Source organism: Schistocerca piceifrons, chromosome 1 (genome assembly GCF_021461385.2).
Source record: "Schistocerca piceifrons isolate TAMUIC-IGC-003096 chromosome 1, iqSchPice1.1, whole genome shotgun sequence".
Classification (NCBI taxonomy): Eukaryota; Metazoa; Arthropoda; class Insecta; order Orthoptera; family Acrididae; genus Schistocerca; species Schistocerca piceifrons.
This window is the reverse complement of record NC_060138.1, coordinates 759,048,722-759,192,900: the sequence shown is the minus strand read 5'-3', so window position 1 is coordinate 759,192,900 and position 144,179 is coordinate 759,048,722.

The following is a 144,179-nucleotide window of genomic DNA, read 5'->3' as shown; positions in this document are numbered from 1 at the left end:
GAGATTTTGTACGAAGAAAGTTTTTTTTTCTTTTTTTTTTTTTTTTGAATGAATAAAATGAGAAGGAATCCTGTGATCGCGGTGTAAACCCGCACAGCCTAGGCACCTCCCACGCATTGGCCACTACGCAGGGGCACCCACCCCGCTAAGGTTCGACACGGCGAGACAGGTGAAGTACTTCATAAATTTCAGAAATAATATTGAGTGGTTTTTCAGCTGTAGAAAACCCGAATGAGGGTAGGACAACTCAAGTTAACTCAATAATCAAAGGATCTTTACTTACAGAAGTGGTCAATAGAAGTCGGAAATGAATGTTAGCGAGAGCGAGTCTGTTGCTCGTGAATACAGAGGCTGGGTGTGAAGCAGTGGAGGCGGCGCAGCGCAGCTCTATCAGCGCTGAGCCGGCAGAGTGCTGAGCTCAGATAACAGCGTCGGAGAGCGCTAGTGGCTCTGCGTCCGAGGCTAAGACATTGTAAGTGCAACTTAAAAGTAACAGTTTATTGCAAAGCAATAATACACAAATAGCTGATGTCACAAAGACGTTTGATTCCATTTTAACAGAACAACTTAAGTGTTCAACAGGTAAATTGACTACGTTGTTGATTAAAAGAAACTGCTACTGAACATGACGTACATATGTACGTACTTCCCTTTCCCCTTCCGAAGAGCGGAGGGCATAAACCATAAAAGCCTTGTTCATGTACTTAGTATATGACAATAGAGGTCTGGTAACATCAACAAGTTACACCAAGGTAGTGTGGATATGAACAGTGTGAGTGTGTTGTTAGTTGTTATTGGCGTATGAAGTGTTGTGTAAATGTGTGCCTAACGGTAGCTGATGGCGGATACGAATTGAAGGCCAATAGGTGCTATCAGAGATACTTCCAGTCGAGAAACAATGAAACTTAAAAGGGAATACCGAATATGACACAAAAATAGCGTATAACCATAAAGTGTACTAACATTCATCATAACTATAAATTGATAACAATAAAACATAACATTGAAGTAATAATAATTGACAAGAAATAAAATAAAGAGGATATTTCCCGAATGTAAACTTCCGAATCGGATACGAAATCCGTCAGGGGAAGTTGTTTTTTTCTTTTTTTTTTTTAGTCGGTTGACGAAGTGCATAAGGGACTACGTCAGTAAAATCCGACAGTGTGTGTATGTACAACATTGTTCTTAAAAGTGCAGTTTGCACTCTCAGATGGTGAAAAGCAACTAATCCGTTCAGCAACGGAAAAGGCTGCCATCTGGGGAACGGTATCTGAATCTTTGGCAGAATCCGATGATTTTGCAATGGAATTGCCATCTAGAAGACGGTGGCTTTGTATAAAATGTAATAAAAGAGCGTCTGGGGCTCAGTTCATTTGTGGTTGAGTGCCAAAGGCGTAGTGTGAGTGCAAATTGTCTCACGGTAATTGATGTATGAATTGTTTTGTGGTCAACCGAGGAGCCTAGGATTCGGTGACGTGTAAGTACAAGTTCGCAGTGCGTATGAGCTACCTGCGAGTGACTCGACTATTAAGTTCAGCAGTCCATTAGTGCAATCTGCAGACTTGGATTGATGATTATATAATTTGCAGGGCAATGGGGCAACCTGCGGACAGTGCTAAGGCAACCTGTCTAATAATTGAGGGGTAGGCAGTGCATTGGAGCTATCTGCGATACCGTGGTTAAGCGGGCCTAAGGGCGTCCGTAATAAAAGTATCAGCGGCGTTATTAGCGACCTGCTGTACTAGGGAAATGTCGACTGTTCAAGCAATAAAAATAGCTCTGAAGCTAGAATAGCATACATGCATAAATAGCGTCACTTTTTGTGCGCGCAGTACATAACACTACATAAAATGAAAATCATGAACTATAAATCAATAGCGCTAGCATAATGACATAATTAAAAACAATGACATATATTGACAGGAAAATAAAAACACAATGATGTATAATAATAATGCTGTAAGTAGTCGGAACGCTCAACGTTAACATGTAACACTGGCCACCTGGGGCTGGCTGCTAGGCTGCGTGTGTGTTAGTTTTAAAACTGACGATAACAAATTGAACTGAAAGGACAACTAGGCACAGTTCCCGTAGCGCTTACATCACCGGCTAATTAGAGGCAAAGTACGTATCTCACAATGGATCATCGGCCGATATTTTGGGGCAAGACTGCAACAAGGAAGAGCAATATCTCGGTGTAAATGGTGGTAAGACTAAAAGACCGGTACTGTCGGAAGAGGGTACCTAACATGTTGTAGGGGCCTCCTCATCGACAGAAGAAGGAAAACAGGATAGAACAATGACCACGGTGGTAGAGTAAAATAAATGGGGAGGGCAAAAATAACTGCGTAGCAACCAAGGAACAATCGTCTACCGATATACGGCAGCCCGGACGATTGGTCGTTTGTGCCTCGTCAGTAGCGTGAAAAACCCGTGGCATTGTATTGGTTTGCCCATATCTGGCCTTGTCCAAGGCAGTTCGATGTGTAAGAGGGTTAGGGCTGTAGTTTGTAGCTTACACAATGAATCAAAGCAGTAGTGAAATTTCACTTATAGGATTGGCAGACTAAGGTATGCAGAATAATGTAAATCGTTAAGAACTTCGTGTGATTTATCCAGCTAATGTGAAACAAAACGAGGAAAAGAATTTAAACAATGAATCACATCTATTTAATATTTATGTTAAGATTTATTGGGATGTTTGAATGAATTTTGTTTGCCGTGTCTTCCGGATGCATGAAAGAAACCAGCTTGGAGCTGTTAGCGAGAGCGCAGCGCACGCGTAGGTGCGGAGTAGGCAACGGCACGTCAGCGGTTATGTGAGAAGGCGTGTAGCCGCGAGAGACCGGCCGCTACTGCAGCGACAAATATCACGCGCTTAGCGTGTACCAGAAATAACGATGAATTAGAAATTGCTAATTATCTAGCATAAGAGTTTTTTTTTTTTTAAAAAAAAGGCTGTTAGTTATATAAACTGATGGTAAGTGCATTGTAGTCTGTCATACACAGAGGATAGGGCAGTAATTTGCGATTTGTTTTTGTAACTACTCGGACGCTCCGCGTGTTGAGACGCTGGAGGCGGCAGCGCACGTAGTGATAAGATACGTCATCGCGCGGAGCGCTGTTACTGGCTGAGAAGGAATGATGGCCGCTGGCCAGTTCTTGGCGTGGAGAAGGGACAGCGCTGAAGAGGAGGGGAGGCGACAGCTGATGTTATGCCCCGCCAACAGCTGGTCCCGTAAACAAAGCGTACGAGGCGTATGCATTTCAAGTCCTGGCTTTATCTGTTCCGATTACTTACGAATAGCTGCAGCAAATACAGAACTACGACATATAGTACAATACACTAGGCGTCAACGTAACAAGTATTAAGAAAAGCTCGGAGTAAAAATACTCCACATGTACTGGTTTGCCAAATAGATGGCAATAGAGGACATTGAAGAATATTATTCGGAGTTAGCAGCCGCGGTTCTGCCAACACCAAGTGTAATGGTGGCATTTGAAGCAAGTCAGTTGCGTGACGTCTAATGCGTGGCATTGCTTGCAAAACATAAAACATAATCATACATATAAAAATGAGCAAAAATACATGACAGGACTGGAAACTGACAATTGAGAATGGCTGGGAACTCCGTGGTGGCCAGGCACATCTTGCTTCCAAGTCCCTGGAGAAAATGACTTAAACTAAGCTGCAATAGAACATATCATAAAACTCTAACTAGGCGTGATTAATCACGCGACCTCAACCCATAAGGGTGTCGATTCCGCAGAGGGTATCTACAACCCTGTGGAGGTAATCTCCTCCGTTTTTTATTTCGTTTTTGTTCTACTTGAGGTGGAGGTGACACAGGCGGATCGGGGGCTGCGACCTGTTGTGGTGACACAGCCCTACCGTGGTAAGGTTGCAGGCGGTCAAAGTGCACTATCACCGTACGATCGGTTAATTGCAGTTCTGCATTGACTGGTGAGGTCAACCGTACAATCCGATACGGGCCTTCAAAGCGGGGAGAGAACTTTTTAGTTCGTCCCTTTTTGATTGCCGGGTTTCGTAGTAACACTAAATCACCTGTCTGATAAGTCGGTAAAACAGCATTTTTGTTCTGCCTGTGCAACAGTTTATTAGTAGCTTTGATATTATTCCTCTTTACCTTGTACCAGATCGCTTTTACCCGGCGGGCTAAACCTTTTACTTCCTTTATTTCTACACCTTGAGGTAGTTTGTCTATTTCGAACGGCGAATTCATCGGCCGTCCAAACACAGCTTCGTAAGGGGTATACCCTGTGGATTCATGTATTCGGGTGTTGTATGCAGAAGAAATATACGGTACATATCTGTCCCGATCAGCGTGCGTTTTTGCAACATAATAGGATAACATTTTACAAATTGTACGGTGTACGCGTTCAACGCGACCGTTGGCTTTAGGATGGAAGGGAGTTGTACGCCATTTTTTGATTCTTAATAATTTACAAACTTGTACAAATAAAGCAGACATGAAATTGGTTCCTTGATCCGTTAAAATGGCATCAGGACTTCCAAAAGGTAGTATCACACGATTTACAAACTCTCTCGCCACAGTTTCAGCTGTCATGTCGGGGAGGGGAACCAAAATTAGATAACGTGAAAAGTGATCAATAATAGACAAAATGTATTTGTTACCTTGTTGCGACTGTGGAAAAGGACCTTGGAAATCTAAAGCAAGAATTTCGAAGGGTGAAGATGCCTGAGGAAGTGTTTGCAGCGGCACTCGCGGATGCCTATTTTGTGCTCGTTGTGCACACGGCAGGCAAGATCTTACATACCTGTCCACATCACGTTGTCGGTATTGCCACCAATAACGTGTCGCAATTCGAGCGTTCGTAGCGCGTTTTCCGCTGTGACATGCTTGGATGGTATCATGGCATTGCCGTATTATACGTTGATGCAAGCATTCCGGTATTACCAAACGATTCCCATGTGGAGTTCTTCGATACAAAAGGTCGTCTATTACTTCAAATTCTGGGAAGGTGGCGTATCTTTGACATTGAACGTCCACCTGCTGTGCTTCTTTTAACTCTTCAATTGATACCTCATCTGATTCAATGACACGCACTTTTCTACTTAACGCATCAGCATTTTGATGCAACCGACCAGGCTTGTGCCGAACTTCAAAATCATATTCTGACAGTTTCATGGCCCAGCGCATAAGTTTGCTGCTAGGGTCTTTAAGATTCAATAACCACTGCAGAGCAGAGTGATCGGTAAGAACTGTAAACTTGCGACCATAGAGATAACATCTAAAATAATTAATTCCAAAAAGAAGGGCAAGCAATTCCTTTTCTGTAGTACTGTAATTAGTTTCTGCTTTATTCAGTTGACGAGAGGCATACCCAACGGGTTTTTCCTCACCATCTTGCACTTGGCTTAGGACACATCCTACAGCAAAATCAGATGCGTCACAGGATAAAATAAAAGGTTCAGCGAAGTCTGGGTAAACAAGTAGAGGTGAACTAGTTAAAATAGTTTTCACTGTTTGAAAGGCGGTCGAACATTCATCCGTCCAAACAAAAGGAGTATCCTTTTTCAACAATTTAGTAAGTGGTTTGGTAATAGTAGCATAATCTTTAACAAAACGGCGGTAATAATTTGCAAGGCCAAGGAAGGATTGTAATTCCTTTAAATTTGTTGGAATAGAAAAAGTGTCTACTGCTTCAGTTAATCGTGGATCTGGTTTGACTCCGCTGGAACTGATGACATGACCTAAATACTGCACTTGTGATTGAGCAAAAGAACATTTTTCTAATTTTAAGCTTAAATTAGCATTTTGCAAGCGCAACAGTACACTGCGTAGATGTTCAGCATGTTCAGCAATGGATTTTGAAAATATAATTATATCATCAAGATACACAAGGCACATAGTAGGTTTCAACCCACGTAATAGCAGATCTGCAAATCGCTGAAAGGTTGCTGGTGCGTTGCGAAGCCCGAAAGGCATCCTTAAGAATTCATATAAGCCGCCAGGAACTACAAAAGCTGTCTTAGCTCGATCTTCAGGAGCAATTGGAATTTGATGATACCCACTGCGCATGTCTAATGTTGTGAAGTACCGGCAATTGCCCAGACGATCGAGTGTTTCATCGATCCGGGGTAATGGATAATGATCTGGAGTAGTAACTTTGTTTACTGCTCGCATGTCTACACAGAGGCGATAGGATTTTTCTCCGTCTATAGATTTCTTTGGAACGACTACAATTGGGCTAGACCACGCACTAGAAGAGGGTTGTATTATTCCTGCTTCTAGTTGCTGTTGTATAGTTTCCTCTACCACTGACTGAAGATGGTAGGGAATTCGGTACCCTTTTTGAGCTATTGGCCTAGCATTTCCGGTTGGAATCTCATGTTGGATTAAATCTGTTGCTGGTAAATATTTCCTGTCTTCAAACAACCATGAATACTCATTCAATACTTCATTTATTAGCTTTTGTTCATGCAATGGGAGGTGACTAAGCTTAGCTTTAAACTTATCTGTCAGATGTGACGTGATTGTCAAAAGGTGTTGAGAGGCGGCAGCAGTCTTTTTCTTTTTCAGAGAAGGGGTTCTCTTTGACAACTCATCTTCTGGGATAACCTGTAAGCTGGCTAATACTGTACCACGCGGTATGAAAGCTTGCTTGTGACTAAAATTGTCTAAACACACGGGTACGCAATTTTCTTTCTGTACTTGCTGCGCTTTGCACAGGCTACGTTTTACGTGGACCTGCATCTGGTCGAGAGTTTCATTCTGGCAGAGTGGATCTACCAAGAAATGAACCTCTTCGGATTCACGTATCCCGACAGGCACCCAAAGGATCTTTCCTGTGCCTTCTGGTATCTCCACGGGATTATCGGCTTTTAGCATCGTTACGGGAGACTCCGAAACTTGGGAAACGGATCCTTTTTTCCCAGCTCCGCTCGCCCGCAACGTGCAGTCACGTCCAAAACGGTGCACGTTGTCGCCGAATTGGACGGTATTTAACCTATAGTCAATAACCCCCTGGAAATGACGCAGAAAGTCACTTCCTAGGATGATGTCGTAATCCGTGCGCCTGTTTCGTACAACCTCCATCGTAAAAGCATATTCTGTTGAGTCCAACGTGAACTCAACGCAACAGCTGCCATCAGGTTTCACTATGCCGGGACCAATACCACTGATATGGTACCGCGGCGGTTGCAATGTTCTTTTATCTCTCTTCGATAAAAATGCCAAGCTGATCTGTGCGCCTGTGTCAATTAGCACGCGTATTGGTTTGCGGCCTCTAACACCATCGACAACCACGCTTGCCACCTGCGTGATTCCCTTATCAACTAGGGGGGTCACTATTTTTAACGGGGACCGGGAGGGGTGGCACTTCCTGCCCCGCGGCCGTTTCCCGAATTCTGTGGTTGGTTTGCATTTCGCCTGGAATTTGCAGGCGGTTGTGGCCTACTATTTGGACAATGCACGCTTTGGTGGCCCATGTTCCTGCACTGATGACAATATGGCACGCGACATTGCTCTGCCACATGTCCTTGTCTATTACAGCGCCCACACTTAGTATCGTTCGAAAAGACACGTCGGGGCTCACTTTGCCGCGCGGAGACGGCCACAAATCGGCTCGCCTCCTCTCTCAAGAGTGCTAATCGCACGGCTTCGTGTAAGGTGCGGGGGGAAGCTACCTTGATTTCGCCCCCTATTTGAGGGTTTATGCCACGAATAAACACGTCTATCGCACGACATTCTGATTCTTCCAACAGAACTTCGTTACGAGCAGAACTGGCACTTAGTGCGTACGTGTGGCATGCAACGCTTCGAATCCTGTCCGCGAATGCTTCTAAATCTTCACCCGCTTTTTGCTTGAGGGTGGAGAGCAAGTCGCGATAGTAACTAGTACCACGTTTGTCTGTATACCTTTCAATCAACCCTGTTGCAAGGGACTGGAAGGTAGGGGCATTTTTCAAGCTCTCGACCGACTGCACGTAGTTCCGCGCTTCGCCGGTGAGTTTCATTTTCATCACGTTTAAGAGAAATTCATCTGGCCAACCGCAAAGGTTTCCGATGTCCTGGATATTCTGGACAAACGTTTGAATATCCTCGTGCGGCTTTCCAGCGAACGCCGGAATAAACGCTACTGCTGGGAAGCTCTGCACCAAAGTAGAGGTGGCTACTGCCACAGGTGATTCTGCACTAGTGAGTGGTGGAATCACCTGCTTCAGCTGTTCTTCCACTAGCACTGGCTTAGCAACACTAGATTGCGGAGAAGCCATTTTAAGATCATCTATCTGCTGCTTAAGCTCCGCGTTAGTTAGAATTAATTGATTTAACTGGGACTGCAGCGCCAAGAGGGGATCTTCGTCCGCTCCGGCTGCTCCTGCCTCCGATTGCTGCCTGGTGATCGGCATGTTACAATAGTATGGGCATCTACACCACCGTAGCGTCGCTAGCGACTTACATTATTTGGTGGCGTGCAGACGACGGACGGCGGCGGTGTCGACGAGCGGCGGCAGGCGCGTTGATCACGCGTGGGCGCAGCAGGCGGCGGGCGACAGCATGGACAGCTGCGACGGCGGGGCGGCGCGAGGGCCGCACCCCGGACCCTGGCGCAGGCGGTGGCCCGTGGCAGCTACGGACAGCGGCGGCGGCGGCGGCGGCGGCGAGCGTGACTGCATCGCGGACCCTCCTCGGCTCGCGTCCGGCGGCGAACTGCGTCACGCTTGTGGCGCGCTAGTGCGCGGCCACGCACATTCTGCAACGCAGGCGACCGGCTGGCACGCGCATGGCGCGCTGCAGCCTCGCCACGTTCGGTCTAGTTTCCCTTAATTGCTCAAACTCGGCCCCTTCATAGTACTCATACTCAACTGATAAGTTGATTTTACAACCGTAAGGTGGGTCGCATCCCACTTCTGACACCATTTGTTCGTCAGGATAGAAGTCAGGAGCGGAGGGCGTTGTAAAATGAAAATTAATTGAGTGGAATGGACCCAGTTTATTCTTGTAATGATGGTACAGTGGTGCCTACGTAGGGCTGAGCAGCCCCAAGAGGGGTTGCCGTCTGCTCATCAGAGAGGCAGAGACTAGAGGAGCGACTACTCGGGGCCGAGGTCAGAAGCTAAGAGAGCGCGGAGCTGTTTCCAAGCCGCCCTCGCCGCTCTCGGCCGCGTCCCCACGTGATCACACGATTAGTCTCTGATTGGAGGATTGATTCCGCCAACGCGCCTTGCTAGTAGCGTGCCCCCGTCAGCGCAACCAACCCGTGGGACTTGAGTCTGACCGAGGAGCACGTGGCAGGAATGTGCCGACCATGGTCTTCCGGCCAGCACCTTCCACCACAGTATGCCCACGCCTTCTACGGCCGAACATTATGCATTGAAAATTTATTTAAATAAAATTTTGTCGGCAATGATCCCTCTTGGGGGTCTCCTCCCTGCACATATAAGTCACTTAGATATCAATTGATCGACGAAAGAACGAAGCACAAAAACACTCAGGAAAAATAAAAACACTTAGGAGGGAAATAGAAAGGGCAGGTACCCAAAGGCAAAAATGGCTATAGAAAAAATGATATCGAAAAAGAAACGGTCGTCGGAAGACTAGATGTGCTTGACGGTGTATAGGCAAGTCAAGATAACCTTCGGTGAAACTAAATGCAAATGTGACAAAATTAATAACACCGGAGGAATTCCGCCGTTACAGGGGAGATATGGGACAGGTGGAAAGAACACACTGAAGACTTGTACGTGGGGATGAAATGTCTGCTGACATGATAAAATGAGAGTCGATTTCGAAGAGATAGGGGATCCAGTAACACCGTCAGAATTTGACAGAGCTCTGGGAGACTTACAAAACAAAATGCAGAAGGCATAATAACACAGATAATATTGCTTCGGTACAATGACTGCGGGAAATGTAAACCGTATGGCTATTCATGTAGAAGTGTAGAATGTATGAGATATACCATTAGAGTTTCGGAACTATTTCACCTACACCATTACGAAGATAGTAAGGACACATAAGCGAGCGCCCGCATCTCGTGGTCGTGCGGTAGCGTTCTCGCTTCCCACGCCCGGGTTCCCGGGTTCGATTCCCGGCGGGGTCAGGGATTTTCTCTGCCTCGTGATGGCTGGGTGTTGTGTGATGTCCTTAGGTTAGTTAGGTTTAAGTAGTTCTAAGTTCTAGGGGACTGATGACCATAGATGTTAAGTCCCATAGTGCTCAGAGCCATTTGAACCATTTGAAGTACATAAGCGAGAGAATTATTATAGAACAATAGAATATCATACATTCAAGTTTCTGAAAAGTATAATACACAAAACAATCAAACAAAACTGACATCTTTTAGATGATGATCAGTTTTTCTTTCGGAAAGGTAAAGGCACCAGAGAGACAGTTCTGACATTGTGTTTCATAATGGAAGCTAGACTTAAGAAAAATCAAATTATCTTCGAAGGATTAGTAGCTTAGGAAAAGCGTTCGATAATGCAGAATAGTGTAAGATGTTCGAAATTCTCTGGAAAACATGAGTGAGGTACAGGGAAACGCTGGTAATATACAATATATACAAGAACTAAAAGGGATCAGCAAGAATGGGAGACCAATGACGAAGTCCCCAGATTAAGAAGGGTGTAAGACAGTGGTGCAGCCTTTCACCCCTACTGTTCAGTTTGTACATTGAAGAAGCAATGATGGAAATAAAAATTTCAGGAGTGAGGTAAAAATTCAAGGTCACAATATACAGGGTGAGTCACCTAACATTACCGCTGGATATATTTCGTAAACCACATCATATACTGATGAATCGATTCCACAGACCGAACGTGAGGAGAGGGGCTAGTGTAATTGGTTAATACAAACCATAAAAAAATTCACGGAAGTATGTTTTTTAACACAAACCTACGTATTCTTAAATGGAACCCCGTTAGTTTTGTTAACACATCTGAACATATAAACAAATACGTAATCAGTGCCGTTTGTTGCATTGTAAAATGTTAATTACATCCGGAGATATTGTAACCTAAAGTTGACATTTGAGTACCACTCCTCCGCTGTTCGATCGTGTGTGTCGGAGAGCACCGAATTACGTAGTGATCCAAAGGGAACGGTGATGGTCCTTAGGTACAGAAGAGACTGGAACAGCACATTACGTCCACATGCTAACACCTTTTTATCGGTCTTTTTCACTGACGCACATGTACATTACCATGAGGGGTGAGGTACACGTACACACGTGGTTTCCGTTTTCAATTACGGAGTGGAATAGAGTGTGTTCCGACATGTCAGGCCAATAGATGTTCAATGTGGTGGCCATCATTTGCTGCACACAATTGCAATCTCTGGCGTAATGAATGTCGTGCACGCCGCAGTACATCTGGTGTAATGTTGCCGCAGGCTGCTACAATACGTTGTTTCATATCCTCTGGGGTTGTAGGCACACCACGGTACACATTCTCCTTTAACGTACCCCACAGAAAGAAGTCCAGAGGTGTAAGATCAGGAGAACGGGCTGGCCAATTTATGCGTCCTCCACGTCCTATGAAACGCCCGTCGAACATCCTGTCAAGGGTCAGCCTAGTGTTAATTACGGAATGTGCAGGTGCGCCATCATGCTGATACCACATACGTCGACGCGTTTCCAGTGCGACATTTTCGAGCAACGTTGGCAGATCATTCTGTAGAAATGCGATGTATGTTGCAGCTGTTTGGCCCCTGTAATGAAGTGAGGACAATGTTTCAAGCGTCAACTTTAGGTTACAATATCTCCGGATGTAATTAACATTTTACAATACATCAAACGGCACTGATTACGTATTTGTTTATATGTTCAGATGTGCTAACAAAACTAACGTGGTTCCATTTAAAAAAACGTAGGTTTGTGTTAAAAAACATACTTCCGTGCATTTTTGTATGGTTTGTATTAAACAATTACACTAGCCCTTCTCCTCACGTTCGGTCTGTGGAATCGGTTGGTCAGTATTTGATGTGGTTTACGAAATATATCCAGCGGTAACGTTAGGTGACTCACCCTGTATAAATGATAAGATTCTCTGATATTGCTGAAAGTGAGTTAGTACTCAGTCTAATGAGTACAGAATATCGACTGAGAGTAAAGCGAGGAAAGAGGGAACCAATGAGGCATGGGAGATACAATATTGATGAGAAACTTACTGCCTAAATTAGTGACCATGAAACAGATGAATTTAAGAAACTGTGCTACCTTGGAGGCAATACTTGACAGACGAAAGGAGGAGGACATAAAGAGCAGTATGACGTAAATAAAGACGGCATTGCAGGCCAAAAGAAGTCTATTAGTATCAAAGATGGGCGTTAATTTGAGCAAGAAATTTAGGAGAATGAACATCTGGACTGAATAATGAACTGTGGAAACATCGCAAAAGAAGAGAATCGAAGTGTTTTAGAAGTGATGCTACAGAAGGTTGTTGAAAATTATATGAACTGATATGATAAAAGATGAGGTTCTCCGCAGACACAACTAAGATAGAAATATGTGAAATTCATTGACATGGAGAAGGGGCAGGATGATAGGATATTTGTCAAGACAGCAATGAATAACTTCCATGGTACTAGAGGAAGCTGTAGAGGGTAAAAACTGCAGGGGAAGAAAGAGATACGGAGAGACAACTGATGGATTAAAAAATAGTAGTATTAATAATAAATCTTATAGTGTAAATAGGAGCATTCAGTTTCTGCAGGAGATCTTGAACGTGATACTTTCGTGAAAGCTTTCCATATACCCTCAGTCTTAAGAATTTAAAATTATAGACTTCACAGAATCTTTTTAACGATCTTGATATTGCAAAGCTCTTGCAAGATGTCTGTGTCAGAAAATGCATGCATTGCGTTTTGTGGAAGTAAGCGATAACCTATTCTCTGTTGGAGTCATCGACACCTCTATTAGTTACATCATCTACATTACGTTGCACAAATTTCAGAATAACACCTACGTCATCTGAAAATAGATTTTTTAAAATATTTGTCATGTTCAATCCCTTATCGTTGATATACAGTATGAGGCGTATTCGGATTAGGGGCGAAATGGAAAACACTGTGAAATTCCAATGCAACTTTGCACAGATGTGTTGGGCAGTGTCTTTAGAGTGCCTCTGATCGCTTCACGTCGCTCTTTTCATTTCAGAGGGCAAAGTGATTACGTATAAATATGTAAAAGAACATTGCCTCCCGCCAAGTATCTGCATCTGATGAGGTATTTCGCCTGAAGCTATGCAGCCCACATCACATAAATGTGATGCGTTTCTTTCTTCAGCCGCATTCTGCAGGAGCAGCGAAGACGCTCCTGCAGCGTTTTCGATGGGAAGTGCTTGATCACCCACAATACAGCCCTTAATTGCCTCCCTCGGTTGTTCATCTCTGCTCACATGAACCGCTGGCTATGAAGACAACATTGTGGCACAACACAACGAAAGGCGGAAAGCACAGGCGGCTGCTTTCTGTGACGAGGGTATTGGAAAGTTTGTACAACGCCACGACAAATGTCTAAGTCGGAGCGACGAGTATTTAGAGAGGTAACTGGAAGGTGTGGCTAACTGTTGCGAATAACAAATTTTGGATTTTCACTGTGGTTTTCATTTCGTGACCTATCGGACCTTACTTTCCGAACAGCCGTTGTGTATCGAGAAAAGCAACGAACCCAGAACAAAACCCCTTTGGCTCTCGCCAGCTCTCCACGTATTTTCGTTAGATTCCTGTTCTTCCAGAACATGGGAACTCCTGTACCATTTTCAGTCTCCTCCTATTGGTAAATGTCTTCCGAGTTTTGGAGCTCTGAATTATAATAACGCTCAGGAGGCGTTTTGAGCCGTTGTAAATCACTGACTGTACATTATGCTGAGCTCAAGACTTTATGAAAAAGTAAAATTTGATTGTCGAACTATTCATTACTAGCATGACATTTATCGCTACTACTGCTTAAGTTAATGCGTTACACGAAAGTTTGTAGCGTCATTTTGCGTGTGATGTGATTTAAGCCGCTGACAGAGAGAAATATCGGTAACGGTAGTCGGCTGAACTGTTACTTCTCTGCCGGACGAAGTGGCCCTGCGGTTATACGCGCTGCAGTCTGGAACCGCGAGGCCGCTACGGTCGCAGGTTCGAATTCTGCCTCGGGCATGGATGTGTGTGATGTCCTTAGGTTAGTTAGGTTTAACTTAGTTAGGTTTAACCAGTTCTAAGTTCTAGGAGACTAATGACCTCAGAAGTTGAGTCCCATAGTGCTCAGAGCCATTTGAATCATTTTTGTTACTTCTCTCTCTGTTCTGAAGATCTAAAGTTTTTTTTTCAGACGAAATGTTTGCACGTTTCCAAAAGATAAGATTTAATTTCTGTTTTATCACATTACTCTTAAACGGGAGCACAGTCTACTAAGTATTTTTCCGATCAGTGAGACGCTACATTCCTAATTTGTTGACCTCGGAAGATAATCTTCGAGATATGATATGAATCCAGATTGAGGTGTTCCCTTCTCCCGTAATGTTCCAATTTATTCAAAGTTGTTCATTTATCCACACAAACCAATGACTGTAGGACATCAAAGAAAATACCTACTCTCCGCAACCTGTCTTCTAGTTCTGCTAATGCCTCACGGATAAAACAGTAGAATTTTTGGTACATACCTCTTTCCTGAAGCTACACTGCAAGTCGACAACAAATTACGTGTACTGAGATGTGCCACTACCCTCTTACACATTGCTTTCGAAAACAGTGGTATGCGATCTGCTGCGAACTAGTGCAAGAATGGGGTGAAGTATTAAAACATAATTTCTTGTGGTTATCGTCATGGCTGCAAAGTTACGCAACATTATCTCAAGACTATAGTACAGAGTGATTATAATTAAAGTTAAACTTTCAAAACGCTGTAGAAATAACACCGCTGGTCAGAATGGCGTCAAATAGCAAAGGAATATTATCGGAGAAGGGGGGAGACGCATGCCAGAAAAAAAAGTTACAAAATGTAGCGATAGATGGCGCTGCAAGTATCAAAATTTAATAGTGGTCGACTGCAAATGACAAACGAATCATACAACAGTGCCTGAGGTGTACATCTGACGTTAAACAAACTGTACTACTCAGTGTACAGGTGTGATAATGTTAGTCACGCAATCCATCCACCACAGCGAGGTCGTATCACATCGGATGGGAAAAATCGATTTGAAATTTTTCTGAGGCCAAAAACCACATAAAAAGGATCTCTCACATCGGTTTTTAATTGTCCTGAGGCCAAAACCCACATGAAAAGCATCAATCACATCGCTTTTTAATTGTCCTGAGGCCAAAAACCGCATAAAAGCATGAATCAAAATCAAATCGGATTATTAATTTCCGTGTGACTGGTGCAAAAAATGTTCAATACGCTGTCCACCGTTTTCTGCAACCAGCTGAAATCGAAAAAAAAAGTTCCACGAGTGATCGAAGCGTTTCTGGGGTCATGCTCAGAATGTGTTGCGCGATGCGTGCCTTCAATGCAGCTAAGTTTGTAATCGGAACGCTGAACACGACGTCTTTCAGATAGCCCCACAGCCAGAGGTCACACTGATTAAGATCAGGTGATCGGGACGGCAAGGCTGTTGGGAAATGGCGACTGATAATTCTAGCATTTCCGAAATGGCGCTTCAGCAGCTGCTTAACTGGATTTGCAATGTGCGAAAGTGCGCCATCTTGCATAAAAATGATCCCATATACTCATCCAAGTAGTTGGAGAGCTGGAATGAAGTGCTTGCGCAAAAGACACTCATACTGCTTATCAGTGACGGTACAGGTAACAGGACCGGGAGCACCTTTCACTTCGAAAAATTATGGCCCTATGATAAATGATGGCGTAAACCCTCACCACACAGTGACCTTTACAGGATGAAGTGGTACTAGTTGATTTTCGTGTGGATTTTTCGTTGCCCGTATTCGAAATTCTGTGTATTGACTTATCCTTTCAGATGGAAGTGGGCTTCGTCTGTCCACAAAATCTTCCACGGCCAATCATTGTCCATTTCCATGCGAGCGAGAAATTCTAAAGCAAAGATTTCTCTTGCTGGCATGTCAACAGGAAGCAACTCGTCCACATGGGTAATTTTGAATGGATAGCAAAGAAGGGTTTTGTAGGATTTTATGCACCGAGCTGACGGATATGTCCAATATTCGTGTAACTTGGCGTTCACTACACGTTTGCACACCTCCACTCGTCTCCTCGTGCACTGCTGTGGCCACTGCTTCCAAAGACGTCGATAAATTCGTTTCCTTTCTCTACCAGGTTGCACTGCAAAAGAACCCATCTTTTCACATTTCCGAATCATTTTCTTCAGACCCAAGGCGATCATCGGACCAACACCTTTTTTCAAACCCTTCAGTGTCCGGAACTTCCACAGAGCGACGTATGCACAGTCATCATTTTTTTAATACTGTTTTACAGGGTGTTTCAAAAATGACCGGTATATTTGAAATGGCAATAAAAACTAAACGAGCAGCGATAGAAATACACCGTTTGTTGCAATATGCTTGGGACAACAGTACATTTTCAGGCGGACACACTTTCGAAATTACAGTAGTTACAATTTTCAACAACAGATGGCGCTGCATGTGATGTGAAAGATATAGAAGACAACGCAGTCTGTGGGTGCGCCATTCTGTACGTCGTCTTTCTGCTGTAAGCGTGTGCTGTTCACAACGTGCAAGTGTGCTGTAGACAACATGGTTTATTCCTTAGAACAGAGGATTTTTCTGGTGTTGGAATTCCACCGCCTAGAACACAGTGTTGTTGCAACAAGACGAAGTTTTCAACGGAGGTTTAATGTAACCAAAGGACCGAAAAGCGATACAATAAAGGATCTGTTTGAAAAGTTTCAACGGACTGGGAACGTGACGGATGAACGTGCTGGAAAGGTAGGGCGACCGCGTACGGCAACCACAGAGGGCAACGCGCAGCTAGTGCAGCAGGTGATCCAACAGCGGCCTCGGGTTTCCGTTCGCCGTGTTGCAGCTGCGGTCCAAATGACGCCAACGTCCACGTATCGTCTCATGCGCCAGAGTTTACACCTCTATCCATACAAAATTCAAACGCGGCAACCCCTCAGCGCCGCTACCATTGCTGCACGAGAGACATTCGCTAACGATATAGTGCACAGGATTGATGACGGCGATATGGATGTGGGCAGCATTTGGTTTACTGACGAAGCTTATTTTTACCTGGACGGCTTCGTCAATAAACAGAACTGGCGCATATGGGGAACCGAAAAGACCCATGTTGCAGTCCCATCGTCCCTGCATACTCAAAAAGTACTGGTCTGGGCCGCCATTTCTTCCAAAGGAATCATTGGCCCATTTTTCAGATCCGAAACGATTACTGCATCACGCTGTCTGGACGTTCTTCGTGAATTTGTGGCGGTACAAACTGCCTTAGACGACACTGCGAACACCTCGTGGTTTATGCAAGATGGTGCCCGGCCACATCGCACGGCCGACGTCTTTAATTTCCTGAATGAATATTTCGATGATCGTGTGATTGCCTTGGGCTATCCGAAACATACAGGAGGCGGCGTGGATTGGCCTCCCTATTCGCCAGACATGAACCCCTGTGACTTCTTTCTGTGGGGACACTTGAAAGACCAGGTGTACCGCCAGAATCCAGAAACAATTGAACAGCTGAAGCAGTACATCTCATCTGCATGTGAAGCCATTCCGCCAGACACGTTGTCAAAGGTTTCGGGTAATTTCATTCAGAGACTACGCCATATTATTGCTACGCATGGTGGATATGTGGAAAATATCGTACTATAGAGTTTCCCAGACCGCAGCGCCATCTGTTGTTGAAAATTGTAACTACTGTAATTTCGAAAGTTTGTCCGCCTGAAAATGTACTGTTGTCCCAAGCATATTTCAACAAACGGTGCATTTCTATCGCTGCTCGTTTAGTTTTTATTGCCGTTTCAAATATACCGGTCATTTTTGAAACACCCTGTACAAGCAGAACGCGATCCTGTATTGAGACTGTCATGGTGAACGTCGCAGACGTGAAAGGAGGAAAAGCCATGTACCCGGTGTATTTATACCAACTTCAATAGGTCGTGCGCATGACAGGTGTTTTCATTTACGTATTCTGACACATACAGCGCCATCTATTGATCAGTTTTCACACTATTTTTTTTCTTCTGTCATACGTTCCCTTCTTCTCCGATAATATTCCAATGCAATTTGACGTCGTTCTGACCAGTGGTGTTATTTTTACAGCGTTTTGAAAGTTAAACTTTAATTATAATCACCCTGTACATTCGCGTGACTGCTTTGATTGTTTATGGTAAGCAGTGAGTAAACCTAGAACTTGGCTTTAAGTAACTACGAATGGCAGAACACACAATTTTTGACACGCTTCACACAGAGGTGATACGATATGCGTCGTGATTCCTTATACCCACATCGATGGAGCGCACAAAAGCGCGCTTGAAACGACTTCACAGGTTCGCATTGGACGACAACGTTACTAAATCTCTCCTGTATCGCTTGGCACAACATGAACTGCTTGTCACTCCACGTCACTTGTCTCGTCGATACACGGCGAGAGAAATTTCAAGACATCCGATGTTTGTAAAGAAAAACGTGTTTAGTAGACAGGCAAAGCTAAATTCATCTCTTAGTAATGGGATAAATAGGGTTCGTGCACACTATTAATATGAAATTGATATGTTAACTAATTAAATTGATAATTAAATCAACCCTCTCCTCCCCTTAAGCTATGTTCTACTAAGTGATTTATAACCCCCTGGGGGTTGATTTATGATGCCTGGGAATAGTCCATCATTCTGAGAACCCTCCCCCATGCTCCACCCCTCTGGGGAAAGGGATACCTTTTATCCTCCAGCTCTCCCCTCCCCTCACCCAATTCCCTGCCACACCCATCTAGAAACTTGTGTGAAGAAGACTCAGTGTATGTTGAGATGCTGGCGAGGAAGGATCTCATGGCACAAGATTCAAATCAACGTCAAGCATATGTTGTTCAATTCAATTTGCATATTCTTTATTTAATCAGTTTGCAAGAGACAGGGTTCCCTCATTTGCGCATTTGGGTAGAGCTCACACAAACATCTCCCCCCTCCACACCCACTTTCCATGATGTAATAGCTGTAAGCACCAAGGAATGGAATGAAGTTTGGTATATCAGATACCATTTATGATCACCCATGCATGTGTCAGTTGGCTGCGTCATGGAGCACCAAGCACATACATCTGAAGGTCGTGGCAGTTGGGCTGTGTCTGTCCGGTAGGTGCTGCCATGCGCCAGGTGGGGCACTGAGCACTGGCAGCTCTGTTTGCTGTGAAACCCTGTGGCCTAAGAGCACTTTACGTGCCAGCACACACCACTAGCATCGCCATGTGGAGGCTAGTGAAGTACTCAGAGGCTTACGTCCACAAATCAGCATGGTTTTAGAAAGTATAACTCGTGCGAAACTCAGCTTGCCCTTTGTCACATGATATACTGAGAACTGTGGATGAAGGGCAGCAGGCGGATTTCCGGAAAGCATTTGACACGGTGCCCCAGTGCAGGCTGTTAACGAAGATACGAGCATAAGGTATAAGTTCACAGATATGTGAGTGGCCCGAAGACTTCTTAAATAATAGAACTAAGTATGCTGTCCTTGACGGCAAGTGCTTATCAGAGACAAGGGTATGCCCCTGGGAAGTGTAATAGGGTCGCTGTTGTTCTCTGTATGCGTAAATGATTTGGCAGACAGCCATCTGCAGTTGTCTGCTGATGAAGCAGTAGTGTACGATAAGGTGTCAAAGTTGAGTGACTGTACAAAGATACAAGATGGCTTAGGCCAAATTTCTAGTTAGTGTGATGAATGGCAGCAAGATTCAAATGTGGAAAAACTTAAGCTAATGCGTATGAGTAGGAAGAACAAGCCTGTAAAGTTCAGGTACAGTATTGCTAGTGTCCAGCTTGACACACTCAAGTCAGTTAAATATCTTTGCATAACGCTGCAAAGCGATATGAGATGGAACGAGCGTCTAAAACTTTGGTAGCGAAGGCGAATGGTCGACTTCGGTTTATTGGGAGAAATGTAGGAAAGTGTGATTCACGTGTAAAGGAGACCACATATAAGAAGCTGGTGCGACCCGTTCTCGAGTACTGCTCGAGTGTCAGGTTGGATAGATGGAAGGAAACGAAACAATTCAAAGGCGAGCTGCTAGATTTGTTACCGGTAGATTCAAACAAAACATAAGTGTCTTGGAGATGCTTCGGGAACTCAAATGGGAATTCCTGGAGGGAAGGTGGCGTTCTTTCCGGGAAACACTATTGAGAAAGTTTAGAGAGTCGGCACTTCATACTGACTGCCGAATGATTCTGCTGCGGCCAAATTACATTGTGCGTAAGGACCACGAAGATAAGATAGGAGAAATTAGGGGCAGCTCGTGGTCTCGCGGTAGCGTTCTCGCTTCCCGAGCACGGGGTCCCGGGTTAGATTCCCGGCGGGATCAGGGATTTTTCCTGCCTCGAGATGACTGGGTGTTGTTGTGTCGTCTTCATCATCATCATTCATCCCCATTACGGTCGGAGGACGGCAATGGCAAACCACCTCCACTAGGACCTTGCCTAGTACGGCGGCGCGGATCTCCGGCGTCTCTCCCCTACGCTCTGTAAAGGAGTATGGGACTCATCATCATCACGGAAGTATACAGCCAGTCGTTCTTCCCCCGCTCTTTTTGCATGTGGAACAGGACGGGAAAAGGCAAAGTGGTACAGGGTACCCTCCGCCACGCACCTTAAGGTGGCTTGCGAAGTATCTATGTCGATGTATAACGTAAGTTTGCTACAATGATGACTGAACCAAGAATATTGAATCTTGCGTTGATTATACTACAAAATAAGCACTTAACACCATCCAACAGTCCATAAACATATATTTAGCTAGCAAGTTTCACACACTATGACGAGTAGAGGACTTCACCAATAATGTAGTGCTGCTACGACGAAACAGTACACGACAATCAATAATGAGTGAACATTGTTACTGCTTCAACTTCCTCTAACGCCACAGCAATTCCGACTGCCTCATTGAGAGTCTTAGGGAAGTCCATCCTAATCTTGCGGGAGGTTTCGGGTTGTATTCCCCGCAAAAATGCGTCTAGTGCCCTCTCCTCAGCTTCCTGCACAATGGTTTCTTTAACCCTATCAGAATCCGTTAGCTCATAGGTATTAACATTAATTTTTCGAATTCGATCTACAGAAGCTTCTATAGATTCCCCATTCCTTTGATACATTCTATTCAATTGTTCCCGGTTATATCTAGACGTATTTTTCCTCCGATACCTTTCCAGCAACTCTTTTTTTAGTACTTCAAATGTCCGAGCATCCCTTAATTCTTCATGGCATGCAACGTACGCTCTGGCATCTCCAGTTACTTTCAACTTACCCACATGCAAAAGTGTTTCTGCACCCCAATTTAGCGGCCATGCTAAGGTTCTCAAAAAGAAAAAAAAAATCGTAACATCCTCCCCAGCTTTTCCCGAGAAAGGGGTGACCAAAGACGCAGCGTTAGTGTCAAGAATTACTCCATTAACAGGAAACCGTTCTTTGCTCGCTTCTTTAGACCGAGGAAGCTCTAATTCCGACACTCGCTCAAGTAGCTGCTGAATAGCCACCTCGGCTGACACAGACTGCTCCATCACTACCAGCTATCGAATCAAGACTACAGTAAGCCCAGAAAGAAGAGCAGGAAGGGAAAACGGACTATGCTACAGGTCCAGACAAACCACCAAACGAAAAATTGGCACATACTTGTCATGTTGCAGGAGCTGCTGATCTATTGTTGCCCTTCTCAGGTGCCATATATCCTCGTCGATTACCAGCCACCATTTCCTCCAAATCCAGGGAGAAGACCACTACTGTCACCAATTGTAACAGGACTGTGTGATGCGCAGGTTACCTGACTGTCACCACTTGTAATAGCATGACCGGAGCGGGTGACGTGGTCGGGATTGTAGGGCGTGGCTGTGTAGAAGAAGGTGGCTGTTTTTAGCAATCTTCCTCTTTATTGTTGGTTCTTCCAATACATTTTCTGGTAGCTTAGCCCAACCACTCGTGTCATGATGGAGACGTGCTGATGCACGCAGCCCGGGGAACGCGACGCCATCCTTGGTCAGCGGCTGTACAGACGGTAGGAGGGTAGGAGCATGAGGCCTGGCCAGGCTCGCCTCCTGCAAATGCAGCGGCTCGTGACGACGCCGGGAGTCGCCGGTGCAGCAGTGGGCAACGCCCTCCGCTGGCTGGTCCTTGCGGACAGCATCACTGATGACGACGATGTAACAGCGACCGAACACCCAGTCGGTCAAACCGCTGCTGACGACCACCTCTGATGCTGTTAAATAGTGCAGACCACTGCTGAATCTGCCGGTTATGTGGCACCGTGTTTATCAGAACGTTCTTGATGAGTTGGCTAATGCAACCGTACCACACGTGACCCGCACCTGCGTAATTCTGCTAATGCTGCATTCTGGCTGTTGATGGCTGCTGCGCACGTACACACATACCGACGCTCGTTACAAAACTGTGTCACCTGCATAACGTGCCGGCCAGCCTTCGTCCATTGTTTGCCGTGAGGCTGGTGCATCGCGCACTGAAACACACTAAATCACAATTTCGCCCCATATTTCCTAAAAATAACCCCTTGTCCTCTACACATGACAGATAAGCACCACCAGAACAGTGCATGTTCATCTCGATGTGGAGATGGAAAATAAGCAGCTTAGAATCGGTCTTATCTCCCTTCCCTTCCTCCTCCCTCTCCTTTCGCTATAGGTATGGATACTGGTTTTCCAGGCCTATTCTATCCTGTCGCTGATGGTACACAAGGAGCTCCATCCACTGCAACTGAAAAGCTTTGGTCATTGTTGTATTGACAATGATACGCTCTTTGCGATCTGCAGCCGGACGCCCCAGTAAATAATGGTTCTGCTTTCCCAGGCCTATTCTATCCTCTCGCTGATGATACACATATGCTGGTGCCGGCCGCGGTGGTCTAGCGGTTCTAGGCGCTCAGTCCGGAACCGCGCGAATGCCACGGTCGCAGGTTCGAATCCTGCCTCGGGCATGGTTGTGTGTGATGTCCTTAGGTTAGTTAGGTTTAAGTAGTTCTAAGTTCTAGGGGACTGATGACCACAGATGTTAAGTCCCATAGTGCTCAGAGCCATTTGAACCATTTGAACCATATGCTGGTGATGCTCTGGTTTGGTTGGTGTTAGGTTGACACTGATATACCGTTTCAAATCTGCAGAAATCAAAAAAATATTTCTAGGAAGTTCCGATCCCTGCAGCAATAGCGAAATACTTGACTAACCGTCATGGAGTGGCCAACAGCATCCTACGGACTCGTGGTGGCAAGAGGCAGCACTCACCAGGGGAGCGGACATTGTGACTGGATGGCTGCAGTGACAGGCAGCCGTTGATACCGCTGCTGGCGATCCTATTCAATACGCTAGCGACCTTGCTGTCGTAGTCCTGTCCCAGCAGCCTCTCGTAGCCCGAGCATCAAAATTTAAGTCTGTGGAGGTCACGTAAATAAATTGTCAAGCATGTGGGTATTACAAACATTTCAGATGCATATATTTCAAAACAGAACATTGGAGTTCATGCTGACTATTCGCATGATGGTAAAAAAAAAGACACCAGTCATTTTCAGTCCCGACAGCAAGCTGTAATTTGCTATGGTTTTTTCCCCCTTGTTTCTCACCATGTGGATAGACAGCGTGAAAGCTGATTTTATGTGTTGATATTTATGTGTCTGAAATGACCTACAGTCATGACAATTTATTTACAGGTCTTCCACAGGCACTAATTTTCAGTGACCAGGCTACAAGAGGATGCTGGAAGTGGACAGCGGCACTGGGGTGGTCGGCGCTCGCGCATTGAATACCGACCATCTGCAGCGGTCTCAGCAGCCGTGGTCACTGCTCCCGCCGGGTCAGAGAGTCCATCCCTCTGGAAAGTGCTGCATCAGCACACAGTTGGCTATTCCTTGACAAACAGTAAAGAATTTACAAGGGTCAGTATTTTCTATAAGTACGTTTGATTTCTGACCAAAGCAGAGCATCGGCAGCAGATGGATCTCTTTGTGTACCCTCAGCGACAGGATAGAACAGGACTTGTTCAAATGTGTGTGAAATCTTATGGGACTTAACTGCTACGATCATCACTCCCTAAGCTTACACACTACTTAACCTAAAGTATCATAAGGAAAAACACACACACCCATGCCCGAGGGAGGACTCGAACCTCCGCTGGGACCAGCCGCACAGACCATGACTGCAGCGTCTTAGACCGCTTGGCTAGCCCCGCGTGGCTAGGACAGGACTGGAAGGGCCAGTGGGGAAGGTGGGGTGGGAGAGGGAGGGGGAGGAGGGAGAAGGGGCGGTAGGAGACAGGTAAGATCGGTTCTAAGCACCTAAGTTGATTAGTCTCCAGCCACACATTGAGTGGAAGATACACAGGGTGAGTCACTAACTTTTGCCACCAAGAATAGCTCCAAAAGTATGATAGTAGCTGAAAAGTTTGTGGGACAAATGTTGCATGGGACAACGGGGGCCATTATATGACGTTAGTTTCTTGTTGCTAGGTGGGGTCGTGCCAGAGATATGAAGGTTTTTTTTAATGGGATGCTACAGTTTGGTACTTATTTTCTGACAGTAGCTATCAAGGCGAATCTAATGATATGTAACAGTAAGGCCTTTGAAGTTCAACGAAGGTGAAAAAGGTGGCATGAACGTCCATTTACAGAAGGTGTTCGAAGTGATGACCACTGTAATAACATCACACAACTATCGAAGAAAATAATGTTCCACCAGAACAGTGCATGTTCATCTCGATGTGGAGATGGAAAATAAGCAGCTGCATGCTGCCATCTTCTTATCATGGATTGAGTGATATTCCTTACCACTTCGGCACTTATAGAAGCACATGCTCTGACAATTCTCTCTCGCATATTGTGCAAAAAGTAAATAATCGCCGAATACGGCATATCCATCTAACCTGCCATTGACATGTAACCACTATTCGACGGTTTCGCAATACAATATCGTCGAATCAAGCGAATGTGAATGATATGTTCCTTCGAAGAACAAGTCGATACGCTTCTCATTTACGGAGAATACCAACGAAATTCAGTGAGAGCTAGAGACTTACACACTGAAAGATATCCTCAACGTACTCACCCTACACGTCGTACATTTAAATATGTGTATGATAAATTGAGAACAACTGGATCTTTAACGCATCGGAAACGTATCTGGCAAAGGAAAGTCACTAACGAGGAAACGGAAATCGGTACTCTTGCCACGGTGGTTCGGGATCCTTGTGTTAGCTCGCGTCAAATCGCAAGAGAATCTGGCATGGGCCATAGTAGTGTTGTTCGTGTTCTGCATCGCCATAAATATCATCCTTACCGTATCAGTCTCCACCAACATTTAACTGGTACGGATTGTACTCGTTGTATTGAATTCTGCCGATGGGCTCAACTTCAGATTAAGAGGGATGACACATTTTTTAATTTGATTTTATTTACTAACGAGGCTACATTCACGAACCATGTAAATGTTAATTTGCATAACATGCATTATTGGGCAACTGAAAACCCATGTTAGCTGCGGCAACTTGCACACCAAAAACCGTGGCCGGTGAATGTATGGTGTGGGACTCTGGAGGACAGAATCATAGGCCCCTGTTTCATAGAAGGAAGTCTTAATAGTAGGAAGTACACCACATTCCTGCAAGAAACATTAGGTCTGTTATTGGAAGAAATACCTCTAGGAACAAGGACAGAATGTGATATGAAAACGATAGGTGTCCGGCACATTTTTCACACTGGAAATGAGTTGCAGAAATAATTTCCAAATCGTTGGATTGGACGTGGAGGAGATGTGTCGTGGGCGGCTCCTTCGCCAGACTTGACGCCTCTGGGTTTTTTCTTATGGGGATTCGTAAAAGGCATTGTTTATAAAGCCGTTCCAACTACACCTGAAGATATGCGAGAGAGAATTGTCAGAGAATGTTATTCGAATAGTGCCGATGTGATAAGGAATACCACTCAATCCATGATAAGAAGACTGCAGCACTGCATCGATACCAATGGTCATACTTCGAACACCTTCTGAAAATGGACGTTCATGTCACCTATGTGACCTTCGTTGACCTTCAAAGACCTTGCTATTACACAAAAATGTATTCGTCTTGATAGCCACTATCAGAAAATAAGTACCAAACTATAGCATCCTATTGAAAAAAACAAAGTTGACCTTCATATCCCTGAAGTGACCCCACCTAGCAACAAAAAACCAACGTCATATTATGGCCCCCATTGTCCCATGCAACATTTGTCCCACAAACTTTTCAGCTGCTATCATACTTTCGGAGTTATTCTTGGTGGTAATAGTTAGTGACTCACTCTGTATATGTGCTGCTCCGATGCAAGGATTTTTTCTTTTTTTCCTTTTTTTTTCTTATAGTTGTGTGATGTTATTACAGTGTTTCATCTTTGAGCAGAGCCAAGGGCAGGATGAACTCGTAGCACAACATTGCTACTGTGTTTTCTTTAATAGTTGTTTTCCTATAAAAGTATTATGTCTCTCTCCTCCTAAGACACACTGGCATCATTCACAAGAAAAACACATCTATCCATCGCAGAAACGTTGCTGAATATTGGTTATCATGTTGTTGTTTGGGCCTATCAGCATTACGTTGTTGGTGAAGTCTTGTACATGGTAATGTTGTAACTTGTAACTGTTTATATTTAAGCACTGGTGGATAGAGTTAAGTGCTTATTTTGCAGTAAATTCAGTGCAAGATTCAATGTTCCAGGTTCAATAGCCATTGTAGCAAGCATACGTTCATACCTCGAATGTGAGTTTACACTTATTTATCTGCAGATATCATTGATTTTAGTACTATATCCACTATTTGCAGTGTTGCCATCAGAGTATTCGTTTAAAAAACTTAGGGTTATACTTTTGGACGATGTGAGGTGAGGTCTATCGGTACAATATTCGTTGTATCAAGCTTAAGAATCACACCTGGAGAATATACAACTAATATTTCATGCAGCAAATGAGTGTTCGTGTTTATTCAGTGACTTTTTTAAATGCATGAGCTGACTTTGCAGCGCTTGAGCTGCTAAGAACGGCAACACTTCAGGCAGACATGCAAAGTGATACTCCACTAGAAACAAACGATCCGTATAAAATTCCTCTGCTGACTGTACAGCAGGAATCTCATCCTTCAGTGGTACACGAGAGCAAGTGTAAACACACACACACACACACACTCACACACACACTCGAACAGACAAAGCTGTAACTTGGTACAGTGAAACTGGCGATGACATGTTATAAATGTATGCAATGGTCGAGACTAGCGAGCGCACACATGCTCTCTACCTGTCAGGGGCAGAGCAGGTGGATCGCTGCAATGTGAAACGACTAGTATAAGGATTCCTGTGTATCTCATTTATGCGTGTTGTACTATTCTATGTTTTTCCTACAAGGGACTGATTGTACTTAGGCAAGGACCACTTTCAGACAGTGTCGGTACAGCCAGAATGTTTGAAAGCATGCCTCTGTTGATCATTCAGTTCTTCATCTGTGATGAATAGTCAAGTATTTCAATATTGTTCCAAAGGGGTAGGGGCAGTATTTCCAACAAATAGACATAACTGGTTGCAGGAAGCGTCCTGTTCTTGAGTCTTTTGTTCATCTGTGATTTATTTCTGCAGACTGGAAACAGTATATCACTGTCAGCAAATCGATCTCTTTTTGTACCATTAGTGACAGGCTAGAACAGCCAGGAAAAACCATTATCGCTACCTGCAGGAGGAGGGGAGGTAGGAGGGGAGGTAATAAGACCGGTTCTAAACTGGTTAGTTTGCATTTGCACATCAAGGTGAACACATGTGCAGCTTCTGCCATTCTCTCCTGGTGAGATCTTTTGAGATCAGTTTTTGCGGTATTTGTTTTATTACAGTGATCTTCTCAGTTCCCAACGCATGTGTTGCAATACGAACTGTTGTTTACGAGCGTTTTCTCCACTGCATTTTTGATATGTAATTAGAGCAGTGAAGCATTTTCAATCAGTTACCGTAGCTTCCTATACTTCAGTGGTACTTTGCTGCCCTATCCGTTTTACCATGCACAATATCTACAAAAGCTACAACTTGTAGACCGGTAGGAGACAACTATTCCTACACTTCAGTGATAATTTGATGTCCTGTGCCCTCATGCAATGTATCTGTGTAAAAGTTCCTCAGCAGCTATACACGTGCAGATCGATAGGAGGCAATTCTCCTGGCCGCAACCACAGGACAGTTCCTCAACAATATCGAGTGGCTTTGTAGATTAGAGCACACAGCAAGGTGTATACATGCGCACACGTGATCGGAAAGAGGACCAAAACCCATTTCATGCATCATCAGTTGACTTCCATACACCAGGACTAGCACCTCTGATTCATTCAGTCTGTGGTAGCAGAATAGGATGAAGTTGTCTCCTGCACTGTGGGATGATCATCCATTTCAAAAAACATGAACAGCCCCAGCACACACATAGTCTGCATGCGTTGCCAAATGCGTCCTCAGTCCATCGTGCTGCATCACCATCATTTGCTGAGTACTATTCCCCCTATGCCCTTCCATTACCACCTCCTTCCATTTCCATGTAGGAAGCTATGGACACAGTCCTTAGCTGTATGGTTACAGGTAATACACTTATTACATTTCTCTCTGTCCAACACCAACATCTCATCAACTGAATACATTTACCACCAAAAATGAAGACAGTACCTTCACACCAGCCTGTTTCCCACCAATTCCCAGCGGTGACGGAAAGTGTGGATGGGTGGGGCAGCTGTAGGACAGTTTATGGTGGTATTGCAGACTAGAGCTGAGGCAACCTACTTTGGTTTTCTTGCTGCTTCTGATAGAGATTTATCCATGTGGTGCAGAGGATGAGCGCCTCACACATGTGCAGTCTCGCCACTGCATGGTGATGCTAGTGGCTCGTGCAGGCACATGAAGTGCCATTATGCTGCAGGCTTCCACAACAAATGGAGCTGTTAGCATTTAGCGTACTGCCTGGTGCCTGGCGGCACTTGCCTGTCAGATGTAGCTTGACCCACGTGCTGCTCAGATGTGTGTGCTTGGCACTCTGTCACCTGGTCAGTTGACACATGTGTTGATGGCCCAAAATGGCCTCTAATATACCGCCCCTCATTCCATTTCTCAGTGTGTACAGTTATTAATCACGAAAAGTTGGGGCGGGGGGTATAGACATGAGCTCTACTTGATGGGGGAGTGCTGCCTCCTGTAGACAGATTAAATAAGGAATATACATACTGAGTTAAACAATATATTATTGACACTAATTTGTATTTCATGTTGCGAGATCCTTCCTCTTCAGCAGCACAGGACAGATTGAGTCTTTTCCCCTGCATTTTCCAGATGGTGATGAGGAGGGAGTAGGTGGGAGAGAGTGTGGAGGGGTGGGTGATTTTCCAGTTTCGTAATTCAGCTGAGGAGGATTGGGGGGGGGGGGGGGGAGGGAAAGGGAACTGGGAGGTTTCTCAGAAGCAGGGACTTTCCCCAGGGTGTCATAAATCAGCTCACAGGGGGTTCTAAACCACTTAGCATAACAACAGGTTCAGGCAAGGGGAGGAGTAGTTCAATTAATGAATTTAATTACTTAACATATCAATCTGATATAAAAAGTGTGCCACAACCCCCTGTATGCCATTATTTCTCTATAATTAGTTTCTCAGCAAAAAATTTAGTTTTTACATAAAAAAATTAAAAACATTATTAAGGGATTTGCGTACGTCTCCTTTATGCGGTGGTTCCGTTCGATTTTGGAAAGATTACTCGATTTCAGCATCTTGTACCCTGAAATCACAGCGTCTTGATGAATACGTTTTCTTTCCGTTATTGCCCATAATTATTTTGATACTTCGCAAATAAGTAAACCTCTGGGCGTAAGTTTACAGTGAAGAAAATAGTCGATGGCCAGCTTACATTTGATTGGGTTAAGGTCATAGAGAGTTGCGTACGAAATATAATTAAGGTATCAAAATTTTTTAGCGTTGGGAAGAGAACTATACTTCTTTCCATTCTCGAGAAAATACATGAGAAAGGTTAGAGGTTGCCCACGACGAGGTTGGCAGCTATACATCACACGCGAATCTGTTGGCGCCTGCTATGGCCTGCTATACAGTGAGGTGACATGGACTACCTCCTAATATCGTGTCCGACCTACTTTTGCCCGGCAGAGTGCAGCAACTCGACGTGGCATGGATTCAGCAAGTCGGTTCAAATGGCTCTGAGCACTATGGGACTTAACTACTGCGGTCATCAGTCCCCTAGGACTTAGAACTACTTAAACCTAACTAACCTAAGGACATCACACACATCCATGCTCGAGGCAGGATTCGAACCTGCGACCGTAGCAGTCGCGCGGTTCCGGTCTGCGCGCCTAGAACCGCTAGACCACCGCGGCCGGCAGCAAGTCGGAAGTCCCTTGCAGAACTACTGAGACATGTTGCCTCTATAGCCATTCACAATTGGAAAGTGTTGCCACTGAGGGATTTTGTGCGCGAAATGACCTCTCGATTATATCTCATAAATGTTCGGTCGGATTCGTGTCGAGCGATCTGAGCGGCCGAAACGTTCGCTCGAATTGTGTAGAATGCTCTTCAAACCAATCTCGAACAATTATGGCCCAGTGGTATGACGCATTGTCATACATAAAAATTCCATCGCAAATGTCTGCAAATTGTCTCCAAGTAGCCGAACACAACCATTCCCAGTCGATGATCGGTTCAGTTGGACCAGAAAAACCAGTCCATCCCACGCAAAAATAGCCCACAACATTTTGGATTCACCGCCGAATTACGCAGCGGCTTATTGACAACTTGGGCCCATGGCTTCGTGGTGTCTGCGCTACACTCGAACGCTGCCATCAGCTCTTACCAACTAAAATCGTGACTCGTCTGACGAGGCCGCGGTTTCCCTGTTATGTAGAGTCCAACCTATATGGTCACGAGTCTAGGAGAGGCCACGATGTTATGCTACTGGCAAAGGTACTCGCGTTGGTCGTCTGCTGTCATTTCCCCTTGACACCAAATTTCGCTGCACTGTCCAAACAGCCCCATATTGGCTTCTGATGTTACTTCATGTAGCGTTGCTTGTCTCTTAGAACTGTTCTCTCTACGCAAATATCCCTGCTCTCGGTCAGTGAGAGCTGTTGGTCATTGCGTTGTCCGCCGCGAGAGCCTGAAATTCTATGTTCTCGGCACACTCTTGACACTGTGGATCACGAAATACTGAATTTCCTGATTTCCGCAATGGAATGTCCCACGCGTCTAGCTCTAACTATCATGTTCAAAGTCTGTTAATACCCGTCGTATGGCTATGGTCATGCCGGAAACCTTTTCGCATGGATCAACTGACTACAGGTGACATCTACGGCAATGTATTGGCCTTTTGTAGTTTGCGTACGCGATACTATCGCCATCTGTATACCTGCGTATCGCTATCCCATGACTTTTATCATCTCAGTCTATGGTCAGCGCGGGGATGTCTGCTGTTTGTCTTCTTCTTATGCTGGCGATAGAAGGCGTACCTGAAAATAAAAAGCCTAACGAAATGAAAAACCTCCGGAAGTAATCAGCTGATGGTGCTGACTGGATGGTTTTTCAGGAAACTTTCTGATGGCGCAGAATATATCTGAAAGCTAAGTTCATGATACTTCCGAATGAGCAGCTGGACGTAGCGGAGAAGGACACGACTCGATTTTTCTTGCCACGGGCTTCTTCCATTTCTTCAAATGCACTGCCTACTCCTACGCAGAGTTTTGGTACAAGATCGACGGTGACTGATGTCACTTCAAGTCAAGCAACGTTTCTTCTAAACACTCCTCAATTTGAATCATCTACTTTGCGAAACTGAAAAGTTGTAGAAAGATTGTTCAAATGGTTCAAATGGCTCTGAGCACTATGGAACTTAACTTCTGAGGTCATCAGTCCCCTAGAAGTTAGAACTACTTAAACCTAACTAACCTAAGGACACCACACACATCCATGCCCGAGGCAGGATTCGAACCTGCGACCGTAGCGGTCGCGCGGTTCCAGACTGTAGCTCCTAGAACCGCTCGGCCACTCCAGCCGGCTAGAAAGACTGTGCTAGGTTTATTATAAGCTTGTGTGCGACATTGAATGAAGTGCCATGCTAGGTGGTATTACAAAAATAAACTTTTAGTAGCAGCATTTTTAACGTCATAGATATGTTTTCTCCAAGTTACTTCATTGTAATAAGTACTCATCAGCAGGAGGATAGCAAGTCGAAAATTTGTGTCCTACTTTGACACTACCTGCTCCAAAAACTGGGAACTCTCTGGACTCATTCTCTAGAAATCGTGGAATTTTTTGTGTTGAGAGGCCTCAGAGAAACCACAACCAAAATATGTTTAATATTGATAGCATTGTTCGGATACACCCAGTACTGCCCTTTCTTTTCTAATTTTTTGAGCCTTAAATAATGATAAGCCAGAATAACGTCATCTTCAGGAGAGCTAGTGTTTGCAATTGAAACCGAAAGAGAAAGGTGATCCGTGCTGTCTTGTTGCTTGTCGCATGCCGCGTCGCGTCGCGTGTCGTATCGCACATCGTATCACTGGAGTGGGAACAACATGGGTGTCACATCGATAAGCGTCGCGTCGGCGCAACCTTTGTTGCATCGTGTGTCGCAACGTCTCAGTGTGAACAGCGCCTTGTGGCTCGTAATGTAAATTTGCCATGACTGGATGAACGCTGCAGGACAGCCTCCATTATTGCAGCTCGCGTGGTACAGCACAGCAGAGTTGGGTGGAAATGGTTGCCAGATCGTGCCTTCCTTCCGACACGAGATTAGCCACATTAGCAATCAGCAGCGCAGCATCTGTCTGTGGGCAGCGGGGTGTGTGGCCGCCAGAGGTGTACGTCCGGCAACGTACGCAATCGGTTCGATTAATCGCGGCGCGGCGGTCGTGCTGGCCACCGGCCGTGCATCTCTGGCAGCGCCTGCATCTGCCTCATCCCTGCCTCTGTCTCTGTCCCTGTCTCTGCCTCTGTCCCTGTCTCTGCCTCTGCTCTGTGGCGGCTGCCGGCACCCGGCGTGGCGGCCAGAGCGGACCGGCGGCGCGGCCCGCGTTACTCACACCTCTACCAGGCGCAGCCTGCGGCTGTCCGCGCACCGCTTTGCTACCTGCCCTCACTTGTCATACGAAGCGTGCCTCACAAACAGTGACTGTCTGCAGCGCTCTGCTGCTTTCGCTTGAGGAATAGCTCACATAAATCTACCGGAGCTGCTCATATTAGGGGGTGTCCACAAATGCCCGTTTTAATTTCAAAAAATTATAACTTGGAAACTATTACAGGCAGAGAATCCGTGGATTGTTGTAAAACGTTTAGCAGCTCTCAAAACATTTTTCCGATTGTCCTTCGTTGCAGGTTTAACATGGATTGTATCAAAATGGCGACAGACCATGAGAAGACGCAATGTGTCATCTTGTATGCAGGGCTCAAATCTGTAACAACGGTACTGTGGAATCGCCGACGCAATGTGAGAGGCATGAAGATCTTTCTCGTAGTAGGCATCCCCATGTGTCTCAAGCAAACGTTGACAGACTGCAGGCTGCATTTCAGTGCAGGCCCAGAAGTCAATTCGCCATGCATCACGAGAAACTCCAGGAAGCAAGATCAACTATCTAAAATTTTACATAAGTAGTTACGCCTTTCCACGTACGAAGCCAATCGATCGTCCTCTGCGGTATGCTTTCGCGTGTTCCATGCTGGCCTCCACAGATCCTGTCAATGACTACCTGAAAAAACAGCCTAATTTCAGATGAAGCAACGTTTCAAATTTCTGAATGTGTGCATCGCACAAAATTAGGATTCGGGGTTTCGGAAACACACCCAACAAACGTGTACAAATCCGCGATAGTCCGAAGCTTAATGTTTTGTGTGACCTAATGCACAATATTGTTATAGGTCCTTTTTTCTTCGTAGAGAGAACAGTAACGGGTGATGTTTACCTGGACCAGTTCGAACAGTTCCTGCTACCGAAGACTGAACAGTGGCAGCCATCCATCACTATCCTGCATGATGGCGGACCCAATCGTTGGAGTTTGACTATGCGGTATGTTCTGAACGACGGTACCGTCACTTGAGCGTACGTTCTATCTGTCACGACATTAGACTTCTTTTTGTGAGGTGGCTTCAAGGATCGCTTGTACACAACACCAGTCAATGACACTGCTACCCTTTGTGCACGAATTAATGAAGTAATCAGAACTGTTGATGTTATTATGCTGATTTGAACTTTGTGTAAAATACGAATATCACCTTGATGGTCTGTACGATTCGGACACTTATCGGATTTCTGGCATAACAGGAAAAGACTTTCAGAGCTGCCAAACGTGTTACAGCAAACCGCGATGCTCCGTCTCTGATAAATTCCAAATCATTATCTTTGAAATTATAGTAGAACTTCATGGCCACTCTGTACATTATTATTTGAAATGTTATGGCCGAGCGGTCCAAGGCGCTTCAGTACGGAACCGCGTGACTGCTACAGCCGCAGGTTCGAATCCTGCCTCGGGCATGGACGTGTGAGATGTCCTTAGGTTAGTTAGGTTTAAGTAGTTCTAAGTTCTAGGGGACTGATGACCTCAGATGTTAAGCCCCATAGTGCTGAGAGCCATTTGAACCAACCATTTGAAATGTTAGGTTAGGGATATAGGAATAAACGAAATCCGGTTTCTTTGTGTCCCCTAATTTGTCCCATTTTCTATTCAAACTCGATTTCTGAGTGCCATGACTAATATTTCAAGTTTACATTTGCTTGTATATTAGCTAAGATAATATGATTCACTGAGAAACGAGTTTCAATACTATAAATGTGTAATTACTTTAGAATACAAATAGGTTTGTTTTTGTAGGGGTTAACCTTGAGGACAACACAAATTTATCTTTTCTTTGCTAGAAAAAGGACTTAAGTACAACATCAACACACACATTACACACAAGGCAGTAGAGAATCTTATCACAGAAAATGAATACATAATAAAACAAGAAAGAAACAATACCTCAAACTTCAGTGCAGGTCTGACAGAAGAGTTAGTTCCAGAAAAAATAAGATGCATAATAAAGGAAAAAAACAAACAATATACTGATAGGAACAAAAACTGAAGAAGAAAAATCTTCCGGGAGAGAAATGAACAAACTTAAAAATAATGGCGCTCTTGTCACTAGATCAAACAAGGGCAACACCACTTTAGTAATAAAACAGGAGAAATACAAAGATAAAAAATTAAAATTTCTGGATGACAATGACATAACAATGTTAACCAGTGACCCAACACAAAGATACCAGAAAAATACACAGACGCTTCCAAAAAATATCTCATACATATTCACAAAACAGAAAGTGAAGTGGTTAAGCAAAACAACCCCAGGGCAGTTACTCTGAAGAGCATGCTAAAGCTCCACAAGAATTATATCTCGACATGCCCAATTGTAAATTTCAGAAGCGTACCCAAATGTTACATAGAAAGAGAAACACACACATACTTACAGAAACATTATGTATACACAAACAATGGAAGCATACATAACATCGAAGAGCTGACACAAAAAATCAAAGACATAAACATATCTAAAAGAGCCATACTCACATCATTTCATATCACGTTCATATACATGAATATCGACGTCATTGAAACCATCAACATCTTCAAACAACAATTAGAACAACAGGAGGACGTTAAAAAATAGCTAGCGTTTTAAGACTGATCACTGAGCAAAACTATTTCTCATTTGTCAACAAGCTGGGCTTCCCAGGGGCTTACTGCTCAGTGGACTCCTAGCCAACATGTTCCTCAACCACACTGAAAACAAAATATTTGAAACAATAATAAGATCAAAAAGTAGAGACTAGTATATTGGTATCGCCATATAGATGACGTCATACGCCTTCTAAATGGAATACCCAGTAACGTCCAACAACTCCACTATGATATAAACACAGTTCATCCAAAAATAATATTCGCCATAGAAACAGAAAACGACAAAATGTTAAATTTCCTTGATCTCACAATACACAGACACAACAACCAACAACAGTTATTTTCATTCAGAGAAGTCACTACCAGTAGCACAGTCATACATGAATACTCCAATCATTCGATCGTGCACAAAATAGCTGGTTTCCAATAAATTCTGCACAGACTAAGCCAAACACCACTCAGTGAAGACAACTACAAAAATGAATTAAAGACAATCAAATAGCTATAAAGACTGGATATGTTACGAACATTATAGAGAAACTCAATACAAAATTAAAACAAATATAAAGGGGTCACCTAGCACACAAAAACAAACAACCTGTCACCACCTTTCATACAGAGACACACAGGACTCAGTCACAAAGAACACAAACACACAGAACAAAAACACAAGCACACATGAACAAGAAACACCCATAACAATAAAATGGTTCAGTCTAACTTACAACAACAAAACAGCCCGTATAATAGGCGACATACTCAAAAAACAAGGACTAAATATTGTCTATAGGGCAGAAAACTCAATACAGAGAAAACTAAGGCAAAACAAAACAAGCACAAGCACAAACACAACACATCTCATACCAACTGACATGTCAGGACTTCAATTTATAGAGGTCTTCCTATTTCATAGAAGGATACTAAATCATCACAGATGATGCTGAAACTACAGCGATACATGTCTGGAGAATAAAAGAAAAGATAAAATCGTGTTTTGCTCAAGGTGAACCCACTCCAAAAACAAACCTATTTGTAAACAAACACAAAGAGACGAGCTTCAACCTCAAGATGATTATTCAAGTACAAAATTTCAGTATTTTAAAATGGCCCACTGGGCTGAAAATGGTTAGTAATATTGATACAAAAACATACTAATGTCTCAGCGGAATTGTGTATGTTTCTCGGCTTCGCAGACGGGAAACATTTAAGGCAGAAATTGTATCATTATTAGTAACGAAACGAGAAAAGTGTACGAAAACAGGAGCAAAAACGCTGGAGTAAACAAGGATCCTACTTTATAAAATATTTTCGACTATTATGCTGTGATCCGATGAATTTCTTGTAGAACCCAACGCTTCATCCCTGTCTTCAGAGGACACCTTCACTGATGTTATACGTTTCTCGAATGCCCGATGCACACCCTGTCTCTAAGCGTGACATTTCCGGCCATGAAAGTTTATATTTTACATACACTGGTTCACAAACGAACCTTTCGCCAGAAAATGACGTACTGATACGTAAACAACACGGATTCAGGAGATATCGTTCTTGTGCAACACAGCTAGCTCTTTATTCCCATGAAGTAATGAGTGCTGTTGACGAGGGATCTCAGACCGATTTCATATTCCCAGATTTCCAGAAGGCTTTTGATACCGTTCCTCAGAAGCGACTATTAATCAAATTGCGTGCATATGCCAGGCGCTTGTGTTACTGGATTTGTGAATTACTCTCAGAGAGGTCACAGTTCGCAGTGACAGACGGTAAATCATCGAGTAGAACAGAAGTGATATCTGGCGTTCCGCAAGGTAATGTCATAGGCCCTCTGCTGTTCCTGATTTACATAAATGATCTAGGTGATATTCTGAACAGCCCCCTTAGATTGTCTGCAGATGATGCTGTAATTTACCGTCTAGTAAAATCATCAGACAATCAATTTCAATTACAAAATGATCTAGAGAGAATTTCTGTATCGTGCGAAAAGTGGCAATTGGCACTAAACAAAGAAAAGTGCGAGGTCATCCACATGGATACTAAAAGAAATCTGATAAATTTTGGATAACTCGCACAACTCTTAGGGCTGTGAATTCGACTAAATACCTGGGAATTACAATTACGAGCAACTTGAATTGGAAAGACCACATAGATAATATTGTGGGGAAGGCGAAACAAAGACTGCGCTTTGTTGGCAAACACTTAGAAGATGCGACAAGCCCACTAAAGAGACAGGCTACATTACACTTGTCCGTCCTCTGCTGGAATATTGCTGCCCAGTGTGGGATCCTTACCAGGTAGGATTGGTTCAAATGGCTCTGAGCACTATGGGACTTAACATATATGGTCATCAGTCCCCTAGAACTTATAACTATTTAAACCTAACTAACCTAAGGACATCACACAACACCCAGTCATCACGAGGCAGAGAAAATCCCTGACCCCACCGGGAATCGAACCCGGGAACCCGGGCGCGGGAAGCGAGAACACTACCGCAAGACCACGAGCTGCGGACCCAGGTGGGATTGCCGGCGGACATCGAAAGAGTGCAAAGAAGGGCAGCTCGTTTCGTGTTATCGCGTAATAGGGGAGAGAGTGTCACTGATATGATACGCGAGTTGGAGTGGCAGTCACTGAAACAAAGGCGGTTTCCTTTTCGGCTAGATCTATGTACGAAATTTCAATCACCAATTTTCTCTTCCGAATGGAAAAATATTTTGTTGACACCCACCTACGTAGGGAGAAATGATGACCATAATAAAATAAGAGAAATCAGAGCTCGAGCCGTAAGATTTAGGTGTTACTTTCCCCACGTGCCATTCGAGAGTGGAATGGTAGAGAAGCAGTATAAAAATGGTTCGATGAACCCTCTGCCAGGCGCTTAAGTGTGAATTGCAGAGTAACCATGTAGATGAAGATGTAGATAACTGCGATGTGTGGTTGCGAGCCGCCACTGATTGTAGTATGAAATATTGTCCTAGTTAGTACAAATAAATTTGAAGTTTAAATTATTCAGTTAAGTCCTCACGTGATTGGGCTAAAATTTCGGACATGGCTCAAGTTTAGTGCATGTAGCATACACATGATGAGGACTATGATATTTTGATTCTGATCTAAGACCACATCTAACGCATCAATACTGCCAAAGATGGGTAGGTGGAGCAGAGCCCTCCAATGTCACCTGACTTGAGCCCTCCTGATTTTTCTGTCTGCGGTCATGTGGAAAACGAAGTGTACAACGGGCCCGTTGACAGAGCTGAAGAGCAAGAGCAGCGATATACGAAACAATCCAAGTGTGTGACGACAACACGTGAATCACATCGATTGACAGGTACGAGTATATAGTGATCTATAAAATGTAGCGTGCTGAATCAGTTGTATTTCTTGTCAAGATATTGCAGTTTTATACTTATTGATGTATTGCTGTTAAATTTATTTCGAAATTGGAACCTAATCAGCACCTGCTGTTATTTTAGGCATTTCGCGTGGAGATGTTACGGGCTCGTGAGCTTTAGCTTCCTGAACTGTGTTTTTACGTGTCTTGTCCATATGGGTAATATGGGAATTTGGACAAGGGTATGAATACATAGAAAATGGTCAGTCAGAGACAAGAAAAAGCGTTTTAACAGGCTGCAAGTCAATCTAGCAAATACATCAGAACTATTTTAACTTTGCATGAGAACCACGTGATCACAAAGAGGAACACACAAAATTAAGAGAATAATTTGAAGTAGTGCAGATCTGCAGCAGGTGGCCAAAGCTCAGGCTGAAATTCAGTTGTGTAGGCTACATGCTCGACCGGACTGAGGAGATACACAAAAATAAAATCTTTATCAAAGCGGCATGAGGCGTGTTCACTGGTTCCAATGTTAGTCATGGTAGATGATGATGATGTTTGGTTTGTGGGGCGCTCAACTGCGGGGTCATCAGCGTCCGTACAAAGTCCCAGATTTTACACTTTTACACAGTCCAAGTTTTAAACAATCCAATCTAGCCAGTGTCACTAGTGATGATGATGATGAAAAGACGAGAAGAACGCAAACACCCAGTCCCCAGGAAGAGAAAATCCCCAACACTGCCGAGAATCGAACCCGTGGCCTCCTGATCCAGAGGCAGCTACTAGACCACAAGCTGCGGGCATCATGGTAGAATGGGGAGTCAGTATATGCAGAACACCCCAATGAGCATGGAGTTCTCCCTCTGTTTTGCTATGAGGCTCTTTCCTTTCTGAGCAAATATAAGTGTACTTCCTCGTTTAATTTAACAAATTTTACGAAAATGCGAATGAATAAACATTACTTGACATTATGAGGAACTGGAAACAAAATGAACGAAGTGCATCAGCGATGTGCTAGGTACTTGCGACTTCATAGTACTCTGCGTATCTGCATGTCAGAGGAAAGGCGATGCGGAGACAGCTGATGCCCAGCACAAGAATTCCCATGTCACACACATTCCCCAAGCTCTGCGGCGGGATAAATAGCCATAATCCAAACCCCGTTAGACTGTCGTCTCAAACAAGGTAGTTCACAATACAAGTTGTCACAGCACGATTACTCCCTTAAGCTAAGAGAGGTAGAAACTCGTCATACCTCACTCGCACTTGATGAGAGCATGTGGGCGAGGATGAAAGGAGGGAGGATAAAGCATGTGAGCGACGATGAAAAGAGGGAGGATAAAACAGACTTCTTTGAGCTTATGAGATTTGTCTTTTTACGTTTTAAATTAAGAACTCAGCAGCAATAAAGCTACCTATGACATGTCTTGCTTATTGGCTTCTCGCTATGGATCACCGTGGACGTTTGTTAAATGATTTTTCTGTCGTTTCATCTTCAATGGCAGCCACTCGTGCTGGCGAAACGTCAGAAAAATCATTGACCAAACGTCCATCGAAGATCCGAAGACGAATGTGAGTACGTCAACAAGTGAGCACCAAAGCCTCAACAGTGAAGCTACCAATGGGTCATCTCTGCGATTGTTATCTGAACCCAGTAACAAAAAGCAGCAGCGGCTCTACAGCGTCGTACTGCTGAAATAACTAAACAATGGCAGCGTCGCTATATTCCGTCCCGAATCACTGCTCCGAATGGTACTCACGTAATCATCTCAAGTAAGTGCGACATGTTTACAGCATCCGCGGCTGAAGAATGTTCAGTGTCGCTTTGGCGCACATATGAACCAAGCGGTGGGAGCTCATTATCACTTGCGTACTGAACAGTATGAATTCGAACCCTACTCGCACCTTGCTTTAAGATGGCTGCCTTTCGGCGAATTACCTGAATCGGATCGAATGGATGTACGCTGTACGTCCCTCTTCGATGGGTGAGAAAAATGTAGTGCCGCTAGCACACGGTCTATAGAACGGTTCCGCCTAGATGGTAACAAGTAACAGCTCCAGGAATATGATAGTCGTTACTGGAATCGATTTAAGGGCCAGCTGAGGGGCGACGCCATCTAGGCGGCGGTTACACGGGGGGCGCACGGTGGCGGCCGCGTCGCTAATCCCCCGAGAAGCCGCCAGGGCCTCCCCTCCTGTGTGGGTGGGCCGCCATCCACTTTGCGGCTAACGAGACAATAGTGCGGTCGGGGCGCCCAGCTAAGCGATGGACGGTGCTGCCGCTGCCCAGCCCCGAAGACAGGACAGGGTTCGGTAACCGCGAAACACGGCGGCTCAGACCTTCGTCTCGGACCGCGCTCGTATCCTACACTTGCCACCTCTTCCTCTGGTCTTGAGTAGGGGGCGTGGTAGCGGAGCGCGTCGGAAACCGCAACGGACATTCCTGGGTATGCGGGGTTGTTCGCGTTGTAAATACAGTTCGTTGCCAATGTAAGATACTGGCAACAAACACTGAGGTGTCGCTACAAGCAGGGACGCTACTCTCAACGAAAAGTCAGACAAAAGTTGTGAAACGACTACAACTCTATTTTCAAAACACACATCTATTCAGTGATACACAAACAGCGGACTTCAAGAGATTATTGTAGAATATTCCTCTCCTGTAACAATGCTGCTTTGAGGCTAAGTCCCATTGGTGCACAATACAGCCGTCTGTTCAGCATAAGCACTGCCGAAGAATGCCAGATTTTCTTCGGACAACTGAGATGCGATGGCTGAAGCTTCGACTGCGACTACAATTGGAAGTGGTTCTCGCTGGAATTAGTACAGAAACACACACTCTACAGTAACTCTCCCGGTTAAGTTGCAGAGAGCATGTTGTCTTCCAGAGCGCAAACTCTGCATTATTTACTGCACGTGATACGTAACACTGAACAGTTCTGCGTTGCTGTTAACGATCTCTGCAGCCGGCCTCCACACTTTGCTGCCGACTCATTCAGCCTGGGCGTGTAGGCAGTCCCGCACACCCTCCATCGCTCGAGGGGTCTTGTCAGGGTTGCAACTCTGGGACATCGAAATAAGTGTCCAAGGAATAGAAAAGCAACTGGAATCACTCAATAGAGGAAAGTCCACTGGACCTGACGGGATACCAATTCTATTCTACACAGAGTACGCGAAAGAACTTGCCCCCCTTCTAACAGCCGTGTACCGCAAGTCTCTAGAGGAACGGAGGGTTCCAAATGATTGGAAAAGAGCACAGGTAGTCCCAGTCTTCAAGAAGGGTCGTCGAGCAGATGCGCAAAACTATAGACCTATATCTCTGACGTCGATCTCTTGTAGAATTTTAGAACATGTTTTTTGCTCGCGTATCATGTCATTTCTGGAAACCCAGAATCTACTATGTAGGAATCAACATGGATTCCGGAAACAGCGATCGTGTGAGACCCAACTCGCTTTATTTGTTCATGAGACCCAGAAAATATTAGATACAGGCTCCCAGGTAGATGCTATTTTTCTTGACTTCCGGAAGGCGTTCGATACAGTTCCGCACTGTCGCCTGATAAACAAAGTAAGAGCCTACGGAATATCAGACCAGCTGTGTGGCTGGATTGAAGAGTTTTTAGCAAACAGAACACAGCATGTTGTTCTCAATGGAGAGACGTCTACAGACGTTAAAGTAACCTCTGGCGTGCCACAGGGGAGTGTTATGGGACCATTGCTTTTCACAATATACACTCCTGGAAATGGAAAAAAGAACACATTGACACCAGTGTGTCAGACCCACCATACTTGCTCTGGACACTGCGAGAGGGCTGTACAAGCAATGATCACACGCACGGCACAGCGGACACACCAGGAACCGCGGTGTTCGCCGTCGAATGGCGCTAGCTGCGCAGCATTTGTGCACCGCCGCCGTCAGTGTCAGCCAGTTTGCCGTGGCATACGGTGCTCCATCGCAGTCTTTAACACTGGTAGCATGCCACGACAGCGTGGACGTGAACCGTATGTGCAGTTGACGGACTTTGAGCGAGGGCGTATAGTGGGCATGCGGGAGGCCGGGTGGACGTACCGCCGAATTGCTCAACACGTGGGGCGTGAGGTCTCCACAGTACATCGATGTTGTCGCCAGTGGTCGGCGGAAGGTGCACGTGCCTGTCGACCTGGGACCGGACCGCAGCGACGCACGGATGCACGCCAAGACCGTAGGATCCTACGCAGTGCCGTAGGGGACCGCACCGCCACTTCCCAGCAAATTAGGGACACTGTTGCTCCTGGGGTATCGGCGAGGACCATTCGCAACCGTCTCCATGAAACTGGGCTACAGTCCCGCACACCGTTAGGCCGTCTTCCGCTCACGCCCCAACATCGTGCAGCCCGCCTCCAGTGGTGTCGCGACAGGCGTGAATGGAGGGACGAATGGAGACGTGTCGTCTTCAGCGATGAGAGTCGCTTCTGCCTTGGTGCCAATGATGGTCGTATGCGTGTTTGGCGCCGTGCAGGTGAGCGCCACAATCAGGACTGCATACGACCGAGGCACACAGGGCCAACACCCGGCATCATGGTGTGGGGAGCGATCTCCTACACTGGCCGTACACCACTGGTGTTCGTCGAGGGGACACTGAATAGTGCACGGTACATCCAAACCGTCATCGAACCCATCGTTCTACCATTCCTAGACCGGCAAGGGAACTTGCTGTTCCAACAGGACAATGCACGTCCGCATGTATCCCGTGCCACCCAACGTGCTCTAGAAGGTGTAAGTCAACTACCCTGGCCAGCAAGATCTCCGGATCTGTCCCCCATTGAGCATGTTTGGGACTGGATGAAGCGTCGTCTCACGCGGTCTGCACGTCCAGCACGAACGCTGGTCCAACTGAGGCGCCAGGTGGAAATGGCATGGCAAGCCGTTCCACAGGACTACATCCAGCATCTCTACGATCGTCTCCATGGGAGAATAGCAGCCTGCATTGCTGCGAAAGGTGGATATACACTGTACTAGTGCCGACATTGTGCATGCTCTGTTGCCTGTGTCTATGTGCCTGTGGTTCTGTCAGTGTGATCATGTAATGTATCTGACCCCAGGAATGTGTCAATAAAGTTTCCCCTTCCTGGGACAATGAATTCACGGTGTTCTTATTTCAATTTCCAGGAGTGTATATAAATGACCTAGTAGATAGTGTCGGAAGTTCCATGCGGCTTTTCGCGGATGATGCTGTAATATACAGAGAAGCTGCAGCATTAGAAAATTGTAGCGAAATGCAGGAAGATCTGCAGCTGATAGGCACTTGGTGCAGGGAGTGGCAACTGACCCTTAACATAGACAAATGTAATGTATTGCGAATACATAGAAAGAAGGCTCCTTTATTGTATGATTATGTGATAGCGGAACAAACACTGGTAGCAGTTACTTCTGTAAAATATGTGGGAGTATGCGTGCGGAACAATTTGAAGTGGAATGATCATATAAAATTAATTGTTGGTAAGGCGGGTACCAGGTTGAGATTCATTGGGAGAGTGCTTAGAAAATGTAGTCCATCAACAAAAGAGGTGGCTTACAAAACACTCGTTCGACCTATACTTGATTATTGCTCATCAGTGTGGTATCCGTACCAGATCGGTCTGACGGAGGAGATAGAGAAGATCTAAAGAAGAGCGGCGCGTTTCGTCACAGGGTTATTTGGTAACCGTGATAGCGTTACGGAGATGTTTAATAAACTCAAGTGGCAGACTCTGCAAGAGAGGCGCTCTGCATCGCGGTGTAGCTTGCTCGCCAGGTTTCGAGAGGGTGCGTTTCTGGATGAGGTAGCGAATATATTGCTTCCCCCTACTTATACCTCCCGAGGAGATCACGAATGTAAAATTAGAGAGATTAGAGCGCGCACGGAGGCTTTCAGACAGTCGTTCTTCCCGCGAACCATACGCGACTGGAACAGGAAAGGGAGGTAATGACAGTGGCACGTAAAGTGCCCTCCGCCACACACCGTTGGGTGGCTTGCGGAGTATCAATGTAGATGTAGATGAACAGTTGGAAATAAATTCTTGACTGAGCCTTCCTGACGGCGGTCGTTAGGCAGTGTAATTCTGGGAAACCACTTTTCTAGGAAAGGAATTGATTATATAGCAATTGCACAACCAGAATTCAGCTGAAACTAGCGGAATGCGTAACATGGTAGACTAACTGGACTGACTGGGTAAGTATGACAGTCATTCGCAAAGTCAGTTCGGTTAATTTGCGAAAACCTCATCAAATTACATTAAGAGGTTTCTTATCACACCCAGCTTAATATTACAATATTGTCTCCTACATTAAGGCACTGGCTATATCGAAGAACGACTTTTTCAGTGTTCTTGTAGAGTCCTGCCGTCTCTCCGTTAAAGTTGATGTCTTCAGCTCACTCTAACCCTTGCTATTTTTTCAGCTTTGGGAACAGGTAAAAACCACTGGGTGACGAATTAGGTCTGCCCAGAGGATAATCTAACAATTCTCATTTCAAACTATAAAGCAACGTTCTGTGTACGCATGACAGTATGTGCCCTGCAGATGTTGTTCATTAAAATGGTGCCAGAACATCCTACACCTTTTGTGTTGTGTGGCCCTTCTGGGGCTACTTAGCGTTTCACAGTAAATTTAGGAATTTGTTTTGGTACCTCTTTACGTAAAATGAACATGGAGTCCTTCCTTTCTGTCCCAAGAAAGCAGTTGTCATCAGTTTTTTCATGCAGGAAAGGTTTGACGGAAGTTTAAAAGCTTATCTGGCAAGCCGGTGTGACCTCATGCCACAGATATTTTTTATCACCATGTTGACATACGCAACCCGGGATCCAACTCGGACAGTATGTTAGTGAGAAATTCGTCTCCTTCTGCACCTTAACGCTTCAGAAACGTGAATGCCACTCTCAAAATCTTTATTTTGTGGACACCAGTGCGGAACTTTGGGAACCATCGTGCACAAAATTTGTGATAACCGAGCCTATAACCTTCCTAATCGGCCTACTGGATTTCTATGTAACTGACCACGATCGCAAATGCGTAATGAAATTTTACAGTGCGTAAGGCTATTGTTACCGAAGCAAAATAGCACAGGTTGGTTATAGGAAAGTGTACAACAGACCCTTCTGAAGGAACAATCTATTTAAAGACTAATTTAAATACTGATGATAATTTTGAAACGTGTGGAATATATTGCAATTGCTCATGAACCACACAATGGGGAAATGGGTACCATGTAATACTTACTACAAGCATTACTGATAATGCAAAGATTTCACTGATTAGCTGAAAAGGGGATAATTAAACGGTCGCCATGCTGCTAGGGCAATGAATCTCCAGAAGCTTAACAAAGGTAATGGCAAAGAAATAGAAGCAAATAATCACTGGAGTGGCAACAGAAGGTTGCCATGCTAGTAGCAGGAAAAGGTTGGTACCAACCCACATTGCATTCTTACCAAATTTATTCAAAATGCCGGATACAAGATGGAGGTGATAAATGTGACAATGTTGCAATGACATCATGGCGGGAAGGTCAAATTTTGGCAGCACAATAGATCAAATGGTCTACCTCCACTAACCTAACCCCCTCCCTTCCCCTGCCCCCTCCCCCAAAAGATAGTGGGAAGTTCAAATTTTGGTGGAAAAATGGTCACTTGGGCCACCTCCTCTAACCTAAGTCGTCCAACTATCACCTTGTCCTTGAAATTGGTGAGAAAAGTACTCAGCCTGTGCTGGGCTGCTGGTTAGGATGTATTTATTTTGCAGACAGTCTTTATTTAAAGAATTTGAGTTGTCATAGGCAGTAGCTCCATCCAGTGTGTTCACTATGAGGTCTGGAGTCTAACTTACCTAGTGCACAGTACTACCACCAGAGGGTGCTGTCGTCCTATGGCGGTCTGGGGAAAATGGTGGGACAAGGACTCAGTATGTGTCCAGCTGCTGGCAAGAGGAAGGAGTGTACTTTATTTATTTTGGATCAATTTATTTAGGGCTGAATTTCAGGTAGTTTATTTATCACACTGACACAAAAAACTCGCTCTGACGTGCTTGGGGCCACAATACACAGCCTACAGACCTGCAAACTATTCGTAAATTATCTAAATAATGCAGTACACTGATGTGCAGACACGCAAACAACTCGTAAATTACGGAAACAATGCATAGCATAGCCTACAGACCTGTTCACAAAATAATGCAACAGACACGTCCACTACACTTAAAATTGCCAAAATAATGCATACGTAATACTCTGCCAACACACTCACAACGTCTAAACAAACGAAAATAACACAATGCTCAAACATGCATGTAAAAAAGCTTTCCAACTATCGTTAAGAAATTCGATTGTAACATATCAGCGAACTGGCCCTTACACAGGTTCCAACACGCACACACGCCGACGCTACCGACTCTGCATGCGCTCTTTGGAGGACCAGCAGGATGCGAGCCAGCGCCAGAGAGATGCTGCGACGCAAGCCACTGTTCTCATACAACTGCCGCCTGCAGCCAGCAGGTGATAGTAGCGTCTATTTTCACGTATAGAGCTAGAATTCTTCGAGTGTTATACTGATGTCATATGTCTATGTAAACAATAGCTAAGTCTCCCTCTGGATGTGCACGTGTTCACCTAACCAGCTTTGCTGGTGCGATGATGCATAGCCTTTGTACCTGAGGTCCAGCACCGAAAGTGATGTTTGCATAGCAGCTCACCCTCACAGACTCAACAAAAAGGTTCTCAATGTTATGTTTATGTGACATTTCTATGTAAATAACTGCCAAGGCTCCCTCTGGATGTGCTATAGAAAGCTGTTGCAATGCTTCCCAGAATAGCACAGGGTGCATTCTCCCTTGCGATCGCCGGTCATTGTGGCCGGGCGGTTCTAGGCGCTTCAGTCTGGAACCGCGCGACCGCTACGGTCGCAGGTTCGAATCCTGCCTCGGGCATGGATGTATGTGATGTTCTTAGGTTAGTTAGGTTTAAGCAGTTCTAAGTTCTAGGGGACTGATGACTTCAGATGTTAAGTCCCATAGTGCTCAGACCCATTTGAACCAACCCTAGCGATCCTGACAGGACATGCGAGATGCTTCCGCCCATGTACACGTTTACCAAGCCACCACACGTACCTGCCGGTCCGGTGCAGGCCTAATTGCCAGCGAGAAATGTCTGCATAGCGACTCATCCACGCAGGCGCATCTAAAAGGCTGTCAGTGTTATACTGATGTCTCATGTCTCATGTATATGTAAATAACAGCCAAATCTCCCTCTGGACACGCTATAAAAATCTTCTGCAATGGTTTTAGAAACTGTTAACAAAAATTGTCCAGAGTAACACCGAATGCATTCTTTCTGGTGCTCCTAAGGCAGAACCCATCCATCACATATCAGCCCCTTACGGAAACCGTAATGTGTTGCAGAAATAGTTAACAGTCGCTTTTGTTGTTCTTTTAGGAGCTTTCGTGATGTCTCAGCTTGTCTGCATGGAAATTCTTGCCTTAACAAGTGCTGTTTACGAAAATAGTTGAGAATAACACCAAATGCATTCTTCCTGATGATGCTAATGAGACATCACGTGCTACCCTTCCTGCGCCATACGAAATCGCCATACGAAGTCAGGATCAGTTCTCAGTACAAAGGCGTTTCTGTTTCTGGCCCTGACCTGCTTGCTTGCTTGCTACACCCATCTCCAGACTCTGGAATTACAAGAACATATGTAATTTCACATGGTTTGCCAGAATATCATACTAATTCTAGATACTTTTCGATATCAAGCACATAGCGATATCGCTTGGAAGCAATATCGCTTACGCAGTATACTTCCGAATATATAGACCAGAAATTATTTCTCTAGAAACTAGAAACTTTAACGAGGTGAGGCATGCTGTAAATCACTGAGTAACTAGAAATTCATATCGTCTGCGGAGACCATTGAGTGAAACCTCGAAAAAAATAGAAGACTCTGCTATTTCCAATCGCGAATACCGATGTTGGTGATATAACAGATTCCAAATCATTCTCATAATTTACAAAGTCAACTAAGGTGTTTCTCATGTCTAGAGAATCAGCAAGCTTGTCTTCCACCCGTCCTTCACCTGCTAGATGCACACAACCCACACCACAATCGTTGTTCTCTCAGCCAAATAAAGACGGGAAATGTGCAGAAGCAGTCAACCGTATAATTTACATGGGAGGGAATAATGGTTCGGCGCAAACATACATCCCTATTGAATCTTCTCAAATTTTCACCGGGAACACATGTGATCACAAAGGCTGCCAAACACATACTGAATATTAACTCGCTATTCAGCCGTCTAGATGACGACACGATTAGGTCAGGTACATTCCTGCATCCCAACAGGCTTTTCCATTCAGAGAGCTCCTGCTGTCCCACCACAACCCACTGCCCCAGAACGCCACACACCCCTAGACAGAATCGTCCTAGGAAACTGGCTACATATATACTTTATCACTGTACTTACAATTAAATATTACGATCTCGGTCTCGGTAGGGCGACATTCGACAATGAGTGAAGTATCGTTGATACACCCTGCTGAAGGCTGTGGCTCTGGAAATAGAAATATCTGTACTACTCTTATTACTTGACGTATTTTTCCCTTTGCTATCACAGTATTCCACGTCAAATCCATACCTTTCTTACGACTGGATGTAGTCGTTTCCTTTGCACATTGCGGAACACAGACACATACTTTATAGGTTAATGCTCACGGCGATCCTATCATGCATCCCCTGGTACCAAGTATAATACTTCGTCAATAACTGATTGCTGACGATACGAAACAATACTGACCGAAAATCAGCGATGGGTGGACATGTCTTATAAGTTTTTCTTGTGAGTGGTACCATTGTGTCTTAGAAAGAGAAAGGTAATCGTCTTACAAACTGCCAGATGTTACAAAACACGATCGCAACAACTACTGTATGGTATTGTCACAAGCGGTCTTAGTTCTACAGGTGCTTACTAGTATCCATGTTAAAAAACTATACTGGTTTTATAAATTGAGGTATTTCATTACCTCCAGACAAAATTCCATGACACCGAATACAGTGATCGCCGTAGTGTATATTATTAGACCAATAGTGCAGTTACATGTCGCCGGTGGTGCTGCCCTGTAATGAAATTAACGAATTTCGAAAATGATTCGTTTCAGAAACGTGGTATGAAACCAGTATTTGCTACTTCCTCATGCCGCCGCCAGATATTTCTCCAGTATTTGTAATGCATTCTGTCTCGATGCCTCGACAGAGGTTCGGTGATACACTATGTGATAAGTGCATCCGGACACCACCAAAAACATATGTTTTTCATATTAGGTGCACTGCGCTGCCACCTACTGCCAGGTACTCCAAATCTGCGACCTAAGTAGTCATTAGACATAGTGTGAGAGCAGAAAGGGGGGCTATGTGGAAGTCACAGATTTCGAATTGGGCCAGGTGATTGGGTATGACTTGTGTCATACGTTTGTACGTGATATTTCCACACTCCTAACCATTCCTAGATCCACTGTTTCCGATGTGATTGTTGTTGTTGTGGTCTTCAGTCCTGAGACTGGTTTGATGTAGCTCTCCATGCTACTCTAACCTGTGCAATCTTCTTAATCTCCCAATACGTACTGCAGCCTACATCCTTCTGAATCTGTTTAGTGTATTCATCTATAAGTCTACAAATGCTAGAAACGTAGGTTTGCCTTTCCTTAATCTAGCTTCTAAGATAAGTCGTAGGGTCAGTATTGCCTCACGTGTTCCCATATTTCTACGGAATCCAAACTGATCTTCCCCGAAGTCGGCTTCTACCAGTTTTCCATTCGTCTGTACAGAATTCGCGTTAGTATTTTGCAGCCGTGACTTATTAAACTGACAGTTCGATCATTTTCACATCTGTCAACGCCTTCGTTCTTTGGGACTGGAATTACTATATTCTTCTTGAAGTCTGAGGGTATTTCGCCTGTCTCATACATCTTGCTCACCAGATGGTAGAGTTTTGTCAGGACTGGCTCTCCCAAGGCTGTCAGTAGTTCTAATGGAATGTTGTCTACTCCCGGGTCCTTGTTTCGACTTAGGTCTTTCAGTGCTCTATCATATTCTTCACGCAGTATCATATCTCCCATTCCATCTTCATCTACATCCTCTTCCATTTCCATAATATTGTCCTCAAGTACATCGCCCTTGTATAGTCCCTCTATATACTCCTTCCACCTTTCTGCTTTCCCTTCTTTGCTTAGAACAGGGTTCCCATCTGAGCCCTTGATATTCATACAAGTGGGTCTCTTTTCTCCAAAGGTCTCTTTAATTTTCCTGTAGGCAGTATCTATCTTACCCCTAGTGAGGTAAGCCTCTACATCCTTACATTTGTCCTCTAGCCATGCCTGCTTAACCATCTTGCACTTCCTGTCGATCTCATTTTTGAGACGTTTGTATTCCTTTTTGCCTGCTTCATTTACTGCATTTTTATATTTTCTCCTTTCATCAATTAAATTCAGTATTTCTTTTGTCACCCAAGGATTTCAACTAGCCCTCGTCTTCTTACCTACTTAATCCTCTGCTGCCTTCACCACTTCATCCCTCAAAGCTATCCTTTCTTCTTCTACTGTATTTCTTTCCCCCATTCTTGTCAATTGTTCCTTTATGCTCTTCCTGAAACTCTCTACAACCTCTGGTTCTTTCAGTTTATCCAGGTCCCGTCTCCTCAAATTCCCACCTTTTTGCAGTTTCTTCAGTTTTAATCTACAGTTCATAACCAATAGATTGTGGTCAGAGTCCACCGCTGCCCCTGCAAATGTCTTACAATTTAAAACCTGGTTCCTAAATCTCTGTCTTACCATTATATAATCTATCTGATATCTTCTAGTATCTCCAGGGTTCTTCCATGTATACAACCTTCTTTCATGATTCTTGAACCAAGTGTTAGCTATGATTAAGTTATGCTCTGCGCAAAATTCTACCAGGCGGCTTCCTCTTTCATTTCTTAGCCCCAATCAATATTCACCTACTATGTTTCCTTCTCTCCCTTTTCCTACTCTCGAAATCCAATCACCCACGACTATTAAATTTTCGTCTCCCTTCACTACCTGAATAATGTCTTTAATCGAATCATACATTTCATCAATTTCTTCGTCATCTGCAGAGCAAGTTGGCATATAAACTTGTACTACTGTTGTAGGCGTGGGCTTCATGTCTATCTTGGCCACAATAATGCGTTCACTATGTTTTTAGTAGTAGCTTATTCATTATTAAACCTACTCCTGCATTACCCCTATTTGATTTTGTAATTATAACCCTGTATTCACCTGACCGAAAGTCTTGTTCCTCCTGCCACCGAACTTCACTAATTCACACTATATCTAACTTCAACCTACCCATTTCCCTTTTTAAATTTTCTAATCTACCTGCCCGATTAAGGGATCTGACATTCCACGCTCCGATCCGTAGAACGCCAGTTTTCTTTCTCCCGATAACGACGTACTCCTGAGTAGTCCCCGCCAGGAGATCCGAATGGGGGACTATTTTACCTCCGGAATATTTTACCCAAGAGGACGCCATCATCATTTATCCATACAGTAATGCTGCATGCCCTCGGGGAAAATTACGGCCGTAGTTTCCCCTTGCTTTCAGCCGTTCGCAGTACCAGCACAGCAAGGCCGTTTTGGTTAATGTTACAAGGCCACATCAGTCAATCATCCAGACTGTTGCCCCTGCAACTACTGAAAAGGCTGCTGCCCCTCTTCAGGAACCATACGTTTGTCTGGCCTCTCAACAGATACCCCTCCGTTGTGGTTGCACCTACGGTACGGCTATCTGTGTCGCTGAGGCACGCAAGCCACCCCACCAACGGCAAGGTCTATGGTTCATGGGGGGGTCCGATGTGATAGTGAAGTGGAAACGTAAAGAGACACATACACCACGGAAGCGAAGAGACCGACCTTGCTGTTGACTGACAGAGACCGCCAGTAGTTGAAGAGCCTCGATGTGTGCAATAGGCTGACATCTATCCAGACCATCACACAGGAATTCCAAACTGCATCGGTATCCACTGCAAGTACTGCGACAGTTAGGCGAGAGGTGAGAAAACTTGGATTTCATGGTCGAGCGGCTGTTCATAAGCCACACATCGAGCCGGTAAATGCAAAACGACGCCTCGCTTTGTGTAAGGAGCTTAAAAAACGGACGATTGAACAGTGGAAAAACGTTGTGTGGAGTGACGAATCACGGTACACAATGTGGCGATCCTTTGGCAGGGTGTGGGTATGGGGAATGCCCGGTGAACGTCATCTGCCTGTGTGTGTAGTGCCAACAGTAATATTCAGAGGTGGTGGTTTTATGGTGTGGTTGTGTTTCTCATGGAGGGGGGTTGCACCCCTTGTCGTTTTGCATGGAACTATCACAGCATGGGTCTACATTGATGTTTTAAGCACCTTCTTGCTTCCCACTGTTGAAGAACAATACGGGGATGGCGACTGCAACTTTCAACATGATCGAGTTCCTGTTCATAATACATGACCTGTGGCGGAGTGGTTACACAACAAAAACATCTCTGTAATGGACTGGCCTGCACACAGTCCTGATCTGAATCCTATTGAACACCTTTGGGATGTTCTGAAACGCCATAATCTTGCCAGTCATCACTCACCGACATCGATACCTCTCCTCAGTGCAGCACCCCGTGAAGAATGGCCTGCCATTCCCCGAGAAACCTTCTGGCACCTGATTGAATGTATTCCCGCAAGACTGGAAGCTATCATCAAGGGTAAGGGTGGGCCAACACCATATTGAATTCCAGCATTTCCGATGGAGGGCGCCACAAACTTGTAAGTCATTTTCAGCAGGTGTTCGGATACTTTTGATCACATAGTGTATATCCACTGGGTTGAACGCGATGGTTGTTTGAGAAGGATAACAAACAGTAGATGGTATGATGATTAAGGTCGTAAGAAATGTACACTAGCTTCTCAGATCTCTAGTGCTACGCTTTGTGGCAGAAATGATGTCTGTGATTTGGAATCAAGTCTCTCCGTTCAACCACATACCTGCGTTGCATCCTTTGGAGAAGACTTTTAAGGAGAGTTGGAACGCCCTATCCCGACAATGGCAAATTCAGCGACTTGGCTTCCCTGTACTTCAAGAACCACTGTAGCCACGAACATGAAATTTTTACGGGACTTTAAACTGAATGTTCTGACACTACTGAACTACATTAACTGCATTTAAGCCACTGCTTTGGGAAATACAATTTTTTAATTACACAGTTAAAGTTTTGTGTACTTTTTTTGTATATTATCGTAAATTATTTTAATTATACAGAACGTTATGTTCTTCTTTTAGCTGAGTAGACTCGGAACATGTATGTTATTACTCCCTAAAAAATTGAGTACTCTACTCGAAGTGGTTTTTGAGATTTAGGGGAATGGCTTCTGAAGTTTCAAAACAGTGTAACTAACTTAATATATGCTTCATTTTTTTATTTATATTCACTCAGAAGCAACCTGCACCATACTACATATCATCTTCTTGATCTTTTTCCAAGTTTTTTCTTCTTTTCTTCTTTCTGGAGTCCTTAGTGGCCAACTGTGCTGTATACTCTGCTTTATCAATGCGAACCTTGTCCATCTGTTAAAGTTCTCTGATGCAGCTTGCACCACGATTAGTTCCCATATGCTGCAGCACTTTCACCTACCAATGTTGCCATCATTAAAAACAATAACATCATCACTGGCCCCCACTTTAGTGGCTTCATTCCAACAAAAACTTGTTTTGGTAAGTGAGTCCATATAAGATTACTGAACGACTCATTGGGATTTTGAGTCTGACCATGCAGACACTTCTTTGGTAGTTCAGGATTTGCCAGGTCTCTGTAAATAGGCATTATGAAATCCATGACTGCTGCTGGGATGGAATGTTTATAACTGTATGAACTGTTTGAGTACTGGGCATCGCGGCAATCGCAACATGAATCAGGTCCAGGACGGCAAAGGTGGTGTACTGGTTTGTTATCAGTTGACAGTCTGTGGAAGAATGTAGCCCATACTGCCTGCTTCATTTTCAACAAATCGTCAGTATTATTCCTTATGGTCATCCCATAATATTGCTGTAGTTCATGAATTATTTTGTCTGTCAGCCTGTCTCTTATAGTTTTACCATCAGAATGTTTCTTGTTTCTCAAATTTTGTTTCAACTTCCTCAATGTGGTGCCCATCCTCTTCAGGACATGAGCTACATATTTCAGTTCTGTCATAATCTTCTCACCATAAGGCTGAGCGGCTACTACACTATTATATGCGTTTGAGTCTCCACGACCTAAGAACTTTGTGTAACACACTCCCCTTTCGTTTACAGATCAACTAAAAATTTCAATAGCTGCAGGGGCCTCCTACCACCACTTGTTCCTTCATAATTTCTGTCACAGGTATGCCCTTCTTCATTCCCTGATTTACACTTATAACAATATTTGGTTAAAATCCCGAAATCTATTACCTTTCCAGTATCCACACTGGTCACTGTAGTAACAGGATTTTTAGAACTGCAGCCACACTTCTGTCAAGTGCATCAAAGGATGCTGATATGTCAGTCATACCATCATTTATTTCAACAGCTTCGTTTGCAGCACCCTTCATTGACTCACGTGCAACAGATTCCACAGCAGCTCCAATGTATGCTGCATAGTTGTTGATTTTACAAGGTGGGTGTGGCATATTCATCACGGCACACATTGTTTCTGCTGTAGTGGGTCATTTACCAATAACTCTCAATCCATAAAACCACCTAACATTTACTCCAAAATAATTATCATTACACTTATCAGCATTCCAAAATGAATGAGTATATTTACAACTGGCACAATTAATAAGTTTCCTGGCTGGTCCATTTGTTACCTCACTGTCTTCATGTAAATTAACTGGGAGTCCACATATTTTACAACACACACATTCACCTAACACCCTTGTTAGGATGTGTAAATCTATCAGAATATAACCTAACCTACCACATACATGACAGTTTTGTGAAAACTGTGTATCACAACGCTTTATTTTAATCTTCGAAGCAGTAGTGGGTGTTTCTCTAGGTATTGACGAGTTTGCCGGTATTTCATTGTCTGTAGCTTCACACGCCACATGTTGAACACAGTGTTTCTCTTTATTTGAAAATCCGTCACCTTGACACCCATGTTTATTAAAAACACTTCGTTTTGGCGTCATACTTTACTTTTTGAGAGATTTACCAATTTAATTGTTATTTTTCCTCGGAAGAAAGTTAGCACTTCGACATACAACACGCGTATATACTATGAAACGATGCGATCCGATTTTTGACAGTGCTGTCAACACAAACAAGTAATTTTGCTTTGATAACGCAGCAATCCATAGCCTTATATATAAACAAATCACCGAATTCATTCGATTTTGAAGTACCACACATAAAAATTTTAACATTTTCAACGAGTGTAAATGATATTAAAAAAAATAAAATAAACACTTCCCATCTGAGTTTATGAGTTATATATATGGTTTTGTTGTTGTGGCCTTCAGTCCTGAGACTGGTTTGATGCAGCTCTCCATGCTACTCTATCCTGTGCAATCTTCTTCATCTACCAGTACCTACTGCAGCCTACATCCTTCTGAATCTGGCTAGTGTATTCATCTCTTGGTCTCCCTCTACGATTTTTACCCTTCTCGCTGCCCTCCAATACTAAAGTGGTGATCCCTCGATGTCTCAGAACATGTCCTACCAACCGATCCCTTCTTCTAGTCAAGTTGTGCCACAAGCTCCTCTTCTCCCCAATTCTATTCAATACCTCCTCATTAGTTATGTGATCTACCCATCTAATCTTCAGCATTTTTCTGTAGCACCACATTTCGAAAGCTTCTGTTCTCTTCTTGTCTAAACTATTTATCGTCCACGTTTCACTTCCACACATGGTTACACTCCATACAAATACTTTCAGAAACGACTTCCTGACATTTAAATCTCTACTCGATGTTAACAAATTTTTCTTCTTCAGAAACGCTTTCCTTGCCATTGCCAGTCTACATTTTATATCCTCTCTACTTCGACCATCATCAGTTATTTTGCTCCCCAAATAGCAAAACTCCTTTACTACTTTAAATGTCTCGTTTCCTAATCTAATTCCCTCAGTTTCACCCGACTTAATTCGACTACATTCCATTATCCTCGTTTTGCTTTTGTTGATGTTCATCTTATACCCTCGTTTCAAGACACTGTCCATTCTGTTGAACTGCTCTTCCAGATCCTTTGCTGTGTCTGACAGAATTACAACGTCATCGGCGAACCTCAAAGTTTTTATTTCTTCTCCAAGGATTTTAATACCTACTCCGAACTTTTCTTTTGTTTCCTTTATTGCTTGCTCAATATACAGATTGAAGAACATCGGGGATATGCTACAACCCTGTCTCACTCCCTTCCCAACCACTGCTTCCCTTTCATACCCCTCGACTCTTATAACTGCCATCTGGTTTCTGTACAAATTGTAAATAGCCTTTCGCTCCCTGTATTTTACCCCTGCCACCTTCAGAATTTGAAAGAGAGTATTTCAATCAACATTGTCGAAAGCTTTCTCTAAGTCTACAAATGATAGAAACGTAGGTTTGCCTTTCCTTAATCTTTCTTCTAAGGTAAGTTGTAGGGTCAGTATTGCCTCACGTGTTTCAACATTTCTACGGAATCCAAACTGATCTCCTCTGAGGTCAGCTTCTATCAGTTTTTCCATTCGTCTGTAAACAATAGTGATATATATATATATATATATATATATATATATATATATATATATATATATATATATTCGGAAAATTGCCAATTTTATAATCAAATAGAAATCAGAAAATGTGAAAAAATATTTTCCATTCTACCTCCTCTTAATGATTGCATTCACTAAAGAATCATATTTCTTGGAATCTCATATCTCGAAACGAGTCACCTTTTTCGAACCTATATGCTACAGTAAAATTTTTGATAGTCCTTATGCCTCTCGCAATTGCTGCCATTTCTGCAACTCTGCCGTGCGATCGTTCCAATTTAAGCCGTAACTGGGCAGAAGTCGGAGAGAGCTATACGTAGCACCTGCAACCTGTGTAGAAACTGAGTGACCTTAGTTAGTGTGACAGAACCGTGTTTTGACCATTCGTTGGAAATGGGAACATGTTGTCGTAGCTCCGCCAACAATGTACAGTGTGTAAGGTTTGCGACAAACGAAACTTGCTCCTGCAACATGAGGTAGTATAAAAGAAAGTACGGGAGCTGGAAGAAGGATGAGAATTTTGTTACTGCATTGTGGTTGTCTCCAGTCTACATACAGGTACTGCAGTCCAAATCAGATCCGCATTCCTCACGGGACATTCACACGCACCACTCCAACGTGCTATCGTCGTTATTCTGTACCACCAAACAGAAAAAAATTAGGAACTATAAAAGCTCCACCAACTTCATCCGATAGAGAACTCGATAAGATTTTTACCACATATCTCTCCTCCCATATATCGAAAACAAATGCTGTCTGCATGCCAGCATCATGCACATGTGACGATCCTATTAAGTATAAAGGTATATTGATTCACTGCACAGACCAACGTAAAGTTGCTTCGCCTATACAGTAGGAGGATGCCGGTATTCCACAAAATATACTATAAGTCGCAAGAGACGCTCCCTGTGACACTGTGTCATTGTTTGAAACATTGTTTGTTTCTGCTGTGATACGCTTTGTTCAGTGTCACACATTTTGTTTTTTATGCCACAACTTCGAGTTCTGTGTCAGGTTCTAAGCTGACATTAACACATTGTGATCCATTGCTTCTCACAGAAAACTAGACGTCGCCCGGTGTAAATCATGTTGCTGTTGCTGCTATCATACCACACAAACTGGATGATTTTAATTAAAAGACAGATACAACATAAGGAGACTGGAAGAGCTTGGCGATGTTGTGGAGCGTTTCCAAACTGCTGTGCGAAGGTGATTGACCACCTCTACATTTAAACTCATGTGTCACAGTGAACGAATAGCTGATGGATCTGTGTTCCATTTAAATTGATTCCTCATATTGCAGTCATATACATGATCACTGTTCCGGTTCTAGTCATCCCCAGATATTGCCCCTCCACCACAACTCTTTCTCCATCTCAAACAAGCCATGCCAGTCAATCATTATGTGGTAGTCAACAGTGTACCAGTGTATGGATGGGATGGAAAAGACATCATCAATGTACTGTAATAATAAATACCACAGATGATAGTGCAAACAGTTTTTACAAGTTTACAGTAATTTCAACACCGTCCAATGATGCAATAGCATGTTTCCAAATTTCAGTATCATCGCTAAACTGCCCCTTCTCTACTTTACGAGTATCATTGGGAATGTAGATAGATGACTGTGCAGTACATCCACTCATCATTAATTCTCGAACATATCCATTGTCAAAGTATATAAGACAATGGTGTACACATTTCTAGCACCCCGAGCATAGTGCACAATTTATTATCTGTCTCTATCCTTATGGGAGTCACAGGACATTCTCGCAGTCTTAGAATAAAATTAGAGACTGAAAGATCCCCTCACACTGTCTTTGACCAACCAGCCCTGCAGAACTGTTACCAATTTAATTTGCAGCTGACCAGAAGCAGACCGCTACATTCCACATCTCATGAAACAATGGAGCTTGTCGAGTCCTCGTCCATCCCAGTGCACAAGATTTCTCCACATGCACCCATGTCGAGGAGGTTAACACCTCTAATCAGTGTATATTAGTAGATCTGTGATGATACAGCAGACGGTTAAGAAGAAGAAAAAACGGGTTGTTTTGGCATGATGGAGCTCCAGATAGATGGAGTTCGAAGCATTTTATGTAAATCAACTATGCCATCAATTTTAAAGTATTGTTCTAGTGTCTGGGATCAGTACCAGGAGGACACTGGTAAGAGAGAATACATGCACTCCTAAGGCTACAAGGTTCTACATTTAAAACAGGTTATAATGTTAGATTGCTTCAGTTTCTAACATATTAGTCATGTATAATGCACTGCTGTTAATATTCCAGTGTAAGAAATATATTTCCAGCACATGAGATACATCCTTCTTGGCCGTCTGTGACACATGCACATACAGACATCTGGTGGTAGTATTGTGTACTATGTCAGTTGGACTCCAGACCTTTATTTTGAACACACTGGATGGATCCAGAATGAAATTTTCACTCTGCAGCGGAGTGTGCGCTGATATGAAACTTCCTGGCAGATTAAAACTGTGTGCCCGACCGAGACTCGAACTCGGGACCTTTGCCCGCGAAAGGCAAAGGTCCCGAGTTCGAGTCTCGGTCGGGCACACAGTTTTAATCTGCCAGGAAGTTTCATATCAGCGCACACTCCGCTGCAGAGTGAAAATTTCATTCTGGAAACATCCCCCAGGCTGTGGCTAAGCCATGTCTCCGCAATATCCTTTCTTTCAGGAGTGCTAGTTCTGCAAGGTTCGCAGGAGAGCTTCTGTAAAGTTTGGAAGGTAGGAGACGAGGTACTGGCAGAAGTAAAGCTGTGAGTACCGGGCGTGAGTCGTGCTTCGGTAGCTCAGTTGGTAGAGCACTTGCCCGCGAAAGACAAAGGTCCCGAGTTCGAGTCTCGGTCGGGCACACAGTTTTAATCTGCCAGGAAGTTTCACACTGGATGGAGTTACTGCCTATGACAACTCAAATTGATTAAATAAAGAGTGTCTGCAAAATAAAGACTTACATCCATCCTATCCAGCAGCCCAGCACAGGCTGAGTCCTCTTCCCGCCAATTCCAAGGAAAAGGTGGCAGTCAGATGACTTAGGTTAGTGGAGGTAGCCCAAGTGACCTATTTTCCCGCCGTTTTCTTAGGTTAGTGGAGGTAGCCCAAGTGACCTTTTTCTCCGCCAAAATATGAACTTACCGCTATTTTCTGAGGGGGGAGGGGGAGGGGGGAGGGGGGAGGGAGGGGGTTTAGGTTAGTGGAGGAAGCCCAGTTGACCTATTTTCCCGTCAAAATTTGAACTTCCCGCCATGTCGTCATTGATACATTGTCGCATATGTGGCCACCATCTTGGATCCACCATCTTGAATAAATTTGGCAACAATGCGATGTTGGGTGATAGAAACTTTGTCCTACTACGCACTCTTTTCCACAACACAACAGTTCATGAGAAAATAAATGAATAAGAATACATTTAGTTTTCAGGTGCTTATTCTGAAATACTAAATTCTGAAAGTGAAGTAAATGAGGTTACTGGTTAAATAAATGACTTGCTTAGCTTAAACTTATTATGTAAAGAAATGGCTTTCAGTAACCTGAGTGTCATGTAATGCAAGATTTAGAAAAGTGCAAGCAATTTATTTTTGATTATTGAAAAACAGAATTGAATTTACTTTAAGGAAATGAGGAACTGATTTTACTTTTAAAATAACAACAATAAAATATATATCAAGCCAGGAGAACTCACTCGCTAACCTAAATACAGAATAACTGAAATTGCACACGCTCGACTTGTGCTGTATGTATAGTTATTAGTTTTGCCAGTGAAATTTTACGTTACTTTCAGTGAACTAAGTTGCAAGTTAGTTATGCCTCTGTTATGAAATACAAGAATGAACAGTTATCGAGCGAGAAAATTTAGACTGAAGCTGGTCATTAGCAAACAAACAAAACTGGCAGTAAATAGTTCATCAATTTTCGTATATTTACGACAATCTTTGATTGCAAGGAAAAGAAAAAGGACCCTGCATGGTTATAATGTTTGAGTACAATGACAACACAGGAGCCCTACAAGTTTTAACCATTACAAGTTATTTTTCAAGTTAGTCATACTTTGTGAAAGAAATGCAACTGGGTAAAGCCTCTACAGTACTATAACCATGAGTTCACAGTCTTACAGTGGGTAGCTGTGCGGACAACGAAGAATGTAGCCGACGACAATGCTAAGCTGCCACTGTTACTGCTGAAGATGTTTGAGAACCGCGAGTCGTCTCCACAGCCACGGATCATTATGGGACAGGCAGCAGTTGGAGTTGCAGCCTCCTCCCCCTGTCCACTCCTACCGTGCTCTCAATAGTCGCGGGTTAAAGAATCAGGCGCGCCTACATTGGCGCGGGCGTAGCTGCACTCCCCTCTGCGGGATCGCCCAACAAACACCTCCGCACTCTGTCATTACTCAAGCTGCCCTGCTTACTCTCTGTTCGCAACGCGACAGAGATTCTGCATACGCAAAGAAAAACAACGGCACAGCTACTGCGATTTCCAAGTTGCCATCGATACAATTAAATAAAGTTCCGTTGGCTATCCCCCAGTAATTTACAATATTTTCATTATAATTACAATCAGTTATATACAGTCATAAATAAGTACACACCATTACATCGATTACGTATTAAATATAGCTTCTGTAGTGAAGCTTACAGATTCAGACTCAGAAGTACGGTACAAGTTATCAACGCATATTAAATGGCGAAAATTTCAGATGTTGCAGAACGTACGGTATTTTATCTGCATTTTCAGTGTTACATATATATACCGCACAGAGATCACTATATATGTCTAAAAATTTCATGTTTTTCGCAAACAGAAACCGTATTACAGCGCTTAAGTCACAAGTGGTGCGATTTTAGATGATAGCGGCCATTTTAAAATACAGTTACGGTGCAAACAACAGTTGGGTAACGAATCACGGGCAGTCCCACACTTCGATATATCGATGTTCCTGCATCGCAACCTTTGGGTATCCGTGCACTGGTCACGACCAGACTCAAACTTCCATATGTCGTAGTTTCTGGGTTACAAACTATACTCGTACACACACTCCGTTCTACCTCATGTTGTTGCTGTGAAAGCCGCCAACATCGAACATGACAAGAGCTGAGCGTAATGGTCTTAAAGAACTCAGCAACGATCCTCTCCTAGTAGTCCTACCAGCTGACAAGGGCAATGCAACCGTCATTATGGAACGAGAAGATTATGACGTGAAGATTCGATTGATGCTGTAGGAAGAGACATATCAAAAATTATCCATATCAGTGCGTAAGATGTCACTAAAAATCTCCTCCCTCGGACACCTCAACCACCTACATTGTATGGCCTTGCAAATGTTCACAAGAAAAAAACACCTCTACATCCCATCGTGAGCGCCATTGGATCTCGACTCACAAACTCCTGAAACTTCTGGCCAGCCTCCTTATTCTGCACGTTGGTCATATTGAGCACCACATCAGGAATGTGACCAACTTCATGAGTCGAACGAAATGCCTGATTATTGGAGAAGAAGATATTATTATGCTTGTCCATTACGGATATTTTTGAACCGTGTCTGTATATTGAATATAAATAAATTATAAAGAACTGCAACCAGTCATTTTTTTGAATAATTATGTTTTATTCCATGAACCGGTTTTCGAACCTTTTTAGGTTCATCTTCAGATGGTTACTGCTAGTATAATGCCAGCACCCAGCATTATGCTAGCAGTAATGATGTAACTTCCTGAAACCATCTGAAGATGAACCTGAAAAGGTTCGAAAACCGTTTCATGGAATAAAACATAATTATTAAAAAAATGACTGGTTGTAGTTTTGTATAACTTATTTACATAGAGGATAGTATGGTCAGCTTTGATGTGGTGTCATCGTTCCCGCGTGTTCCCGTCCAGGATTGAATAGATCTCTTCTCCCAGTTATTTGACAACATTGTTGTGGATTTATTTAAGCACACTCTGACGTCATGGTATTTTTTGTGTCATGGAGAATATTTTAGTCGCACGGACGACGTCGAGATTGAGAGCCCATTAGCTCTACTTATAGCCAATCTGTTTATGGAACTCTTTCAGGACATCGCCCTGGACACGGCTCCAGCTAATCCTAGTTGCTTTTATAACTACGTCCACAGCACGTTCGTTGTCTGGTCTCATGGGGCTGAAAAGCTGGGAGAATTCTCGGATCACATCAACGGTATCCACGACAACACCAAGTGCACGATGGAGGTGGAGATCGATGATCTCTTGCCGTTCCTTGAGGTCTTCGCCCACATAAAGTAAATGAGTGTCTCAGCCACAGTGTTTACCGGAAATCGACCCACACGGACCGATAACTGCACGCTAGCAGCTATCACCATCCGTTGCAGAAACGTTCTGTTCTGTGGCCCTTGGTGCATCGAGAGGAAACCGTTTCAAACCTGAAAAACTGACTGAACCACGCACAGAAAGTATTCAAGGAAAACAGCTACAACAACCGCCAGATTTCGCAAGCCATCTTTCCGAAACAGAAGCAGGAAGACCCACAGGATGACACTAAGAAGTTTGCGTTTTCGCAGTTCTGTAGCTTAGTGACAGAAAAAAAAAATAGCCGGTCCCTAATGAGTCAGAGTAAATCCAATTCGGTCTACAGGGCTTCAACAAAAAATTCGACTGCTAATGAAGCCTGTGAATGACGATGTAGGCCTCAAGAGCGCCAGGAGTATATAAAATACCACGTGGTGTGGACAGTTCGTTATCGGACAGACCGTACGTACTATTGAACAGTGCTTTGTAGAACACGAGAGATGCTTTCATCTTCGGTGCCCTGAGAAATCAGTGGTAGCGGAGCATGCTCTAGAAAATGGACATCGTATTCGAAGAGACGTCTGTTATCACACGGACTAATAGCTTCTGAGATAGCGTAATTAAAGAAGCGATCGAGATAAGAATTTGTGATAACATCCTTAATGAAGATGGCTGCCTGCAGCTAAGCACGAGTTGAAACCGGCCGTCGGAAGGTAGAAACGGGTGCGGCGGGCTCGCAACGAAAACATTAACTTATATGGCGCTGGAGCGAGCACCAGTGACGTCACAGACGGCAGCTTGGCTATATGAGGACGGTAGCAGCAACCAACAGACAGCCACCTCTTGACACTGGTCGAGGAGTACTGAGCCGAAAGTTCGTGGGTTTTAAACCAGTTCGCACAACTGGAAGCTCGAGAGAATTTCGTCGCTACATATCGCCGCGAAACAATGTATTCATTAACAGCTGAGTAACATATTCAGCTACTGTCAGTACCGACAGGGCTGCGCTGAAATCACTCTGCTAGCCCCCAATTCCGTACACAAAACAGCATTAGAAATTACCTTCCGAACATCCTTCACCCGAAGCATGTTCGAATGATGGAAAAATGTTTATTTAAAAGTTAGAAAGTCTCAACTGCAGAAGGTTGACAACCACTAATTTGAAAAAAATGGCTATAGAAAATTCTTAGGTACGCTTTACAGAATGTAATATATGAAAGTTGCTAAAAGAAAGAGGTCCCTAAACGTCGCTTCTGCTAGAAACGTGAAGATAAAATGAGAGTGATAACACGGCGGACAGTGCAAAAAAAAAAAAAAAAAAAAAAAAAAAAAGAGCCATATTCCTCCATACTCGATTCGTGAATCTGGTGGCGGGCAACGTGGTCAATGTTTTAAGGAAACGTACCACCTAACATACCCATTAATCTGATGTAAATGTAGAAGCATAAAATATAAGGCTCAAGTTACAGTTTGTATTCGATATTATTCTTCTGATTTGTCTTTCACAAAGGGTGACGATAGAAGGAATAATACTCTGGCTCTTCTGCTTAATTATCTTTTCTTTTTCTCCAGGTGTGGGGGAAGGGGTTGTGGAGGGGGTGTTTATTATATCCATAATTCCATAACGAACCGAAGAAATGACACGAAAATTTGTTCAAAAATATATACACAAATCAGAACTGTTGTCCATGAAAGAATAGATTTACGCAATTTAGACCATGACTTTCTTACAGTATTCAGCAAACGACAATATTTTTACACTGAAAAGTTACAATACTTGTAGCGACTCTGTCAAACAGTGGAACCAGCTAATCTGAAGTATGCGTAACCAGTTAGGTCATGTATCGCATCTCAAAAAAGGTACGTCGATGGTAGGACAGAACTGCGAACAAATACCACAAAAGACAGAATTGCTGGTGATTGACATGCGCTGTTAGCGACCTGTTACCATTAAACTTTCCCTTTTTTTCAAGAGTCGTGTCTTCTGAGTGGTTCGATGAGACCTGCCACAAATTTCCCTAGCCGGCCGAAGTGGCCGTGCGGTTCTAGGCGCTACAGTCTGGAACCGCGAGACCGCTACGGTCGCAGGTTCGAATCCTGCCTCGGGCATGGATGTGTGTGATGTCCTTAGGTTAGTTAGGTTTAACTAGTTCTAAGTTCTAGGGGACTGATGACCTCAGCAGTTGAGTCCCATAGTGCTCAGAGCCATTTGAACCATTTGAACAAATTTCCCTCTTGCGCCAACTTCTTCATTTCAGAGTCATTCTTGCATCGTATGTCTGCAGTTACTTGTTGGATATATTCTGATCATATATCTCAAGTCTCATAGATTCTATACACGAATCTGAATACTCACTTGGTTGCCACTTCCGCAATGATTTCAGAAATTACGAAGGTATATTATGTATCCCTTCTCCCTTATGTGATAACAAGTATTCCAAAGTTCTGGCAAACTCTCACTGTAACACTGGAACCCCTACGTCTTCCACATCAACTACCATTTCTTCCTCAGTCACGTCGTCGGATAAGTCCTCCCCTCGACTGCAACGTACTCTTTTCACTTTTGCGCTCTCTTTCTTGCGCTAAATAGTGGTATTGCAATTGCGCTCTTAATGTCGATGCACTTACTTTTAATTTCGCCGAAGATTGTTTTGATCTTTCTGTAAGCTAAATAAGCTCCTCAAAAGTTCATTACGTTTTCGATTTCTTCACATTTTTACTGCAGCCATTTCACCTTGATTTCTTGCATTTCCTATTTGTTTTATTTCGAAGTGACTTATACTTATGTATTTCTGAATATCCCTGAATACTGTCGCCCTTCCTTCTTTCGTTGGCCATTTTAAGTACTTCTTCTGTTACCCAAGATCTAACTATGTCTAACGAACTTCTATGACCTTTTTGGAGACGTCAGTTCCTCTACAGCTGAACTGTCTACTGAAATATTCATTATCGCAGTACTTATAGCTTCGCAGAACTTAAAATGCGTCTCAATGTTTCTCAGTAGTTTGTAGTTTGAGTAGTCAGATCCGCTGACGGCCGTGCGACAGGTACGGGTTCGATTCCTGCGCAGGTCGCTCCTCATCACCATTTCATCATAATCGACCCGCAAGTTGCCGAAGTGATGTAAAGCAAAAACACTTGCACTAGGGGACTGAACAGCCCCACACAGTCTCTTCCGACCGGAAAATCTCATATGATCATTTAATTTAATTCCGCAGTACTTTAGTATCTCATGTCTTTGCACACTGATTTTTCCAGACGAGCCTCTTAAATGTCAGCTTACTCCTGATAATTAGTAAATTGTGATCCGAATCTACATCTGTTCCTGGGTACGCCTTACAATGCAATATCCGATTTCGGAATCTCTGTTTGTCAATCATGGAATTCAGCTTGGAATTTCGCGTTTCTCCATATATAATTAGTTTTCCAAGCATACCTCCTCCACTTGTCTTTTTGAACCGCATAATCGCTAATACAAGGTAAACTTACCAGAATGAAATTTTCACTCTGCAGCGTAGTGTGCGCTGATATGAAACTTCCTGGCAGATTAAAACTGTGTGCCGGACTGAGACTCGAACTCGGGGCCTTTGCCTTTCGTGGGCAAGTGCTCTACCAACTGAGCTACCCAAGCACGACTCACGCCCCGTCCTCACAGCTCTACTTCTGCCAGTATCTCGTCTCCTACCTTCCAAACTTTACAGAAGCTCTCCTGCGAACCCTGCAGAACTAGCACTCCTGAAAGAAAGGATAGTGCGCAGACATGGCTTAGCCACAGCCTGGGGGATGTTTCCAGAATGAGATTTTCACTCTGCAGCGGAGTGTGCGCTGGTATGAAACTTCCTGGCAGATTAAAACTGTGTGCCGGACCGAGACTCGAACTCGGGACCTTTGCCTTTCGCGGGCAAAGGTCCCGAGTTCGAGTCTCGGTCCGGCAAACAGTTTTAATCTGCCAGGAAGTTTCAAGGTGAACTTTATTACAGAGCTTAGTTACACTTACTCATTTCTGCTACCAGACCCGTATTCGCCCACAATATTTTGCTGTATTCTTTCCCTACAACCACGTTGCAGTCCTCTAGATTATCAAAATATAACCTCCTTTAACACTCTGAATTACCATTCTGTATCCTCGTATACTCTATTTCTTCACCTTCTTCGTGTTGGTGAAATGGCGTTGGTTATCTGACGATGTTGTTGAGAATTACTCTTTCACTAAGTGGTTCCCAGTAACTGACACTCTGTTCTATTTGCTTATTTACAGCAAATCCGACTTCCATTACACCAATTTCTTGATATTACTTATATTCATTTATTTATTTATTTTATTTATTTATTTATTTATTTATTGTTCCGTGGGACCACATTTAGGAGAAGTCTCCATGGTCATGGAACGAGTCAATACATGAACTTATAACACGATTGTAGAAACAGATAAAATGAAATATAAGAAACATATTCAGGCGACAAGTCGTTAGTTTAAATAAAGAAAATCAAGAATGTAACACTGGAATTTGCTTAATTTTTTATCTCTTCCAGGAGCTCCTCGACAGAATAGAAGGAGTGAGCCATGAGGAAACTCTTCAGTTTAGACTTAAAAGTGTTTGGGCTACTGCTAAGATTTTTGAGTTCTTGTGGTAGCTTATTGAAAATGGATGCAGCAGAATACTGCACTCCTTTCTGCACAAGAGTCAAGGAAGTGCATTCCACATGCAGATTTGATTTCTGCCTAGTATTAACTGAGTGAAAGCTGCTAACTCTTGGGAATAAGCTAATATTGCTAACAACAAACGACATTAAAGAAAATACATACTGTGAGGGCAATGTCAAAATTCCCAGACTATTGAATAGGGGTGGACAAGAGGTTTTCGAACTTACACCATATATAGCTCGAACAGCCCGTTTTTGAGCCAAAAATACCCTTTTTGAATCAGAAGAATTACCCCAAAAATAATACCATATGACATAAGCGTATGAAAATATGCGAAGTATACTACTTTTCGTGTTGAAATGTCACTTATTTCAGATGCTGTTCTAATGGTAAATAAAGCGGCATTTAGTTTCTGAACAAGATCCTGAACATGGGCTTTCCACAACAGCTTACTATCTATCCGTACGCCTAGGAACTTGAACTGTTCCGTCTCGCTTATAACATGCCCACTCTGTCTGATTAAAATGTCAGTTCTTGTTGAATTGTGGGTTAGAAACTGTAAAAACTGAGTCTTACTGTGATTTAGCATCAAATTATTTTCCACAAGCCACGAACTTACATCATGAACTACATTATTTGATAATGTTACAATATTACACACAAGATCCTTCACTACCAAGGTGGTGTCATCAGCAAACAGAAATATTTTTGAATCACCTGTAATACTAGAAGGCATATCATTTACATAAATAAGAAACAGCAGTGGCCCCAGCACCGACCATTGGGGAACGCCCCATTTAACAGTGCCCCATTGGGACTGAACATCATTACCACTCTCAATATTGCGGAGGATTACCTTCTGCTTTCTGTTCTTAAAGTAGGAGGCGAACCAATTGTAAGCTACTCCCCTTACTCCATAATGTTCCAACTTCTGCAGTAATATTTTGTGGTCAACACAGTCAAAAGCCTTCGTTAAATCAAAGAAAACACCTAACGTTCGCAACCTTTTATTTAATCAGTCCAAAACCTCACAGAGAAAAGAGAATTTAGCATTTTCAGTTGTTAAGCCATTTCTAAAACCAAACTGTACATTTGACAGCAAATTATGTGAATTTAAATGCTGCAGTAACCTTGTATATACAACCCTCTCGATGACTTTAGCAAACACCGATGGCATAGAAATAGGTCTATAATTGTCAACATTATCCCTGTCTCCCTTTTTATAAAGTGGCTTCACTACCGAGTACTTTAATCGGTCAGGAAACCGACCACTCCTAAAGGAAAAGTTACAGATATGGCTAAGTACTGAGCTAACATACGTGGAACAATACTTCAGTATTCTGCTAGATACCCCGTCATATCCATGAGAGTTCTTGGTCTTTAGTGATTTAATTATTAACTCAATCTCCCTCTTGTCAGTATCATGGAGGAGCATTTCAGGTAACAGTCTCGGAACACTTTTTTCTAAGAGCGCTATATGATTCCCTGTTGGGACTAGGTTTCTATTTAGTTCACCTGCTATATTCAGAAAGTGATTATTAAGTACTGTACATATATGCGACTTATCAGTAACACGGACATCCCCACTACGCACTGATTCTATATTCTCGACCTGTCTCTGCAGACCAGCCACTTCCTTTACGACTGACCATATGGTTTTAATTTTATCCTGAGACTTAGCTATTCTATCTGCATACCACATACTTTTTGCCTTCCTAATAACTTTTTTAAGCACATTACAATACTGTTTGTAATGGGCTGCTGCATTTAGATTTTGACTGTTTCTAACGTTTTGATATAATTGCCACTTTGTTCTACAAGATATTCTTATCCCTTTAGTCAGTCACCCAGGCTGCCTGTTTGTGCTAGTACCCTGTTTTGAACGTTCTAACGGAAAGCAACTTTCAAAGAGCACGAGAAAAGTCTTGAGGAAAGCATTATATTTATCGTCTACTGTATCAGCACTATAAACATCTTGCCACTCTTGTTCCTTGATAAGGTTTACAAAAGTCTGTACAGCAACTGGATCAGCTTTCCTAAAAAGTTGGTAACTATATTTAACATGTGTTGCAGCACAAAAATTTGCACTTAAAATTTGTGCATCATGATCTGAAAGGCCATTCACCTTTTTGCTAACAGAATGCCCTTCTAATAATGACGAATGAACAAAAATATTGTCTATGGTTGTTCTACTGTTCCCTTGCACTCTCGTTGGAAAGAATACGGTTTGCATAAGATTATACGAATTAAGGAGGTCTACCAGCATCCTTTTCCTTGCACAATCACTTATACAATTAATATTGAAGTCACCACATATAACTAACTTTCTGTATTTCCTATAAAGTGAACCAAGAACCTCCTCTAGCTTTAGCAAAAATGTTGTGAAATCGGAGTCTGGGGATCTATAAATAACAACAGTAAGAAGTTTAGCTCCACTAAATTTAACCACACCTGCACAACATTCAAACACCTTTTCAGTGCAGTACTTTGAAACATCAATTGACTCAAATGGGATACCGTTTTTCACATACATGGCTACTCCCCCACACCGCAAAGAGCTCCTAGAAAAGCTGCCAGCCAACCTGTATCCTGGTAATAAGAAATGCATCCATTTCACTACACTGAAGTCTTTACATAACCCTTTTCAGATTTTATGGCTTCCCTATCACGTTCAGACCTCTGACATTTCACACTCTAAGTCATAAAACCACGTGTAATGTAAAAGGGACACCAAGATATATAATCAACCAACCATGACACTTTTAAACCATGAAGTGGTTTATATTGTTATTTATTTAACATTATATGTGGTTTTATGGTTGATGGGTTACCTATCCAGCTACTTTTACGCAAAGTGATGATGTTCCAAAAGAGTGAAACGCACCTTCACATTAAATAATTTCGCAATCGTGACTGTTTTTGTTCTGGAATAGTATATACCAAATATCGCAAAATGTGCGTGACAAAGTTTCCAAGAAGAAGAGGTGGCTAAAGTTACTTATGTATGGAAAACATGTGTACTCATGTTCTACACAGATTCATCTACAGCTAGAAAACGTGTAGTATACGTGTAGCATATAAACTTAAAATGTGTAAACACGACTTCGTACCACGCCACTTAAGTGTGATTTGCAGAGTATCCATGTACATGTATATGTAGATGCTATGATTGAGTGAAGTTTTTGATAGAACTGAAGTCACTTTGTGTTGATGATTCTCAGATCTCGCGTTACAAATGTTTTACGTAGTTCTGCATTGTATAGAGTTATTTAGCGTAATAGTATTTCCAGAGTTTCCAAATCTTTAAATTCATTTATCTATGGTGAAATTTAACGTTTGTTGTTCTGTGAGGTGATCACTGAAGATGGCTGGACTGTTGCCAGCTGCAATATTGTGGCAAGAAGTCAACGTGATCCGGCTGCAAGTACGAGACCTCATAGAGTATTCAGTACGCCGGGAAAACTTCAACCATCATATGCGACATTCGTCCGGAAAAAAAAAAGAACTGGCTTACCGACAGCGATGGATACCCAGTCGCTCTAAAAGTAGTTTACTTGGGACTCTACACACTTCTCCAATTGACGCCATGGCTTGCCGAGAAAATCTCTTTCGGAATGGAGTTGAGTACAGCTATCTTTGCTACCATAATGTCCTCTCTTGTGCGAAATCGCATTCCTCTCAATGGCCTTTTGTGTTTCGTGAACAGGCAGAAGTAGCAGGGGGCCATATCAGGAGTGTAAGGAGGCTGCTGAAGCACAGGAATCTGGGTTCTCACCAAAAAAGTCTAATCCAGTGCGAGGATTGTGCTGGATCATCGTCGTTATGGAGGCGCCAATTTCCTGACGACGGGTCTCTTGCACCGCGCGGCATCACGTGGGCGACGGAGGACATCCCTGTTATACTCTTTGGTGATTGTTTAACCTTGTGGTATGTACTCATGGTGTACCGCACTGCAGGAATCAAAGAAAGCAGTCAGCATCACTTTTGACGTTGCTGAACACTTGGAGGGTCTTCCTTGATCTTGGTGACGAAGAATGATTCCACTGTGATGACTAGCTTTTGGTTTCTGGATCGTACCCGTACACCCAGGACTCGCCACTAGTGATTAGGGTGTTCACTGTTTTTGAAGTCCATCATGTCCTGAAAGACTTTAACGAGTTGCTTTTGCTCCGCCGTTAGCAGCATCGGCACAAATTTCGCCGACACTCTCTTCATGGCCAAATCTTCTGTCACAGTGGAGTGCGCTGAAAAGGTGCTGATGCCCGCCTCTTTCGCAACTCTTCTGATAGTCACATGACGGTCTCGCATCACCACAACGTTCACTTTGGCAATGACCTGTTTATTTCGGCATGTTGATGGCCGACCGAAGCGTAGCTCACTCTCCACCGATGTGCAACCATCTTTAAACCGGTTGCATTACTCTTTAATCTGTGTGATGCCCATAGCATCGTCACCTGGCTGTCGCCCAGTTTCTGGCAAAATTTCATGCAGTAGTGCTGCTCCAGTCGCTCCGTCATTTCCCTTGCAACGTGAGCACTACACACTACCTCACTCAGCTGCGGCTTGCCTCGTATTCAGCGATAACTTGAAGTAACTGCTGTCGACTAACGGTGTACAGGAGGTGCTACATTCTTTTCCCGTTGGCTGATACGTAAGTTCTGTTAAATAGAGATGTACAAATAAATATAATTTTGTAAGAGAATGGCAGTAAAATCATAAACCGAGCGTGATTATTATTCAGAGACATTGTTGATAAATATGTTAGGATGCTTTACGTACCAAAGAAATTTGTCCACAAAATACTCACTATCAAAGTTAATTTGACTCCCTAAGTTTGGTGTGTTAAGGAGTAAGTTCATTACCTCATATTTAAGCGTATTCACGAACTCTGCATTTAATTCTGCAGCTCTTATTGTGTTTTATTTATTTGATTTTGTGCTTCTTCTCATTTTCTTGACTTGGGCTACAAATATTTTAGATTGATTAGCCACATGTTCATTACACTTGTATTTTGCTTCTGCGTCTTTGAAATAAGCTAGAATTATTTGTAATGTATTCGAGTTAACAGTGGCTCTTTAATTTGTTGCAGATCATCTTGGATGTATGATGCAGAAGAGATGTAAAGGAAATAAGCATGGAGTTGGCTACAAAGAAGTGGAGAGTTTTATTGCGAATGTTGACGTTCCTATCAATGAAGAACAATAGATAATAAATTTTGCCAATTTTCCTAGTATATTTGCTGACTTCAGACAGTGGTTCATTTCCTTTCTGATAACTCTTTCATAATCAGTAGTCCACTATTTGTTCATATCGTCTAAATTCGTTAGTTCAATACAAGAGGCAAACAGAAAGCCTTAATCTTGCCAAGTCAAATGAACTACATGTATGGGGAAATTTTTGAATTCATTAGTTATTAGTGATCACTTATGGACGATTTCCACTTATGGATCTCCGAGAAGGGGCTGCCAAGAGAAAATGAATAACCAACGAAAGGGCGTAATCTACCTGTTCTTATTTTAACTTTAGAATTATATGCAAATATGTATCCTAACACTTACCCTGAATACACGCTTTGTTCTGCATAAAAGTTAGACTCAAGGAATGATATTACAATAGTGTATGACTGTAATGTTTTGAAGGAATACGACATATACAAGGAAAGGAACACCTTGAGGCAAGCTGAGTGCAGTGAGTGTGGATGGATCAGTCTAGTAACAACATCGTAAATGCATGATGTGCCGCAGATCTCCGCATCTCCGGCTGATCAATTATTTTCTGGTAGGAAAAAAGCATACTAAGAAATAGGCGTAGTTTTGAGAAAAGGTTATAGTGAATGTTATAGTGCCTCAGTAAGTCTAGTATCTCTGACGAAGGCAGAAGTTTACAGCATTACAGAAGAAGACTCGATGCAGTTTTTAAAGTACGAATTCTGTGGTAAAGATACAAGAATCCTTAAACAGTGACAAGGATTACGAATAAATCTCTAAAAGTTTGATTTAAGAGTTTATAATTTCACTTAAACAAGGCCACACAATCATCCGTGCGTGGAATATGTGATTCAGTAGATCACCACGAAACAATGATTCAGACGAAAATACTTTCACGTGCATCATAAAGAGTTGAAAACAGTTTACTAGACAAGGAAGTGATGAATTCAACCGTCATGGTGCTGAGATGGACTAATGTTAGTTCTCTATTGTCCTTTGAAAGCTGGCCGTCTCACTGAACAACGAATTTTAAGCCTGAGAATAGATAAATGCATGTTAGTAGCGGTCGGAGGATGAATGATACCTTACTGTGGCTGGCGGAGCTGCGTTATTAGTGGCCATGAAGGGCTGAAGTTCACCGCACTGGGTGTGATTGCAGTGAAGAGGTGGGTAGATACCGGGTGGATGCCTGATGTCCTGCTATAAAAACGTCTTTCATTCCAAGTCAAAATATGTCAGTCACGGTGACACAATTTTTCTGTGTCATCATTCATCTGGCTGGCTTGATGCGGCTCGTCACGAATTCCTCTCCTGTGCCAACCTCTTCTTCTGAGTATAGCTTGCAAACTACGTCCTCAACTATTTGCTAGATGTATTCCAATCTCTGTCTTCCTCTACAGTTTTTTCCCTCTGTAACTCCCTCTCGTACCATGAAAGTCGTTCCCTGAGGTCTGAACAGATGTCCTATCATCCTGTCACTTCTCCTTGACAATGTTTCCCACATATCCTTTCCTCGTCGATTTTGTGCACAACCTCCTCGTTCCTTCCCCTATCAGTCCATTTAACTTTCAACATTCGTGTGTAACACCACATCTCAAATTCTTCGATTCTCTTCTGTTCCGGTTTTCCCACAGCCCATATTTCGGTACCATACAATACTGTGCCCCGAACGTACATTCTCAGAAATTTCGGCCCATGTTTGATACCAGTAGCCTTCTCTTGGTCAGGAATGTCCTTTTTCCAGTGCTAGTCTACTTTTGATGTCCTTGCTCCGTCCGTCTTTGGTTATATTGTTGCCTAGATACCATAATTCCTTGACTTCAACTACTTCGTGATTATAAATCCTCATGTTAACTTTCACACTGTTTCCATTTCTACTACTTCTCATTACTTTCATCTTTCTTCGATTTAGTCTCAGTCCATATTCTGTACTCATTAGACTGTTCATTCCATTCAGCAGATTGCGAAATTCTTCTTCACTTTCACTCATGGTAGCAATGCTATCAGCGAATCGTAGCATTGATATCCTTTCTCCTTGAACTTTTGTTCCACTCCTGAACCTTTCTTTTATTTCCTTCATAGTTTCTTCTATGTACAGATTGAACAGTAGGAGCGACATACTTCATCCTTATCTTACAGCCTTTTTAATCCGAGCACTTCGTCCTTGGCCGTCCACTCTTATTATTCCCTCTTGGCTCTCGTATATATTGTATATTATCCGTCTCTACCTATAGCTTACCAATATTTTTCTTAGAATTTCGAACATCTTGAAGCATTTTACATTGTCGAACGCTCTTTCCAGGTCGACAAATCCTATGAATTTTTCTTTTGTCTTGCACCATTATCAACTGGAACGTCAGAATTGCCTCTCTGGTGTCTTTACCCTTCCTAAAGCCTAACTGATCATCATCTAACAAATCCTCAACTTTCTTTTCCATTCTTCTATATATTGTTCCTGCAAACAACTTGGATGAATGAGCTGTTAAGCTGATTGTGCGATAATTCTCACACCTGTCAGATCTTGCAGTATTCGGAATTGTGAGGATGATATTTTTCCGATAGGCAGATAGTATGTCGCCAGACCCAAACATTCTACACACCAACGTGAATATTCGTTTTGTTGCCACTTTCCCCAAAAACTTTACAACTTCTGGTGGAATGTTATCTACCCTTCTGCCTTATTTGTTCTCAAGTCTTCCAATATTCTCTTAAATTCTGATTCTAATACTGGATCCCCAATGTCTTTTAATTCTACTCAAATTTCTTCTTCTATCACATCAGACAAATCTGCCCTCTCATAGAGACTTTCAGTGTACTCTTTTCACCCATCCACTCGATCCTCTGCATTTAACAATGGAATTCCCATTGCACCCTTAATGTTACCACGCTTACTTTCAATGTCACCGAAGGTTGTTTTAACTTTCCTATATGTTGAATCAGCCCTTCCGACAATCAATTATTTTTCGATTACTTCATATTTTTTCATGCAGCCATTTTGTCTTAGCTTCCCTGCGCTTCCTATTTCTTTCGTTCCTCAGCGACGTGTATTTCTGTGTTCCTGAATTTCTCTAAACATTTTTGTACTTCCTTCTTTCATCAGTCAACTGAAATATTTCTTGTGTTACCCATGGTTTCTTAGCAGTTACCTTCTTTCCGTGATTGCGCTTTTTAGAGATGTCAATTCCTCTTCAACTGTACTGCCTACTGAGATATGCCTTATTGCTGTATCTAGATCCTTAGAGAACTTGATGCGTATCTCGTCATTCCTTAGTACTTCGATATCCCGCTTCTTCTAGCATTGATTCTTCCTGATTAACCTCTTAAACATCAACCTGCTCTTAATCAGTTCTATATTGTGATCTGAGTCTGTATCTGCTCCTGTGTATGCTTTACACTCCGGTATCTGATATCGGAATCCCTGTCAGACCATGATGTAATGTAACTGAAATTCTCCTGCTCCTTCCGCTAGAACTGAATTCAAACCACCTATGACTATTAGAGTCTCATACCTTTCAATATCCTCATATACTTTCCCTATCTCTTCATCTTCAGCCTGTGGCGTCGCCATGTATAGCCGAACTATTGTTGTCGATGCTGGTTTGTTGTCGATTCTGATGAGAACAGGCCGATCACTGAAGTGTTCACAGTATTACACTCTCTGCCTTACCTTCCTGTGGCACCGGCCGGAGTGGCCGAGCGGTTCTAGGCGCTTCACTTTGGAACCGCGTGACCACTACGGTCGCAGGTTCGAATCCTGCCTCGGGCATGGATGTGTGTGATGTCCTTAGGTTAGTTAGGTTTAAGCAGTTCTAAGTTATAGGGGACTGATTACCTCAGAAGTTAAGTCCCATATTGCTCAAAACCATTTTTGACTGAAGAACACAGGGACGAGTACAGAAACGCAGCTTGTGTGGGAAAAGTATCTACCGTCATTAAATAAGTTTCTTTCACATGGCAGCTGTGTTTACGATAGTGCTCATAGCCATTTGAATTTTTGAACCTTCCTGTGCTTAGTGAATCCTTCTCCCGTTATACCATTTTCTGCCGCTGTTGATATTACCCTATACTCATCTGACCAGAAATTCTTCCTTCTTTCCATTTAACGTCACTTACCCCTACTATACCTAGGTCGCGGCTTCTCATTTTCCTTTTCAGATTTTCTAGCTTCTGAAATTACACACCCCGACTCGTAGAATTATCCTTCCGCTGTTTATTCAATCCTTTTCTCATGGTCACCTCCATCTTGACAGTCTCCTCCCGGAGATCAGAAAGGGGGACTATTCCGGAATCTTTTACCAATGGAGAAGTCATCATGGCACATTTCAACTACAGTCCACATGTCGTGTGGATACACGATATGTGTCTTTAATGCAGTGGTTTCCATTGCCTTCTACATCCTCATACCGTTGATCACTGCTGATCCTTCCACCATTAGGGACAGTTTCCCACCCCAAGAACAAGAGTGCCCTGAACCTATGTCCGTTCCTCCCCGTCTTTGACAAGCCTAGGGCAGAATGAGAGTGACTTCTTATGCCTGAAGTCTTCGGCTGCCAATGCTGGTTATTAAACTAAATTTAATCGATGGCGGGTTTCGAGCCTAGGATGAGGACGTTTCTATTAGCATTCAAAGACACCATAGGGCGGCATCGCCGTGCGCAGCGACCGGTGGCCGGTCAAGGCGAAGTTGCCAGGGCTCGTGTGGTGGGGCGCTGACTCTGACCCTGAAGCAGTGTGGAATGCAGCAGCCGGAGTAGACATCTGCGCTGACTGGTGTGAATACTGCTATAGCTGCACTGCAGCGTGCGTAAACAAGCTGTGGACACCCGCACGCACAGCGGCGGCTCACAGCTGTGGTGTGCGCTCGCAGAAGCGGTGACGGACGGCAACAATGTTAGCCCGCATCGGGCGATGAAGGCTGGTCGACTGGGTGACCCAGGCACGGGCCACGGATCCACAGCGTAGGCCGGCAGCAGTCGAAGTTAACCATCAGGCGCGCCGTCGGTTTCAGCATCAAGTCTGCAGCATTCGGACTTAGCGCAGACAGCAGACCGGCGACCAATGAAGTCAGCGTCTGGTGATGGCAACTTGTCGACCCTTTTTAGTCAGAGAAGGGTGACGACCTGCCCTCGTAGCTGCGGCTAGAGGTAACCTGTTTAAAATTGATAGCATTTATGCGAACTCAGCACGTCATTCTCTATTTAAAGATAGGATTTTTCTCTTGTTAGTGACAACAGAATCGAAGCGAAAGGTGCAGCTGTTGGCAATCATGACATCACTACTCCACTCTCTCCTTTATGCCAGCAATTTCACCTCCCTGGTTACGCCATGTTGGTGTAGCAATTTCGCCTTCCAGCAACTTTTTCTGTGATGTCAGTATAATCCACGTACAGTGTCTTACGCACAAACGCCTATCCGGCCCTTGTAAGGAGGTTTCTTGCGTCAGTCTTCTATGACGTCTCCTGCTAAGTCGGTCATTGGACTTTTCTGTTGGGAGAAGCACGGCAGTGGCGAAAAACATTAAAGATCTCCAGATGCTGCAAATACTATGACACCAAGCTGTGGAATACATACCAGAATATTGCCACATATTTGTAACACTAGATCTAAGCATCACAACAGAAACTAACCTCAGTTCTGCTTAATACATCACATAACCTTCGCAGCTCCTCTTCACTATGAAACACTCCGACCCGAACACAACACATTCTGTCCGTTTAAACCGCAGGTTCTCGACTGAATGCGCGGTGCGCTCACCTCGCATTGTGTAACGTGACCGCACGCCACAGTGCTTCCACGTGAGATATCCGTTCGGATTTAGTCAACGACTATGATGTTTTCAGAGGTAGAAAGCCTCGGACAGAAACGTCTTTGCAGAGTGTCTACGATCCATCATAGAAGAGAAAACAGTCTGACAATTGTCATCGTCACAGGGAAATTTCAAGCGTAACATTGATTATGAGCGTGAAATAAGAAGTCTGAACGTGGTAGGGAAGCTAGAAAATCTGAAAAGGATAACGCAAAGACTCTGTCTATATACAGTTGGGATCATTGAAGTGAAGTAGAAAGAAGATAAGGACTTCTGGTCAGACGAATATAGGGCAATATCAACAGCAGCAGATATTTGTATAATGAAGGTAGGATTTGTAATGATTAGGAAAGTAGAGCACAGAGTGACTTACTGCGAATCACTCATTGATTGGGTTATTGTCTTCATAATCAACAGGAAACCCACACTAAGCGAATACTAGTTGAGGTACACCTGCCGACGTCACAACCAGAAGATCAACAGATGGCGAAAGTGTATGAGGATATCTAACGGTTAACTCAAAATGTAAAGAGAGACGATAATCTACTACTCAGGGGGGATTGGAATGCGGGAGCAGGGGAAAGAACACAGAAAAGATTTGTGGGAGAATACGGGCCTGGTAGTAAGAATGAAACGAGGGGATTGAATCCTGCAACAATATTCAGCTCGTAATAGTGAATACACTGTTCAAAATTCACAAGGGGAAAAGGCATACTTGGAAAGGGCCTGCAGGTACGCCAAGTTTCCAGCTGGATTATATGGTAGTCGAACGGAGATACCCAAATCGGATATTGCATTGCAAGGTGTACCCAGGAGCAGATACAGAAACGCATCACAATTTGCTAATGATCAAGAATAGTTTGAAGAGATTAGTCCGGAAGAAACAATGTGCAAATAAATCGGATACTAAAGTACCGATTGATAATAAGATACTTTCGAAGTTTTCTGACGCTATAGATACTGTGATAGTGAATACCATTGTAGGCACTTCAGTTGATGAGGAACGGGCATCTCTGAAAACAGAGGTTCGACAGGTAAACATAGGTACGAGCGAAGTAGTTACGAAGAAACCTTGGGTAACAGAAAAATGAAGCAAAAGTTCGACGAAATAAGGAAGTACAACAGTGTTCATAGAAATTCAGAAACACAGAAATATAAGTCGTTTAGGAATAAAAGAAATAGGAAATGCAGGGAAGTTAAAGCGAAATGGCTGCAGTGAAATGTGAAAAGATCATACTGGCACGTAGCAAGTTTTAGTTGTGATAACAATTCTTATGATGTACAAGTGTAATTAAACAATAGAATTGTTTTCACCTTTCATTTTATCCCCGATGGTTCTGGTATGAGTGATTTTCCGCGTTCAAGAAGTCTCGATCATTGCCATACGTGATAAAAGGCAACCATTTAAACTTCGTCACAATATTTTCATTTAGTATCAAGTGTTCATTCTCTAATTCAAAGCAAGAAAAACCAAAGGAATGGATTTCTGCAATGGTTTGACGGTCATCAGTTCTCATACTGAACATTACAACGCAGTACTGTTAAAGGTGACCTCTTATGATGTTTTTGTTAACTTCTTGATAAGAAATCAATGGCTGGGCACTAACGAAAGACATTTTCTTGTGTAAGTGACAGTGTGAACACGTAACTTCTAGGATCTTATGGCATAAAAAGGGTGCTGTACGATACCAGGTCCTACCTAGGGCTGTGTCCATCGCAGCTGGAACTCATTGCCGACAAGACTAAAAAAAACTGCATCAAGCTTTGACACTGCTGATAACGACCACATGCGCTCTACTGATTTAATAAAAACAGCTATCTGTGTGTTTGTTTGGGAAGTCGTCCCTCACGTATTTATACCCCTGATCTTGCAACGTTTATCTTTCTTTATCTAATAACCATCAAGAAAATTCCTTTCTCGACGAAAACGCACTTCACGAGATTTTTAACTCAGAACCGGTCTGGTTTCTACAGTTGTGGAAATGGTAGCCTACCTGGGAATTGTCAAACCGTTTCAGATAACGTGAGCGTTCTAATGTTTACTGTTCTGTTTAATATACTACTGGAAAATGCCATTAAAATATGCACTGTACTGTTGTGGTCGTGGGCTGGTGACCTCCATTGTGGGTCGTGGAGCTAGGCTGTGAAAAGTTAGAGCAGTCTTTAGTTCAACATCTACGGCGTGGTTATACTGATGTGGTAGTAGATGTCAGTGGTTATTGGACAGTACTGTCAAGCAATTTCTGTATTCCATAACAAAGTGTAACAGTGGTGACGGCACTTGGAGGCGGCCAGTGCCCTCCAGGATGCAGGCTGGTCTCGCTCAGCGAAAGCGTGCTTAGGTAGGCAGTGGCCTGTTAACATTGCAGAGTATGGTGTCCCAGTCATGCAGTGATGACTGGCGAAACGATGCGGTCAGCACGGTGGCGGCAGTGACTGACTCATAGCTGGAACCGGGCAGCATGCGATGCACAGCACTCGGTTTCCATGGCAGCTGGCACTCTCACACTGTTCTACCAGCACGGGCGATGGCGAGCAGCGACTGTGTTTGTCCGCTAGGGCAGTGATGGCTAGGCTGCTAGATGGCCCAGGTACAGACCCCTCGCCACTGCGGGAAGCGACCATTTGGTCGGAAGTTGACAAGCAGGAGACCAACCTGTCAGAGGGCGCCAAGTCAGCAGCGTCCAGTTTTAGTGGAGGTGGCAGGCCCGCAGTTACTGAAAACAGTGCCCAGCAGTGGCAGCTTGTAGGCTCACCTCAATTCTTAGATCGTCGTGGACCTTCCCTAGTAACTGGTGGCTGGTGATGATTGATTATATGTGTCTAAATTTGGGGATAGATACGCAAGCCTGGTCAGTTATCATTTGTAAAATGGTAGCGTTCCAGGCCTCTTAATTAACAACAAGTCCTGATATGCCCATTGAGCAACCATGGCATCATTACCTGTGATTTTCTATCATGTCAGCAACTTCATAGCTTGTTGGTATAGTAACTTTGTGGCAACCTCTCATTTGAGAAGCTCTGGGCGGCGACAGTTTCAACGTCAACATACTGAATACATCTTCTTGCGCAGGAACACTTGCTACTGAGATTTCTTGCTCCGTCCTTGCTACGACGTTTTCGTTGAGATAGTCGATGTGGTCTGCTGTTTCACCAGACCCTGTCGTCTTTGGGAGATCCAGTCCACTGAAACTTCGTGCGTTTCTGCAGACTCTATTTCGGTTCTACCTTTAAATAAATGCAGCCAGTTATCCCCTCCTGTTACTGGTTTAGAGGAGTGGTTTATTGTTTTCCTGCAGTGAGATAATTCTTTACCGATGGGCGCAAAAGAGAACAAAATGTGCATTTCTGTCGAATTCAGTTTAGTGACCATCTTCATTTTCGTAAAAATTCTGATACAATTTGATGCCTTGATTACGTTTTAAATACTATAAAAATATTAGGCTATTATTTTATTCATCTAGTCTGATGTATACTCGTGTTATTTTCTGTTCCAAGCTAAATTGCTGTTTAATCGCCAGTATCCTCTGTTCCTTCAGCACTTCTATGCTTTGTTGTAGTTAAGAAGGTTATATTTGCATTACCTTTTTCGAATAAACAGATGCCACATTTTAGATTTTAATCTACTCTTAAAACCCTATCACTTGGAATCTGCCCTGCTTTTCTTGCGAACTTTTGGCAGTAGCCGAGATTGTCTACTGGCTGCACTGTGACTGCTTTGTAGGATGAAATCAGTAGTGGAACTGCCGCCTCACTGCTCCTCAGCCAACAGGATTCATTTTCAAGATTTCCCTCTTCGGCCACTCCTCTAGAGCCCCAGTGCCTAATCCATTGTATTAGAAATTATTCATTTGCCTACTCCCCGGAAGTTCCCTTATTAGTTACGCTAAAACTAGCAAAGCTCGTCGGAGGTTCAACCTGCCCCTCTTTCCGCCCAGTACCGACGGTGCCTCGATATGAGAGGGAGACGGAAATGACATAAGGAAAAGTGATACAGGTGGCCTAAGACACCACAAACCTGCCGTCTTTTTACCAGCAAATCAATGATTATAAACAATATTCCTTGTTTTGCAGAGTTTTTTTTTATCACAAACGAAAGTCAAGGCAAAAAGAACACTGTTAAAATTACACATTTTATTAAAAATGATTGTATTGTTCTTTAGTTTTCGCAAGGATAGAAAAAAATTCTTCATCACGTGGCAAACTTTCAAGTGGACGTTAAACAGAGTGTGAAGAAAAAAGTCTTTTAGCAGCTGAATGTAGTTCAGTCTAGTTGTTGACCTTCTCATATTTGTTTCAGGATATACAGTGAATCCAGAAATATGGAAATTGAAGAAAATAAAAAGAATGCATTTGTGCAGCGGAAATAGTTGAAAAGTAGTCCAATCACAGGATAGTAAAAAACCTCTGAAACCGCGGTTTGTGTTTCTGCCATTTGATGTTATTAAAAATCATTTATGATACAAATAAATGCTAAAAAGGAAACAATAAAGCTTGTCGCTCATCAACTCGCTCTCCGAGAAATAGTGATATATCCTGTCACAATATACCATTTCCAAGAAGTAAAGAAGTTTATCGATAAGAAAAGACATGAACTAAATTAAGGCATTTTAGTTGTTTACTAAATGACATTTTAATCGGTCTAATATTTCTCTACTTAATTATGAACTTGTTCAGTCTTTTTCCCTTATCTTTTGCGACCCGACTACGTTTTTGTTTAGTCGAGTAGTCAGCATCTCAGAAAACTTCAATTTGATGTTCTCTTGTTTGCTGGTGTCCTATGATCCAGAAAGTTACAAATTTTTCGTTTTTATTCTTCGGAATGAGTAACTTTCGGTCGGCATCCTTCCACGTACTTGGGTGCTGTATTTATGGGACAGTAGTGTGATATTGTTTTTAAGTTTTTTTTATGCAGATACATTCCTACACACTTTTTCCTTTCCCGCAGTACTTCTGCTCCGATAATACTTCTGCAAATTGTAAAATAGCGTTCACCTTTTTGTGCACTGTTAGAAATTCACTTCTAATCAACTTTTCTCTTTATATTTTACCGATTTATTCATTCACTTTACATTTCATTCCACTAAGTGCTACGTCTAACGTTACTTTGTTTTTCTCTTATAGTTGAGTGTTATTGGACACAGTTTACATGTGACACTAGTCCGTGTAAAATTTTTTCGCTGTGAAAAGAAAAAAATTTAAAATCACTTTAAGACAGCTACAGATGTGAATTTTAAAATTTTCCCAGCGCATTGAAAGTTCAAATAAATTTCGTGGTTTAATACATTCCACATCATTTCATTTGGGCACCTTCCAGTCATCTGCATGTGAGACTGACGAAGACGTGCTCTGTTCCGCATACGTATAGCACACAACAAATTATGCGGTTAGCAACAGTTGGAAAAGACATCGGCAGTGAACAAGTGTCGTACGTTGCTAGAAGAGAGCCACCAGAATCTTTTACTGATGTCCATGGTACAGCCCTGCAATGCTACAGGACTTTGTCGCTAACAACTATTATTTTCTGAATTATAGTTGCAAACGATATATCGAGATGTCAGAAACATATATTTTGTAGAAATAATGTCTGTATTAGTGCATCTATCATTTACAGTTAATGTATTGACAATGTAGGTGCACCGTTCCAATATCTCGGGCTTTCACAGTCCTATACTGACGGAAACGGGAAATGTCACACCACGAATACCCTGAACGGACGATTCCACACTGATATTCATGCATGATTAAAATTTCATCCTTGTATGAGTTTCAGCACAGAAACAAACCGTTCTTACCATGGAAATGATGTTGGCACCTGACGGTGCCTCTGTGTGCAACGTTACAGAACGCCCTAGGGACGTACACGTGCTGCTTATACCCAACTTTCAGACTTTGATTGTTGTGTACATAGTTCCGTGTAGTCAGCGCATACACAACTTTCCCACTAGAGCGCGCCCCACTAAGCACAACAGCGCAGGCGCAGCACTCGTCCATCTCCGCACTACGAGATGGCGCTGCCATAGAGACGGACCAAATTCTGCTTCCGCTGATCCACTTATTAATATGTAATGCAGCCAATGAGATTGCTGCTAACGTAGAACCTTTTTCTCCTCGCGGATCGCACTCGTGCAGTGATACATGAATGCACAAGGTATTATAACGAGTGTACAGACCTCCGATTAGTCAGTCTGCATTTGTCTGCACCAGTCTGTACCAGGCTGCATTAGTCTGTACCAGTCTGTACGAGTTCTACATTTGTCTGTACCAGTCTATGGTCAAGTTTCAGTCTGTGCCTAATATGATTACCATATTCCTGTACATAGCCATGAAGATAAATGTATAGACGCTTTTGTCAAGTATCAGAGATATATGTGAGAATAAGATTAACGTACCAATCCCAAAGGAACTTCAGATTGTCAATTGTAAATAGCATCCAGAACCAAGTTAAGTAATTTTTATGCTTGTTATTATTTTAATAAATGTGTGTGAAAATTAATCAAGTTCTGTTTAAAGTTGGTCACCGTCAATCTGCTACTCTAAGCGTGCAAGTGGCATTTCTATCGTCTGACCTAACGGTAGAAGGTAAACACGCCACGATAAGACCACGAGACATATTGCTGACACTCGCCTACTTCGTTAGAGCGACAAGTCAAATAATCTGATGGTGCGTGTACTGAAGGTCTTACAGTATGCACACCACATTGATAAAGGTCGAATTACTGGTATGAGGGACATGGGAGATTCATACCGACAAATCACACAAACATTTTAGCTATAGAGCGATGGCTGCAGAACGAGAAATGACGGGAGAGACTCTGGATAACAGGGTGTCAGAAAGAGTAGGCATGGGCCCTTTCAGAAAGACACACCGCGAGTAGATAGTGGGAGTGTTCGACGGACTCTGACAAATAAATGAATGACAAGAGGTGAAGGCTAGACAGAGTTCACGAGCAGGTTGTCACCACGAATACTCCAAACCAGGTTACTGAAAGCTGGATTGAGATATCTACTTGTCACGCTTCGTTTACTGCTGACACCACACCACAGACAACAGACACTAACATAGTGTAGAACTTGTGTCAACTGAAACACTAAGTAGCTGCCCGGGGCGTTTACTGACTGCTCTCGCTTCTGTTTGTGGTGGTCACACCGACGTCAACTTGTCTGTAGGTACCTTGGTGAAAGGCCACAGAATGCAACAATTCTCAAGACATATACAACTCTTGGTACCGTGGTGTGAGGAACTATTGGATATGCCGATGGACTCATTTGGTAATTGTCGAAAGGAGATTGAACTTCCGTCAGTATATGGGAAGAGCTGACCCTGTTATCAAACTCCTCATGACCAGTGTGCCATATAGTACACTTCAGTGGGATAAGACAAGCCCCCACTCTGAAGTTCACACCATAAACGGATAGAGGGATGTATGGTCGCTTGACTGGCCCGCCTGCAGCAGTGATTTATCACCCGTAGTTTGGGATGCTATACCAAAGCCCAGTTTGATAAGTATGGTAAGCACTTGAACTGACATAACATGTGCGTAAAGCACATGTGCTAGGTGACATTCGGAGGCTATTTGGCTCCATGCTGTAACGAATATGAGCGTATTCGTGTCGCGGGGGTCACACCTCAAGATGTTCACGGTGGGCATGAATTCCCATCGAGAATGAAAGTTTAATAGTTTCACAGCTATTAAGTGCTAACATATCCACAACGTTTGTAAATATGTGACTGGTGCTTCATGGTGTAACACTTTTCATTGCCGTCGGTATAAAGGATATTTGTTTTAACTCGAGAGAGCTAAATATATTGAAAACGACGCAGCGTACCAAAAAACTTTCTATCTGAACAGTTGCTACTACTAAAGGGAACATTTGTCTGTGCTATAACTGGCCACCTCCTACCTATCTACCCTTCCTGCACGGGCAGGGTCAACATCGTGCTTTCAACATGGGAACCCTCACCCCCCCCCCCCCCATTTTTATTGCATATTCGGATTCTACGCCTTAAAATACGTACGGTTTACTTAAACCATTGTTTCCCAATCGTGGTAGATGGCACTGTAATGAACAAATATCAAGTGTGCCTGTTTTGCAATTAAGAACCGAGGCGTTTGACTTCATTTTATTTACTATGCAAACGTAGAAATGTAGACCTTTGTGTTATAACTGTTGATACTTAGGTTCTAAATTTGCTTTAGTATTGCATATTTGATTGTACAATACAGTATGGTTAGCCGTTTCAATGTCTGATTAGAAACAAATTTTAGCGTGATCAGGGAAAAACGACATCAATGTAATGCTTTTCGTTTCCTACCGGGATGATTAATACCGGTGAGTCCCCTTGCCTCTCGCCACTGGCGTACTTGATTTCGATGAGTATCCAGGGCAGGTGCGGCTGTCACTATCACTTCATGGACAAAAATGGTTCAAATGGCTCTGAGCACTATGGGACTCAACTGCTGAGGTCATTAGTCCCCTAGAACTTTGAACTAGTTAAACCTAACTAACCTAAGGACATCACAAACATCCATGCCCGAGGCAGGATTCGAACCTGCGACCGTAGCGGTCTTGCGGTTCCAGACTGCAGCGCCTTTAACCGCACGGCCACTTCGGCCGGCCTTCATGGACAGTTTACTTCATTACAGAGGTTGTGATTTGTATTCCGCGAGTAGCCGCGTAGCGGCCAAAGCGAAAGGTACGGCGCTTGGGTGGAAAAACACACCAAAATCAGTCAAGCTGACGGCGGAGTTCGAGGACAGCTACTGAAATCAGGCATTCCGATGGTTTGCGGGCTCTTCACAATGAACACTGTAGAGAACAGAAAAGTAGCTACTTGCCAGAAACGTCAATGTCTAGCCATATTATTTGTACTGTACAGTCACATCTGCAACAATCAAGCAACGTTTCAACGTCAGTTTCAACCTTTAGAAAACAAAGGTTTACTTTTACATCGTAAATGAAATTTAGAATCGATGGCGTAGGTTCTTAATTGGTAAGACAGCCACGTTTGATATTTGTCGATTACAGCCCCATCCACCACAAGTGGGAAACATTGGTTTGGGTAAACGATACGTATGTTTTGGCGTAGAAACCGAACACATAATGAAATGGTAGAAGGGGTTCCCATTCGATTACACAAAGTTTATCCTGTTCATGCAGGAGGGGTGGTGAGGAAGTGGCCGATTGTAACACAGACAGGTGTCCCCATGTCCCCTTGATTGATAATAACTTTTCATCCAGAAAATGTTTTCGTATGACTCGTAGTTTTCGAGATATTTAGCTGTCTCAAGTTGAAAAAGAAACACCCTGGACATGCTTTTACTGGATAATGAATGTAACTAATATTGTAGTACACGTAGTCTCCCAAATAGAACGAACGAAGGTTCGTTAATTATTTCAAATGTCACCTTAGCTGATTTATTTTGAAAGTACTTAATTGCTTTTGAATGATTTCACTTCGAATCCTATGCAGTCTAGGTAATTCACATATACGAATATCAAACATATGCCAGTCTTTTACTTGAAGGTGCATGAAAGTTGATCAACTCAATTAATTGCCTACGTATTCGAAACTGCCCAGTTAGTGAATACCCTGTGTATTTAACTGAATCGAATCGGTAAAGCGCCTAGTTGTTTGAGGACCCTCAGTAATCACCATCTGTTTACTTCGGCTGTTGAGCCAGTTCCATGTAGTGTGATGTATTTTGAAGTAGTACTGCATCTTCCGTTGATTCTTTATTATGTTACTAAGCTACTGCAGTGAGAAATGGATGCTAAAAATGACGAATGGAAACAGTTAAACACTTTGGAACTGATGCTAAGTGTTAAAATTTTGTAAATTTTAGGGAACAGATCCTTCAGATCTATCGTCACATCGCAAGCCACACTCACTGAGTACAGAAAGCGAACTTTTTTGTCGTCTGACGTGATCCTTGATTCAGCTGATATCTCCTTCCACTTTCGTTCTTTAAAGATATGAGAAAACCTCAGACATATGCACCCGGCTATCTGAATTCCATCGGGAAATTACATGAGTGTTGACGTGAGTTCTGTTCCAGTTGAGCCGGCCGGAGTGGCCGAGCGGTTCTAGGCGCTACAGTCTGGAACCGCGCGGCCGCTACGGTCGCAGGTTCGAATCCTGCCTCGGGCATGGATGTGTGTGATGTCCTTAGGTTAGTTAGGTTTAAGTAGTTCTAAGTTCTAGGGACTGATGACCACAGCAGTTAAGCCCCCTTGGTGCTCAGAATCATTTGAACCATTTGTTCCAGTTGATAGAGATCAGAGTGGAAAAGGACAAAGAAAACTAAGGAACAAAAACTGCTACTTTGTTGACCGCAGCAGAGCAAGATCACGAACAATCTCTTTTCAGTATAACCAATAACAACACAACAATATTGGAATGTTTGAGATACAAACATAACAAAGCCGGATGTCGATGGAAGAGAGGATGTTAGATGTGCCGAGTGATTATCAGTTAAAGTATCAGGTTCACGTAAAAGTGCTAATTGAACCGTTTTGGGAGCATAAGATGAAGTGGAAAGAAATGCCAGCTGGACAAATACAGTTAACCCAATAGCAACCAAAAGAAAAAAATGTAAATAACGTTTGGAGTTACTGAAAAATGAAAGATCTAAAACAAGACAAAATGATATAATTGACTTCTTCATACAATCTATGGCACGTAGAAGATTCTTGTAGGTGAAGCGCAACGCTGTGCGAACTATCAGTGCTGAAGACACATTTCACTGATCGACTACTAACATTATCGGAAGTGGAATTTGTGAACATTCAGAGTTTCTCAGACTGAAGCAGCTTGATTCGAAGACAGGAAAAGCGAAAAAACGTCGACAGGAAAAGAAATGGAACCGTGCTCAGCCGAATTCCTTGGAATCGCAGTAATTTAGTTCTGGAATCCGCGCTCCGGTATCGTTCAGAGATTTCATTTCTTTGCCATCTTTCGTCCCCGATTCCGCCTCGGGATTTCATTTCGCTTTGCGTTCGCCGCTTCAATAGCTCTCCGCAGTTACTCTCCGGGATGCAAAATATTATTCATTCCCATTCCGGTCGTGCGCGCGGCTGACTGGCGGGGAGCCGGCGCGTCGCCACGGGGGGAGCAGCCGCTGCACTGCGCTCCGCGGCAGCCCCACGGCGGGCCGCAGCCCGGGGCGCGCAGTTTGGTTTCACCGACCACACAACTGCCGGTGACACACCTTAGGCTGAACATCGCATCTTTCATGAACACTAAGGACAAAAATAACCCTAAACATTATTACGTCACGATGTTGTATGCTGTACTAGCATATTTTTGTCCTGAATCCAGTTTACTAAAACTGTCAGGACAGAAACTTAACAGTTGACTTTATTTTGTACTAATATTAAAATATCTATAATATTCGTATTGGTAGAACAGTTTTATAAATGTATGTAATAATCTACGGCTACGTGTCATCAGTGCCAGTTTCAGTGTACCATTTTACCGGAGGCCAAATTTTTTGCGTAGACGCACGTTCGTCGGGAGATATCGTGGCAGAAGTGCGGATACGGTATGTGAGTCAGTGTGGTGAGTCGCGACTGGAGGTAGGCACAATTTTGAGAAACTGAAATTTCCCTACATCGCTTAAGTCAAATGTTTTGACAGGGCACGGTCTATCTCCTTCTCAATTCTTCCGTAATCCGAACTTGTGCTCCGTCTCTAATCACCTCGTTGTCACAGGACGCTAAACTCCAATCTCTCTCTCTCTCTCTCTCTCTCTCTCTCTCTTTTGGAAACTCAGTTCTATACAACATTAAAAGTGAAATAAATACCGACGACGGGTAGGAAGTGGGGATGCAGTTGGAGGAAGAATTCACAGGAAAGATGTCAACAGCGAATTATTAAGGCAGTTAGTTCGGACTAAAAATGTGTGTCTCGTGTGTTTAAACTAAACCATCAAGTGATTGACAGAAAGCTTTACAGTACGGAGTTTCACTTAAACCTTTGTCAGGAATTTTCTGGAATAGCGTCCACCAGAGTGAAAACAATATCGTAAAAATTAATGACGCGCTTAATGAAGCTTGTTAAGATTGGTGTTAATTTCTTATAGTCAGTGTCTATAATTAAATATCTTTTCTATGTTAGTTATTTATTTAACACAGGTGGCTCAAGCGGTTGCTCACAAGTGGAAGGAGCTGATACAAGAGTTGAAATACAGCAACTATATAATTTAAAGCGTTAGAATTAATCCTGAATCACTGAAAGTTTTCGATGTCAGGAGCAATAAGGACAATCAACGCATACTTGACCTTATGTCTAGTAAAGACATTACAGACGGTGTTAAAATGGCGCCGATCACATTCAATACAGACATAACACATTCATAGAAAATCGTGGCGCACTGTACTAAGTACACTAGTCATCGCACCAACTTCATCAGACGCTGCAAGTATTCTGGCGAGCCGGCCGTGGTGACCGGTCCGGTTCTAGGCGCTCAGTTCGGCACCGCGTGACTGCTACGGTCGCAGGTTTGAATCCTGCCCCGGGCATGGATGTTTGTGATGTCCTTAGGTTAGTTAGGTTTAAGTAGTTCTAAGTTCTAGGGGACTGATGACCACAGCTGTTAAGTTCCATAGTGCTCAGAGCCATTTGAACCATTTTTATTCTGGCGAGAAGTGTTACTCATCAGGTGTCATGGGCACGTGACCTTTGATATACCCCCACAAAAAAAGAGGCGGGTGCGCATTGGTTGTCCTTGTTATTCCTGACATCCCAAAGCTTTCAATGGTTGAGGATCACTTCGAAGATTACTCTATCAGCTCCTTCAATTTGTATCCAACTTTGTAAAATCACGTACATTCCAGTATCTATTAAACTGCAATGACTAATAATCAAATTCTACATGAGACAGGTATTAGACTCACGTTTACAGCCCTTAACGTTCCTGTCTTTATCTGTAATATTCCCACTTTTGTGCCAGGCGCTGAGGGACACTTAAGTCGCAACTGGTATGCGAGTCTTTCCCAAAAGGCAGACTGGGGCGGCTTAACAGAATTGTTTGGCTTGTTAGAGTAAGGTTGTTTCATGTAAGGTTTGTGCCACAGCAAGAGAGATGCACCTGGGGGCAACTGAGCGAAGCACAGACATTCTCCTCACAAACAAGCGGATTTGTTGTTGCGCGGTTGCTTTCTTCTCAGTTCTGGAATGCCGACTAACACCTGAAGCAATCTTTAAAGGGTTAGAACTACGTTAGCCGCATATGGACACTGAAATGTGTCGGTGCAAAAGATGAAAATTTTTGCCGGACCGGGACTCGAAATCAGATTTTCCGCTTAACGCTAGCGGTGGTCTTAACCGCTTCGGCCATCCGAGAATATTTCTCTCTCGACGCTAGTTCTCAGACTCGTATTCATTACTGACGTAGCGACACCTACCCATCAACAACTAACTCGCAGTAGCTGATTCCCATAAGAAATTGGGCATGATATGCATCCGAACTGAAAGAAGGGAACGTTGATTGTTGTCACCAAATCGATAAATGCAGAGTGTTTTCTTAAGAGCCGTCAGGCGCATTTTCTCTGGTGTTTCGGCAGATATCTGCAATTTCGTTTTTGTAACGTGTAGTTGGAGTCAGTGCAAACAAATACTGCTCGTCACGTCTTTCATGCGACGCCCAGCGTCGATGGAAAGTTGAACTTCACGTGCCCATTCGACATAGCGATAGCAAATTAGTCTAGTGAGTTTTTAGTTCCACCAATATGTATTAATAAGGACAGTAAAACGCGAGGAATAATGAATTCTCCAGCAACGACAGCCCCACTCTGTCCCGTGCTGACTGCTACCGCCATGCAGAAGCGCGCTGCTCAGTCGCTGCTGCAGTACTGAGTATTCTTAGTGTTTTACTGTTCCTGTTAATACATACCGTTAAAGCGAATATCGCACTGGCTAATCTGGTAGCGTCCTATCGAATGGACTCGTGAAATTTCTATTTAAAAATCAGCAGAATTTGTTTGGACTGACACCGGCTACACGTTGCAAAAATGAAATTGCAAATATCTACCGAAACACCACAGAAAACACGTCTGATGACCCATATAGGAGACATTCGGTGCATTAATATATATCAACCTGTAGAAATGCCTAGGGAAATACAATTCTGTGACGAGATGACAACTAGAACTGGGAACAGCATGAGCACAAATGAGAGCTCCCAGGTTACACACAAGCCACTGCAAGATCGGAAAGTCATCCTGTACTAAGGCTGGGATGTATAGTTATGCAGCGTCGATCGTTCACTGAATGGGGTTGCAAACTGATTCCACGAAAGACGAAGACGATACTACAGAAAATTCAGCACCCTGGAAGAGTGAGGAAACCGAAGAAGAGACAGATCAGTCTGAGATGAGACAGTAAACAGACAACGAGAGAAATTACAAGAGACGTTTGGAGATATGCCAACCTATAGCCGACTCAGTCTTCGGAGTCGAGGTTCAGATCCCAGTTTCCATTCCGATGTTTCTGACATATTCATTGTCACTCTATTTGAATGCTCAAATATTTAAGCACCTGACTGTATTTCCATATACGAGCTCAGCCTCTAAATTACGGTAACACAGAATTTGCGAGCAGTTACCGCAAGGTTCGGTAAACTAGCAAGTGTTGGTTCAAATAGCTCTGAGCACTATGGGACTTAACATCTGGGGTCATCAGTCCCCTAGAACTTAGCACTACTTAAACCTAACTAACATAAGGACATCACACACAGCCATGCCCGAGGCAGGATTCGAACCTGCGACCGTAGCGGTCGCGCGGTTCCAGACTGAAGCGCCTAGAACCGCTCGACCACACCAGCCGGTCAAGCAAGTATTACGGATAGGCTTTGGGAACTCAAATGGGAATCCCTGGAGGAAAAACAACGTTTTTTTCCAGGAATACTGCTGAGAAAATTTACAGAACCTGCATTTGAAGCTGGATGCAGAACGATTCTACTGTCGTGAATGTACATTTCGCGCAGGGATCACGAAGATAAGACTAATGAGGCTCGTACGGAGGTATATAGACAGCCGTTTTTCCCTCGTTCTGTTTGCAAGTAGAACAGGAAAGGATATGACAATTGGTGGTATACAATATCCCCCGCCACGCACCAAACGGTAGCTTGCAGAGTACGTATGAAGATGTCGATATACATGTCGTTGGCGTAACTAGAGTCTATTGCCGTAGTATCCCCTGTATCTGATGTTGTGATTTTAGAATGTGTAGTTTTTTGCTGTATTAGCTTGTACAACATCGTTACGGGGAGAGGAGTACTTTCGGTTCGTGTTTGCGGTTTCCACATGACCGAGGTCCGGAAAGTTAGTAGACGTGGAAACCGAAGTGTCAATCGAGGTAAGTTAGAATCTGAGTGAGTAAGCACAGGCCACATCCATGGGGGTTGTACAATGTATGGGTCGCACCACGGAGCACTTAGCGGAAATGAAACAAGGAAATGCCACAATAGCAGCTTAGCTAACCGTGTTAAAAAAGGCGATGGAGAAAGATAGCTATTATCGTGGCGCAGCTGGCTGAGGCAAACCAGGGAATGCAGAATTACAGAGCAACTCGCTGAGAAGCGGCAGGAGAAACAGGCGCGATTTGCGAGACCAGACGCCGAGTTGACATTCTGCAGTCAAAAGATTGGTTATGGGTTCGCAGAAGTTAGGTGCGAACTAGACAGAGAGACTGCAAAGATACGGCCGGAAGTCGTCCGCAATAAGGGCGAGATAATAAACACGGGTGATGAGAGGGTTTCCAACGTGCAAACACAGTGGTGAAGATCGCCACGTTCATGGATAACGAAAAAGAAATCCTCCATAAAGGCACGGCAGGAAGCTAGTCGGAAATGAAGCAACACACTAACAAGAGTGTCTGCTCTCGATTAGGAGGTGTCTGTGATGGGACAAGGAAGTTTTGTTGTCGCGCGGGTCATGCCAACGGGTTTGCACGCTTTGTTTCTGATACAGGGTGTGCATGTCACTCCACAAATTCGGTCGATCACGCAGCATTTGCTCGAAAGGATACCGAAAGAATTTAGACCCGAATCTGCGTGCGAAAGAATTGATGGAGTGCAATGTGTTACTTGTTGCTCGGCAAGTGCTTGGCCAGGAGGAAACTGCCGAGTTTGACGTAACTATTTGCGGAAGCTGGAACCTGGCTGAACAGTAAGAAAGACAACGAACGTAAGAGTATATCGGGAACAATCTACGGCAACGTACGGATTTTAATTCTGGTGGGATACTTGGACGACAAAATGACAAATGCGGAATGGTCTAGCACAACACACACTTCGGCGGTCACATACAGTGATCATTCGCTGTGACATTGTTGTGAGAACAGTTGCTCAATAGTAATTTAAGGTCGTTTGACGTCACTGAGTAGCAATAGAAAGAGAGGCTGTTACCGCTAGCGCACGTAATGGAAAACAAGGTGTCGCAAATTTTTGTCCAGCGCAATGACAAGCCAAACTGCCGCAATAATGGACGAAGAAGAGAGTAAAGTAGTAGACGAGCATGGTGCAGATACCGTGATCCACCCTAGGTAGAGAAAGAACACTACGAATCACAGAACCGCAGACGCCGAGTCAATTGGTTTCAATTGCCTCGGAATGAGATAGGACGCGAGCCGGCCGGAGTGGCCGTGCGGTTCTAGGTGCTGCAGTCTGGAACCGAGTGACCGCTACGGTCGCAGGTTCGAATCCTGCCACGGGCATGGATGTGTGTGATGTCGTTAGGTTAATTAGGTTTAATTAGTTCTAAGTTCTAGGCGACTGATGACCTCAGAAGTTAAGTCGCATAGTGCTCAGAGCCATTTGAACCATTTTTAGATAGGACAGTAAAGTATGTTTACCGATCCTGGCAAGACAGAGATATCGCTGAAATACAGAACAAAAGACAATGAGGTTTCCTAGGCGAGGCCTCATTAGAGAAGGGACATCACATGTGCGATGGGTGATGTTAGTGATCATAAGTCCAAGACGATACTGACTAGTGTTGTGATGACCCAGAATTGCCTGGAAAAGGCAGACAATCGCTGTGCTGTCATAGAGGTAACTGTGGAAGGAATTAAGACAAGGTCAATCCCAGATTCTGGTTCGGAGGTTACAGCGTACTCGACTTCTTTTTATTTAATACTGGTGGAAAATCATTGCATATTAGTTGAGATAGGTGTAAAAGAGATGTCACTAATTCCTGCGTTTGAGGTGAAAAAGAAACACATGGAAAAACAGATCTTGATGTTTCTAAGTGACGGAAGAAGTAATTTTCCAGTTAATTCAATAGTTATTGATAGATTGTCTGTAGATCTGACGTCGGACAGTGTGTGGTCATGGACTGCACTACGAAAACTATAGTTAGTATGTTTAAAGATCTGGTCGCAAGGAGTTCAAAGGGCTCTATGGTTGCTTCTGATGTACCAAAGAGTAAGGACAAGGAAATTTCCATAAATGTTCCACTGGTGCTAAAAGGTAATTTATTAACAGGAACAGGGGTTCCAGACGAGGTCAGTTTATCGTAAGTGGGTCATGATGGTTATTCCACTCACCTAGGCAACCAAGGGGAAACTGACGGGCATGTTGCGGCTACTCGTGGATTAAAGAGCCTCGCATATGCTCTTGTAGGATTTAGAGAGACAAACGCCGTTAATGAGTGCGATCACGTGTGACATCCCACGTCGCCCAAGGGAAAACCGAAGTCAGGCGCCGAGACGAATATGATAGTACGTTGCGGGATAATGCAATCGAACCACGGAACAACAAGGGCGCCAAGACTATGATAAAGGTGGGTGATGAAGCCTCCACAGCAACAGCTCATAACGAGCAAGGATCAAGGATCGCCAAGTCGTAGAGAAACATTTTGAAGTATGCCACATCCGCTCACTAGAAGAAAGAGTCAAATTAGTTTGTTAGTTACATGTTCCACAGATCATTTTAAAGATTTTTTTATGTAAAAGATCAGTTTACATTTTTCAGAATACTTGTACATAATTAGTTATTATGGTTCAAATGGCTCTGAGCACTATGGGACTTAACATCTGAGGTCATCAGTCCCCTAGAACTTAGAACTACTTAAACCTAACATAAGGACATCACACACATCCATGCCCGAGGCAGGATTCGAACTTGCGACCGCAGCGGTCGCGCGGCTCCAGACTGAAGCGTCCAGAACCGCTCGGCCACAATGAAAAAATATTTTCTTCGTCTTACTGTCCCCCATTCGTCTTACTGTTGCAACTCCCCCCTATGAACCATGGACCTTGTCGTTGGTGTGGAGGCTTGCGTGCCTCAACGATACAGATAGCCGTACCGTAGGTGCAACCACAACGGAGGGGTATCTGTTGAGAGGCCAGACAAACGTGTGGTTCCTGAAGAGGGGCAGCAGCCTTTTCAGTAGTTGCAGGGGCAACAGTCTGGATGATTGACTGATCTGGCCTTGTGGCACTAACCAAAATGGCCTTGCTGTTCTGGTACTGCAAACGGCTGAAAGCAAGGGGAAACTACAGCCGTAATTTTTCCCGAGGGCATGCAGCTTTAATGTATGATTAAATGATGATGGCGTATTCTTGGGTAAAATATTCCGGAGGTAAAATAGTCCCCCATTCGGATTTCCGAGCGGGGACTACTCAAGAGGCCGTTGTTATCAGGAGCAAGAAAACTGGCGTTCTACGGATTGGAGCGTGGAATGTCAGATCCCTTAATCGGGCAGGTAGGTTAGAAAATTTAAAAAGGGAAATGGATAGGGTAAAGTTAGACATAGTGGGAATTAGTGAAGTTCGGTGGCAGGACGAACAAGACTTTTGGTCAGGTGAATACAGGGTTATAAATACAAAATCGAATAGGGGTAATGCAGGAGTAGGTTTAATAATGAATAAAAAAAATAGGAGTATGGGTGAAATACTACAAACAGTAAAACAAGTTTATATGTCAACTAGCTCTACAGATGACGAAGAAATTGATGAAAGGTATGATGAGATAAAAGAAATTATTCAGGTGAAAATTTAATAGTCATGGGTGACTGGATTTCGAGAGTAGGAAAAGGGAGAGAAGGAATCATAGTAGGTGACTATGGATTGGGGCTAAGAAATGAAAGAGGAAGCCGCCTGGTAGAATTTTGCGTAGAGCGTGACTTAATCATAGCTAACACTTGGTTCAAGAATCATGAAAGAAGATTGTTTTCATGGAAGAACCCTGGAGATAATAAAAGGTATCAGATAGATTATATAATGGTAAGACAGAGATTTAGGAACCAGGTTTTAAATTGTAAGACATTTCCAGGGGCAGATGTGGACTCTGACCACAATCTATTGGTTATGAACTGTAGATTAAAACTGAAGAAACTTCAAAAAGGTGGGAATTTAAGGAGATGGGATCTGGATAAACTGAAAGAACCAGAGGTTGTACAGAGTTTCAGGGATAGCATAAGGGAACAATTGACAGGAATGGGGAAAAGAAATACAGTAGAAGAAGAATGGGTAGCTTTGAGGGATGAAATAGTGAAGGCAGCAAAGGATCAAATAGGTAAAAAGACGAGGGCTAGTAGAAACCCTTGGGTAACAGAAGAAATATTTAATTTGATTGATGAAAGGAGAAAATATACAAATGCAGTAAATGAAGCAGGCAAAAAGGAATACAAACGTCTCAGAAATGAGATCGACAGGAAGTGCAAAATGGCTAAGCCGGGATGGCTAGAGGACAAATGTAAGGATGTAGAAGCTTATCTCATGGGTAAGATATATATTGCCTACAGGAAAATTAAAGAGACCTTTGGAGAAAAGAGAACCACTTGCATGAATATCAAGAGCTCAGGTGGAAACCCAGTTCTAAGCAAAGAAGGGAAAGCAGAAATGTGGAAGGAGTACATAGAGGACCTATACAAGGGCGATGTTCTTGAGAACAATATTATGGAAATGGAAGAGAATGTAGATGAAGATGAAATGGGAAATATGATACTGTGTGAAGAGTTTGACAGAGCACTGAAAGACCTGAGTTGAAACAAGGCCCCCGGAATAGACACCATTCCATTAGAACTACTGACAGCCTTGGGAGAGCCAGTCCTGACAAAACTCTACCATCTGGTGATCAAGATGTATGAGACAGGCGAAGTCCCCTCAGACTTCAAGACGAATATAATAATTCCAATCCCAAAGAAAGCAGGTGTTGACAGATGTGAAACTTACCGAACTATCACTTTAATAAGTCACAGCTGAAAAATACTAACGCGAATTCTTTACAGACGAATGGAAAAACTGATAGAAGCCGACCTCGGGGAAGATCAGTTTGGATTCCGTAGAAATGTTGGAACAAGTGAGGCAATACTGACCCTACGACTTATCTTAGAACAAAGATTAAGGAAAGGCAAACCTACGTTTCTAGGATTTGTAGACTTAGAGGAAGCTTTTGACAATGTTGACTGGAATACTCTCATTTAATTTCTAAAGGTGGCAGGGGTAAAATACAGGGAGCGAAAGGCTATTTACAATTTGTACAGAAACCAGATGGCAGTTATAAGAGTCCAGGGACACGAAAGGGAAGCAGTGGTTGGGAAGGGAGTGAGACAGGGTAGTAGCCTATCGCCGATGTTATCCAATCTGTATATTGGGCAAGCAATAAAGGAAACAAAAGAAAAATTCGGAGTATGTATTAAAATCCATGGAGAAGAAATAGAAACTTTGAGGTTTGCCGAAGACATTGTAATTCTGTCAGAGACATCAAAGGACTTGGAAGAGCAGCTAAACGGAATGGACTGTGTCTTGAAAGGAGGGTATGAGATGAACATCAGCAAAAGCAAAACGAGGATAATGGAATGTAGTCGAATTAAGTCGGGTGATGCTGAGGGAATTAGATTAGGAAATGAGACTCTTAAAGTAGTAAAGGAGTTTTGCTATTTGGGGAGCAAAATAACTGATGATGGTAGGAGAGGATATAAAATGTAGACTGGCAATGGCAAGGAAACCGTTTCTGAAGAAGAAAAATTTGTTAACATTGAGAATAGATTTAAATGTCAGGAAGTCGTTTATGACAGTATTTGTATGAAGTGTAGCCATGTATGGAAGTGAAACGTGGACGATAAATAGTTTAGACAAGAAGAGAATAGAAGCTTTCGAAATGTGGTGCTACAGAAGAATGCTGAAGATTAGATGGGTAGATCACATAACTAATTAGAAGGTATTGAATAGAATTGGAGAGAAGAGGAACTTGTGGCGCAACTTGACTAGAAGAAGGGATCGGTTGGTAGGACATGTTCTGAGACATCGAGGGATCACCAATTTAGTATTGGAGGGCAGCGTGGAGGGTAAAAATCGTAGAGGGAGACCAAGAGATGAATACATTAAGCAGATTCAGAAGTATGTAGGCTGCAGTAGATACTGGGTGATGAAGCAGCTTGCACAGATAGACTAACATGGAAAGCTGCATCAAACCAGTCTCAGGACTGAAGACTACAGCAACAACTGCTGCAACTACAATAAAAAGAATTTTTTTTTATGCCTATTAGTATTGAAATAGAAATTCTTGCATAAGAAAGGAGGAGGTGTCCAGGAGAAACGATTCTAGGTTAGATTTAAAATTTGCTTTTCTACCTGACGATGATTTTTGTTGGTGCAGATTGAACTCCTTTTTGAGTCACTGGCAGTTTCAACAGTGGGTAATAAAGGTCATTTTTCCCTCTACTCTTGAAGGTGTGGACCTCACTGTTCCTCTCTAGTTATGGTGGATTATTTATGACGAATTTGATTAGCGAATAAATATGTCCCGACGGCTCAGTTAAAATGCGTACCTCATGGAAGAGGTACCTATATGACGTCCATGGGTGAACACTACATATTATTCTTACTGCTCGCCTTTGCGAAATCAGCACTTTCTTTCTAATTGGAGAGTTACCCCAAAAAGTTATTGCATGAGATATGATTGAGTGGAAATAAGTAAAATGTGTCAGAAGGTTAATTCGTTTGTTTCCACGATTAGCAATTATGCGAAGAGCAAATGCAGCTCAACCTAGTTGAGAAAGTTAGTAATACGCTTCTTACAGTTCAAGGTTTCGTCAGTATGTATAACCAAAAATTTGGCGGATTCTATGTTATTTACTGATTTCTGCTCATGTGCTATATTAACTGTTGGAATGACTGACTTTTGTACAGAATTAAATATGGTGTGATTTTTCAGAATTTGTAGAGAGTCAATTTCCTGAGAATCACATAATGATTCTGCGAGAAACGTCATTTACAATGTCTTCTGTTGCTTTCTCTCTAAATGGATTTATTATAACACTAGTATTATCTGCAAAAAGCAACACTTCTGTTTCCTGGATGTTGAGTGGATGCCAATTCACATACATAAGGAATAAGAGTGGACACAAAATTGAACCCTGTGGGACTCCTTTGTGATATCTCCCCAGTTACTAAAATTTTTTACCCTTCCGACATTTTCTGAATTATTCAGACTAATTTTTGGCATTTTGTTGGTTAAGTATGTTTCAAACCAGCTGTGTGTGAAGCCATCAATTTCATACATCTTGAGTTTTTCTAATAGAGGACCATGATCTATACAGTCAAGTGAGAAAATCACAAAAATACTAACTGGTGATATTTTATTATCTCAGGCTATTTGATGAGTGAATGTATAAATAGCATTCTCAGTCTAGCAACTCTTGTGGAATCCAAACCGTGATACGCTAGGAAAATTGTTTCTACTTAAACGTGAGACTAATCTAGAGTATATTACTTTTTCAGGTATTCTGGAAAAATATGTAAGGAAGGGATTTGGACGATAATTGTTCAAGTTTTAACAACTGTACGTTTTGACGTGACTGTAAAAATTTTTTGTGTCAGTGATGCATTGCGTATATCACTAAGGACATTACTTATTAAGTTGGAAGAACTTTTCATAATTCCCTTAGAAATTCCATCACTATCATATAATATTTTGTTTTTCAGAATTTTTATAATTCTGTTAATTTCAGTGAAGGATGTTGCTTAAAGTTCTTTTGCACCAACGGCAGAAACAGTTGCAAAAGTTAGACGGTTGTTCGAGGACCGCAAGCTTCCTCCCCTCCTCCCCCCCACCCCCACCCCCCACCCCGTCGAAGTGACCTTCTTCTGAGAACTAGTTCATTCTTTAAAGGAAGTTTCTTTCTTCCTGGACCGCCGTAATATACGAGGTTATGACAGGTTCTGAGATCATGCATCAGACGGACCTTTGTGATATTTGTGCGTAGTTCTGTATACCTGTTCTTTCTACTGTTTTTTGTACATTGTGGCTGTCAGATCATCATTGTTCTTTGGCAGTCACGTGAAACTATACGTTGAGAAAGATTCTCAGATTCTGAGACGTCAGTCTTCTGACTACTTTGCTGAGCTCCGTCCCGAATTCCTCTTCTGTGCTAACCTCTTCATCTCAGAGTAGCACTTGCACCCATCATGCTCAGTTATTCGTTTGATGTATTCTAATCTCTGTCTGTCTTTACAGATTTTACACTCTACAGCTACCTCCAGTAACATGGAAGTTATTCCCTGATACCTTGAAACATGTCCCTTCTTCTTGCCCAGCTGCGCATGAAATACGTACTCAAGCGTGTAGTTTGGTAAAGACAAAAAGAATGCGGCGATTGTTAATAAAACACCTCTGGTTGTTGAAACGTCCCTTCCGTTTCGTTCTGGTGGCTTTCGTGCACGTAACAAATTGCACGAAGTATTGCTCCGGAAATCTACTGAGAAACGTTTACTGGTTGGTTAATCCTTATTGTTGCCACAATGTTAAATCAGACTAAAGAAATGATTACATCTTCACTTGTCCCTACTCTTATGGGTCCAGCAGTAATCCAACTGCTTAACAACTCGTCTCAATAAATAAAAAAGAATAATCTTTTACAATAAAAAAAGAAAAGGGAAACACGTAAAATCACTACCCGTTACCACTGTGTAACGCCTTGTTCATTAACCTATTTCTTAGGGGAAAAACCTCTACGGTAATCAGTTATCTGCACAAGTAGTACAGATACGAAGTTTCTGCTCACAAAGGGTGAATATTATTTACAGTAAATATGAATGTGTAATACATGTGTTGGCACTTCTTTAGCATTTAATTGACATTTGGAGTGACGTCCCTGGATAGTGATCGGAAATACGGACTAGTCAGCAACAGAGTAGGCGGTATCTGGCGGAAAACGCATAACGTAAACAGCCACAGCAACACCAGAGAGCAGCGTAACGTAATAATGAAAATAATGAAATGTATTGTTGTAGGAGTGTCAAAGCGGTTCTAAATGTGACCTAATTAAAAGTTGATTTAATGGCCTATTGTCTTACATATAGAGAAGAGATATATTCAGCGAAGAGTCGAACGTTTGTAGCATCTTTGCGGTAACGTATGGCAAACTACAACGCCTCGTCTATCCGAAGTTGAGTGGGTAGCATTTAAACGGATTGATTTTTGTGGTGTATTTTTGGGTTGAGATTACAGTAAGAGGTCGCGCCTAGGCAGGAAAGAAAAATTTGGTTTGTTGAGGGGGAAGGGAGGGCGGGGATTGACGCCTTGGATTAGAAATTATTTTTGCTATATTATATTTTAGGGCAGCTACGACGTGAAGGCAAAAGGTAGAAGCGAGAATATAATTATTTTGTCACGCAGCATGTTACGTTTCAACTGTGGACGAAACAAGAAGTAAATGTGACTTTTATTTAAAGCAGCAAAACCGAATTTTTTTTACGGATCATGAATATTTTTATACTACATACTAAGCAATGTGGGCTGGTAGCTGTTCTTTTGGCTCAGTCTGATGGAAAACTATTTTCATTACGAGCCTAGGTAGAATTACATATTAAAGAATTAAATTAAATTTGCTCATTACAAACTGATTTAATTTAATACAACGATAGTAAAAGAAAAATCTGCATATTCATGAATACTTCTTTATATAACTGAGACGTTTTTAATGGAATGCAAGATATACTCGTAGATTTTTAAAAAGTTATCCTCTGGTAAAGAATCTCCCGACATATTTTACGTTCTTACGGTGGAATTATTTTAATTTAGATATCAGTAACCGTTTACACAAAATATGAGTCAGATACGTATTTTTCAGACTGGGAGGATTTAATTTAAAAAAATTATGCACAGAAAAATAAAGTTAAAGTAGTGTCTTTGTTGTGGTATTTCAACAAGCGTGCAGCGAATTGGAATATTGTTGCATGTCGACGCAGTAATATCACTGGTATGTATTGTATGGTTACAGTTAAGTGATGATTAAAGAGAACTCTAGTCAACAATCTTTAATAATAACCAGTATTTAGGTCCCATGACTTATTTCTGTACGATATCAAATTATTATTTAGAACTGTGATGATGTGTAGCTTTTACTAACATTCACGAAACGAAGAAATCTACAAATCTAAAACCTCGTGGTATGTTGGATTAATGTTGCACACTAAAAAGCAGAATTGTAAAGAGATACCCCAACGGTTGGAATATGTTGTCGTCTATGAGAACCCACTAAGTCCGTCTGGCTCAATGGACTCACTTTCTTTCGCATGAATTTATCACTGACGATAAATCACTACCAACTTGATACAAGGAACGCCTAAAATATGACCTCCACCTCGCGACTTAATTCCTACAGCCTCTAGAATTAGCGACGGACTGCTGAGTTCCCGAGTTACAGAAACGCTCCAAAAAACTGTTTCAGCCTTCAGGACTTTCATCTAGTTAAGCCTCAGAGCAGAAAATAGGTACTTTCATTGGCCGATTCCCGGTTCCGCTAACAGAATTTCTTTAGAAGCTCCTGCCTCCTGGCAGAATTTTTCTTCCTTCAGGAGGTCTAGGAAGATACCTGCCATAATGGAAATTCACAAGCCCTGTAGCCAAGGTAGGAGGATCTGACCGCAACACAGATTACGGAAAAACAGACGCTTTAAGTCCAGGCTGGACAAATGTCTCATTCCACAGATAACAGAACCTGGGTGTGGCATACACAATAGCTAACAGTGCGGCACACCTATGCCGCCAGGAAATGACATATTACAATAGTAGTATACTTGTGCTGTAACTGTATTAGTGTGATGAACTTCCAGTATACATGGACGAGGGGCGTTCAATAAGTAATGCAACAATTTTTTTTCTGGAAGCAGGTTGATTTATTCGGGATTCCAGTACACTATATTATTTCACACTCTTACGAAATTCAGTTTTTCAATATAATCTGAGTTCAATGCGACGACCTAACGCAACCTTACTGGGAGGCCCTGTATACCCACATGTTACCAATCAACGGAACGACATCGGTAACTTCCCCATCATCCACGTACTGCTCCTCACGGATTGCTTCCTTCAATGGACCAAAGAGATGGAAGTCTGAAGGTGAGAGATCCGCACTGCAAGGTGGATGAAAGAGAAGTCTGATGAATGTCTGTGAGCGCTTCTCGCGTGCGCAGACTTGTCAGACTTGTGTGCAGTCTTGCATTGTGATAAAGAGGGATAAGTTTGTTTGGACTTTTTCTGACGACAAACACGCTCAAGTAGTTTCTTCAATTTCCTTAGGGTAGCACAATACACTTCAGAGTGGATCATTGCACAGCGAGGGAGAACATCAAGCAAACCGTGCATTTCATCACCGCCGGGTCCCCGTAGACATTCTGCAGGCGCCTTAAGGATATCTGAGATGCTCTGGTTTACCCTCGAAAGAAGCTCGATGACAAGCTCTCGGCTTGGATCGCACCGCCATTATAGACGCCATTTTGAAAGTTACTAGTGCCGCCACCTATCGGAATTCATGAAACTATAGGGTCTGAAGCGGGAATATTTCCCGACGTCGCACATTAAATTCCGCATTTTTTCAACTAAACTGGCCGCGAAAAAAATCTGTTGCATTACTTACTGAATGTAATCATTGTAGTGTTCATTAAGAGTCCTTTCAGTTGTTACAGAATTTTAAAATGTCAGTGCCTGCTTATTGAGCACATCAGTCACAAATATCGCAACCTACTTTGTAAACTGGGAGTCTAAAAATAGTGTGTTCCACCTCCCGGATGTTGAACTTCGCCGTGACATGTACCATTCCTTCCAGCTGTAACCAGGCCTTGTTCTCTCCTCTCCCCAGGGCCCCCCTTTTCCTCTGCCCTCCTTCTCCCAGAGTGGATTTTCCTCCCCCCCTCCCCCAATCTGCGCCCCAGCACCCCCTCCTCAACTGTGTTCCACCCACGTCCTTCCCTCCCCTCCATTCTTCCCTTCTCCTCATCTCCATGAACCTGGCAGATCCTATGTTTTGCTCATCGTCATCAGTGTGCTATGTCAGTGTTGTGTTTGGTGCTGTTGTCCTGTGCGTCAAGAGCAGTGGTTTTAATTGTATGCTTGACCTGTTTATCGTCCATGACTGTTCCGTGCTACTCTGTCCGTCACGTGGCTGTTTTATTTCGTGTTATGACCTTTCTGCTCCGGCTGTACTTTGCCTAGTGCCTTTTAATCAAGTGTGTGTTTTTTGTGTGAATTACTTTTTTTAGATTTTTATCTCCGATTTACACTCACCACTTCGAATGCTTTCTTTTCTTCTGTTCCGCCTTTTTTGTTTTCTTTATTCGGCCATGTTTTCTTCTGTATATTTTTTTAAATGTCTTCCTGTCTATTTTTGTCTCTCGGCTGAAGAACAGCGCTTACGCTGCTGCCAGCTCTCCCCTGGTGGGGAATGGAAATAACAATAAAGGAAAAAAAATAGTGTGTATCAAAAATGGCTCTGAGCACTATGGGACTTAACATCTGTGGTCATCAGTCCCCTAGAACTTAGAACTACTTAAACCTAACTAACCTAAGGACATCACACACATCCATGCCCGAGGCAGGATTCGAACCTGCGACCGTAGCAGTCGCGCGGTTCCGGACTGAGCGCCTAGAACCGCTAGACCACCGCGACCGGCAGTGTGTATCAAGACCGTGTCTGCTAAACGCAACAAGCTCATTAAAAGTACATAAACAAAGTGAACAAGGCGGATACTGACGACAATTTTCACCACAAACATTTACAAGACACCTTCGAAAGCCACTGCTTTAGTAGGATATCAGAACCTGACATAGCAAGATCAAATGAAGTGGGGCGAGTTTAACTTTACGTTGTTTGCTACAGCAAGAAGTGTGTCTAAAGTGAACATGACTGTGAAGCTTCGCTTGTTCTGTAATGCTTCGGAAAGCCATACAGTGTGATTAAGTTGTTGGGCTCTCTAGACTGAAAGGAATAATAAGGACCACTGAATCGCTTAGATGTCACTCATATGCACAGAAGAGTTCCGAAATATGGGTTTTTAAATTTTGGCTTTAGGAAGTAGGATAATTATACAATGAAACGAAAAAAACGCAACAGCAAAAAATAATTAATGTGCAGTAATGAAATTTAGGGAATACTTATGACTAGAGAAAATATTTAAGTGTTTAACTTTGCAAATTCACAGGAGCGCGAGATAAGCCATACAAATGTTAAATGCTGATACATTAATAACCGTGTTTCCAGAATGAGATTTTCACTCTGCAGTGGAGTGTGCGCTGATGTGAAACTTCCTGGCAAAGGGCCCGAGTTCGAGTCTCGGTCTGGCACACAGTTTTAATCTGCAAGGAAGTTTTAATAACACTCTAATCGCCATGATGTTGAATGCAAGCATGTAAACATTCGTTCATTATGTTGTACAGGTGCTGCATGTCAGTTTGTGGGCTGGAGTTCCATGCTTGCTGCATTTGTGCTGTGGGATGGATTTCGATCCCTGTTGCATTTGGTCAGTCAATATATAGACCGTTAATCTTGTCCGGGAGTGACACTGGAGTTGCCGTCCGACGATGTCCCATATGTGCTCAGTTGGAGACAGATCTGGTGATCGAGCACACCAAGGCAACATGACACTTTGTGGTGCATGTTGGATTACAACAGCGGTATGTGGACGAGCGTCACGCTGTTAAAAAACATCCCCTGGACTGCTGTTCATGAATGGCAGTGTAACAGGTAGAATCACCAGCTTGATGTACATATATGCAGTCAAGGTGCGTGGGACAACCACGAGAGTGCTCCCGCTGTCATATGAAATCGCATCCCAGACCATAACTCCTGGCGCAGGTCCAGTTCGTCTAGGACACAGACCGATTGGGTTCAGGCCTTCAACTGGCCTGCTTCTAACCACAAGAGCATCATTAACACCAAATGAGAGAACACAAGCTCTTGCTTGACAACAGAGAAGTCGCAATTGGCTTTGGTTTGGAATAAGTGAAATGCATGCTACAGAACACCTGGCTCGGAGCTGAACCTGAAGTAACCGATTAGTAACAGTTCGGTGTTTAATTGTGGTGCGAACTGCTGCTCAGATTGCTGCTGCAGATGCAGTACGATTCGCCAGAGCCATACGTCGAACATAGTGGTCTTTCCTCTCGGTAATTCCACGTGGGAGTTCAGAGCCCAGTCATGTCGCGCATCTTGCGACTGTATATTTTGGTGGCCACAGCTGCCAGCAATCATGTACAGCATGTACAATGGCTGCATTCCTACCAAGTCTTTCTGTAATATCGCAGCTTCTTGTAGCCCTATTACACGACCTCGTTAAAACTCAGTGAGGTGTTGATAATGGCGTCTTTCTGGCCTTAAAGATATGCTTGACTAACATTAATTCACCACACCCAATGTCTGCCGCCGGTAGCTGAGTGGTCAGCGTGACAGACTGTCAATCCTAAGGGCCTGGGTTCGATTCCCGACTGGATTGGAGATTTTCTCCGCTCGGGGACTGGGTGTTGCGATGTCCTCATCATTTCATCCTCATCGAAGCGCAGGTCGCCGAAGTGGCGTCAATTCGACAGACCTGCACCAGGAGAACCGTCTACTCGACGGGAGGCCCTCGCCACACGACATTATATACCACATCCAATCTCAGAGGTAACTAACTCTCACGACGGTTACAGCAGGTATTTAAACCAAACCTGATTTGCATTCTCCACTCTTACGCGACTTGCGTGAAATCTGAATAGAAATAATTATTCATGGGCAGAAACACGCCTACTAGCTTTCGTTTATGTTGCACAACTTCTTCTTGGTATTGCGACTTTTTTCCGTGAGTGTATAACATTGTTTCACATTCACAGATCATTAAACATGCATTTCTGTTGGTGTTAACGCTGAAGTAGAAATGTAGTCGACGACTGTCAAATGCAAAACAAGTTTTGAAAACTGGAATCAGCTCAACAGCTTTTGAGATCTCGCATTCCCCTGTCGTTAGTGCCTTCACAGTACCAGAAGCTGCTGTTAGGAACTGGTAACTGCTCTCGGCAACGTGAAGCACCATCTAAAGCCGGCGTTTGCAGTCGGCTTGCACGAGGCAACGAGGAAACACTGCACTGTGGAAGCGATTGGTCGCAGTGTGGAGGAAGCCAGTGGGAGGGAGAGGCAGGGTTCGCAACAAGTTGAGCAGAGTAGCGTTGCTGCACTGAAATGCGACCCACTGGGGCGGGGGAGGGAGCGCTGCGCCACTGCACACCACCGCCCTCCCCCCATCCACCCCCGCCGGGTCCGCCACAGTGTCCGCGCGTCGCCTGCTACGCTCGCAGCAGCGCAGTGTCGGAAATTAATTGGCGGGCAGCGGGGGCGCGTCCAGGGGATGCGTGACCGCGCCACTGCTGCAGCGCCACGGCGCCAGCAGACGCCGGCGAAATGGACCAAAAATAGGGCGGGCCGCAGGCACCGCGAAATGAATTTAATTACAACGTATCACGTCCTTAATTAAAACCTTTATTGCGGGCGTGACTTTACTTCGATAATGCGGCTCCGCGATGGCGAAATTTCTCTCCCCCGATCTCGCCGCCTTTAAAATGACGCCTTATTAAAAAAAAAAAAAGAAAAAAAATTTCACCCAACGCGACGCTCCAGCTGAAAAGGCTTCTGCGGGGTAAAAGTGCGTCCACCGCTGGTCTTTCCTCCGGATGCTGCGTCAGCAGATTCTTTTTTAATATTTTTTTAAACACGCGTGATTCCACTCCACATTTCGTCCCCAACCGACGCTCCGCTATCATGTGACGCAAGTACCAAAAACAGCGGTATGTAACACGACGTTAAAGTACTGGCAGTAAACAAAATCGCAACACCAACAAAGAGTTGTGCAACGGAAAAAAAAGTTGGTAGACGTGTTTCTAAATCTGAAAGATGATGATTATTAAAATTTCGCACCAATAGCGTAAGAGTTAGTCTAGTAGCACCACTATGAGGATACAAATCAAGTTTGCTTTAAGCACACGCCGTAAGCGTCGTAACCTTTAGTTACCTTTGAGACTGGATGCGATAAGTTGACGTTGGTCAAGAGCGTCTTTAAGGCAACAAAGACGCCATTACTAATACCTCACTGAGTTTACATTATGTCGCATTGTAAGGCTACGAGAAGCTGGACATTCCTTCACCGATATTGCAGGAACACTTGGCAGGAATTTGGTCACTGCACAAGACTGCTGGCAGCAGTGGTTACGAGAACGTACGGTCACAGGGAGACCGGTTTCTGTATTGCCACGTGGCTGACGGATCATTGGAGGGCAGGGTGGAGGTCTGTTGTGTTTTATCTTAAAAGAAGTTCCTACTTTGCTGTCAGTGATGCTCGTGTGGTGGTCACAAGAAAGCCAATTGAAAGCCTCCAATCAATGTGTGTGCTTGCTAGACACGCTGGAGCTTCACCAGGAGTTATGCTGTGGGATGTGATTCCATATGACAGCAGGAGCACTCTCGTGGTTGTCCTACTCACCCTGACGGCAAATGTGTACGTCAAGCTGATGATTCGACTTGATGCGCTGACATTCATGAAAAGCATTCCAGGGATGTTTTCCAATACCGCAACGCTCGCCCACATATCGCTTTTGTAATCCAACATGCGCTACAGATTGTCGAGTGCCCTGTTCAGTCGCCATATTTCTCTGCAACTGAGCACATGTGGGAGGTCATCAGACAACAACTCCAGCGTTATCAACCAACAGCATTAATCGTTTATGTATTGACCGACCAAATGCAACAAGCATGTAACGCCATCCCACAAACTAACATCCGGTACTTGAACTGCACAATGCATTCACGTTTGAGCGCTTGTATTCAACATGCTGGCGGTGTTTTTTTTTTGTTTTTTTGAGTCATCAGTCATCTGACTGGTTTGGTGCGATCCGCCACGAATGTATCTCCTGTACCAACCTCCTCATCTCAGAGCAGCACTTGCAACCTACGTCCTCAATTATATGCTGGTTGTATTCCCTTTAGTACCAAGGGAGTTATTCCCCAATGTATAAGTAGATGTCCTACCATCCTGTCCCTTCTCTTGTCAGTGTTTTCCACATATTGGCTCTAATTTTTCAAATGGCTCTGAGCACTATGGGACTTAACTGCTGAGGTCATCAGTCCCCTAGAACTTAGAACTACTTAAACCTAACGAACCTAAGGGCATCACACACATCCATGGACGAGGCAGGATTCGAACTTGCGATCGTAGCAGCAGTGAGGTTCCGGACTTAAGGGCCTAGAACCACTAGGTCACAGCGGCCGGCCACACAGTGTGACGTGGATGATTTAACAGTAGTGTCATGCAGGAAATAGGAGACAATATTAAAATTCCTAAGTGCTTTCACCCCGAAGAATTGCAGGAAGGAATGAAGCTTATTAATAAAGTCATACTTGATATAATGCAAGAAAAAATTAGACAAATATTAGAATCGAGAACTTTCCTGCTTTGTACTTCTCAAATTATTGGTTGGAGACTGAAATATACGATTACAATTTAGGTTTAAATTGTAAGTTAAAAGTTAAATTTGATTTTATTAAAACTACAGCAAATAAACATAAAGAAAGAGTTGTTTTCTGTGTGTCAAAGTATATGCAAAAATTAATAAAAGCTTTTGCACGATAATGTTTCATGTATTATTCGATATCCTGTCAAAAGTCCTGAAAAGCCTCCCATTTAGGTTGATCTACATGCGTAGTTTGGATTGGGAGGAGGGTAGAGATGTAGTTGGATAACCTTGAAAAGTATGTTTGGTTAATAACAACAATGTACATTCTTTTATACTTTCTTATTGCATTAAAGCATCAGTCCCATTTCATTATGAAATATACTTACCAAAGAACATGATAGTTACATTGTTATAGTGGAAACACTACATATCGCATTTTTCGTGTATGATAGCATAGTGGTGAAACAAGGGCACCGCTCTCTTTCCTCTTCTTTGCTGTGCTCTTTTGCTCTTTTCTTTTTGATGTTGTGTTTGTCTCTCTCGGTTAGCTTGATTCATGTTACGCAATTAATTCTGAAGATTCAATGAAATAGTCATAGGAGATCTTTCTTGGACAGTTAATTATCTGTAACTGCAACTATTATTAGAAATCAGAATACCAAGTGCGTGCATTTGAATATCTCGCGTTTCATGTAGAAGACCTTTTGTTTTGAATATTATGCTGTGTGGTAGTGTAAATGGATTTTCATTTCTTTAAGAAATATGTTTAAAATTTAACCATGTTTAATTTACCAATCTGTCTTTCCTTTGCAGATTCAAAATTTTGTGTGTTTTCTTAAATACGGAAACATTTCTTTTGGTTATTATAGTCTGCGCGCGTCATTTAATGTGCCGTAGTCTTTTGTTTGTGAAATACGATAGAACCTGCAGCCATTTTAATATTACGAAGATAAATAATCAGTTTAATACCAATTTCGGCAAGAAAACATATTAAAATTCACGGTCAGCATCAAATTTTACCAAAAAATTTTCGCTCCAAGCCGAAACTGTGGGCCGTTTCTACTTTCAGAAGAAATTGCATTAACTCATGTAAAAGTTCAGAATTAAGTCACTCATTTAACGAAAGAGGCCCCATTTTCTTTTAAAGTTGCCGCCATTCCTTTTTATTTTAACATAAAAATAGTTCGCAATCCGAAATTTCCTACCACATTAACTGCAAGTAAAACAAGTAAATCTCAATTAACGGCTGATGACTTCAAAGCCTAGTTTACACAACGACATTGGGTTGCGCCACTCGTTGCGTGGAAATGGTTTCTTGTTTGACTGTATACACGGCGCAACAAGTATACACTTCAGTTTCGTCGTTTGGTGGGTTCCTCAGTCGCGTCTGAAATGAAAGTTTTGGCAGCTGCACGTCGCACGAGTTGTGTTGGAGTTAAAGCTTGTTGCGTGGAATCGCTGCATGAGAAAAAAATAAGAAACATATTTCGATTCGTGACTGGATGAAGAAAAGACGTCAGCTCAGTTGCTCAGCATCCTTGCTGAAATAATTTGTAATGGAAGAGCCAAGAAGTTCTTTTAATTATATTAGAATATCACCAGCACTGTTAACGTTTCTTTTAAATATGAATAAAGACGGTAGCTTCTTGATTTGTGTAGCCTTCCCTCCTGTCAACAATATTCCTTAAAAAAAGAGTCCGCCAACTCGAACGATGAGATTTTAGTCTTGTAGACAAGAGCATTTCTACAGCTAGAATTACATTATCTTGTATTTTTCTTAATTTAATTTTACATGTGCTCCTAATTCAATACGTTTTGCCCTGCAGTTCAGATATTGTCAAACTATGTTCTGATCGCACGTGACGGTCTCAGGGCAGCAATATGTTGCTTATTTTTGTAATCAGTATCACTGAAATCACACAAACACCTATGCAAAGCATAGATATCCAAAAAGCGAACATTATTCTCCGTTCGCTACTTCATATTTCAAGTTTGTCTACGCTCCACGAACGCACATAACCTTAAAACTGATGCACCTAGTGTTGCCAAAGTTGGAACACGCTGAAAAATGTTTAGTTTCACCAAAGAGATGCGCAAACGCGCGGCGTGCATGGGCAGTGGCCGGTTGCGCAGTTGTCTGCAACCTAGTGTCGTCGTGTAAACTAGGCTTAAAATTGGCTACCTCAGACGAGGACTGTCACGGAATAAACAATAAATACAATTTTATTTTCTGTCTAATTGTTACAATTTCATGTTTGTAATTATGTGTATTTTCTATTCCATGTAGGAAAAACATAACAAATGTCAGAGGTTGAGAAACACGAAGAGAGCGAACCAGGAAAGGGAATTATAAAGGCAACAAGGCGATAAGAAATAGCTACTATAGGGTAAGGAAAAACAGTCCAAGGCCAAATTTTGTACTGCGTGCTAGAAAATAGACGGGCTCTTGTGTGAATTTATAAAATTATGTCGTGTGAGTTTTATATGTTTATGTATGAAAGTTACGGGCCACAAGAGGTGGAATTCATTAGTGAATTCACGTAATGACTACGCGTGGTTAGATTGTTTAGGTCTGTTCGTAATTATTACATCTGAAAGTGATTTTCGAGTGAAGGATATGTAAGGGTATCTATTGTGTTTACGATTTTGGTCTATATAACTGCTGGGTAAGGGGAAAAAATGAAAGAATACAACTGACGACGGCGTGAATGCACGCAGTTCGAAATTAAATACCGAGGGTCGGCAAATTCCGGACGTTGAACCAGAAGCTACAAGTTCTGCCGCAAGAAATACTGATATGCTGGCAGAATTAGAAGCCAAGACTAAGTTACAAGCTCCTGTATCTGACCTTTTGCTGAACTGTGTAATGGACTAGCAGATCTTATAAAGCAAGATTGTATAAGCGTGCGCGAGAGAAGAGCGTACAAATTAGTAAGAGTATTCAGGACAAAATGAACAAAAATTTTCAGCAATTTGCAAATCAACAGAAGGAACAAATAGCAGCGATATTCAACACCAGATGAGTCTTAATTTCGAACGCTTAGAGGAAAATTTAAATGCAGATTCTGCCGGCGGACAGCTGAAGAGCAGTCTCCTGAAATAAGAAAAATAAATTCGAAGATAGAAACTGTTACTAATAGCTTTGCTGAGTTGCAATTTGTCTGTAAAGACATACCCGAGTCGGTAAGGTAGTTGAACTCGGAAATGAGCAAACAAAACAAAAGCAGTCTGTATTACAAAATACTGTACAACGGATCGCATTGCAAAGCGACGAGCGGAAAGAAGAGTTCGTTACCTGGTTGCATGACAAAGACAAACAGCTTAACGCGTGCTTAACAGCACAAAGTGACAGATTTAATAGCGACTTCGTGTACTTGTTGCATCAAAAGGATTCACAAGTTAACGATGCGGTTAGGACTGAATTACACCGTAATTCAAAATTCTAGTGCTGAAGTGTTATCTCAGAACAACAAGGAGAATATTGATGTAAAATCCAATTTGAACAAATTAAAACAATGCTAAAACGTGATCTTCCTAAGTGGGAGCATGATGTGGAGGATTACGCAGGCAAATTGCACCATGAGTTGTCAGCTGGGCGCAATAATGCAGGAGGAACCCTAGCAGAAAGGGCATTTACCGTCTCCACAGTCGGATGTGTTTTACAGAGAAACATCATACAAGACTTACACGAATATGGGGTGTTCATCGTGTGATACAGGGACAGCAAATGCTTTGAAGAACATTTTGATGCAAGAGAGTTTGCTCAAGCATAATCAGTTTCAGACATACATCCCAGACAAGAAAGGGGGTCAACAATCTGATGTTTTCATAAAGAGGTTCAGAGGGATACTGACCAGATCCTGGACAGACACCCAAAGCTACCATGTTCAAGCTTCTGACATTTCATGCCCTGACGTTTAGAGCATTATCCTTTCGTACGTTATTCAATCCTATTCTCATGGTCTCCTATGCTTTGGCAGTCCCCTCCTGGAGATTTGAGTTGGGGAAAATTCCAGAATCTTTAGCCAATGGAGAGATCATACTGATACTTTTTCAGTTACAGCCACATGTCCTGTGGATACACATTATGTGTCTTTCATGCAGTGGTTTCCATTGGCCTCTGCATCCTCATGCCATTGATCATTGGTGATTCTTCCACCTTTAGGGGGAGTTTCCCAACCCAAGGGGAAGAGAGTGAAAGCAGATTTTACATGTGTGTGTTTGTCTGGGATCTCCATCCAAACCACTGGATAGATTTCAACTTATTTGCCACAGAAACAGCAGGCCTTACAAGTATCAGCATTGTGAAGTGTATAATCTCCTTGCTCCAACAGGAGAGGAGATATGGGAAAAAAGTGTTTTTCCCATCTCCTGGCATATTGGCAGCCCTGTACGACAGGTATGTTGAGTGGGAATAGTATTGGCCCACCAATTGGCAGCTTATGAGTCAGGGGCCCCGACATATCAGCTAGCCTGCATGACACGTGTGTTGCTACACACTAGTGAAATCAAGGACACAGTAAAACTTCTGCTCACACACACCTTTATTCTCACACGTCCATTTTACAGTTATCGTAGAAATATATCCGCTGCAGAGGGCAGCACAATGTACAGACTTTACAGAACACCAACAGATGGCGTAGGAGTCTTCATTCCCCGACATCCTCCCCACCCTGGTCCATCTCGAGGGGGATGACCAGCTGGACCGGTCGACAGATCTTCATACCATCTGGCTGGCGGAGGATGATGCACCGTATTTTACTGTCTCTGCCATGCCGCACATCTTCTACCACAGCCCTCTTCCACAAGTGCCGTGGTTTGCTGTCTTCTTGGAGCAGAACAACCTCTCCAATTCTCGGTTTCCTTTGCGAAGGGTATCCCTTCACCTCATGATATTGTCTTAGCAGCAGGAGGTATTCTGTCTTCCACCTGCGCCAGATGTCGTCATTGACCTTTTGTCTGAGTCGGAACTCCTTGGCAAGGTCCTTTCTAGTTGCTGGCTCTGGCCCACATGGAATTGTTACTAATTTCCCACCATTCAGAAAGTGAGCTGGCGTCAATGCAGTGTCGCTCTCTCCTTGAGTGATGGGTCGTGAGTTTATTGCGGCTTCTATGCTGATCAAGGTGGTGTTTAAGCTCTCTTCATCCACCTGGGAGCGACCAAGAACTTTCCTCAGGCAGCGCTTGACTGAGCCTATCATGCGTTCCCACCAGCCTCCCCACCAAGCCGCATGTGGTGGTATGAATTTCCAAGTGATTCCATGGTGGGCACAGTAGAGCTGTACGTCAGTATGCTGCATGGTTTTGAAAAGCTCTGCCAGTTCTGAGTTGGCTGCATGGAATGTTGTAGCATTGTCTGAGTAGACAGTGACTGGTAGGCTCCTACATCCTGCAAAGCGTTGCATGGCCATCAAAAATCTGTCAGTGGACATGTCAGTTGCAAGTTCAATATGAATGGCCCGTGTTGTTGCACATGTGAATAGGACCATGTAGGACCTTTTTGTTTGACATATAATGGTCCGGCAAAATCGATGCCTGTTACTGCAAATGGTCTTGAAGGCTGGTAGTGGGGCCTCCATCTCTTCATACCGGCGACTGTGTATTATCTTGCGTGGTAGGCAAGAGTGAAGAACTCTCCGAACAGCTTGTCGTCCTCGCAGAATCCAAAATTCTTCTCGCAGTTCCCCTAACACAATCCGCACACCGAGATGATGCAGTCTTACATGTGTGTGTCTGATGAGAAGCTCAGTGAAATGGTGACGTCCATCCAATATAACTGGATGCTTCTCTGAGTGTGACAGTGCAGCACATTGCAGCCTACCACCAAGACGAAGGATGCCATCCGATATAAAGGGATTGTATCGAGCAATCTTTGATTCCATGGGCAATTGTTCTCCCTTACGCAATGCAGACAGTTCACTAGTGAATAGTTCCTCTTGAACTCTTCTGATCCAGTAGGTCCGGGCATTTTGTAATTCCAAAGCACTAAAACTGCCGGAGATTCTATTTTTGCTTCTTTTTGTGCTGATAAATCGAAATACAAAGGCAGTTATATGCAGTACTCGCCAATATGAACTAAACCTTGCAATGTCCAGTAGTGGTTCAGTGACGGTGATCAGAGTGACATTTGCTCTCGTTTTGGCTTCTGGCATTGATGTAGGTGGGGCTGAGATTTCCAGTGGCCGGAACTGCTTGTCTTCTGAAAGCCATGGTGGACCACCCCACCAGATATCAAGAGTGGCTAGCAGATTTGATTCTAGTCCCCGCGTGAGATGATCTGCAGGATTTTGGCTTCCCAGACAATGCCTCCATTGGCTGGGTGTGGTGTATGTCAATATGTCTGTCACGCGATTACAGATCAATGTTTTCCATTTGTTTGGATCACTCCGTACCCATTCCAAAGTGACTGTTGAGTCGCTCCACAAGGTAGCTCTGTTGGCATCAAACCCTGTTTCCTGGCAAAAGTAATGAAGGAGTCGTGATCCGACCAATGCAGCAAGTAACTCCAACCTCCGTAGAGTTTCCTTCTTGATAGGAGCCAGTCTGTTCTTGCTACAGACGAGGTGCACAGTGTATCCAGTTTCAGTAGATGTCCTTATATACAAAACAGCGCCGTAGGCTCTTTCAGATGCATCACAGAATACATGCACCTCTGCAGAGCCACCTGTGCCCAGCGCCCCTATCCATCTATGAATATGTAGTGATGACAAGTGATGAAGCTTTGAGACCCATGAGTGCCAACGACATGCAAGATCTGTGGGCAAAACTTCCTCCCATGTAAGACCCCTCAGCCATGTGTCTTGGAAAATTATCTTTGAAACGATCCCAACAGGAGTGAACACACCCAGGGGGTCATAAAACTGAGCAACTGCTCGAAGAACATTTCTCTTGGTAGCCAGTTTGTCCATTAGATTTTCAGCTATCTTCTCGTAGTCACTACATTGTGGTCTTTGTTTCAAGGCCTTTGACATCCCATATTGCCTTCAGATCATTCGAATTAGTCGCCCATTTGGACAATGGAAGACTTATCTGCTGGAAAAGTTCTGTCAGTTCATGGTAAACAGTTGCAGCGGTGTCGCTGTCTCTAACACTGGCTAAGAAATCGTCCATGAACACTGACTTGTTTACAAGTCCTGAGGATAATGGATATTTTTCACTATTTAGTGCTGCTAGCTCCCTTATAGCAGCTGACAACAGGAATGGGCTTGGTGCAAGTCCAAATGGCAAACGTTTGAAGCGATATGTAATCACGTCATTTGTGGTCATGTAGGCACCACTTCCAGCTTGCTCAACACGATACCAAAGGAACCTCGTGAGGTCTCTGTCTTCTTCTTTCAACGTTAACTGCAGGAAAGCTTGGTCCACATCACACACTAATCCCACTGGAAGTGTGCGGAATCGTAGTAAGATTGCTAGAATATCCGGAAGTAAATTTGGTCCCTTTTCGAGGGCATCATTCAGCGATAGAGACTCTGGCTCATGTGAGGATGCATCGAAGACTATTCTATACTTCACACTTCCACTGATGCATTTCTTCACAATGTGGTGTGGCAGGTAGAATGTGTTTCCAGCAGTACAGTCCTCAGGTGCTACCTCTACCTGGTTCTTCTCAATATATTTCGACATGGTCTCGTGGTAAATGACCTTCAGCTCTTCATTCCCTCGCAGCTTGTTTTGTAAGGAGCGAAGACGCGCTTCAGCAGTTGTTCTGTTGCAGGAGAGAGGCATATCCTTCTTTCGAGGCAGAGATACAACTCTGCGGCCAGATTCCACACAGTATGATTCTCGGAATTCCTGATAAATGGGTGGTCCATGGGTTTTAATGCTCGCTCTTGATGTTCTGTTATCCCGATTGTCTCTAGGTCCCAAAATCGGCGCACTGACTCATCAGATATATCACTGCAGCTGCCCTGAATAAAGTTGACAGTTGCTCTGTTGACGGTGGTGCTAGATCTGTTTCCACTGAGAACATATCCAAAGATTGTTGGGAGAAGAACCAATTATGGTGATACCTTGATTGGTTGTTCCAAAGTCACGATTCTCCAGTAGTAATCAGCTCCAATCAGGATCTCAATAGGTAGATCTTCAGTGTCTCCTTTAGGATCTGCGAGTGGTGTACCACCCCTCAAGGCCATATCTCCTACATCTTGTGGCACTGTTGGTTGCTGTGAAAAATTATTTATGCTTTCAAAGGCTGTTACTGATATGTGGGAATTAGTGGAGCACCCCATCATATTAAACTGCACCTTCTTCCTTGAGAGTGATGAACTGTAACTGGATTCGAAAGTAGTTATCTCGAGAGTAGTGCTTCCAATGACACTTAGTTGGAGAGATTCGATCAGTGAATGGTAAATGAAACTCGATTGACTCCCTGTGTCCAGGATGGCACGTGTCTGTTTGCTCTTACCAGTGGGTCCTGTGATACTCACACGAGCAGTCTGCAGGTATGTGAAGTTAGAAGTCATAGTTTCAATTTTATTTACTGTTGTGGTATGGCTACTGCAGACAGAACTGTGATGCTCCCCCTTACATTTCGCACAGGACGCCTTTCCCCGTTTGAAACACTGATTTCTGTTGTGGCCACGTCTCAGGCATAGAAAGCAACGGTTCATTGTCTTGAGGGCGTCGATTCTTGCATGCAAGCTTGCAATCTTTTGGCAGTCTTTGCCCCAGTGCCCTCTTTCGCTGCAATACACACAGAAGGGCTCTGAATTCTGTTGTTTCTTCTTGTCCCTCTTCGTTTTAACCTTTACATGGAAGGCAGATGCTGTTGGTACGTAATTTTCGTATGGTACAGTATCTCCACGAATTTTGCGTGTGTTGATAGCTCCTTCCACCTCTTCATTTAAGAACTCCATAAGGTGGGTGAGGTTCCCTTCTTCAATCTTTTGTCTTCGGGCATGAACAAGCCAATTTTTGCAAATTTCTTCAGGAAAGGCTCGAAGAAGTTTGGGTGCAAGCACTCTCCCATAAGAGTCCACATTTTCTCCTAGAGCTCGTAGTGCTTGGATGCGCTTATGGCACTCAATGTAGGTGGAATTGAGAGCCTCTGGACTGCCTGAAGTCGAAGTGTTAAGATTCTCCAAGAACTCCAGGTGACTTTGGATAATTCTGTTCTTATCCCCATATTTGGATTTCAAAATTTGCTTAGTCTGCTCATATGTATCAGCTGTAACAGCAATGCCATCGACCAAGTCCTTAGGTTCCCCATCAAGGTAACCACGGAGGAATACATGCTTGTTCATTGTTGACACCATCGGATTCTCGTCTATGAACGCTGTAAATTGCTCCCAAAATCGAGGCCAAGCTTCTATATCCCCTGAGAATGCGTGCCGCTGACGTCACGTTTCTGTCTCCCGAGCGCGCTCCTCCTAGAAGGCCTTTCGCCTTTCTGAGGGCGCGTTTGCATTTATCAGTATATTCCTCACAAGCTTCCGTGTCGGCTTCGTATTCAGAGTCATCCAGCAAGTCTTGTATTGTATCGTTGAGTCGGGTCAACTCTTCTAATGTTTCTTGTAGGCGTTCCTGGAAGTGTTCTACTTCTTCCGCAGCTGTAGAACCATCGAAGGCGTTTATTTGGCTGACGAAACGCGTCGCATTCGATCGCAAGGTCGTCCGCTTTCGGCGCAGCCTCCCCAAGTTCGTAGCTACTGCTTCTGCCGTGGTGAGTTGGTGGTTTTGCTTTCTGTCGCGAGAGTGCGTTCAAGGTCAAGACACCCTGTCAGTTGGATGCTATCGCTAAGGGATGGCGCTGTCCTGGAGTGTGAACCGTTAGCAGCCCCTAGTGATGTTTGTAGTTCTCAAGAGATGGCGCGACCGTGTAGTTTTCAACCTCCGCGACCTTTAGTAGTGGTCGCTGTTGCTAACAGATGGCGCTGCAGTCTACCAATACTTCAGCAAGTCCCCTTTGTGCTTTGCAAATAATACGCCAACTGCCCTCTATTGCTCTGCCACCAACAAACATGCACCAAGTAACATCACATACAAATCAATCGCCCCGCAGTGTCCTTTGCTACAGTTTCAGAGCAATGCCGCAACTTATCTGTGTGAGCTGAACGTGGCGTGACGTGACCGGATTTTGAGATTGAAGTCGCTCAAAACCTTCTCCGCCGGCGTCGAGTCCTCTTTAATGAGTAGTATCACTCTATCTCTTCATGTTCTCCCAGGTTTCGGCATCAAAATGTTGCTACACACTAGTGAAATCAAGGACACAGTAAAACTTCTGCTCACACACACCTTTATTCTCACACGTCCATTTTACAGTTATCGTAGAAATATATCCGCTGCAGAGGGCAGCACAATGTACAGACTTTACAGAACACCAACAGATGGCGTAGGAGTCTTCATTCCCCGACAACGTGTATTGTGTTGGATTAGTGTTGGGTTGTTTTATTGACCTGCTTTGCATGGCAGCTTGTTTGTCAGGTGTAAATGATTTTCAGACCCCTGATGTGTAGTCTTCCCTGCATGACAGACGTATTTTGTGGGTACTATAGGTCTACTTTATTGAACTACGTGGCTGGGAACAGGTTGAGATGCATAGAGGATGGGATGGACAAAGTGAGGGGGAGGAGAAACTGGACAGGGAGTGTGGAGGAAGAGTCGCCGCATGAGGCAGGTGAAATGTACAGAAGGATAGTGGTCATGTGCAAGAGGAGGAGGGGGAGGTAGAGATCGAGAGAGAGAGTTGAAGGACGACGTGGCCAGAGGAAGGGAGATGAAGATATGGTCAGAGAGGGGGGTGAAGGATATGTGCAATAGAGGGGGAGGTGCCGATGAAGAGAGCATGGGCAGAGAGAAGGAGGAAGAGGTGGACACAGAAATGGGGAGGTGCCGTTGTGTTCGGTGTTTGTGTGGAACGCATATGGGGCCAAAGTTTCGGGGAAAAGGCCAGTTATACTCATAAAAAATGAGGGGAAGGTGGGGGGGGGGGGGCTTTACTGCTCAGCCATTGGCTACACTAACACGTTTGCTCATGCTTTGAACACATCCACCAATTTACTGTTGACTGCACAACGTTGGTGTGTTCAGTATCAAACATCGTCGATATTCTGGAGGTAATCGATGTCAATCATATGCTCGAGCGATAGATAATTCTAGTTAAATATTTTTATAGGAAAGTTAATGAAAGACATTGTAGATTGAATGCAATTCACAACTTGCATAATTGGTGTTACAGATTTCAAGCTTTAAGACAACAAAGTATTCCTCTGCTGCCAGCAGGCGGCTTGTCAACTGTGAGGTGCAGCGGACGTGGCGGTTGTGCTCTGAGACAGGGTCTGTTTGTGAGAAGCGGCGAACACCAGACACGTGCGGGGCTCACAGCCACACACCGCCACTTGGTGCACCTTAGAGGCAAATCATACACACATGCGGCGTCCTTGTAGCTTCTGCACGACGTTGTGGCGAATTTGCAGGGAGGTTACAGCGAGGTTACATCAAGGCTGCATCAAACCCTTTAAGGTTAAATTGTAGTTATGCTTAAAATAATAATGCAAAAGTCAGCCATCCACGCCTGGTTTCGATGCAGAAGTTCACAGTTTGTGGATACTCTGGCTGGAGGAGCGCTCACATCTCCAGCTGCTGTTACCTACACTGGTCAGGGCTCTCTCTGGTACCACTGAACAATAGCTACACTTACACACCCAGCAGCTATCAAAACTAGGCTGCTAGTTTAATAGCAGCTATAGTATCCTTATCATAGCATCCAGTAGCTACTAACTAGACTGGTTAGGGATCTCCCTAGTGCTAGAAAAAAGGCAATTATCCCCCCCCCCCCAACACCCACGCTTTACACAGCCAGAGGAAGAAAAATAATTAGTTGGTTTTTATCCGCCTACATTCTCAATACTCACATGACAGCTGTATTGTATTGTTCAGCGTTGAGTGCAGGTGTATGCCATCGACTCTCTGACAAGTAGTAAATGTTTCTTCTCAGATATACATTCTAGAGCACATTACAGTTCTTATTGAGGCAGCTTAGCCAATATCTCTAATCATGTTAAGAGAAGCCATTGTGGAGAACATACTGTGACATCACTGATATACAAAAGAAAATAATCACTTCACAGTTCACTGTCAAATCCGGAATTATCTTCCACAGCTTATAATCTCTATTTACAAATTGTAAAAACAATCTGTTTTATCATGGTGCGGCTATAAAAACTGTATTGCACCACCGCCATAAGCTGACAGTTACCGACGAGTAATAAGATTCTGCTGCTCCGAGTTCATCTGGCACATAGGCTTGTGCTTCAAGCTGTCTTATACACTGAGGAGACAAAAGTCATGGGATAGCAATATGTACATATGCAGATGGCATTAGTACTACGCGCACAAGGTTTAAATGGTCAGTCCATTGACGGGGCTGTCATCTTGTGCTCAGGTAATTCTGACATGATTATGGCCGTACAACGGGAATTTTTTTGGATGACAATGCACCATGTCACAGGCAACAATTGTTTGCGATTCGTCTGAAGAACATTCTGGACATTTCGAGCGAATGAGTTGGTTAACCAGATCACTCGTAATGAATCAGATCGAACATTTATGGGACACAATCGAGAGGTCAGTTCGTGCACAAAATCCTGCACCGGCAGCACTGCCGCAAATATGGACGGTTATAGAAGCAGCATGGCTCAGTATTTCTGTAAGGGTCTTCCAACGATTTCTTGAGTCCATTTCACGTCTAGTTGCTGCACTATGCCGGGCAAAAGGAGGCTCGACACGAAATTAGGAGGTATCCCATCTTCAGCTCAGTGTGAAATGCAAATGTGTGTGTGTGTGTGTGTGTGTGTGCTGTTCTTGATTAATAGCTTTGATAATAAGAACAATAGGATATATTTATTCATGAACACACACACGCCATATATAATGATTGTCGTGCTCTTTTCCTCCTGATTGCTTCGAAGCCCAAATAAACTGCCATTCCTTGATGTAGAAGGCAGCTGCTGTGGCTGGTGAAATAGCAAATCGTGGGCTCTGTTTTCAAAATTGCACTGTGGACTGTTGCAGCTGTTGTGATGGTTCAGGCAATAGTGGGTTGTGGGATACCTGCAGTAGTTCTGCTAGCGCTGTAATAATAATAACAATAATAATAATAATAACAAAGCACTACATATAATGACATACATAATAATAGTAACAGAAATACTAATAATAAGAAGAGATTGGCAAGTGCTTACTGACAGTTATTTCCAGTCAGGTAATACATCGCCAATAACAATACTCCTGTGTTGCTGCACAACTCGGAACCGCCTCTTGTGTGGTGAGATACTGGACAGACATTTTAAAAACGGGATATGATTCCAACAAATGCAATGCTTTCTGTTAGAGGACCCACTCATGTAATGCATATCTATTGCATTGCCATTATTTGTTGAACAAATTCCTCTTGATTGTTGGGTAAAGTGAACGAATGATAATGCTCACACAATCGAATTGTAAGAATTTAAATTAATCGAGGGGTGGGGGGCTGCGCTTGCATGTCATTGACCGAGACATCAGTACTCTGTGGCCGCAAAATATTTGGCAGGGAGCGAGGACATCGCATTACGTGACTGGCTGTGGGGAGAGTGGGGAGGGTAAAAGAGTAGAGAATTCCAAGAAAAACGTTGCGATTCCAGGAAGGCTGACGTCAGAAATTACTGAACCTGCAATGATACCCTACTGACATGGACTCAGATCGCAATTTAGTAATGATGAACAGTAGACTCAAGTTATGAATCATCTAGAAAAATTTCGTGAAAAGAAGTGGGAATTATCGAGTGGTTTTGGAGTTCTCCAACGCTGTAGACACAGCAATGATAAATACCACAGCAGACAATTCAAGATAAATGGACATCGCAAAAAGGACTATCACAGAAGCTGGAAAGATAGATATAGTTACGAGGAAGGTAATTGGAAGAAACATTTGCTAACAGATGAAAGAAGGAAGTATAAAAATGGTTAGAAAATTAAAGGAATACAACAATATAAGTTAATTAGGAATGAAATAAGTAGGATGAGCAGGAAAGTCAAGGCGAAATGTCTGAAGGAAAAAACGAAAAAATCGAACAGGAAATGCTCATCGGAAGGATTAATTCAACACACAGAAAAGGCAACGCAACCATCAATGAAATTGAAACCAAGGACGTCAACATTAAAAATGCGATGGAAATTCCACTGTAGAGGGGATGGGTGTGAAGAGTACACTGAAGGTCTCTTCGAGGGGGAGGAACTGTCCGATGACGTGATAGAAGAAGAAAGTGGAATCGGTAAGGAGGACTTATGACAGCCAGTATTACGGTAAAAATTCAGTAGAGGTTTGGAAGACTTGAGGTCAAATAAGGCACAAGAGAAAGATAACATCGCTTCGAAATTTCTGTAATCCTTGTAGGAAATGTCAACCAAACGAATATCCCGTTGATGTGCAGAATTGAAGAGGCATACCATATCACTCAGAAAATCTCGAAGATAAGTGAGGGAGCTATCACACGACCAGTTTAAGAGCTCATGCATTCATGTTGCTAACAAGAATAATACGCGAAAGAATGGCAGAGAAAATTGAGGATCTGTTAGATGACCAAAATTTGATTTTAGCTGTGGTACAGGCAGTAGAGAGGCAATTCAAACGTGTTTAAGAAAAGAAGAAAAACAAGACGGGCTCATTGGATTTGACGTCCTAAATAAAAGCGTTCGATAATGCAAAATAGTGCAAGATGTTGGAAATTCTGAGAGGAACAGGATTAAGCTGTAAAGAAAGACTGGTAATGTATAACATGCATAAGAACCAAACTGGGGTAACCAAGACGGAAAAGCAAGAACGAAGTGCTCGGATTAAAGAAGGTATGAGACAGTGATGCAGCCTTCCTCCTCTACTGCTCAAACTCTACATCGAAGAAACTAATCCGGAAAGAAAGAAAGATTCAATATTAAAATTCATTGGGGAGAGGTATCAGTGATGAGATTCATTAATGACATTGCTATTCTCGGTAAAAGTGAAGTGTAATTCAGGACCTATTGAGTAGAATGAACAGTGTGATGAATACGGACTATGGATTGAGAGTAAACCGAAAAAAGACGAAAGTAAAGCTAGTAGCAGAAATCAGATTAGCGATTAACACCTAGGTTTGAGAACACGAAGTAGGTAATTTGAAGAAATCTGCTACCTCTGATGCAAAGTAACACATGACGGACGAAGTTAGAAAGACATAAAAAGCAGACTAGCGCAGGCAAAGAGGGCATACAAGCCTAAAAGAAGTCTATTAGTATCAAACACAGGCCTCAGCTTAAGGAAGAAATTTCTGTGAATAGACTCTTGGTGCACAGCATTATATGGTAGTGGAACATGGACTGTGAGGAAAGCGGAGCACAAAAGGACCGAAGCGTTTGAGATGTGGTGCTGCGGAAAAATGTTTTTTTTTTTTTTAAAAAAACCTACATTTATGCAATATCGCCCAATGTGTTTCACTGCGGTGCGCTTCGCTTCGATAAGTTTTCATTGTTCCTGAGACACTGAAATCGTCCGTGTAGCCGGGCGTTGTGGCCGAGCGGTTCTAGGCGCATCAGTCCGGAACCGCGCTGCTGCTAGGGTTGCAGGTTCGAATCCTGCCTCGGGCATGGATGTGTGTGATGTCCTTAGGTTAGTTAGGTTTGAGTAGTTCTAAGTCTAGGGGACTAATGACCTCAGATGCTAAGTCCCATAGTGCTTAGAGCCATTTCATTTCGTCCGTGTACATGACTGTGTAACAAGTTTGCGTCGCCAAGCATTTAATTATTTTGTTGTTTTATTTATCATGTTACGTGTAACCATGTGAGCCAAAGCTACTTGGTCATGAAACGAGTCAGTACATAGTTTATAGTATACTGTTTACATTATTTATAAATAAAAGAAGGAGTTAATAAAACACGAAAGAGAATGCGATAGAGTATACGAATAAATAACACCTTGCAGAGAAAAGTTTCGAACTTCTGCGAGGAACTCCTGTACAAAATAGAAACAGCGCGCCACAAAGAAACCTTCCAATTTAGGTTTGAGTCTTCGTGGTTCAATATTCAACTTTTCATTTCTACTGGAAGCCAATAGAAAATGAAACTAGCTGAATGGTGGTCACCATTCAGTACAGTGTTTAAGGAAGTGTAATCCAAGTGCAGCTAGTTGGTGCAAATTGACATTCGTAATCTCTACTTCCTACCATGAAGTTCTACTTAACATGTATAAAAAGCAGTGATCATCGTAGTCGGCCTTCTGCACAATGCTTTCCACGACTGCCGCTGGTAATGTCTGCCTTCCATGACACTTCGAGATAAGACTTTTTCTTTTCTTAACGGCTGCTGCTAAAAGCTTTTCTTTCTATATTGATAGTATTGCTTACTATGTTCTCAGGCAGCCCTTCGCCGAAATGACATCGCTTATGTGTGGGTGCGGTCAGTACTGCAGTTTTGACACGACTAGTGACGTGTGCCACATCCCTCTTGTCTATATATTACACATGGATCTCATGTATTGTAGAAAAGAGTGCAAAGTCGTCCCTGGTGGTGGATTCTTGTATTTCAACATTTTGGTGACTTGGAATAGTTACGAAACTTCTGAAAGAATAAACACACATTTCTTTTCCTGCGAAAAGGATTAGCGACTGTTTTATCACCAGACATTGATTGTTCATAAGAGTGTTAGCCATAAAAAAGAGAAGGTAGAACTGTTTCCAAATTAGCTGACTGTTCAGAATGAGTGTTGTTGCTAATTCGTTTTTACAATTCAGCTAATTAACATCATTCACCACAAACTGGTAGAAAATACACAACAAATGCGTTACGACCGTTGGTGACGTAAGTTTAGAATACACCGAAGTTATGTTAAATACAATTTATAGACGGCGATAATCCAACGGACGGGATGGGCGGTGTAGACTCGATACCCACGGCCATAGTGGCAGATGAGTGAAACAGGGTCAGCTACAACAGACTAAACATTAACTTTAAAAACTAATAAGAGTGAACCGTTGTAACAACAAAGGAGGACACATTCTGGTACATAACAACTGGTAACCCTAACGTATTTTAGTAATATTATCTGTCCATTGACTACATCCGATGATAAGTAAAGTATCAACACATGCAACACAGAATTGCAATGGGCTATACAGTCCTCAACAACTAGGTAACACTAGAATTACAGTTGCAGGATACGAGACAAGACTTTCGTACCCAAAAATTATTTTACTAAGTGACTGCCCATAATCATTGCATTGAAAAGAGTAGGCTCCACTGTTTCTACTAGCAGACCAGGCAATATTTCAGTGCCTAAAAATGTTTTACAAATGCTTGCCTGTACAATTGCAGTGAAAAGAGCAGCTCTTATTAAAATAAACTTCCCTGTTTTTAAATAGCAGACAAGAGAAAATTTGAATCCCCAAAATCGTGTTAAAATTGGTTACTCGCAATAAGTCCAACGAAAAGGGCAGTGTTTATTAAAATAAACTTCACTATTTCAAATAGCAGTCGAGCAAGTCGGCGGTCGCTGAACATTGTTTGTCGTAAAATCACGCTATGTAGTATGAACGCACGAGGATTCTGGTACAGACATCGAGATACTGGGACAGCGTTGTTAGAGAGGCCATCGAAATTCGCACCAATGAGGACCTCATAAACCGTGACTGTAGCTATAATCTTAGCAAGGCTTGGGAACCAGCGATTGGGTTAATCAAGAGTTAAATCGAGCAAACGTATAGTTGTGACGACTTCGGCGGACAGAACCATCACGCCGACGTCATCTCCGACACCGTCGCCATCTGTTCCACCGCGCGGCCGTGGCGCGGGGCGCGGACAGCGGAGGGAGCGCGCCGCGGGCGGAGGGTATTTAAATCGGCCACCGCCGCGACCGAACCCAGTTTCCTCTGAGCAGCCATAGCGTACGGATCTCCGTGCCGGCACGTTCACAGGAGCTCAGTCCGTCAGTTCACCTGATGATGGCGACATGTATGATCGCCGAAATATTGTGCCCGTTGGACACTGTAGACCGGCAGTACACCCGTGGATATTTTGATTAGCAGACGAGACAGTCTCCAAATTGTTTTATAAATAGTTGACCATAATAACTGCAATGAAAGGGGCGGTTCTTATTAAAGTAAGCTTCACTTCTTTTTGAATGAACTCTGACAGACAAGAAATACAATACAGTTGAGGGGAAACTGGTCGGAGTACCAAGCTGTTAACGTGGCAACCATACAACTGAATACCCTAGCTTTAATTCTTAACCTACAAATTGTGCACTCTGGAAACTTTGTCCGTAACGAGGTTGTGTACTGAGAGGCTGACCAGCTTCAGCATTTAGTTGACCTAACATGGACCCAGAACGGGGGACCAACTTAGCAGATATGGCTGTGCCGCCCTGATCATGGCCTCACCTACCATGCACGGGAATCCTTATTAAAACAATGTACCTGCGTCCGGTGTGTGAGCTCCTTGTTTTTCCTGGCTCTCTTCCAATTTTTCTCGATGACCTCAGGCGTGAATTTGTTTGGCAAAAGATCGTTCACGAACTATAAATTAGCCAGCGGGGAAGTCAGATGGTAACTCAACATAAGGAGCTCGGAGTTGCCTTAAGAATCTCGTGATGAGCCGAATTAAATGCTAAGTTCAACCACAGAATAACACATTCCACTTATATTGAGAAATGGTGCGAAAAGTGATCAGGGCTGATTACAAATTGCGATTCACCCTTTCGGTAAGTGAAAGCTGTGGGTAGTGTGGTATGAAATGTGTGATCTCGTTCTTGAAACAGAAATGCTTAAACCGACTGGACCAAAAGGCTAAGCATTGTCGCCAACCAATGACGATAGAGGGCTGAAGGTGGAGAATATCCCAGCGAATGGGTAATGCCTTAGTCACTCCACTGCTTGGGACCAACCATACATTCCGAGTAAAGGCATCCACCACCACAGTGTAGCAGCAGCATAGTTTAAGATAGGAAAGTTAGATTCGGTGCAACGTTTCTGAGCACAGAAGTTACAGCCAAGCAAGGGCCTGTTGACAGTAAGTTAAGCTGACCAGTGGTTGAAAAGTAGAATGGAGGCCATAGGGCCGTCAAACTGCTGGAAAGAGTAAATGCAGCGGTTTGCATGGTGCAAGCTACAGGCAGAAGGGGTCCACTGGCGCATCCTAAGTATGGTGAGTGCGTGACTCGGAGCAGCGCGTTAGCAAAACAGGGGCACACATCTGAGTATTAAATAGGTGCCGTTTTCTAACGAGAATCATTCAAGTATGGCAGCTCTCCTGGACGACAGGGCATGTCACACCACTGGCTACACACAGCAGTTGATGGGGTGCCAGCGTTCTAGTCCAAGGCGGTTCGTTGGTGGGAACCCCTGAGGCCGACGTGGGATTTGTAGCTAGCCAGCCAGTGGCGAACCACACCACGGCTCGCTACCATGGGCAGTCGTCTTGGCTCCCAATGCACGCCGGAGGCAACCCGAGGCGAGGGCTTCAGATTCGGACACTGGATCATGGGCGCTTGTCGTTGCCGCAGTCTCAGCTACACCAGCGAGGAAGGAAGCAGTGGGCCGCTCGACGGCTCCCAGCGGAGTAGCGCTGGGTCAATGGGGAAGAAGACCGCTGAGCCGGCTGCAGGTTGTAATGGTACTTGAATAACGTAAACATTATGGCAGCTCACCTCAACCTCTCGATACCAGCAATATTCTACTGTGTTTCTGTAAAGTAGTTGACATATTTCTGAGACAACATTCAGATTTGATTTCATTAATGTAGAGGTACTTTGATACATCGATATGTTTATGTTGCAATGATATTATTCTTATGTGTATTCTCTCTTTTGTCACTATGATCTTTGTCGTACTTGTAACTCTGATTTTTGGGCGCGTAAGCAGTTATTAGAGAGTCGGACCTTGAAAAAGTTGTCTTGGACGTCATGTTAGAAAGACGCATATTGTAGTCAGCTTATAAAATGTGAACTTTAACAGTGAGGAAGATGTTTTCAAATATGTTTTGTATTGTGAAGTGATGTTTTGTGTGTTACGTGACGTTGCAACAAAAGTAATAAAAAAGAAGTGTAACTTAAATTCGGAGTGCTGATTACTTTTCTACATCACCATTGTGCTAACTTTCAAAAGTTTAATCTTCAAGTATGGTTTATGAAACACATCTATAAAACTTTTAAATATCGCATAATAACACCTAGGCCTCTTTTCATCCGAGCTTGGAATCACCGCCACCTAGATTTTCGACGATTGAGCCATGAATTCATAACGAGACCAGCGTGGGAAACACGAAAAGATGAGTGCCTAGTTTATCCATTATTTCATGAAATGACTTTATTAACTATGCTCTAATGACACCTGCCACATAATATAACTTTGTTGTTGCCTGAAAATGCAGTATTTAGCAGCGTGAGCAACACCACAATCATAATTAATTTTTGTCCTTTGTTGTGGTAGGGTTGTTAGAAGGTGCAGCCCTGATGATGTGGTCCGACAAGGCTTACACACGGCAGTGCGTTGCACTGGGTTGCTGGGGCGGTGGCCTCAGCATTGTGGGACCCTGTGGTGCAGACTGAGGTGTACAAGGACACTGTGGTTGGAATTAATAAATCATTTGGGAAGCTCAGACGAGTTTTAATACGGTACCTTCTACCTTTTCCTGCTACATTTGGTCATCCTTATACATTCAGTGGCAGAAGTCGCCACTACAACAGGAATTTAATGGCTCCCATCCATTGCATGTGGGAGTGGCCTGGAGCAATCAATGAACTTTTGTCCATGAGATTTCCTTCTTGCGGAGATTGATGTAAACCTTGACTAGAATTGGGACTGTGTCTGGCGACCTAGCAACCTTCGCACTTCCCCACTAATTTACACACATTATATGCATTGTGGGCGACATCAGGTGCTGTTTAATATTCATAATGGTTATATTCATGCCCAAATGTCCGTCGATAAGGGAGTAGTGAAAATACTTAAAAACAGCTCGGACTAGTTCCTTGGGTAAATTTTTTTTAAAGATTTGTCTCTCTTAGTCTTGTAAAATACAGTCTCTTTTCTCAGTTCATATCCCTGGACTTGTTCCCCAGTAAGAAGCCTTTGTCTGATTCTCTGAATCAATGGATCCTCGCTCTGTTTGTCCTTCTTGTTCTCAAAGAGGTCAGGTACTTCAGCCAACACAACTGAAACCCACTTTGAGTCCAGCAAATCCTGGTATGGCTGTTCCGTTTCGTACTCCTAGAACATACGGCTAAGGGTATCTGCTATCTGGTTATGTGCACCGCAGATGTGCCTGACAGAGAAGTAAAAGGCAAAAATATATACAGCCCACCTCGCGATGCGCTTTTCCTGATGAGCACCCAGCTCAAAGCTTCATTGTCGGTTCGAGGATAAAATACGGGCGCTCCAAGTAAAACGTAAATTTTTCCAATGCAAACACGACCATAAGGGCCTCCCACTCGTACACCGAGTGTTCCAGGGGCAGGCGACACCTCTCTGGAAGTATATACCACAAGATGACGCCCGTCATTGTGTTTTGTAAAAGGACAGCAGCGCCCTCTGCATTAGAAGGGTCCGTTAGCACAATAAAAAATCGTTAAAAATCCGGAATATCCAAAACCGGTGGATTACTCAGAGGTATTTTAGGGCCGCTAGATGCGTTCCCCCCCCCCCCTACCCCCCCAAACACACACTGGAAACTCATTCCTTTCTTCCTGAAGCTATTGAATCGGGATTCCGATTGAAAATATGCAGTGCCGATGAAGAGGGGTACTCCAGTCTTGTTTTTAGGGAGGGGTGGGCTATTTCTGAAGATCCTGAGTTCTTTCCTTACCTGTTTTTAACACCATCGCCTGAGACTAAATGTCCTAGAAAGAAAATCTCCTTTCGGACCAATTTTGTCTTACGTGGTTTAAAAGTAAAACCTTCCTGCAGTCGAACAAAGACCTGTTCAATATGCTGAAGGTGTTCAGAAAAGGTGGTTCTAAATACGACCACATCATCCATGCAATTACAGACTGATTTGAATTTCAGGCGACCCAAAACAGTGCCTTAAAGACGTGACAATACTGCCGCTCCGGTGGATAAGCCGAAAGAAACACGGTTGAATTCGTATAAGTTCCAATCGCGGCAAAATGCTGCAACATGTTTAGAGTCCTCAGTGAGAGGAATCTCGTGGTAGGTCTGGTTCAAACACAAGACAGTAAAATAGCGGCCCCCACAAACCTGGTAAAATAGTTAAGCAAGTGATACAGAATCAAAGATGACTTTCTGGTTAAGAATTCTACAGTCCACCACCGATAACTACCTGCATGCCTTTGGGTACCAGATACATGGGCGACGCGTACAGAGAGGCGGAAGCCCGTATCACGCTGTCACGAAGAATCTTAGCTGTTGCAAAATTTTCCTTTTGGGTGGCGACAACTGATATGGAGGTTATCCATATGTCGTCGTAAACTAATCTTGTACTGAATCCTGTTAGTCATTACATCACGAAACCGCCCGAGTACCTGTAACAGAGTTTTATCTTCGCTCTCTTCCAAGTGACTGACCTGGAACTATCATCCTCCGCTACGCTATTGGCGTCTTGGATGGGCTGGTAATCAAACAGCTTAAAATCCCTACCAGGACAGAAATTAAAGGAAACCTCTTATCAGTGTAATTAAGAATCAATCCTGTTTGCTGCATGAAATTGCGCCGTATCAACAAACTAACTGACATTCCATTGAGTATTGTTAATTCCACCGACCACGAAAATCCCTGTATAGCAACGTTCCTCCGCAAACAACCCACTAAAATGCTACGCCCGCAAGAGTGCGAAATTTCACGTACCGTTCATGATCGATAAGACAAACACTACGCTCAGTCTATTAGAGCACAGACAGCTTCGTGACTAACATATGCGGAAACAAAAGGTATGTATTGACTAGTTACCGCCCTGATACGGTTACACCTTTTAGGTCGGGAAGAGCCCCCAGAGCGCCCAAATCTTTGGCGTCAGCTGTCGGACGACCACAACACTCTGGCGTACAAAATGACCGGTATAGCCACACCGAATACATTTAGCCTGTGATATAATCGGCTGCCTGACCCTTACACTCTGAATTTTTCCAGTATATTCCTCTTTCGCTGCGCCTCGCATCGGGGAAAGCTATACTCTCAATTTTAAAAACCAATTCATATAACTCAAAAAAGGTGATACGCATCTAGAAAAAAAAAAAATCGCGTCCTGTCTGCGGGTCTAATGCTTTCCAAAATATTCTCAACGCTTCCCCCTCAATTATCGGCAATTCCAATGCAGCGACCGCTATTCAGATCTCCTCAATACGTTCGTTGTTGGAGAGTTTCGCTGTGGGCCTGGAATCGAAGAAAACATTTATTCAGCAATTCGCTAACGTTTCCCAAACCTCCTGTACCTCAGCCACACTCTTACTTAAACCTCTGGTCAGCGGATACATCAACTGACGAATCACCTAATGTGGTACTCTAAGTGCATCCGCGTGTTACTCGAAAGTACCAATAACCATAAAACTTTTACCACTTGTTATAACTCATCTATGAGAAGCAGTGACAAATTCTGAAACAGATACGAAGTCAGATTCCTCAACCTTGCAAAAAGATTCAAACGCAACGCGAGGTGCTTCACTCACAGTATCGATACGTTACTCTTTATAGTTACTATGCGTAGGACTACTCTCTTTTTCAGTAGCCTCTGTATTACTCCTATCTAACTGCTTAGCTTGAATGAGCAATTGCTCACTGTCAGCTCTTTGTTCAGGCGTGCACTCAAGTTGCTTCAAATCGTGCAATCTGTTAATCCAGTGATTGACTTGTGCCTGAACGCGGGATACTGCATACGAGTGGGATTGTTATCTTCCAGAAGCCTTATATTCTTCCGCACCGCCGAGCAGGTAGATAAAGCGGGATCTACCTCGCAGATGTTTACAATGGTCAGGCGCAGAGGCCAGTGCAAAAAACTGCGAAGCGTGCAGCAGGTCAGCGACGTTTCTATCTTCTGCTTCTCCGCATATACGGAGTTCGTAGCTAAGCTGCTTCTTTTTGAGGCGGGCCAAACCCGGGCAACCTCTCGTCTTCATTTTACCAGTGCTGTTATCCTGAAACACAAATTACCGCTAGTTTTTCCACCCCCACAAACGCACTTACAGAACAGCAAACTAATTACAAATTTAACTGTGAATGGTGTTGCGAAGTAATTAGCCACCCCTCACCCTACCAATCCTATGGTCTCACGTGCCATTTTAACCAGCATAATACGCTGCTGAGTGGCAGGACTGGCTCAGTTGAGGACAGCTATGTTATTTTATTCAATAGAAAAAAAAAAAAATTCTACAAAACTCGTAACGAGAAAAAACTTTTCAAATTTCCAAAACCTGCTTTTTAGTTGTAAAACTTTATCAGTGACAGAAAATTCCTTTTTTTATAGGCTTTGAATATCAAAATTTAAACAATGCTCTTTCCGCTTCGCTAACAGACTCCAACTGCCTAAACATGTTCAGGATAAAGCGCCTGGCGCGGTAAACCGTCAAAGATTCTGCACGGCTGTCGCGATAGAGCTATCGATTCGAGCCAGTACGGGTCAGTGCTGGCAGGAAATTGAAAGTGGTAATATATTTCTTGACGTGGAGTAATATTCACAAAGTGAGTGAAATGCTAAGCTGTTAGGTCAGTGGAATATCGTATCTTGTAAGTTTACTGTTTTTGACACTGGGAACATGGGATGACACGCCGTTGCCCAGAGCTAAGCTTTTGTTCATCAGACGTTATGATTGGCAGTTCTCCTTTCGTAAATTTATGTCTTAAAGACAATAGTTTTGATGGAATTACTTCTACGAATTCTCATTGGTGTTACCTGTCTCACTTATCGTACATCCCATGGTCTTTAAATCATACTTTCTGTAATTTAAAACGGTTAACTGAAATTAATTCATTTTATTAAGTGCTTTCCATATAAAATTTATATTTTTGCAAATACTTTCTCATTTGAGGTTGCATTCGTTCTTGCAGCATTTCCGTGTGTTATACATTCAACTGTAGTGACTATTTTGTTTTATTTTATGCTTTTCTCATCTTTTGCTAAATATGAGTGCGTAATTGTAGTGTACGTGAGGTTACTCCTGTCTTTTTCATGTTTATCCACATTTCATAACGAATTACATGCTGTTTAATGCAATGTTCTAGTAAAGACCTCTCAGAGAGGACACAGTTCGTAGTGATATACGGTAAACCATCGAGTAGAACAGAAGTGATATCTGGCGTTCCGCAAGGTAGTGTCATAGGCCCTCTGCTGTTCCTATTTTATATAAATGATCTAGATGATAATCAGAGCAGCCCCCTTAGATTGTTAGCAGATGACGCAGTAATTTACCGTCTAGTAAAATCATCAGACGATCAATTCCAATTACAAAATGATCTAGAGAGAATTTCTGTATGGTGCAAAAAGTGGCAATTGGCACTAAACAAAGAAAAGTGCGAGGTCATCCACATGAGTACTAAAAGAAACCCGATAAATTTTGGGTATACGATACATCGCACAAACCTAAGCGCTGTCAATTCGATTAAATACCTAGGAATTACAATTACGAGCAACTTAAATTCGAAAGAACACAGAGATAATATTGTGGGGAAGGCGAAACAAAGAGTACCCCTTGTTGGCAGAACAGCCTACGTTACACTTGTCCGTCCTTTGCTGGAATACTGCTGCGCTGTGTGGGATCCTTACCGGGTAGGATTGATGGAGGACATCGAAAAAGTGCAAAGAAGCGCAGCTCGTTTCGTGTTATCGCGCAATAGGGGTGAGAGTGTTACTCATATGATACGCGAGTTGGGGCGGCAGTCACTGAAACAAAGGCGGTTTTCTTTGCGGCGAGGTCTATTTACGAAATTTCAATCACCAACTTTCTCTTCCGAATGCGAAAATATTTTGTTGACACCCACCTACGTAGGGAAAAATGATCATCATCATAAAATAAGAGAAATCAGAGCTCGAACAGAAAGATTTAGGTGTTCCTTTTTCCCACGCGCCATTCGAGATTGGAATGGTAGAGAAGTAGTATGAAAATGGTTCGATGATCCCTCTGCCAGGCAATTAAGTGTGATTGCAGAGTAACCATGTAGATGTAGATGAAAATATCAGTGTCGTATAGAGTCGACCATTAAAGCGGTTTCTATGACCAATCAGGAAAGAGTTAATGGATTTTCACAGGTGAAGCATTTCAGCTGGCATTTGCTTACATCCCAGAATTCGTCATTTTATAGTATTCCAGAGCAATTGTGGGACCCTGATTACTTGTTTCGTGAATAGTAATAAATGTTTCAGTTAAAGTAACACTCAGTGAATTCTATGAATAGTCAGAATTTTATGTTTTAGTCATTTCAAAATTACATATTAGAAATCTTATGTTCATTTCGCTAGAGACGTGTCATGTTTCCTCCACTTTTAATGTTTTTCGACGAAATTGTACTTGAGTTTGAAAGGTCAATGGTTTTTTATGTGAAATTTTTATTCCTACTAAAAGTAATATTAGGGAGACTTCTGTTTCGTTACACAGTCCACGTGCTAGTGGGCCTGTGGTGTTGCTTCGTAGTTGGCAAATAATAGGAATTTCCTTTCGCTTGCAGGTCCCTACAGCCTCAAAAGGATAAGATAATAAGATATCTAGAACAGGGAAGGCAACATTAATAAAATTAGTATTTTTCTTTAGTCGTGTGACACAAGAACACCGATTCAGAAGTGCCTCTGATAAAATTAATTTTCTTTTCCTCCACTGTATTCAATGTAGAGAAAACCAGAGCAACTTTTTCACTAGCTGCGCTGTCCAGTCACATTAATGTGATACACCTATCAAAAATGTGCAGGAGGAGACTCAGATACTCTGGAAGGTACTGACAGTGAAGCGGTGCCATGCAAACTCCAGAGGCGTGGGCAGCTGCGGTAGGTTTCTCTATTGAGGTTCCACTGCGCGAGCAGACCGGTCGAGTTGATCCCACAGATTCTCGACTGTGTTTAAATCTGGGAGGTTTGGTGGCCAGCAGAGAACAGTAAATTCACTCTGGTGCCACGCACGTACTCTGTGAGCTGTGTGACACGTAGCATTATCCTGCTGGCCGATGCCATCTTGCCAAAGGAAAAAAAACTGAACGAAGGGGTGGACGTTGTTCCCAAGGATAAATGGATGACGAAATCATCAAGGGCATGCCCCCCTCCCCCCAAAACATTCTCCTCTCTCTTCCGGCCTGGACCCTTCCGCCTAGCGTTGCAGGATGTTGGCCATCTGTCCGACGGGGCATAAAACGTGATTCATCTGATAAGGCCACCTGCGGTCTCTCAGTGGATATCCAGTTGCGTTATTGGCGTGCAAAGTCCAGCCTTCGTCGCCGATTAACAGCAGTCAGCATGCATGCATGAACCAGGCGCATGCTGTGGACGCCCATATGCAGCAACGATCGCTTAACGGTCTTTGAAGAGACACTTGGTAACCCCTTGGTTCATCTGGGCGGTCAGTTGCACGTCTATTCGTCCGTATACATCGCCGCAACCACTTTTCACCTCTGACATCTACGGCCGGTGGTGCACCACATTTGTCTCGCTGCCGGGTTTCGATAGTATCATTTTTCCATGCACAGTGTAACCACGGCGGCACGTGAACAGTTTAAAAACTCAGGCATTTTGGGGGTGCTTCCACCCGTGGCCCGAAAACCAGTGTGTGGCGTTTTGGACGTCAGATAAATCGATCCGTTTCCGCATTACGACGACGACTATATGATTTTCCTCAGTTTTCCACGCCCCCAACACTCTTTGTATACTCTCCACTGAAACTGCTGCCACCTCAGTCCCTGAGAGGCTACTGCATGCCCGTTTCGAATACAGGCCATATACAAGGTAAAAAAGGGCGGTGCATTAGTGGAGCTCTCATTTATACTCAGGTGTTCCACGAGAAAAAGTTTTCGACATTATTACGACCACAACGACGGGAACAATACATCTGAATAAGGAATGGTTGGCGCATGGAACATATCATTTCAGAAATCGTTAGAGAATTCAATATTCCGAGATACACAGTGTCAAAAGTGTGCCGAGAATAATATATTTTAGGCACTACCTCTCACCGTGGACAATGTAGTGGCCGACGGCCTTCATTTAACGACCAAGAGCAGTAACATTTGGTTAGAGTCGTCAGTGCTAACAGACACGCAACACTGTGTGAAATAACCACAAAAATCAATGTGGGACGTACGACGAATGTATCCGTTAAGACAGTGCGCCGAAATTTGACATTAATGGGCTGTGGCAGCAGACTACCGACGCGAGTGCATTTCCTAACGGCATGACTTCACCTGTAGCGTCTCCCGTGGGCTCGATTGGACCGTAGACCGCTGGAAAATCGTGGCCTTGTCGGATGAGTCCAGATTTCAGTGGGTAAGCGCTGGTAGTAGGGTTCGAGTGTAACGCAGACCGCACGAAGCCATAGCCCCAAGTTGTCAACGGGGCACTGTGGAAGCTGGTGGTACCTTCTTAATGGTATGGGCTGTGTTTAGATGGAAGCGACTGGATCCTCTGATCCAGTCGAACTGATAATTGCAGGGAAATGGACCATTTGCAGCCATTCATGGACTTGACGTTCCCAAAAAAACACAGAATTTTTATGGATGACGAAGCGCCTTGTCTCCGGACACAGTGCTTCGCGAGGGGTTTGAAGAACGGTCTAGACAATTCGAGTGAATGATTTGACCATCCAGATCGCCCGACATGAGTCCCATCGAACATTTATGGGAGGTTATGGAGAAGTCAGTTCATGCACAAAATTCAGCAGCGGGACACTTTCGCAGTTATGGACGGCTATTGAGACAGCATGACTCAATATTTCTGCTGGGGACTTATAACGACTTATTGAGCGCATTTCACGTCAAGCTGCTGCACTACGCCAGGCAAAAGGAGGTCCGATACATATTTGGAAGTATCCGATGGCTTTTTTCACCTCGGTATGTAATAGAACCTGTAAAACCGCTTGTACATACATTGGTGATTACAGGTAGCGAGAGTCACCGACGAGTTCGTGACACTGCAGGCCGTCTACATGCTGGCATTGGCGTCCCAAATCTGCTGTCACTGGCCTCTGGTAAGTTTCTCTGTATTTTAAAGACTGTGGGGTGTACCAGACGTGCTCCTGTATCCAAAAGATAAAATTACCTTACTTTGTGCATATCTCCTTTTGAAACAGGGACCGAAATGTAAAGTCCATGTACTAGCCCTCCCCTCAGCCTGAATCAAAATAAAAGGTTGTGGTATCAACTTGTATCAAGTTTCTAGCGAGCCCTCGTCCACTCTTGCTCGGGACCTCAAGTAGTAAAGTAGCATAGTCTTCGGATGATAGGAAGCAAGGCGCTTCATAACATATGGCCTAAGTGCAGCCTCAATAGCTATACGTTTATAATTATATGTATGCAGCCAAGAAGAATCCTATATAACCAGTTAAGTACAATATATATTATTTTTTGCCAACGACTTCTAATTATTTTAGTCGTTGCAGATCCAGACCATGCAGCCATCACCTTATCGACGTCGACGTTTCTATTTAGTATTGGCCACCAGTCAAAATTGGCGACGACTCGTTCGTCGCCATCATAACAAAGGTACTATTAATAAAGCGTATCAGTCCCTAAGTACGCACACCTGTGATCCAATCATAAATATTCAGTGGTGTTCTTGACAAACTGGGACTAGGAGGAAGATGACATAACAATATATTACATCTTATGTGGTACTGACCCCGCAGCAAACACCCCACCGTCATCGAGGCCACTTGCGACTGTGGAAAACACGTTGGTCTAAAAATAGTGTGACAATGCGAACATACGCCCAGACAATTTTTTTCGAAAATAAAAAAGAAATGTTAATACAGGGAGTTTATTAAAACAGTCTGTAACTGGTACCATCGTTTCGAGCTCCAATTCCTGGTTTACCCCTTTGCCTGAATGTCACAGGGACCTATAATTACGTAGATTACAGTCAGTATAAAGTGCACTAGACATAATTACTTATTCTTGGAAGTGGATATCCGAGCTCGCATTATGGCTCTGCAGACAAAGCAGAATGAAAGCCTAACCAACACGGGAAAAGCAGTCAGAATGTGAACTCAAAAAATATAAAAACACCTATTAACCATATAAATAAATCTACCTCATCCTAGACTGTCAAAACTCATATACAATTAATTTATTATAATTGGTTCTCTGAAATATATGGCAGGAAAAGCAGGAAAACCAGTTAAGTAAGTCAGTATTGGTAGTAATCACATGCAGCTTCCTTCATCATGAAATACACAAGTCAACTGTTTTCTGAAAGTACTGGGGTAATCCTTGCCATTGCTATGATGTAAAAGAATGATGCTATACGACACACATCAAAGATTAGAGTTCAATGCAGAACCACATTTTAACGTTACAACTACGCTCGTCAAGCCAAAAGATGCGATATACATAAGCACAGATTAAGCTTCTCCGAGGAGAAGAAAATGCTCTGTCGCTACTAAGATCCGCTAGTAACTATACACTTAAAGTAAATAAGAAAACGAATAGAGTACATAATTAGCATCATTCTTCATGTACTTATTTGTTAAGATACAAAGGAGTTACAGACATTGGCTACAAGTGGGCATTCACTTAAATCAATGGGGAAGCTGAAAACTTGTGCTGAACTAGGGTTCGTACCCGTGTCTCCCGCCTACTAGGCAGATGGTCTGACCACTAAACTATCTGGACATAGCGGTCATCGCAACTGCATGGACTACCCTAACATGTCTCTATTCAGACCTAAATTCTCAACTTATCCACACACTACTACCGTAGTGACCGTTGCCCACTAACCTCATTACTTGTAGTGTAAGAGTTGGATCCTGGTGTGCATCTGCACTGAAGAGATCATTGGCCCTGTTCTTTCAGAGTTAGAATAGTTAAGGTAAGGACAGCTAATGATCTGTTCAATGCTGATGCACACCGGGGTCAAATGCTTATGGGAATCGGCGAAATGCCACGAGTAATGAGGGTAATGGGCAAGGGCAAGTTGAGAATTTGGGTCGCACGGGAGGTGTGCTAGGGTAGTCCGTGCACTTTCGATGACTAATGTGACCAGATTCCATAGTTGTGAGAGCATCTGCCTAGCTGGAGAACTAGCTTCGAATCCCGGTCCAGCACAAATTTTCAGTTTTCCCCATTGATTTAACGCATGGTCCACTGCCAGCCAATCGCTGTAATTATTAGTTCATAGTGGCTGCTGGATCAAAATATACATTACACTTGTGTTGCATAACTCCGCAGAAAGTTCTTGTAAGTCCCGTTGTATACATTACACGAACAGATCGATCCGTACATACATAATTTGCACATAAATACAAACATCTTCTCAGATTCATCACTAATAGTACTTGCTTCAATTCTAGTTTCTTCTGAAAATAAACTGGTTAGGACATAGCAGTAACATATCCATAAACCTCAGTGTCTAATCAAGTAACATTTCTGCTAATATTTCTTCAGGATAAACTAGCAGGTATATTCCTGCTTCTGGAATACTGATAATCCTGAATGGTTCTAAA